General features: G+C 37.6%; 8 protein-coding genes and 1 long non-coding RNA gene across 26 annotated transcripts in view; 6 read left to right on the forward strand and 3 right to left on the reverse strand.

Annotated features, from left to right (window-relative positions):
• LOC128025379 (glycerol-3-phosphate acyltransferase 1, mitochondrial) overlaps positions 1–7,996 on the forward strand; it is a 27,983-nt gene extending 19,987 nt beyond the window's left edge. For both annotated transcript variants that reach the window (XM_052611698.1, XM_052611697.1), the window contains 8 exons: positions 1,440–1,510; positions 1,597–1,861; positions 2,361–2,509; positions 3,840–3,917; positions 4,356–4,487; positions 4,762–4,951; positions 5,206–5,264; positions 5,476–7,996. In XM_052611698.1, coding sequence (XP_052467658.1) covers positions 1,440–1,510; positions 1,597–1,861; positions 2,361–2,509; positions 3,840–3,917; positions 4,356–4,487; positions 4,762–4,951; positions 5,206–5,264; positions 5,476–5,592 — 1,061 coding nt within the window. In that variant the 3' untranslated portion in view covers positions 5,593–7,996. The remainder of the gene's footprint in view (positions 1–1,439; positions 1,511–1,596; positions 1,862–2,360; positions 2,510–3,839; positions 3,918–4,355; positions 4,488–4,761; positions 4,952–5,205; positions 5,265–5,475) is intronic.
• A 9,048-nt stretch (positions 7,997–17,044) lies between these two features.
• Positions 17,045–36,566, reverse strand: LOC128025383 (uncharacterized). Of its 2 annotated transcripts, XR_008186136.1 has the most exons (3): positions 36,399–36,565; positions 30,517–30,689; positions 17,045–17,299 (listed from the first exon to the last, which is right to left on the reverse strand). It is a non-coding gene; the product is annotated as an uncharacterized LOC128025383 (long non-coding RNA). The 2 variants fall into 2 exon arrangements; XR_008186135.1 differs by lacking the exon at positions 17,045–17,299 and having other exon boundaries at positions 30,436–30,689; positions 36,399–36,566.
• LOC128025382 (carboxypeptidase N catalytic chain-like) lies at positions 22,709–32,245 on the forward strand. The gene is made up of 9 exons (XM_052611703.1): positions 22,709–24,372; positions 26,172–26,368; positions 27,040–27,195; positions 29,200–29,376; positions 29,865–29,976; positions 30,497–30,636; positions 31,053–31,152; positions 31,234–31,352; positions 31,440–32,245. Exons 1-9 carry the CDS (start codon positions 24,138–24,140, stop codon positions 31,554–31,556), a joined length of 1,353 nt encoding a protein of 450 aa, XP_052467663.1. The 5' UTR covers positions 22,709–24,137; the 3' UTR covers positions 31,557–32,245.
• Positions 36,567–36,602: 36 nt separating the features above from the next.
• On the forward strand, positions 36,603–83,186 carry LOC128025381 (dynamin-binding protein). 3 transcript variants are annotated; one of them, XM_052611700.1, is made up of 17 exons: positions 36,607–36,917; positions 51,260–51,417; positions 51,503–51,625; positions 54,347–56,521; positions 72,243–72,439; positions 72,528–72,627; positions 72,716–72,863; positions 74,772–74,789; positions 75,941–76,140; positions 76,306–76,436; positions 76,518–76,622; positions 76,771–76,902; positions 77,600–77,932; positions 78,018–78,197; positions 80,305–80,503; positions 80,596–81,236; positions 82,008–83,186. In XM_052611700.1, exons 2-17 carry the CDS (start codon positions 51,273–51,275, stop codon positions 82,191–82,193), a joined length of 5,013 nt encoding a protein of 1,670 aa, XP_052467660.1. In that variant the 5' UTR covers positions 36,607–36,917; positions 51,260–51,272; the 3' UTR covers positions 82,194–83,186. The 3 variants fall into 3 exon arrangements, with proteins under 3 accessions (XP_052467661.1, XP_052467660.1, XP_052467662.1); XM_052611701.1 differs by lacking the exon at positions 74,772–74,789 and having other exon boundaries at positions 36,603–36,917; XM_052611702.1 differs by lacking the exons at positions 36,607–36,917; positions 51,260–51,417; positions 51,503–51,625; positions 54,347–56,521 and adding an exon at positions 59,915–61,734.
• An 882-nt stretch (positions 83,187–84,068) lies between these two features.
• habp2 (hyaluronan binding protein 2) lies at positions 84,069–89,429 on the forward strand. The gene is made up of 14 exons (XM_052611710.1): positions 84,069–84,226; positions 84,324–84,357; positions 84,456–84,554; positions 84,655–84,765; positions 84,854–84,970; positions 85,164–85,280; positions 85,742–85,895; positions 85,972–86,066; positions 86,195–86,426; positions 86,644–86,786; positions 87,648–87,782; positions 87,879–88,024; positions 88,168–88,345; positions 89,109–89,429. Exons 1-13 carry the CDS (start codon positions 84,125–84,127, stop codon positions 88,327–88,329), a joined length of 1,647 nt encoding a protein of 548 aa, XP_052467670.1. The 5' UTR covers positions 84,069–84,124; the 3' UTR covers positions 88,330–88,345; positions 89,109–89,429.
• LOC128025386 (serine/arginine-rich splicing factor 2) lies at positions 88,880–92,643 on the reverse strand. 7 transcript variants are annotated; one of them, XR_008186142.1, is made up of 5 exons: positions 92,137–92,643; positions 91,042–91,360; positions 90,325–90,462; positions 89,723–89,810; positions 88,880–89,294 (listed from the first exon to the last, which is right to left on the reverse strand). XR_008186142.1 is itself a non-coding variant. In XM_052611712.1 (3 exons), exons 1-2 carry the CDS (start codon positions 92,490–92,492, stop codon positions 91,054–91,056), a joined length of 663 nt encoding a protein of 220 aa, XP_052467672.1. In that variant the 5' UTR covers positions 92,493–92,643; the 3' UTR covers positions 88,880–89,810; positions 91,042–91,053. The 7 variants fall into 7 exon arrangements, 3 of the variants coding, with proteins under 3 accessions (XP_052467672.1, XP_052467673.1, XP_052467671.1); XR_008186140.1 differs by lacking the exon at positions 90,325–90,462; XR_008186141.1 differs by having other exon boundaries at positions 88,880–89,810.
• A 297-nt stretch (positions 92,644–92,940) lies between these two features.
• Positions 92,941–109,406, forward strand: LOC128025384 (E3 ubiquitin ligase RNF157). 7 transcript variants are annotated; one of them, XM_052611706.1, is made up of 20 exons: positions 92,942–94,730; positions 96,026–96,144; positions 97,223–97,311; positions 98,215–98,361; positions 98,512–98,629; positions 98,765–98,831; positions 98,921–98,964; positions 99,837–99,884; positions 100,001–100,072; positions 100,240–100,399; positions 100,625–100,737; positions 101,715–101,950; positions 102,162–102,270; positions 102,974–103,082; positions 103,180–103,361; positions 104,176–104,241; positions 104,328–104,376; positions 105,034–105,153; positions 106,463–106,497; positions 106,973–107,115. In XM_052611706.1, the coding sequence occupies exons 1-19, from the start codon at positions 94,643–94,645 to the stop codon at positions 106,495–106,497; spliced, it is 1,971 nt and encodes a 656-aa protein (XP_052467666.1). In that variant the 5' UTR covers positions 92,942–94,642; the 3' UTR covers positions 106,973–107,115. The 7 variants fall into 7 exon arrangements, 4 of the variants coding, with proteins under 4 accessions (XP_052467666.1, XP_052467668.1, XP_052467667.1 ...); XR_008186137.1 differs by having other exon boundaries at positions 92,941–94,730; positions 105,034–106,497; positions 106,973–107,085; XM_052611708.1 differs by lacking the exon at positions 105,034–105,153.
• A 1,876-nt stretch (positions 109,407–111,282) lies between these two features.
• On the forward strand, positions 111,283–114,739 carry LOC128025387 (leucine-rich repeat-containing protein 59-like). Its single transcript, XM_052611714.1, has 8 exons — positions 111,283–111,836; positions 112,015–112,139; positions 112,322–112,381; positions 112,511–112,669; positions 112,774–112,878; positions 112,979–113,051; positions 113,270–113,458; positions 114,172–114,739. Exons 2-8 carry the CDS (start codon positions 112,041–112,043, stop codon positions 114,420–114,422), a joined length of 936 nt encoding a protein of 311 aa, XP_052467674.1. The 5' UTR covers positions 111,283–111,836; positions 112,015–112,040; the 3' UTR covers positions 114,423–114,739.
• Positions 114,740–114,948: 209 nt separating this feature from the next.
• On the reverse strand, positions 114,949–117,237 carry LOC128025388 (alpha/beta-tubulin-N-acetyltransferase 9). Of its 2 annotated transcripts, none has more exons than XM_052611715.1 (7): positions 117,177–117,237; positions 116,872–116,958; positions 116,688–116,797; positions 116,436–116,576; positions 116,300–116,359; positions 116,114–116,208; positions 114,949–115,629 (listed from the first exon to the last, which is right to left on the reverse strand). In XM_052611715.1, coding segments are annotated over exons 1-7 (654 nt in total). In that variant the 5' UTR covers positions 117,179–117,237; the 3' UTR covers positions 114,949–115,470. The 2 variants fall into 2 exon arrangements, with proteins under 2 accessions (XP_052467675.1, XP_052467676.1); XM_052611716.1 differs by having other exon boundaries at positions 117,039–117,219.
• Between the last annotated feature and the right edge of the window lie 26,942 nt (positions 117,238–144,179).

Below are 144,179 nucleotides of genomic sequence, written 5' to 3' on the forward strand. Positions count from 1 at the left end.
AGCTTATATATCTCTATTATCATAACAGTCTGAGTGATTCTGATTCCTGAACAGTAAACTTTAAAGTGTCAGCTTTGTGAATAAAGGTTGGTTATGTATCTAGTGAGAAAGAATCATGAGCAGAAACCTTTTTATTTTGGGTATGTAATTTCGGTCTCCATGCCAAAAAAGGGGGGTTACTAGTAAGGGGTTAAGTAGTGGTTGACCGATATGTCTCCAAGGCTGATATATCGGCTGATATTTGGCATTTTTCAAATATCGGCATCGGCTGATAAGTTTTTCTACTTGGCCGATGTGTTCGAGGCAGGACTTTTATTTTGACGGCGCTGAGAACGGCACACAGTGCTCATATTCTCCCTCTCGTTAAGGGAAATACAGCACAAAAATTACTTTTTGTTATTTTTGGCTTATACCGGCTATTGGCCACCCTGCGTTCCAAGATATTGGCATTGGCTGTCAAAAAAACTATATCGGTCGACCACTAATTTTGAGGTTTTGTAATTCTCATTGTTCTTAATGATTCCTTTGTATTCTCATTACTGTAATGCAGTAGTGACATTCAATATGTCTGGACACATTATTTTCTTATTATTAAAATGCTGTAAAATGTATAAATAGTTTAAAGTTATAATTTTTTCCCCATTGCCATTAAAATACTGTGCTAAAATATAATACAATTTTTATTAAATTATTTATTTCAGTATTGGTAATGATGTTTTCTTTAATTGCCTTTATGCTAAATATATTAAGAAAATGTGTATATTATTTTGATGTTGGACTGAAATATGCTCCGGACATGTTGTATCTACAGCTGATCTACTTTCTACAGTTAATGTATGTTACTGCTGCTGCTGGTCACAGTCCTTGGTCACAATGGTGATGTGGTACTTTTAGCCAGTCTCTTCCCTCTGTGTTTGAATGCCCTGTTGGTGCTGCTTTTTTGAGGACAGAAGGTCAGATGATCGGCACTCTGAGGTGGAATTTCAGCTTGCTTGTGAATGTTTAATAGCTTGTAATAATAAGCGGTTTTCTGCTCCAAAGTCACTCTGTTTTTCTTCATACACCATATTTCAGATACTCTCGGATGTTTGTTTTTTTTTTAGCTCACAGACAATGTCATGGAGTTTGTAGATCATGCAGTTATGAATTTAAATAGTGTCCTTTCATTTGCCTTCATCAGAGAATTTAAGGGTGAAGTGTGCACTCAGTTTAAATCACGTAAATGAGGACCGTTTTGCAAGAGAAAAAGTCAACCCCCAAATTACTTTTTATATTTGTCTCTACAAATTAAGATTGTATTTTGACATCAAAAATGACACACTTCACCCTTGAGCATTAGAATTTTTGGCATATCTTTCAGTTTGGCTCAGTTAAACCACTTTCACTCTTATCAACTATTATTCAGTCAGTCTGATTACTGCCTTCTGTGTTTCACATAGCTGCCAGCAAGTCATCAGCAATCATGTCCACTCACATCGTGGCCTGTCTCCTCCTGTACCGGCACAGACAGGTAAGCACTGTCCTCACTTCCTTTGCAGCATACACCACATCAGCCCTTATTTCTTCAGTCAGTTTTATTGGTTTTTGATTGGACAGGGTGTACTGCTGTCTAAACTGGTGGAGGATTTCTTCAATATGAAGGAAGAGATCTTATCACGGGACTTTGACCTGGGTTTTTCTGGGAATTCGGAGGATGTGGTCATGCATGCGCTTAGCCTTCTGGGAAACTGTGTGAACGTCACCAGCACCAACAGAAACACAGAGTTCATCATCGCTCCTAGGAACACTGTACCTGCCCTCTTTGAGCTCAATTTCTACAGCAATGGCCTTTTCCACGTCTTCATTGCAGATGCTATTATAGGTAAAAGATCTGAGATGCCACCAGTCATAACTCTACAAAGACTGATGATACAAATAATCAGTGCAGGGTAGATTATTTACAAATTGTAGTCCGTTACTGATTACGAATTATTTGTCGAAATTGTATTTAGTGATGTAATCTATTAGATTAAACATTTGTGATTACTTTTAAAAATAGAATACATTTATGAATGTATTTATTCCATATTTAGCAACATGAAGAAACATTAACAAAAAATTTTTGGGTGAACTGCGAGGGTTTATGAGTGGATGAAAAGCTAATAATTAATACATAATAAAATAACCTGTATAAAACACTTGAAAAATTGGTTCATGTGATCATCAACCAGCATAAAAAATCTATTTTTGGAATCTAAATACATTATACAGATTGCATATAAAAACAGATGTAGCACTCAGTTTGTTTGTGTATTTTTGAACTATTTAAGAATTACAGACTGAATGTGTACTGTAACTCTATGTATATGTATGTGTGCTAGCTTGCAGCACACTGGCCCTGCTGAGAGAGCAATCTGCAACTTCAGCGAGTGAACAGAATTCTTCATCTACGCTGCTCAGCCAAGAGAGACTGATCCGCAGAGCTGCAGGCCTCTCCCACTTTCTGTCCAATGAGGTGGCAGTAGCGATGGTATGCCCTCAGTCACATCACTCACTCAAGCAGCATCACCATCTGGTGGTTGACTCTAATCTCAAGCAAAACTTTTGATATGCTGAATCAAAACCTTTGACATTTAACTTTTAAAAATGACAATTTAAGTGAAAATCAGTACAAGTTAGGGCTTTCAGTGATAACGCATGCAATTAATTCCAAAATCCTTAACGCGTTAAAATAATTTAACACAATTAATGCATAAGGAAATCATATCATTTCAAGCCACAAAACTCGGGAAGGTTTTAAATCGAATGATCGAGTAAGTGAATGCGTTCAAACAATCAATCCAAACAGCGCAAAAAAAAAAAAAAAACCGTATTCCATCAATAGAGACTCACATTGTGTTTTCATTGATTTATTCATTCCAGTCATATTCCGTGATTCATTCTGAGGAGTGCGAGAGCTCTTGTAGCACTGTATGAAGTACTGTCTGAACCGCAAACTATGTTTTCTCGGCTTGATAAAGCAAACCAGTTTCTTCCTTGGATAGTTTTGATGGATGATGATTCCAATCAAGGAAAAGACGATTGCAGTGACATACAGGTGTCGTACAGTTAAGCATGCTTAATATATTGATGCTCAAACAAACCGTGTATGAGTGCTCTAGATGCACAGATCATACATTGTATTTATGCACATTATGGACATTCATGATGTTTCCACACACATTCAGGATAATGTTTGGATTTGTCAGGTGTATGTTCTGTTCTGAATGGATCCGTGTACTGTAGTATGTTTAAGCAATCAGCTCAAGGTGATTTGTTTAGGGTTTTTTTGCATCTCCATCTGGTTCTGTTCGGTATTGCAACTTGACTTGTCTACTGTACTTCAGTCTACTGCATATATGACTTGGTTGTTTGATGTCCTTTTGGGGTCTCCAAATGCCCTTTCTTGAATAGACATCATAAATCTATATTTATCTTTAAATAAGCTTGCATAAAATACAGTTTGGTTACAATCACTTTTTATCTTTTGACGCAGTAGTACAAATAAAATTAAGACTAAAAGAGATCATACTGTGTTGCTTTTTGCATAACTATATTTTAATGGAGTTGAGAATAAGGATTGTTTTGCAGACAAAGCCATAGTGTTGTTTTTTATATTGAATCTTCATATTTGACTGTACAGGGATTATCCCTACACTTATTTTAGAACAAGCTTATTTCGAACGCTTTGATCTCTTAAAGCAAAACAGAGATTTATGTTATGCACTACTAGATGTAAAGATGAGATACTGTTTCAATTTAACAAAGAAATACCCAGGTAAATCATTCAAGTGTAATAATGTTGTCTTTTCTCTCTATAGCCTTGTCAGACTTTGTACCAGGTCTTCCATGATGCTGTCATCAGGTTAATCGAATATGGTGTGCTCATTGTAGCTGAGGTAAGCTCTCATTTGTCCTGTTATTTACGTTATTTTTTTTTTTGTTTAAAGCTGCAATACTTGATGCAGTATTTTAAAAAGTGCCATCAAAGATCAAGTAATATTTGAATGATGCTGTGAGATTTGAATTTGTATTGAAAGTCATTTGCTGGAAAGTCCGTTGAAGTCGAATGACCTGATTGGGTTTTAGGTGGATTTCTGAAAATTCTATGATTTCATTATTTCAGTTTCCATTTCATTATTGTTTTTCTGAATCTGAGTAAAAGTGTAGATTCAGGCTACCTTTTCATCTATTGGTAAATACACTACACATCAAATAATATCTGTGCATAATATTAATAATAGTTTAAGGTCACTCATTAAGTAACAATAATCAATAGTAATTATTCTATAAAAATATTTGACCGGAAAATTCATCTCTTGTGTTCTTCTATTCAGGAGGACCAGGAGGAGCTGAGTCCTTCTGAGGAGCCTTGGCCCAAGAAGTTTCCAGAGGCTCTTGCTTGGCGAAGTGATGAAGAAGATGAAGACAGTGACTTTGGAGATGAACAAAGAGACCGTTACCTGAAGGTATTTATCTGTCTATAGTAACAAATGTTCTGTTTAGCTAATAATGAAACCATTTTTCACACTGAATATATAAAAGCATGACGATTTCTGAAAGTGGTCTATATACGGGTTATTTAAAATAAAAAAATGCCTTGTAGAATGATGATCCAGCAGCCCATTTAAAAACTGATGCAGAGATGTCAGAAGCCCCACATTAAACAGCTTGAAATAACTACTGGCATTACATTTTGTTAAATCCTAACATGCTTATTTCATTTTATTCATTTTATTTTAGGTGAGCCCATCAGCTGAGCCCCAGGAATTTTATACTTTTCTTCAGAGGATTCTCACTCCAGTGCTGGAGGCCTACAGTGGTGCAGCTATCTTTGTACACAGCCTGATATCGCCCATGTCAGAGAGAGAGTACACGCACAAGCTTTTCAAGTATCTGCTAACTCGCACAGAGAGAGGAGTGGCTGCATATGGTGAGCATATGTCCCCCACCTTGAAGACAACCCAAAACTCCATTGATCATTCTTTCCCTGCTGTGTCATCTTTACTTTTTTAATGAATGTTATTATTAAGCATTTTGCCAACACTCATTCTTGCCCGGCATTCATGGTCTGATCATATGTGTGAATGTTTAAGCACTTTAAGTTATAATCATGTATGAACGGTGTTCTATAAATGAATGTATTTATATTGATGACATTGTTGTTGTTGCTTTGTTTTTTTTTAGGAGAAAGTGCCACACACTACCTCGTAAAAAATACAGTGAAAACATTTAAAGAGCTGGGGGTGAGAAAGCCATCCTGTGGCATTTGCTTGCTTAAAGGTCTAACCTATTGATGCATTATTATTAACCTATAAGTGGCTTATTCAAACCTTGTAACTTCCTCATGTTCAAATGTGTCAATGCACGTTTCTTATCTTCCACTTCTTGCATCATCAATGCAGTAATCAAAGCATCATCGATGATGCATAATAAGCATATTTGTGTGATTCACAGGTGCTTAATGAGAGGCGAGAGGGTGGTGTGTCCCGTCTGGAGCTGAGCAGCACTTTCTTACCTCAGGCCAACAGAAACAAACTCCTGCAGTACATTCTGGGTTTTAGTCTGCTGTGACACATTAGGACCATCGACACAACTGCGTGGCTTTCCACATCACTTAAGGGCTTTTTATTGGCTAATCATAGGTGCTACTCTAAGGAAAACTTTACCTGGAAGTGCCTTCACTAAATGCCTCATACTAGACTTAAGTTAGTCTTCCTTCACTGAAAATTCCCTCCACAATGCACAAGTAGTTTTCCGCTCTTTCGTTTACTAAATGTTTCCATTTACACAATACTATGCCAGTGAAACCCCTTGGTTTTCAGCTAAATTGGGTGTGTTTATAGCTCTGAATGTTTCTTTTTAACTTTCACTATCACCATATTATATGTCAGAGCATGTGAAGAAATCGCCATTACCTTACAGAGAACAGAAAGACAAAGCATCTTTCGATAACACAAGAATACATCATAATGCACTTAAAAGTGCAGCAAGCGTCCAAGTAGTTTATGAAAGTAGCATTTTTTAGCAGGCCTAGAGGATCATGAGCGGGAAACTTTACTGGAAACTGAGCTTGAGTGCTTCTGTTTGGCTGACCATTACAAGATATGTCTGAAATATTTGGAGGAGGTTCTCTTGGAGCCAAAGCACTTTGATTTCCTCCTCAGTTGCTGGTATATTTTATTTTGGAGTTAAGCGCTGAGTCTTCTATGCTCAGTGTGTGTGCATGTGTGCAATATGTCTGTAGTATGTGAATTAAACCCTATTTATGCCAGAAATTTGTCTCAAGGCACAATATAACCAGAATGCAGAATGCCTTCATAACCACTAGAATATTGTTTGTTATTGAATATATCGAGAGCCTGTGAGCAAGCAAAAGTTGAAGATACCCTGTAATGTCCCAAAACTGCAGTTCACATTACCTCATCTTCATTCCGTTTTTATTATCTGCTCTTTAGAAAGCCTTTTCTGCTGATGTATCATTTCCAACTTCATTTGTCATGTGTTTTGTATTATCCCAACTTGTTTTGACAAGTCGTTGAAGAAAACTCATTTGTGCGTCAGCCTCTAGACGTTGCTATGCCATTGACGTGTTTTTACTTTGCAAGAGTGTAGTTGGCAGGCGTGCACAGTTTGCGTAGGCTACTGAGAGATTAAAAAGATACATGCTTCTCCCAGGATCTTGGAAAAATCTGAAAGGATACACTTATTTTGAGGCTGTGAGCTCCTGGGCTTGGGAAATTGTGGAATTCTTTGCTTATCAAATCAGTTACGATCTGATCTGTGTGGTTATGAAATCCTTATCCAATAATCTTGAACTACAGGAAAAGTGAGGGAAATTCATTGGTCAAAAAGAGTCGTAGCCCTGGTAGAATATATGAGCTTACTTATGTCACGACTTACCCAAGAAGCTAAAATTTTTAAATTGTATATTAGATTTGAAGTGACGCTGAAAGCGTTTTAGAGACTGAATCAATGCTGTGAAGGTTTGTTCAGATACATAAGGCATATTGTAACAGTTTGCACAAAAATAGGTGTGTCAATATGGCTCACAGATATACAACTTTAAATTGCAATTAAACGTCTGTTTAGAATGGAATTTATTATTCATCTTTACACAGCTGAATTAAGGCTGCTTAAAATGCTGTGTAAAGATGTAATGCAAAACGAAAGCCAGATTAAATTCTAACTGCTCAGTCCATAGTATAAAAGGGTACAGTTGTAATTTTTGTGAATAGGTCATCTGAGTATTCTATGCGTGCTGTGCATAGAACATTCATATCATGTAATGAAGCAATAGTATGCTATTCTGAATATAGTCAACGTTTTCGAGTTGAGGGAGGAAAAATAATAGTGCAAGTGTGTGATTCCTAACTCAGATCTACATTGTGTGAATGTGTTTGAGCACTGAAGATTGTATATTTGAAAATCACTTGAATATAAACAGCAATATGCATTTCTCTCTCCCAGCAGACAGCAATAAGGTTTTTTTTTTTTTTTGCCTGTACATTAATGCAGTCATACGATGTGAAGTGTGATAAGCAATCGATCAATAGATCCCTTTTGTGCTATGAACAATATAGATTTTAGGTATGGTTTTAAATGAGTCGCAAAACAAAGATTAAGAAAGTCATTTTATTCATTTTAATTATGTATGTTTTCCTCAACAACTTTTAATTAGACATGTATACAGTTTAGTTGGGATTCCACAGTTTTCTTATGGGATTTGGGAGTTTAATAAATCATATTCTGTGCACTTTTTAGAAAACTGTCAATGTACAAACAAAAAGGCTTTATGTTATGTGTTTGTGTGTGTGTGTACACATACACACCTATACATTTATCATTTTTTTTTCTGTTGTCTGAGTGATGTCATTTAGTGCAAGGTTTCCCAAACTGTGTTATGCAAGATGATGAAAAGCTAATAATTAATGAAAATATCAAATAAAACAATTAATAAATAGAAACCAAAATCTTATTGTTGTCTATTCTTAGTCTAAAATCCTGAGACATCTGAAAAGCTTTCATGTCTTGTTTAAAAATTAATCTGTAGGAAAGTAAAGCAAACGAACAGTGTTTCACTGATGCGATCTGGAGCTCTTTGCATGGGCCCAAACCAAAAAAAAGTCAAAACATGTCAAAATATCAAGGGAAATTTCATTACTTAGCTCATGACACCTTTAAATTGAAAAATTTGGGGAACCCTATTTGATTACATAATACTGAAGAAGTGAGGTCACTTTCTTTTTTACTGTGAAGAATTTTTCACTGTTGCGACTTAAAAGTCCCTAGAAATCCTCTCAAACCAACAATGCTTATAAGACCAGCAAATATTGGAAAGCCATTTGTGCTTGTTTAAGACTATTTTATTCCAGCAGAGAATACAAACATTCAAGTTTAAAATTAAGGAAATTATATAGATACAGACACAAACTGCCCACAGCAACGGCGACAATTTATTGAGGGTGCTGAAGAAGAGGACCTCAAAGAGAGCACATCCACAGTGAAGAACCAAAGTGTTATTCTGCCCAATAACAGCATTACTGCTGGGGTGAGTAAAATGTTTATACTTGACAATATCACAATGATATCTGACATGGAGTACCACTTTAAAAGTTAAAGCCTCTTTTGAGTTTGTAAGAAAGTAATATTTTTGTAAGTACTGTATGATTGATGCTGGATGTTATAAAATATTTTATATATTTTGTCAGATTTCTAAAATGTATTTAGAGTTTAAGTTACAGCACTGCTGGTAAATTTATTTTCTGTGTTGCTTTTCTTACTATTTAATGTCTGTATTACAGCTTAAAGATGTATTCAACCAGCTGTCTGATCTACTGCATCTCTGAGTTTCGATGAACTTTGCAAATAACAAGAATGAAGGAAGTGACAGCTCTGTTTGTCTAAATCAATCAAGGTAGCCTTTTCATTCCAATTCATTCAGACAATTAACCCCTGTTTTAGAGCAAAAAATTGTCCTTGTAACTCCCAAAGTCCTGGAGAAAGAATTCATCAAGCTCAATACAACAAAGGTAAAATTAAGCTAAAATAAAGCTAAAACCCTATAACAGTAATCACTATATATGTATGTATGTGTGTCTATTGATAAAGCACAACTCTCTCACATCTTCAGCACTCATACATTCTATTCCCAGAAGTTTATATATATATATATATATATATATATATATATATATATATATATATATATATATATATATTAAATATATGACTTGTAGAAGCTTAATGAGTTTATTGTGCTTTGGCAACAGTAGGTATCCGAGTATGGATAACAACCAAGGGTGGGATTACCATATTTTGGGGCCCTAAGAAAACTTATCAGGCCTCACACATTTTAACCAATAAGTTGCACTTCACTTCTGCATGTTGCATCTTGCTGTGTTAGATGAAACATTCACTCTTTTCATAGCTTTTGCCTGCTTTAAGACACTTGCTTTTTTTTTTCTGGGGCCTGTACCTGGCTAGCCAGCAGGTTTCAGATTAGTTTGTGCCAATCCTGGGTATTAGGTACCATGAAAGTGGCTTGGCTTTTAGCGACATTCATAGTAACTTAAGCTCCATGGCTAATCTGCTCTGGGCCAGGTGATGTTCTGGTGATGTGACTGGCTGTTCGCCGCTGATGTCACAAATTCTCATGCACACGCTCCACAAACTCAGGATCAAAGCCAGAGAAACTGATGATCTGCATCATGGTACCAACAAAGCCGGACTGGAGTGGTTTGGATTTTGGCAACTCAAAACAGATCCTATAACCCTGAGTTTGTTTCGAACACCATCATGGTACAGACCCCTGCTCTTTTCTCAGAAAAAATAAATAAATAAATAAATAAATAAAACACTCCATAAAACAAAAGATAAATATGAAGGCCCTTATTTCAGGGACCTAGCGAAAAGTCCATTGTTTTTGAATTTCTATAGCTTTAGCTATATTTACATAAAACAATGATTTGGGATTCCTCTTGTACCACTGTCCTCTTTGTGCAAAGAAATAAGCTTCCTGATACAGTACAGACCGAAAGTTTGGACACACTTTCTCATTCAAAGAGTTTTCTTTATTTTCATTACTATGAAAATTGTAGAGTCACACTGAAGGCATCAAGGGCTATTTGACCAAGAAGGAGAGTGATGGGGTGCTGCGCCAGATGACCTGGCCTCCACAGTCACCGGACCTGAACCCAATCCAGATGGTTTAGGGGTGAGCTGGACCGCACACAGAAGGCAAAAGGTTCAACAAGTGCTAAGCATCTCTCGGGGAACTCCTTCAAGACTGTTGGGAGACCATTTCAGGTGACTACCTCTTGAAGCTCATCAAGAGAATGCCAAGAGTGTGCAAAGCAGTAATCACAGCAAAAGGTGCAGGCTACTTTGAAGAACCAGAATATTACATATTTTCAGTTGTTTCACACTTTTTTTGTTATGTATATAATTCCATATATAATTCCACATGTGTTAATTCATAGTTTTGATGCCTTCAGTGTGAATCTACAATTTTCATAGTCATGAAAATAAAGAAAACACTTTGAATGAGAAGGTGGGTCCAAACTTTTGGTCTGTACTGTATATCTCTCAAAAGTGGTTCCATTGTTGTCAGCATTAAAGGGTTAGTTCACCCGAGAATGAAAATTCATCTTCTGCTCACCATTGAAGTATCCTCAGGTGTTTGTGACTTTGTCCTTGCTCTTCCAAGCCTTGCAATGGGGGTAAGCCGGTGTTTGTTGTCAATATTTCAGAAGACTTGAAAGACAGTTCCCTCATATGGCTCCGGGGGGTGAATAAAGGCCCCCTGTAGCGAATCCATGCATTTTTGTAAGATAAATATCCAGATTTCATAATAAACACTTTTTTTCTAATTCCTGCTGACTGTTGGGAACCGGAAGACATGAGGGTAAATGTCATTGTTGTCTTACAAAAATACATGGATTTGCTACACATGGATTCTTTCCAAAAATCAGTACTGCGTGGGCATCTTGGCAGCTCTCACTCCCGGATAATCGAAAAAGGGGCAAAGAGGTGGGAGCTGGTTGCTGAAACCTTCCTGACCAGCGCGACGGCGGTCACTCAAGTGTCTACGCCTTTAATTATGCTGTACTTTAAGACTTAATATAATTTAAACAGATGAGTTCTAAAGAAAAAATACAGCCCCCTCACAGTTGACATGAAGGGGAAAATTAGCTATATAGACCAAAATAATTTTTTTGAACCAAGCTGTAAACATTTTTTATTTGTTGCTGTAAAGTTGGGCATTTTAACCTGTGCAGTCTAAGGGACTGACTCCCTTTTGCAGCCAGCAATTAGTGGCCAGTTGACAAATTACAGTTTAAGTCACTTCCTTGTTGGCTTCACACGAGGTTGTTGTTTAGATATAACATTCTAAAGTCTTTTAAAATGTAACAATTTTAGCCAATTTCTCAAAGGCTCTGTATTTGCTCCTGGAGATAAAAATAAAAGGTACAAAAATCTCTATCCTATCTGCAAATCTTACAGTAGAAAAATACTAAAGTGGAAAAAATATGTCATTATAAACATGCAACAAAAAATACACAGGAATTGCTATTATTTTTATATGCATTTTTATAACGGTCTATAGCAGTGTGCACAACCATAAGTATCGTGAAACTTTTGGAGGGAAAATTGCATATAAATATCCAAATGGGTGACCTTTTGTTCCTTAGGAATTTACCAGTGATTCCAATAAAGGAATTGCAGGAATGTTGATTAAAAATGCTATACTATGACGTTTGAACAACTTGTATGCGTATTGCTTTACATACCGAGTCATCAACATTGTAAGAGACACGTGGGGGGGCCGGCACTATCCTCTTCATTCATTTTCATAATGGAGGACATGACAAAACTACAAGCACTGGTAAGTTGCCCTGTCCCACTTTTTATGCTCTGTTCATCAGTTATTTATTAAAACTCAAAGGGGTTGTTCTTTAAAGACTTAATATAAGATTGAATCATAATATGGTAGTTCAATTGTTGTGATGAAAACTTTTTTTACGATCATAATTGGTTTCTATTCTCTCACCAAAAACCAAAATGTTGGCTGATGTTGAGTCAGAGATGTTATTAATTAACAGGTTATTAAATAACAATCCACGCTTTTGGCCAGTAAACAGTCATTTTCGAAGAACTAGTTTTAGTTTGGCTTGAAGAAAACACGTGTTGTCTGATCAAAATTTTGAGCAGGATCTGTTAAGTGTGCTGTCGAATTCTGTGTTTTTCTTCCCAGTATGTTGGTCTTAGCCAAGCATGTGAATGTCCTCCCTTTCAAACAATTCATTTCAAACAGTTAAAGTGCTTTGAATAAAACGTTTAATTCTATTCATGTTTAGTTGACCCAAAAACGATCCCCCTCCTCTATGCTGAAAACAGAATGGTTTTTCGAAGGAAATTTTCGGGTGTTATCAAAGCTATACCCCATTTAGTTTCATTGTCTGGATTTATTTTTTGTTTCGTTTCACAGATTCTGGAATAGCATAAGTGTGACTAATAATGAAGTTAAGAGATTGAAGTGCCGTCATGATTTGGGTGTTTGGGTGTTGGCCACAGAAACCCAACTGCCATCCGCCATCAAATGTAGTTTCTTGTTATTACAGTATTTTCTCTAAGAAGCAGAAAGATATTAAAGCATGAGTCTTTGATTGTGTTTTTTTTTTTTTTTTTTGCCTTGTTTATCTTTACAGCATAAAGATATATAGGAATGAAAGATTAGACATCTTTCTCTTGTTAGCAGTTACGAGACATGTCAGGACATGCCCACTAGATGCTAATAATGCTCAACAGAATAGCATTATTGTGTTTACATTCACAAAATGGATGCTCTAAAGTGAAGTATAAATAAAAGATGAGTAGGATAATATGACTGCTTGGTAGAACGATTTGCAATCCAGTTTGCACAGTTCAGCCTTTTAGTTGTGTGTTGCACATTGTGGTCAATAAGAACTTAGAAAACGTTCCTTTCCCTGCCGCATGATGTTCCATTATGTTTAGAATATGGTCTATCCTGAGTAACTAGGTAATGTGTTATCCCTTGATAACAAATGGTAAAAGCTATACACATGCTCATCCGAGTAACATGATATCACGGACATTCAAACGCAGCTGCTGCCATTTTGCTATGAATTTTTTGTACGCTGTAATGGATTATAAGAGAACTAACAAACTGGTAATTGCCTTAATCATTTTTGTGGTGAAATGTTGTGTAATAAGTGATTTGACTGCACCTTTTTCACTTAAATGTGTCTATTTTGAATTAGCTGTTTGCTCTCGCTCGCATCGGGGTCCGTATGATTCTGAGAGATGAACCAGCTGGATATACATTATCCCTTCATCTTATCCCTTTTGTAGCTGGAGGCCTTGATCTTTATTTTGAGAATGTGGTTGTCTTAGCTAGGCTAGACTATATGTTAAAAAAAAAAGAGATATGAAGTTTGAAGGATCTGTGTGAAGTTCGATCATATATGTGCCTGCTTGTCTGTAACTGGGTTTTTTTTTATTTGAGGCTGATACATCACACCATGCATAGAAAAAAAGTAATTCCGTGTATACGTTTAACTGCAGTGGTAAGGGAAGCTTTCTCTCCCTCTCTTCTTTAACCTCAATCGAACATATTATATAATTACAATAAACTTGGGGTTCAAGCATGTAGCGCTGAAACCTTATTGTAACTTAAGATTTTCAAAGATCAGCATTCTGACTTAAAATGTATCAGACAGAATATGATGGAAGCGATTGACATCCTGGCAAAATGTAAAAACATACTTTTGCAAAATAGTCCTAGTCTTTTCTCCCAATCGGAAACAAACCAGTGCAGAAAAATTCTCCGGAGTGTGAATATTAATAATTATTTAAAAAACAAAAAATATTTGAATTTTTGCCTCACTATTGCAAAAGGACACCAACACATTTAAAAGAAGTGGGGTCTAGAACTGCTTTAACTTTTCAACAGAATGAAATGCACCAATTGCAATTTTCTTGGCCAATTCCGATTTCTTTTCTTTTTTTTAAGTGTGGCTTGCCAATACAGACTTTTGCAGATTTAAATTTTCTCTCTAAATCGATAATTGACAGCATATACAAACAAAAATCAACGCAAATTTTAATGCCCAAAAATAATTTACACGAAAGAAATTAAACATTGCAATTCCCCCAATCTGGACTAAGTTACAGGTGTTCCCTCAATTAAAAACGTTCAAAATAAAGTGATCTTGTGACTGGAAAGAGGTAGAAATATTTAAGTTAAAATGAGTTGTGTATTTAAAAAAACATGTCATTTCCCACTATGTTTGGTAATTTTTCCCCCCTAACCTTATTAAATGTGTAATCTTTCACATCAAATTCTTATATCGTTTCAATTAATTCAGTTCGAATAATAAGAATTACAGTCAGGATCAATAAACCCCATCTTTCCACTACAGAGTGTAATGGGGCTGATGAGATGTGCGGATAAATATGCAAGCTTTTATTACACAGAGACGTGGTCATAACAGACATGGGTCAAACACTGAAAAAAAAAAAACAGGTAAATAGAGCAAGACAAAGAATATACCTAGGGCAAGCATGGGTCTTCGATGAACGAACAATATCCAGAGGGCTAAGCAAGAGGCGTAATCCGGTATCCAGAGCAAAAGGGTCAAAACATAAGTAACAGGGTAAGGCAAGAAAAAAAAGAGGCTAAACTAGAAACTAAGATAAGAATATGAAAATCATAAACTGAAACAAGACTATGAAAACCATAAAGGGAGGGGAATTTGTGCAGAACAATATTCTAATTCACAGTTAGACACTTAGAAAGGGATCTGTGTTATATAGTGAATGTGTGATGGGTTACTGCTGTGTGCAATCAGTGCCTTCAGCTGTATGTGTGTAATTATTGCAATGGATGATGGGAACTGTAGTCCGGGGTGACGTGCAACAGTTAGGTGGTGCAAGAGTCCATGTAGCGAGCGGGTGACCTGTGGTGGTAAATGAATGGAAGTTCATAGTCCAGATCATGATACAGAGGAAACAAGCTGCATCTGGTTTGATGAAGCTGAGGTACTGTTGTTACTATGTAAGTACATGTAACACTATTAATGCTCAGCACATTAGCATTATTGTGCTAACAGTCTAATAATGGATTCTCTAAAGTGAAGTATTAGTTTTGAATTTAAATACTTCAAGCACTGCCCTGGATGTAAAATTATGCATAATTTACTGTTATTACTATGACAATTACATGTAACATCTAACGAGGATATGACTGCTTACATTTCTGCTAATCCTGAAATACATTGCTCAGAGTACATTTTGCTGCACTTTCAGATGATTCTTCCATAAGAAGGGGAAAAAAAAAAGTGTAAAAATGTTGTGAGGTCAAAACATTTTGTTGGGCAAAGAACCGTGCAAAAATAAGCCTTTATTTATTGATAATCTGCCCCTGTAATTATATTTGTGCAAAGGAACAAAACATGGAGAAAGTTTAGCAGAACTGTGTTGCATATTTCCAATTAGTTTGTAAAATAAAATAATCAAATCTTTTGTAACATTACAAATGTTTGTTTTCCTTTTTGAGCAATTACATTTTTTGCTTAAGAAAAGTATTAATTGCTTTCCTAATAAAAAAAACAACAACAATACAAGTATAAAGGAGATTTTTTTGTGTGTATTAATATTATATTACATTTTACTAATAATAATATTAACACAATGATTCCAGTGGTATGTATGTTTAAAGTGTGTTGTATTTCTGTTTACAGATGCTGATTCTTTGCCTGCCTCTTTGCTGTAATGCAGAACAAAATGGTAATTTAACATTTTATAAATATATTGGCCTATGCAATGGATATAGATAACATTTTAAGTTATTTGGCCATTTTGCTCAGTTTTATGTAATAAATAAATAAAAAATATATAATAAAATAAAAACCCAATACAATTTGTGTTTCCTTGCAGCTTACATTCTTAGAAAAAGGTAAAAACAAAACTAAAAATGGGGCACTTAGCCCACAAATTACTCACCATCAAATCATCCTAGGTATATATGACTTTATTCTTTCAGACAAATCCCGTCGGAGTTATATTAAAACTACCTAGGTTGACTTGAGGGTGAGTAATTTATGGGTTAATTTTCACTTTTGGTTGAACTAACCCTTTAAGAAAACCACTGCACTAGTGTACCCTGGGAGTATCCTTTCAAAAGGTACTAATATATACTTTTAAATGACTAATGTTTATCATTTATAGGTAGAAAGATTTTTTTTACCTTGTGGGCAGGAAGGTTTTAGTTGTGTTGCTAAGACTTTTGCATCATTTGTGCTGCAGATATGAATATTTCCTTCATCGTGTGGCTATTGTGTGGTGTTTTTCTTCTGGAGAATGATAAAGCTGGGGCCAGAACACTCTTAAACCTTATAGCAATGTGTTAAAAATCACTCTGGCTACCTTAGTCAGTAGACACCTTGTACCTGGGTGTTCCTCACTCACACAGTATTCCCTAACATTGTAGCAGTGAGTTTTGCACTGGCAGCTCACATTTTCTGTGACTGAGATAACCAACTTTAATTAAGTAGCTGTATGGTTTTCCACTTAAAGGCCATATCTGCATTACAATTGTGGTTAATTTTCTTTGTTGTTCAATTGTATTAGTTAACTCTCAAATTCTGTTTTGTTTTTGTAGGAAAGTGCAACTTTACAGTGGCAATGGTGCATACTGCGGCAAAAGTCACTTGCTTCAAGATAATGGATGGACATGTCCCAGTTTGCATGTCTGGTGGTCAAACATCCCAATCATGTGACATTGCGTACAAAGACGGGACGATGTGTATAAAGTGGCCAGCAGACATCGAGCTCACATGTGTGAAGGATTCTGATGAAATGCAAAAGCTCAATATTGGTAATAAGCGTCAAAAACTTTTTCAGCACTGGAAATACAAATCTTTGATTTTTGATTTATATATAAAAATATCTGTTTCTGTTACAGAAGAAAACAAGTGTGCCCTTGACCAAGAATGTGAGTCAAAAGCAGTCATTTTTTTATTTAGTTATAGTGTATTTCATCATGAAGCAGGTATTTATTGAATGTTTATAATTCTTTTAAGCAATCAGTTGCAATGGAGAGTACAAATCTGGTAAGTTATTTAATAAAAGTTTTCTAAGCTCATGTTTTGTGTTGTTGTATGAAAACAAATTCATGACTGCACCCTGAAGTCAAATGATGTTTTTTCAGCCTGATGTTTTTTTTTCTTCTCCAGAGCCCATAAATTCTGCATCAGCCCTGTCATTGAGTAAGAATGCAAAACAATTAGCTGCAACATATTTGCATCAATCATAAAATAATTGCACATGTACATGTACTTTATGTAAACTATTGATCCTTTTGTTTTTGCAGGCTTTCTTCTAATTACAACTGTTACAACTGTCCACTGGGTGTCACTATGACACTACTAATACCGTATAGTTCTGCGACACATAACTTAAAATAATAATAATAATAATAATGATGTTTTTTCTTATTTATAAAAAACATCATCAACAACAAAAAAACTGCTATACTAACTTCAGTACTCAACATTTTCACTTCATATATATGTACAGTCATGGCCAGAAGTTTTGTCAGTGACATAAATTTTATGTTTTGCAAAGTTTGCTGCTTAAGCTGTTGTGTTCATTCACATTGTTTCTAAATTATTGTGTAGAGTGATTAGATGCATTTTAAATAATTTCTAAAAGCTTCATTGGCCAAAAAAATGTACTTTTCACACAAAAAAAAAAAAAAAAAAAAAAAAAAAACAGATTTCACTTTTTTTTTTTGATCCTGACACAAAATGACCAGCTAACATTAATTGACTAATCATATCAGCAGCCCGTCTGAACGTGTGAATGAGTACTAGTCAGAAGAAATCACTATCATACTAATTAGATTGTATGATCATTGCATTCTTGTTAGCAGTGGTTACCTCCAAAGAAACGTGCAGCCATCATCACTTTGCATCAAAATGGCTTCACATGCAAGGAAATTGCATAAAGAATATTGCACCTGAAAGAACCATTTACTGGATTATCAAGAACTTCAAGGAGAGAGGTTAGACTGCAATTAAGAAGACCTCAAGATGTCCCAGAGTGTCCAGCAAGCGCCAGGACCATCTCCTCCTTGTGAGTCAGCTACAGAATCTTTTCACCAGCAGTGCAGAGCTTGCTCAGGAATGGCAGCAGGTTGGTGTGAGAGCATCTGCACACACAGTGGGGAAAAACTTTTGGACAGTGGCCTGGTGTCAAGAAGGGCAGCAAAGAAGCCACCTCTCTCCAAGAATAAATCAAGGACAGACTAAAATTCTGCAGGAAGCGCAAGTATTGGACCGCGGAAGACTGGTGCATAGTTATTTTGCTGTTTGGGACATCTGGAAAAAGATTGTTCGGAGAAGAAAAGGTGAATGCCCCCATGTGACGTGCCAACAATGAAGCATCCTGAGACCATCCATGTGTGGGGTTTCTTTTCAACCAAGGGAGTGGGCTCTCTCATAATTTTGCCCCAAAACACTGCCAGGAATAAAGAATGGTATCAAAATGACCTGCAAGAGTGACTTCTTCCAACGATCCATGAGCAATTTGGTGATGATCCGTGAATTTTCCAGCATGATGGAACACCATGCCACAAAGCAAGAGTGATAAAGAAGTGTCGAAGTTCATTACATTGAAATTTTGGATCTGTGGCCACACAACTCAAAGATCTCAATTCCATGGAGAACTTTTCAGGTTATACGCTGAGGAGCTGAGAACGTGTCCAGGCAACACCGAATGATTCAAGGTTGTGGCATGGTGGCACGGGGACATAACGTCTCCGTTTCCTCCATCAGGGAATGAGGGTTACATACGTAACCGAGACGTTCCCTATCTGCCGGTCACTACGAGATGTCGATCGACATATGGCGTCCATGGAAAATGCCAAAACCTGAACACCATCACAACCCTGTGGCACTGCAATTGTCAACAAGCCGTGGCAGTCACAAAAGCCATGCTAAGGTCGTAACCTTCCCAAAGCCCCAGACCAAATTAACTGACTTTGGTACTGAAGGGGACCAAAAGGGTGAGTATATCGCTGCTGGAAAAAAACAAAGCTACTGTTCCTTCCACAAAAAGATTTTGGAAGGGATTTCAAGCTTCAGTGAAAGATTGCTTCAAATCTCTCCAATTTTTTCTGACCCGGGGGTCTGCTGGTGAGGAAATCAAGAATCCAGTTACAGCATGAAGAATTCAGGCCGAGGTCTATAAATTTAGAAGCCAGCTTGATGGGGACTGTAGTATTGAAAGCTGACCTAAAGTCGATAAATAACAGCCTTACATAGTTCCTGTTATTGCTGTCAATGTGTGTGAGAGAAGAGTGGAGGATGTGAGAGATGGCATCATCAGTGGATCTGTTGGGGCGACAGGCAAACTGAAGAGGGTCCAAAGTATCCAGGATGGAGGAGCAGATTAAATTTTTAACCAGTCCCTCGAAGACCATCATGACTATTTTATGTGAGGGCAACTGGACGATAGTCATTCAAACAAGAGGGTTTATTGTTCTTAGGCACAGGAATGATGACAGATTTTTTGAAGGATGTGGGAACCACTGAGGTAGCAAGAGACTAATTAAAAATAGATGTAAACAAACCAGCGAGCTGATTAGTGCAGGACCGCAGAACACGGCCAGAAATCCCATCAGATCCGGCTTTCCTGATGTTCACTCGCTTTAGGGCCCTCCGAACCTCGTCCTCAGACACTGTGATCACATGATCATCGCTGCTTTGACTGCCGCTTCCTGACATGCTGATCAGCAGACTCGTGCTGCTTAGATTGTTTTCAAAGTGGCCGTAGAAAGTGTTAAGCTCATAAGCCAGCGACGGATCTGCTCTCACCTCTACAGAGAAGTTGTTTCCTTAGGCACAGATGGTCCTTAGTCCCTGCCACATGCGTCGAAAATGTGACTCTATGCATTACCTGTATCTGTGTTTGGTGGCTCTTGTGGTGTGTCGGAGAGCATAGCTCAATGTTTTCTACTCACTCATGTTTCCCGACAGATGACCGGCGTTGTAAGCAGCAGAACATTTGTTTATTGCTGCATGGATTGTTCGGTCCACCCAAGGTTTCTGATTTGAGAAGGTCCTTATAGTTATTGTTTCAGTTGCTTGCTCGGCTAGCATGTTAACAAAGCTTAATGCTACATCCGTGAACTCGCTGACATCAGATAGTGAGCGATCTTCGTAGGCATTCTTAAACTGAGTGTAGCAATGATCCAGTGTATTCAGTCCTCTGGTTGGACAGGATACATGTTGATAAAAATTAGGCATAACCTGCCGGAGGTTGGCTTTGTTAAAGTCCACAGCGATGATAATAGCAGTGTCAGGATGTTTGTTGATATTGCTGCTGAGCACATCGTGAAGGTCAGACAAAGCCAAGCCGGTGTCAGCTTGTGGTGGGATGTAAACAGCAGTAAAGATGGTGGATGAAAACTACCAGCAACTAATGGATAAATGTTCCAGATGATGCGAGCAGGAGTGCGACAGGGTGGAGATATTTCTGGGGTCACACCATTTCTTGTTAATCATGAAACACACTCCTCCACCTTTGGATTTACCAGCCTCGGCTGTCCTGTCCATCCATAAAACAGATTTCAGACGGAATAACAGCAGTTTCTGGGACCGAGGATGTGAGCCATGTTTCAGACAAACAAAGAATGTTACAGTCCCTAATGTCCCGTTGGAAACTTATCCTGGCTCTAAGATCGTCCATCTTATTCTCCAGAGACTGGACATTGGCAAGCAGAATGCTCAATAGTGGAGGACTGTGAGTTCTTTTTCACAATCAAAAGAGTTACTTCATAAGTGATCAGTGCAGAGGTTAAGTGTGTAAAAATAGAAAGAAAAAGTAGGTTAAAAACACAATCTACATAGAGCGACCTGGACGGCGAACGGACTCGGCGGCGTCATCTTGAAAACTCAGATGGCGGTCTTGGACCACTAAAGCAGACATCACCTTCTTGAGGGACTGCGCTGTGAATTTTGTCACCCATAAGATGTCACCCATGCAGGGCAGAGGCAGCATGGCCCTCAGCACATTAAGCCGACAGCTTACAGGCTTTAGACGGGAGATACAGACTATTCCTCCAAGTGGCAGCATTTTGCAGGCACAAGTGCACCGCAACCGCTCTCTCCACCTGGGGAATATCCACATACCCCCTTCCTGCTCAACCATCGACTGTGGTGAGGATGGAAGAGGGAGATGAGTGGCTTCTGGCCATAAAGGGGGCCATCCATGACTTCGTCACCTCTTCATGCACCTCTGGGAAGAAAGAAACCATAGCAGAATGAAGTTGGGAGCCAAGCTCTGCACCAAGAAATGAATCACCCAGCCGTGAGCACGGCAAGCACGGCTTACAGCTCTGGGTCAGATTTGGCAGTAGCGACAACACCTGAGGGGGGGCAGCCCCGCCAAATCCTCATCCTCAGAGGCCGATAGCTCATTCCCCAATGCTGCAATCGACACCTGATCTTCGGGCAGTGCACTGAAAGACACAAAGGGACTACTGCGAGATGGCCCAGCAGAATCAATCGACAGCCGCAGGAGAAATGCCCTGCAGGAGGACTGAGAGGTCCTTGGGGCGTGGCCTGGCGGAGATGCTCATAGTCACCCTCAGATCTCCAAGAGTGGCAGCCGGTGGACCCCTGTTCAAGCAAGGGAAACTGGGACGCAGTTGCAACCTCATGCAACAACAGATGCATGAATCATCCACAAGCACCGCTTCAGTGTGTTGGATGCCCAGACACTGAAGACAACTCTCGCGACTGTCAACCGCAGACAGGAAACGATCACATCCAGAAGGACACGGCCGAAATGGCATCTTGAAAAAGACTCTAATTGTCTGTGATTTTAGGAAAAACTGCTCTTTCAGCTGAAGTGCCTGGGGAATCACTGCTGCAGGGACACCACTACTGCACCAACCAGGAACAGCTCTTCACGAACATAAAGACGACTGGCTTTGCAGCGAATATATAACAGACTACTCGGATCCGAAGCAAAAATCTGAAGAGTGGATTGCAACTGTCGCCTATTTATACCCACTGTTGGGAACGTTACTTTAAAAAAGTAATTAGTTATAGTTACTCACTACTTGTTCCAAAAAGTAACCGAGTTAGTAACTGAATTACTCTATAATAAAAGTAACTCGTTACCAGGGAAAGTAACTATTTGCGTTACTGTAAAAAAAAAAAAAAAAAAAAGTTGCTATATGTCAAAGTTTTTTTTTTTTTTTAGCAGTTTTTACAAGTCAGTTGAAATGAGTAGAACAGACAGGTTTTCGTACATTACTTTCGATATTTATTGCACGTCAAAAGACAGCAAGAGTTTTATCCTGCACTTCAAGTATTATCTTTGTAAGAAAAGTGTTTTGGGCCACTAGCTTTGTAGATGTGTGTGTCACACATTACATACACACATTACATGCACGTTCTTGCCTTTAACCACAATGAATTTGAAGTAGTGCTTATATCTTCACCTTGAAAATGGCAACTTTTCATCGGATTGCTCCTGACTCGCCATCTCTGCTGCTGCTGCGAATCTCTGTGTAGCTGTTGCATGTGTGTGTGTTTGGCGCGTGTGCCGGCATGTGTGTAAAAACACTGGCTCTGATTGGCTACCATGAAACACATGACTCTGCCTTAGCCAATCATAATTGCTTATCTCGTTTTTAACCCACCTCCACACTCGCTGTGTGAGCCAGGGGTGCGTTCGGATTACATAGTTTATTAAATCTATGCATAGTAACGCACCGCATTTAACTTTCAGTAATGGTAACGGCGTTGTAACGACGGGAAAAGTAATTAGTTAGATTACCCCGTTACTGAAAAAATAACGTCGTTACCTAACGCCGTTCTTTTAAACGCCATTATTCCAAACACTGTTTATACCCATATGTACAAATTGTGATCAAGTCTGAGAATTATAAGAATTATAACTGAGAGGTTATAAAGAACAAGGGTCAACACTGTAAATATTGACTCATTATATATTTTTTGCCACTAAAAGCTTTTAAAACTTTAAAACAATCTACAATTACTAAAGCAGCAAACTTTGCAAAACACAAAATGAATATCACTTTTAAGTGTGTACGTATATAGAGAGAAAGAAAGAGAGAGAAAGAGAGCGTGCAAGAGAGAGATATGGTGGACATCATCAAAAAAGAGATGTTGTTGCAAAGGGAATGTTAAGTTAATGTAAAGTTCATTAAAAAATAATGTGCATAGGTAAAAAATTTATAACAAATAGTACAATATTCCATCTAAAAAAAATAAGGAAAAGAAAGAAATGTGCATTTTGATTTCATGGTGACTTTTAAGCCACATGGCTAGTCTGGCAAAAGCAAGGGAAGTCAGTAATGACACAAACACATGGGCAGTTGAGTTAACGTCCTGCTTGTTTTGGTCATTGCAATAAGTGTTACGTTTCCATCGGTGGTGCTATTGAGAATGAATTTTAATTCAGTAACAAAGCAACAACTGCCCTACTCACATGCAAGTTGTACAGTTCCACAGTCCATATTTGAAACCTTTAGTCCCTCATGGTCTGTTTTCCCAGAATGCCCTGTAGCAGCTCTAATCTCTTGGGTTCCGAGTGTGTTTACTCTGAGTTAATGAATGAGCTAGTGTTGGAGTGAAAGTAGTTGAGTAAATGCTAATCGCATCGCTTTCCCCCCAAATAAAGCCTCCAGTTTGGCCCTTTCCTGTTTCCTCTTATTCCCCTTTAATTAAATCACCAGTAATTATGCTTTTAAAAGCTACTCAGAGACAAATCACAGTTTAGGAATGAAATGCTCAACTAGTGCTGCCGGAAAAATACAAGAGGGGTGGTTTAGTGTGCGAGGAGGGTAAAGCCAATGCTGAGGTGTCAAGTGATGTCAATTGAGTAAACACACACAAATGGTACGAGTGAAGGAATCAGGAGTGAGCGAGAGAGACAGGAGGGGCCGTCCTTACTTGCTCTTCTAAGTGGGAGTAAGAGGAGGTCCAGAGGGAGGAGACAAACAGGGAGAGCAGGATTGAGAAAGAGAGTGAGGAAAAGAATTGGCGCAATCTGGGACCATGCTGTCAAGCAGCTCTCTGATCTGGATTGGGGCGCTGCTTCTGGGGCTTAAGGCTTCGCTGACCAGGGCATCTGATTTTCAGCACCATGCTTATGAGGAGATGGTGAGGGCTCTTTTTGCCGTCCAAAGCGATTGCCCCTACATCACTCGCATCTACAGCATCGGTCACAGCATAGAGGGACGGCACCTATATGTCCTAGAGTTCAGTGATAATCCTGGCATCCATGAAGCATGTGAGTATTTTCTTTACTCTTGGGACCAAGCCATTAAATTCCTCATGCATATAGCTCAAGCAAACCCAGGCATGTTTGAAAAATGTTCCTCCTGAAGGTGTAGGGCTGCCAGAGCTGATTGGGTATGATTCCATTATTTGGGCTGTTTTTTGTAAACAACATTTAACAGAATTGTTGAAATAAAGCTTTGGCTGGTTATTCACTGGGTTGTCTGGCCAGTCAATGTTGGCCGTTAACTTGATTTATCTTGTTGCTCCTCAAACACTCACATACGGTAAATTGCAGCTAGGAATGGACAGTAATGGGCTTAAGGGGGAGTACATGCCTGGAGATGTGGTGAGTGTTATATGTAACCGTTGCTGGCAGGAGCTAACATCAGTCTTATCATTGATCTAAAGCAAGAACTTTCCCACAGGATAGAAAAATCCGTGGACACTTCTGCTTCTCAGATGATTCTATTGCAAACAGGACCTCATTAATCTTGCACGTGTCTCTTCTAGATTTCCAGAAGAAAAATCTCTCTCAAACTGTTTTCATATTCACCAACGTTTGGAATCAAAAGTTAGAAATCTCAACATAACCATTTCCTCATAAAATTATCGAAGAAACCAGATTTATTTAGGCTATGCTATCCACATTCATTTTGTATGTCAACAGTTGTCTTTATTTTCATGAAAGATATCTCAAAACTCCAGTATATCTTACGAGATGCAAAAAAGCAACTGCTGCAGTAAAATCTTCCTTTTTTTTTCAGTCTGTAGATCTTGTTTCTTTGTTCACTCAAATTCAAAACACATTCCACTCTCAGCTACTGGAAGTAGTTAAGATCCATCAACAAAAGAATTAATAAATCAACTTACGAAAGCAAATGAATCTTTACCATCAGATGTAAAGATCTGCTTCTCTTGGCAACATGCTTATAAAGGTAAAACCTCTGAGAGAATTGCAGGATGTATACATGTTCCTGATAGAGTACAAAAACAGGAACCGGTACAGCAGAGAAGACAAAGTTGTTGTGACCTTTTAGATTCCAAATAGTGCTTGCACTTCATGTGTTAATGTCGAGGTCACTCGTTTACTGACTCTTTGAGCAGAGGCACAGCATTTATAATTGAATTACTTGATGATTAATGGGAAGACGGTGATGAGTCTGTCTGCACACCGTGGCTAATTAGATCTACAATCTCGCCGTCACTCACTTCCGCATCAAAAAAGAACAAACTGAAATCTGCTGGTACTTGTTAGAAGAGATAATTGTGAATAATGAGCTGACAACTGGCTGTGAGACAGGAATTTCGATGAGAGTGGCCTGCTGTGCTGTTAAACACTAAGAAAGCTTTATGAATTATGAATTTGAATTCATTCATATTTGAGACTAGCATGTATGGTGTCATCTTACTCAAACACATGCCACTGATGCACAATGTAGAACTATTTCATTTGTTTTAAAGGGATAGATCATCTAAAAAATATATATTTGTTTCTTCTTTATGGAATGTAATGCATAAATTGTAAGAACTACTTTTATGGTGCTTTCTGGAGACCATATCTCCATTTGCACTAATTGTATAAAAAGATTACAGCTTCTCCTGTTGGGATGAACTGAGAAGTTATGACAAACTCTATTTAAATATTTAGTAGTCAATACTTGTATTCATTTTAGTGCAATTTATGTGGTTGCATCTTCTGAACTGCTTTATTTGCATGCATAGATCTTGTTTGCTTGTATATTATTCACGGATGTGACCCTATGACATCATGACTTCCTGACTGGTGGTCACCTGACTTGTGTTTTTCAGTGGAGCCCGAGTTCAAGTATGTAGGGAACATGCATGGGAATGAGGTGCTCGGCAGGGAGCTGCTCATCTACTTAGCCCAGTTCTTGTGTGAAGAATACCGGGCAGGAAATGAGCGAATCACGCACCTCATCCACGACACACGGATCCACATCCTTCCTTCGATGAACCCAGATGGATATGAGGTTGCAGCCAGTCAGGTATACAGCCCTTAGTTATTAATCTACAATCTATAACAAGTGTACTAATACACCACAGCTCTAAATGCATGACCAACTGTGCGAACGCGACCATGCATATGTATAAACGTATTTATTCAGTGTAGCAGCTGTGGCGTGGGAGTGTTGTAAGTCTCTATTGGCCCCCAGTTTGTTATGAAGGAATCAGCCATATCCCAATGTGCATTGCTGGCTTTCTTTTGAGACTAATTACACCATAAGAGCTCACAAAAAATAACATCCAGATATAAAACAATGCACATAAAAATACACAGTATTTTTTTCTTGAACAAAGCATCCTACTGTACAACGTTCACACATCTAGAATGCAAATTTACAGTAACACAGACTCCTCCTTGATCTTTGAGACTAATTATATGTCCAGCAGTAAATTGTGGCTGAATCTGGCCACACACACCCATTTTCAAGTGTCTCATTGGACCAGACATGAACTAGCTAAGAAAACCACCTCAATTCAGACAGGATTTATTTAACATGCCCTAACTTGCTTACGCAGTAAACATATAAGTATATGTTTACATTTATATTGAAGTTTCACACCTGATATACTGAGAATGTTAAAAGTTGATATCCTTCCCCAAAGGTTACTTAAACGATGGGAAATTATTTGCTCTCCTCTCTCTGATTTACAGGGTCCAGAGTTCAACGGATACTTAGTTGGACGTGGAAACTCAAAGGAAGTGGACCTGAACCGCAACTTCCCAGATCTGAATGCTCTCATGTACTACTATGAGAAGCACAACGGCCAAAACCACCACCTGCCACTACCAGACAACTGGGAACTACAGGTGGGCATCAAGTGTCACATACACTACTATAGGAGAGGATACACTGTCTGTTCAGAATGAAATGAGTGAGAGGGATCAGCCAAGCAATTAGTTATGCAACTTGTGTAGTGACTAGTGTTTACTATGTTTATGTTTAGACAATATGATACACTTTGCAAGGGTTATGACAACACAGAATGTTTGTATATAAAAGGTCATATGCTAACCATTTACATGTGGGGTCAGAATTGTTGTTCAAAGAAGGCTGTGAAAATAAACCTGCATTATTAGTAATGCTTTTGATCTTTTATTTGTAAAAAATCCTAACTTTTCAGTGAACTAAAACAATTGAAAATGGAGGGAAATCTCAGTGTGAAATAAATGTTTTTCTCAAATAACCATTGGACATAATTATTGGTACCCCAATAAATTCTTATGAGTAAAATATCACCAGGGTGATAATGAACATGAAATTATCCAGCCATGGCTTCCTGTTTCAATTGAGTATATATATATATATATATATATATATATATATATATATATATATATATAGGAGGGTAACTCTAGAGGGCAAAAGAGTGTAGCTCTTTTCCTAATGTCACTTTTTTAATTTGTGAAGCTCAGTAATCTTTTGCTGCACATTACAAATATATTCTTTGGTTTTAATCAGTGTGATGGATGATTAAGGCAATTTGGCATTTGTTTTCCCTCCTACGGTGCCCGGGTGATGACATGGTCGGTTCAGTTAGTTTTTTCGTGGCCACGACAAAATAACTGTGGGAACGTGATAATATGTTGTGGCCACGAGATACTTATTTGTGGGAACATCTTATTAACTCATGGGAACATCATATTATGTCTTGGCCACGAGATCATTTTGTCGAGTTAACAAAATGTGTTGAAAAATATGTTGTTCCTTCAACATAGCATCTCGAACCCATGACATAAGGATGTTGTTACCTCAACAAAATTATCTCATGGCCACAACATAATATGACGCTCCCATGAGTTAGTATGACATTCCCACAAATTAATATCTCGTGGCCACGACAAAACTAAGTGAACCAACCATGTCATCTCATGGGCACCGTAGGAGGGAAACCAAAGGCCAAATTGCCTTAATCATCCATCACACTGATTAAAACCAAAGAATATATTTCTGATGTGCAGCAAAAGATAACTGAGCTTCACAAATTAGAAAGTGACTTTAATATATATATATATATATATATATATATATATATATATATATATATATATATATACAGAGAGAGAGGGAGAGAGAGAGAGAGAGAGAGAGAAATTTTATGTAATTAAACAATTTCCAGACTTTTGAAGCGCGTCAGAATAATATCATTTAAACAGCTCTTTCCAGGAACAGCTCTTTATTTTCCTCAGTCTAAAATGAGAACTCCAGCTTTGGAGAAGTATGTGTCTGCTGGCAACCAGACATCCCTCAGGACAACAAAAGAAGAACTGCAGTCAGAGGAGTATGACACGTTCCAATAATTTCTCTGAGTCAAGAGCTGTCACTATCACATCAAACCCTGCTTGTGACCCTCTAACCCCAGCGTTGGCTTCACACTGCTCAGATCCAAGCAGGGCGAAAAACATCTGTGTGAGTTCACAGCATGAAACCTGCCTCTTCAATGACAGCTGAGGTCAAAAGGACCCTTGGATCTTTGTATATTCTATAGATCCATGCATAATAAATACAGCGTCTCCTCAAAACAGAGCATGGACGGGTCAATACCCAGCAGCCATCTCCAAGGAGCCAGCCAGACTGATCACACTTAATACAACAGGGCCAGGTGGAGGTTTATTTTACCTTTACGTCTTGTGGGACACTTTACCACATGTCAGATTTCTCAGATAACAGAGCTGGAAGAATATTCCAGAAAGGCTGTAGGAATGCTGTCGGAGTGTCATGGTACAAAAACTTAAAACAAAGCCTGAAATAATGCACAAAGCATGCATGTTTTCTCATCTGAAACATTTTCCCCATGTACTTGGTTCTTGCAGGTTGAGCCAGAGACTTTAGCGGTCATAAAATGGATGCAGAATTACAACTTTGTTCTGTCGGCTAACCTCCACGGTGGAGCTGTAGTTGCCAACTACCCCTTTGATAGGTCTCGTGAGCCGCGAATAAGAGGCAAAACTACATACTCGGCTAGTCCTGATGATAAAATATTCAGAAAGGTATGCAGTTTTTTTTTTTATTGTAATGTTATGTGTATCGGTTTCTACTTTTCTCAAAAGTTTCATGTCCAGAAGCAATTAGCAAAAGTATGCCATTTTTCTTTATTTCCCTAAAAATGTGTAATTACTGTGATTCTTAAACAATATCAAACCATTACAGAGACAGCACAGACTCAACCAAAGGTGCAGTTTTTGGGGCGAGGCTTATTTGTTAGTTTGACCAATGGCAGAAGTAGGGAGTGATTGTGAAACCCGTTTAAAATCGTTATTCATTATTTTGCAGTTTCGTTCTGTGATGCTTGCTCCAAAAAGAAAAGAAAAAAGATTTGTTTAAGATGTCTTAATTTGAAATGTGTCCAAAATCCCTGTAATACCATCCCAATGAGATTAATTTAGACAGCACAGCACAGTAATTGCACAGAAATCACACACTAATAAGGAATTTACAGATTTTTGTGTTTGTGCATTGTGTGTGTGTGTGTGTGTAGTTGGCAAAGACGTACTCCTATGCCCACAGCTGGATGCATAAGGGCTGGAATTGCGGTGATTACTTTGATGAAGGAATCACAAATGGAGCCAGCTGGTACTCTCTGTCTAAGGGTGGGTTAAATTTTACATACTACAGCTCTCATTCAATTACTTCAACAAGGCTTGTGGTTTTGTCTAATCAAGAAGCCTTGTAATTTAGTTGAAATTTTGGAATTACAAGCCCTTTTATTTTAAAAGAAACACGACTGTTTTCTATTTAAGAGATTTTAGAGATTAGTCAGAAATTAACTTCTTGGGGAAATATTTAAACTGATTTTAAAATTAATTTTATATTTCATTTGAGGTCAAATTACAAAACTTAAATGAAATGTAAAACTTTGGCATGTTCAGAATAAAAAAAATACAGCAGAAAATGGTCAAGCATGTGAATGAAATTCTTGTTCATATTTAGTTTTTCATGAGTGAAGGTTTATATATATGAATTTAAAAATTTTCTAATATATAAAATAAGTGAATATTGCCATTTTTAACCCCAACCCTGCTTCATTTTTGACCCTTGCCAACACTGTGTTGTATGTAATACATTTTTAATGTGTGATTTAAGAAGAATTATTGCTCCATGTCTCTTAAGGGATGCAGGACTTCAACTACCTCCATACGAACTGCTTTGAGATTACTCTGGAGCTCAGCTGTGATAAGTTTCCTCCAGCGTCAGCTCTAGCCAGTGAGTGGCTTGCCAACAGAGAGGCTCTGGTGTCCTACATGGAGCAAGTGAGGAACTCCTCTTCTCACATTTGACGTTTGACTGCCTTAGTCTCAGCTCTCTGTAATGAAACAAGTAGAAGTTCAAACTCACCTTTCTGCATTCAAAACATGTAGCAAATTGAGAGAGAGCTTTGCATTCAAAAGCAAGAAAAAGAGGCCAGTATTCTAGCAAACACAGGTAAGAAGGACAAATTGGTTCTCCATGGCACTAACAGGAAATGAAATTGTACATAGATACTTATAATGTGAAATTAGATATGGAGTTTTGGGATCTCATTGTGAGTTCAAGAAGCACAACACTGTTCCCCATCACATTTAAAGTATTGAATGGAATTGGTTTGCCACTTTGAGTGCAGTGCCTTACTGTAAACAAAAGCTTAAATTTACATATATCTTAAATTTACATGTCTCCTGTCCTCCAGGTGCACCATGGGATTAAAGGCATGGTCTATGATGAGAACCACAACCCAATTAGCAATGCCGTGATCTCTGTGGCAGGCATAAACCATGATATCACCAGCGGTGAGCATTTTTCTACATTTAAAAAGCTGATTTTTAGTAAGTGCATGCTTAAGTACTTCATTTAATCTGCTGCTGTTTCAGGAACGGATGGAGACTATTTCCGTCTGCTATTGCCGGGTACCTACACAGTGAAGGCTTCTGCACTAGGATACCAATCCTTTACCAGCACGGTAACAGTGGGACCGGCTGAAGCTGTACAGGTGATAAACAACATCCCAAATACACTATTAATTAGTGACTTTTTTCAATAATAGTCTAACTTTTTTTGTTGTTCTTCTTCTTTCCAGTTGCATTTCTATTTAAAAGTTCAACCAAAAAGGACAAACTTGCACGTAAAATTTTATCCCAACAAGAAAGGTGCATCAACGGCTAAAATTCCTCCGACCAACCTTGGCCCAAGATAAAGAGCAAGAACTCTTCCCTCAACATAGACAAAACAAGTCTTTGCTTTTTAAACTGAAGAACAGCAAAGGGAAACATGGACTCTCACTGTGAAGAACCTCATTTTACTATATCATGTAGATTCTTTGTTGTTTGTATAAATGCATAAACGTGTGTTTTTCATTGGGAAATCCATATTTTGATCTCATGTTCTTGTGGTGCTTAAATACATATGTATGTCTTTTAACAACTTGGAGTATAAAGAAAACGGAAAAAGTAATGTACTGTATAAAAATAAAAATAAAAAGATATTCCTCTGTCTATGAAATGAGAAATTGATCATAGATTAATGTTTACTGGGAATTATGTCTGAATATGATAAGAGATCAATCAGTATAAGATTATCTCGTGAATAATAATAAAGTAAAAATGTTATCATTTGAAAGATAGTAAGATTGGTCTTTTTAATCGATTCTTTGGACAATTGTTGTTTTTAGGAATATGAACACGTTGATGTGTAATGGAATGAGCATGTGTGAATTTTGTAAAACTATTGAAATTTTCTGGAAAGTATACTGTGTACACGGTGATAATTATTTTATCGCATGGATATATTTTATTATGATTTTTAAATGTCAAAATGTGATGTTTGATTAAACAAGGCATATTTTGGTTTGCAATTTGCATGCAAAGTAAAGATTTACTGAAATGATTGGTGGACATCCTAAACTCTAATTTAAATTGAATACCATAAATCAGTTTGCTGAAATTAAAACAGGAGTAGTATGTAAGGTTGTATAGATAGTCAGCTGCTAACTTGAGGATATCCCTGTGTAAAAATCACATAAAGGACTATGTAAAGTGCTGATGTGGCAGACAGACAGATAGATCTTGACATCTGATTATTTATGTCTATTCAAAAAATGACAAAAATTGCAAGTCTAGACTCCTCTCAATTATGTTTGTAGAGAAGCTTGCATAAAGTGTTTTTAAATCAGCAACCATTTGTGTTTTCCAATTAATATATTCAGTGCATATTTAAGAAGGAATCTCTCCTTAAATAGAGAAAAAAGAAAAGAAAAGAAAGATTCTTAATAAATTCTCATCTGTTGGCATACTCATGCTTATTGAAGTGAAAAGAACACTAGGGGTCAGTGCTGTAGTGGTACAGTCAGGCCACTCTTTTGCTCTGCTCAAAAGTGCCGAGTATAGCAGAAAACAGAAACAAAAAGCAGCATGAAATCCATTAGAGCCAAAATTCCCTTTGATATGTCCTACTCCAACTTTTTGTTACAATAGGAAAAGCATCAAAATAAAGAAACTGTGCCAGCCTAAAAAGTTCTTATAAAATCTGGAGCCTAAAAAAAAAAAGTATACAAAAACGATATATTTTTTTAAATACCAGAAAATGAATTAAATATAGTATTCAGTATGATCTTCTTGAATAGTATTAGAACATCCAAAGACAGACTAAATATACAGATGCATCTCAATAAATTAGAATGTCATGGAAAAGTTAATTTCAGTAATTCAACTCAAATTGTGAAACTCATGTATTAAATAAATTCAGTGCACACAGCCTGAAGTAGTCTGTGACTGAAGTCTTTGGGTCTTTTATTTGTGATGATTTTGGCTCACATTTAACAAAAACTCACCAATTCACCATCCCAACAAATTAGAATATGGTTACATGCCAATCAGCTAATCAACTCAAAACACCAGCAAAGTTTTCTTGAGCCTTCAAAATGGTGTCTCAGTTTGGTTCACTACACAGTCATGGAGAAGACTGCTGATTTGCCAGTTGTCCAGAAGACAATCATTAAGGAGGGTGAGCCACAAACATTCATTGCCAAAGAAGCTGGCTGTTCACAGAGTGCTGTATCCAAGCATGTTAACAGAAAGTTGAGTAGAAGCAAAAAGTGTGAAGAAAAAAAAATGCACAACCAACTGAGAGAACCGCAGCCTTATGAGGGTTGTCAAGCAAAATCGTTTCAAGAATTTGAGTGAACTTCACAAGGAATGGACTGAGGCTGTGGTCAAAGCACACAGATGTGTCAAGGAATTTGGCTATGTATTCCCCTTGTTAAGCCACTCCTGAACCACAGACAACTTCAGGGGCGTCTTACCTGGGCTAAGGAGAAGAAGAACTGGACTGCTGCCCAGTGGTCCAAAGTCCTCTTTTCAGATGAGAGCAAGTTTTGTATTTCATTTGGAAACCAAGGTCCTAGAGTCTGGAGGAATGGTGGAGAAGCTCCTAGCCCAAGTAGCTTGAAGTGCAGGGTTAAGTTTCCACAGTCTGTGATGATTTGGGGTGCAATGTCATCTGCTGTTGTTGGTTATTTGTGTTTTTTGGAAACCAAAGTCACTGCACCCGTTTACCAAGAAATCTTGGAGCACTTCATGCTTCCTTCTGCTGACCAGCTTTTTGAAGATGCTGATTTCATTTTCCAGGAGGATTTGGCACCTGCTCACACTGCCAAAAGTGCCAAAAGTTGGTTAAATGACCATGGTGTTGGTGTGCTTGACTGGCCAGCAAACTCACCAGGCTTGAACCCCTTAGAGAATGTATGGGCTAATGTCAAGAGGAAGATGAGAAACAAGAGACCAAACAATGCAGATGAGCTGAAGGCCACTTTTAAAGAAACCTGGGCTTCTATACCACCTCAGCAGTGCCAAAAACTGATCACCCCCATGCCACGCCGAATTGAGGCAGTACCGTAATTAAAGCAAAAGGAGCCCCTACCAAATACATGTACAGTAAATTAACATACTTTCCAGAAGGCCAACGATTCACTAAAAATTCACTTTTTTTTATTGGTCTTATGAAGTATTCTAATTTGCTAGAGAATTTGTGGGTTTTGTTAAATGTGAGCTAAAATCATCACAATTAAAAGAACCAAAGACTTAAACTACTTCAGTCTGTGTGCACTGAATTTATTCAATATACAAGTTTCACAGTAATTCAGTGTTGAATTAATGAAATAAATTAACTTTTACACGACATTCTAATTTATTGAGATGCACTGATCAATCCATGTTTTCAATTATGCAGTGAATACATTTCTTTTAAGATGGAAATATTTACAGAAAGTAAACAATGCTTATATTTTCCTGTGATCTTCCTGGATCTTCCACAAACAGAATAACAATGCCCTCTGAATAACAGGAAAAGTGGAAAATGTACTCCAGGAATGTTGCCCACGAGGACTAGAAGCCTCTGCAGCTGGAAAATATGAGCCATAATTAATCTCTCATAAATAAGAATAATGATGTTTAGAGAGTTGTGCTGCCAATGAAAGTGAAAATGAGGGAAATTTTGTGTAAAAAGTGTGCCAAGAAAAATTATGCTTCATACCAACCATTAGTGGTTTGCTTTAAATTAGAAGATCAACGTTCTGTCATTTTACAGCCATGAATAAACTGTCCGAACAGTCATAAAATTAAGTGACAAGATTTCATTGTAAATGAGAATGCTTTAGTGACACCAAGTTCATGAATAGATCAACAAAGAATGAATGGCAACAGAAAGCTCAAGCTCACATGGTCTTTCTCAATGAAAATGTCACAGTAGGAGAGGACAACAGAAGCTTTTCTTGCTTCCAAGATATGACAGATCTGGCATTTTCTCAGAAGCCATGGGCATGTTGTGTCAGAGCGGCTTACAACACAGAGCTGAATGCAACAATGAAACCCACACAGCAGCTGTTATTATCTGCCCTCACTCTAGTCTAGTGGATGCCCACTCGGCTTCAGCTTTGTAACCGAATTTATAAGTCAATCTGAGTCAAGTGATCACAGTCAGGTGACAGTAATTGGTAATGACTGGATTGTGCGCAGAATAATGGGTGTGTTATTTACAGGTCAAGATCTGACGAAACAATTCTGCACTACCTTACAAACAAGGGCCTCACAGACTGCTTCCTTTCATTGTTTCTGTATATAAGGAAGTCATGGCTAGAATGCAGACACAGCAAAAAAATAACCTTACTTCTGACAGCACTTAAAACATTATGTTCCCTTATAACAATAATATTGACACTGAGTCTACACAAAGCAATAAAGCTGTCCTTTCCACCAACTATCACCAAATGCAGAATATCTCAGTCAGAGAGAGCCTTGAAACCATAATCAGACAGTTTTAACCTCTGCATCTGAACTTAAACCATATAATGGTGTTTCCTTAACTTTGAGTACTTTTACATGCCAAGGACTGATTTTATTAAAACTGGTAAAACATTTTTCTTTTTGTTATATCATGTTCATATGAAACATTTTATTGCTACTTTTTGCATGCTTTTTTTGTCACACACACACACACACACGCCCCCAGACAGACTGCCCACACAAAAAATAAAATATACATAAACCATTTCATTATTTTGTGGAAACATTTTTCCCCAAACAAAAGTAATTTCCAATGCAACAAACAATTTTGCCCTATTCAAAGTTTTTCAATTTAATAAAAGTATTTAGTACCTTTGCTGTAATTTTGTTGAATTATGCAAAGTGTTTTAATTGTTTTTATTTATTGAAATGTTTCTTTTAAAAATATGCTAAAATGTAATTTACTTGTACACAATAAATAATTCGAGATATGGTAGATATAGCAAATGTTCCTACAACTTCGTACAAAATTTACAGAATTCCCCTGCGTGTCCACAAAAGTTAGTGGACAAATTCTCACTGTGAAAAGTTAATTTAGTTAATTTCTTCAACATGCCTTGAACAATTCTCTTTTAAGTCAACATGCCATGAGTTCCCAGAGATGAACAAACACTCGTTATCTTTTGTTAAAAAGTTTAGTTAAATTTAAAAGCTTTTGCAACCTATCTATACTATTCAATTCACACAACAAGATGACATACCGTTTTCACTTCAGGTTGCCTTTATATGACGCAGTCAGTGGAATAAAATATCAACAACGTTATCTATTTTTGCAGATTGTACTAGACTGTGATTTCAATAGATTATTTCCCTCGTGTTTTATCTTTAGTAGGAATTTCCTTCAGGCACGTTAAAGGCCGCCCTGCGTTTGTGCTTGGTGTCAGCAGAGGGCGGTGTGTTGATGATGTCAGCATGAAGAGAGGTAAGGATCAGCCTGATGGGACCTTTATGGGATGACAGCTGATCCCGCCGTGGCGCAGATGACCGTCGGGATCGGATCACATGCAACTTGTGAGCCAAGTAATGACAGGCGGGAGAAACTCATCTTACGTTTAATTTTTAAACAAAATTGAACGATACAAAGCTAATGGCAGAAGGGAAACGCGCACGAGCATCCACTGGATAGTAAAAGTTTTCTTGCTGTCGGTTTTTTTTAGTTAACGTAAGCCTTTTCAGCAACCCAGTCTAATCGCATTGAGGGCGTTTGTGGGGTCACACAGGTAAGTGGAATCTTGTATTTAATTCTGTGTTTAGCTCGTAGGTAGCCTCGGTTACCGCGAGTGGTTCAGGTTTAACATTGTGTCTTCTGTTTTGAATATGTAAGAGTGTTTAACTTATATATTTGCATAAATAGCGGTGCTGAGGGAATTTCGTGGCATGTATTTGTCAAGCATCGTCTGGCATTTTTATCGGTTTACTTTTTCCTTCATAAAACACGATTATCCGAGGATTATCCGTTAGTAGTATGGATTTCGATTCTTTTTACTGATTCGAATCGTTTTAATTGATTCGTTATGTGGCGCTTTCAGCAGGTTACACTGTTACAATATGTGTCAGGGAGTCTCTTTTGTAAATTATAAGTGAGTCGCTAATGCTTTAGTGAACCAAATATACAAAAAAAACTTGAACCAGCTTAAAGTTTTGATGGTATAAGATGGTCTCACAGACTGGCTTCAAGCTTGGAAACCTTGGTCTTAGACAAGGATGGGTTTTTAAACGTAGTTAGGTGTACAGTTGCAGGAAAGCATGAATCGTTTGTTCAGATATGGTGGCAGATGTGGCAACTACCCCTTAAATATTATTATCAATAAAACTGATAAAACTGAACTAACAGCATAGGCTTTATAGGACCAGAAGCCAGTTGAAACAGCATGTAGGTTGATTCTTGTCACCTGTCAGACGGCAACTGTTGTCAGTTGTCTCTCTTCCTGCGAGAGACTTTGGGACAAGATTAATTTGCCCAAATCAAACTATGTGTGCTATTCATCAGCTCAGAATACACTTGTATAGGTGTTGGCAGCGTAACAGTGCTGTATTTACTAAAGAGATTAACGGAATGCTCTTGTTTGTCTGTTTTCTAATCCGATGTACTCAAGCGTTGTGTTGTTTGTTGGGTTGCAAAGGGGGTGGAAAATTTTCAGTAAATTTAGGACAGATTCCAGAAATGTTGCAAACTTTGCAGGATTTTTTTGTAATATTCCCAAGGATTTTTGGAAAGTTTCTGGAAATTTTCCACACCTTTGCAACCCTAGTTGTTTGTCATTCAGACCTCACTGATACAGTTGGTACCTGTGCAACCGGTTTAGGCCTTTTTCTCTTTGGAGCTTTCAGTAGATGTTGACATACTTATGTCAAAAAATATTCACTAACAGGACAAAAAAACTTTAATAAAAAAACTTAAATCAGTCTGAGTATTCTGCTCCCTTTTTTTCAGTTTCCTTGCCAACGACTCACTATGGGTCAGCATCATCAGCTACATAAATAATGTTTCAATTATTTATTATTGTAACGACTAATGTGTTGACAAGCATCAATGTCAGTGAATGAATTTGATACTACAGTATGGTTTCAAACTGATTTTCAGCTACATTTATTGAAACATTCTTTTTATCATCAATGTAAATAAAATAAAACATAGTGTAGTGAACAGATCACTATCAGATCATCATCTGATAGTGTTAAGAAAATAACCATATTTTGCATATTGCACAGATATTAAATACTGTAGCCATTTTTCTGGTATTGCAGTGGGACCTAGAATGAAATGTAAAATAATCAAAATATTATATATATATATATATATATATATATATATATATATATATATATATATATATATATATATATATATATATATATATATATATATATATATATATATATTACAAATTGTAGAACAATTGGATCCATAACAAAAAAGTTTATAATGTACATATGTTTATCAATAAATATTATTATATATAAAATTTGATATACCAATTTATTAACTGAGAGAGAGAGATCAGTTTAAAATGAATAAGCTGTTCTTGTAGAAGTTATTTTTAGTGCTCCTTTGAATATATATTGAATACAATATATTTAAAATGCTCCTTCAGTATGTAGATCTGGTTGTAGAAAACCAACATGAGACTACGTTCCTTGTTGCACGTGGAGTGTTTGAATTATTAAAATAGTCAGCAGTAGTATTCCCTGTCCACGCTTGTCATTCAAGTCTTTTTATAAAGATATTATAAGAAGTGGGTTGTATCTGAAACATGACAGCTAATGCATTGATGCACTACAGCTGTTCTGCAAAAAGCCTCCTGCCTCTCAAAATTATATTTTTGATTTTAAATTAACTGATTTAGATTAGATTTGCTGAAGAGTGCAGGGTAAGTTCATAACATGTAGAGACTTCACTCCACTCCACTGTAGTCCAGAGAAAAGAAAGTTGGGAACATTCTTGGCATTCTTTTCCAGCCACAACTGATGTTGGAAAATTGAATCTAAAATTATCATAGAGATTTGGCATTGTCTGTGTGAGACCGCATCATTGTCTCCTGAGACTCTTTGAATCAACCGTAAGCTTGCAGAGTGCATCTCCCGGCCCATGTACTGTAATTGATATTAGTTTGTTTTATGTCATGTGCACTGTTAAAATTCAGCAGATACTATGAATCATGCAACAACTGATGACTTCCATTTGTCTAGAACACCAGCTGTTTTTAGGAGCTTGTGTATTGGGACCTCATATTGCACATGACCTCCTCTATTTGATTCAAAGAAGAGTTGTACTTGTCAGATTCGGGTACAGAGTTTAAGTCATGTGGGGCCAAGTCATGTGACTTGTGCATGCTACTTCCAACTCCACACCAGAGGTGATAGAAGGCAAGCACATTTTAAATGAATCTGAGATTGGTCAGTCTGTCTGTGTTGTTTTAAGGCCTTTCTTTATGGTTTTTGAGAAGACAATGAGTTGTGGCCTGTGGTGGATGATCTTCTTTTGTGTTTCTTAGAGCAAGATTGTATATTATAGATTACTGTTCTATCCATAGCCAGCTTCACATGGATCTAAATGACACTTTATGTTGCCTAAAATGACGGGGTGTTTGTGTTGCCTAAAATTTCATGATTTACTCACGATTCTTCCAGTTACAAATTCTGTATGCATTGTTCTTGAAGCATAGTTTTTTAAACCATAAAGCATTTGTTTTAGGCATTTGATCATTCGTTAAACCATTAACAGGTTTATAATGCTAAAAGTCATGATTCAATAAAGTTCTGTTTTGTATTTAAAAAATATAAACATTTATAAAAAAATTATTAGTTATACACGTAAAATTAATGGAAACAGTGCAGTGTTATTTGTGATCTCACAGTTATTATGGTATATGGAATACTTTGTATAAAGAAACAAGTGATTAATCAAAATTGAATTGAATTCATTGCAAAAAGAATCAAATAATACTGAATTTGCTAAATCGTTCTTGAACCCAGTTGAAAACCTATGAATGGTGAAAAGAACAGAATCAATAAATTCCATTGCAAGTCGAATCAAATTGTTTTTGAATCAAATTGTATGTATGAAAATGTATTTTCGTGAATAAAATTCAATCTAATTAAATCAATAAATGGAATTCTTAAGTCGAAAACCTTTGAATCGAACTGATGAGCTGTTAGACAAAGATTCACACCCCTAGGGCCAACTAAACATCTTTTCTAGCTTCTTCTGAGTATATTTTCTCCTTTTAAACAGTGACCTTAAGTCACCATGTAAAGTAATATGAACTTGTTTCAGATCCTTTTTTCACTAATGCAAATTGCTCTGGACTTCATAAACGGTAACAGGAAACATTGCTGTCAGAAAAGTGACTTCCTGGTGGCAATTTTAGCACATTCTCTCAAAAGACTCCGTGATAACTGTTTGATAGTTTTGTTGTCATATTCTGTGGAAAAACCATTCCTCTTTGCCAATCATTTGAGTATCTTTAAGCCTCAGCGGTGGGCCGTAGTCCAGTAGTCTCATTAGATGCTCTGTAGGAGATTGTTTTCTGTATAGCCTGTAAATAAAGAACAGCCTCTCAAGGTTGTGTTTGTTGGGGGGGATGTGTGTCTGGGAGAATGTGGCATTTCAGAAAGTCCTCTCTCACAGGCCAGTTTCCACAGTAACTGTGTACATCTGGGTTGTGCTTCTCAAGACACAGTGTTTGTGTAGGGAAAGTTCCCCACGCATGGTCTCTTGTGAACCTTGGATTTCCCCATAAAACTCCACTTGGACCCTGCCATACACCTCCCATGATCCTCATCAGCCTAGAATCATGGCACCCAGAGAAAGTGATGGAATGAGGAAGTTTGGGTGCTCTGTTCGTTAATCAGACAGTGTTCCTGCAAATGTCCTTATTCCTGATTATTACAACTTACATTTTAGTCTGTCCTCTCACATTGTATTTCAGAGCTTCAGAAGAACGTACAGGACAGGAGTCTTATGGACCAGTTTTATAATATTTTCCTGGTGCTTTTGAGTTCTTTTTTAATGCTTGAGAATGTAATTCCTGTTCATTGTAATTGGATGGAAAAGAGCAGTCTATGATTTCTCCTAAATTATGTAATTTGTGAGCTATTACTTTGAATTAGAGGACAGAATCGTGTAGAACTGAGGAGTTGAAAATGTCTTTGCCTTGAAAAAAGTTTTTTTTTTTTTTTTACATTTTAACTTATGTGTATGTGTATGTGTCAATCTCAACAAATTGCTACATTTTGCTACATTGCAAAATAAGGATTATCCTGCCAAGATTCAGTATAGGAGGGTACCGTCTGATTTCCCCATCACATTGTTCATCACATAATTTTGGGTCGGATCATGGTTGTGTGTTTTGTTTCTTTTTTTTCTTTTAATTAAAGATTGCAATTTTACTGAGAGAACATTTCATTAAATGTTTACATTGTTATCTCTAAAGCACACTTGAGTTGGTTCTTGATCATTAGATGTGATGTTATGGTGTCTTGAAAACCTTGCAAACCATTTTTAGGAGGTACTTTTACACAAAAAAACTTTCTGTTAAGTAATTGACTGACTGCCAGTTTCTGACACAGCCCACGGCCCATATTAGATATCCTCTTTCACTGACGTTGTATTAGCCTTACTGCTTCTTGTTTTTATTGCATGACTTTATTACCATCCACAACCGTGATCTGTTTGAAATCTGCTGCATTTTCTCCCATGCTGAGACAGGAGCCACATTAGTTTGAGCTCATCTAGAATGATCCTCATTTAGGGCTGTTTTGAAATGAATGCATTTAAATGGATGCAACGCCACATGCCTGACTATGGGCACACACAATGCCAGTGCTGTAAACACCCATCCGTAATAAAAAAGCAGCAGAACTATGCCACAATATGGAAGCTTCCAGTCCTGAATGTGTGTTGCAATAACAGAGGGGGCAGGCAGCAAACCTCCTCTTCGCATATCCCCTCCTATTGTTGGCATGAAATCGGACCTGTTCAATAAATAAAAGCAGGCAGTCAGCAGATCAAGTTCCAGAGAGCGAACACTGCTGGAGAATTGTAAAAAGGGGAAATATATGGTTCGAGTTTTTAAGGGAGTGTCTTGGATCTGGAGAGGGATGAGAAAGATGGTTGATTTATAGCCAAGGAAAGGATGTTTTCACTTAGTCTCCGTCCAGGGTTGGATCACAGCCACTCATGACAGCGAATCATACCTGAAGAGAAAGGACAGAGACGTAAATCCTTTATCAGAGTTTGGAAAGGGATTATATACAGTATGCACACTTCCTGTACAGCATGGCAAAGAAAAAACGTGTGAGTGGGCTTTAGCTGGAGTTTTAAACTTGGCGTCATGCAACTGGTTTCCAGCACGCAATTTGTCCCCAAAATAAAGTGAAAATGCTGTGTGACAGTTAAAGGGATAGTTCACCCCAAAATAAAATTATGTCATTAATGACTCACCCTCATGTCGTTGCAAATCCATAAGACCTCCATTCATCTTCGGTAAACAGTTAAAGGTATTTTAGATTTAGTCCGAGAGCTTTCTGTCCCTCCATTGAAAATGTGTGTATGGTATAATGTCCATGGTTAGAAAAGAAATAAAAACATCTTCAAAGTAGTCCATGTGTCATCAGAGGGTCAGTTAGAATTTTTTGAAGCATCTTCCGGGTCTGTTGTGAGTGCGTTCACTGCAGTGTATGATATCCGGTTCGCGAACGAATCACTCAATGTAAACGGATCTTCTTGAACCAGTTCACCAAATCGAATTGAAGCGTTTGAAACGGTTGGCGTCTCCAATAAGCATTAATCCACAAATGACTTAATCTGTTTACTTTTTTAATGTGGCTGACACTCCCTCTGAGTTAAAGCAAACCAATATCCCGGAGTAATTCATTAACTCAAACAGTACACTGACTGAACTAGGGCTGTACGATGTGTCGTTTAAGCATCGATATCGCGATGTACAAATCCACAATAGTCACATCGCGGATGTGCGATGTAGGCTGTCGTAGTTGATCCGTTATTCATTAACCGTACGGGCCAGCTGCTCCCCGGCCCTTGACAAATGTGATTTCGCAGATTAATTGCACAGCTTAACCATCATGGAGTAAAAGTTTATCATGTGTTTTTAAGTCCTGTCAGTTTAACAGAGCGCATATAAGAACGAGCAGAGAGAGAGAGCGAGAGAGCCCTGGCAGGGCACGCACACTCACCTTCACCGTCTTCAAACAACACGAGCGCTGTCTTCTGTCTTGCTCTCTCTCCCTCGCACATTAATCAAAATAAATTGACACGACGGTGTCAAAAAAAAAAAACCTATCCACTGATGAAATGTTTTCTGTGTTGTCAAATCTTGTGCGATATCCTAAACTGCAGAGATAATTACACAACGCGTGCTGTACACGTCTGATTCGCGAACTAATGATTCCTTTGAACCGATTCAATTTAATGAATGGTTTAAACAACTGACCTGTCCAACACTGAACTCACAAGACTTCTGAATTGGTGTATAAAAAAAATCTGTAACACTTTAAAATAATGTTCTATTTATTAAACTATCGACTCAATAAACCGGTTGAAGAAAACAGTTCACTGGTTCTTTTGCGCTCGACATAATGACGTCTTTGGCGATGATTGCCCTTCATTCAAGCCTTCGGTTTACCCGAGCTCATAACACTAGCACAGAATCTGTTCAGAATCAATCATCAAAAGAATCAGTTCGGTTCAGACGCTCTGTGTGTCGGTCTGCTTCACGCTGAATCACACATGTGTAGTATCATCAGCTCCTCGGTTCTTGAATCGGACATGTCTGAAAGAAATGGTTCTTGACAGGAACGAGTCAATCATTCATTCGTTATCTGGCTCGGCTCAGTGTTCATCTTCAGTTCTCTCTGCACAACAGTTCAGTCAGTGTACTGTGTGTATTTTCGATGCATCAATAATGACATAATTTTCATTTTTGGGTGAACTAACTCTTTAAATCACAGTTAATCAGAATATATTTGATATTAAAGTCAACAAATAATGTAAACTGACCCTGTTTACTTACTTAATACATTTTCCTTGTTTTTATGTGATGATTCATTATTCCATGTAGTATAGGGTTTCCCAAACTGCAGGGGGTTTGTGAGTTGATGAAAAGCTAATGTAACGATTACCGGTTTGATGATAAATCATGATAAGATTCCCCACGGTTAGTATTACTGTTTCATCTTTTAATTATTATCATTAGGGCTGCAACTAACGATTATTTTGATAATCGATTAATCTGTCGATTATTTTTACGAATAATCGATTAATCGGTTTATGTACTTATATTTTAGTTTTTTCCATTTTTTCCCCAAGTAAATTATTAATAAAGGGTCTTTATCATTCAGCATAGATTTTTAAGAGATTTTAACCATTTTGCATTGTCATATCCTCATCAAAAATATACCTGGAGTTGTTTTATTATGTTAGTAATCCTTTGTCGAACTCTTCTGCAATCAAAACACTGACCCATACTCTAGCAAAATTCACAAGGAGATTTCAAATATTGTTTTCACCATGGCAGTCCTTAGAGCTCCTAAAGTAGTTTAACATCCCAAACAAAGCTTAAGGAATCTTTGAGAACATATTTTCACGAAGTATAAGGATAAAACAGAATAAAATTGCAGTGCATTGTATTTTATTATTTACTGGGAAAAAGCTTCATAGCTTATGCTGTGAAATTGTAAACAATCCTTCGAAAAAAAGTGCCAATGGCATGAAACCTGAATGGAACTCACAATTTAAAGTAAAATCCATCAGAAGGTTGTCCAGATAAAAAAAAAATTGGGACACACACAAAAAACCTGCTGTGTGAAAAAGAGCAGTGAATACTTAGAGAAGAAGTGCATTTTAAATATACTCAAACATTTACCTCTCTCATTCAGTCATAATTAGTCTGCACGACTGAATTTTGAACTGGTAAACGACAAACTGATCACATAACATGTTTGTAAAGCTTTAAATGTTAACTGTTAAAAAGCAATGTTATCAGCTTTTACGACTAAACATTTGCAAACAACCTTGTACTGGAGAATCTGCACAAATAAAATTCTTAGGGGCCGTTCACATATCGCACCTAAAAACGCGTGGAAAACGCTAGTCGCGCCGCTTTCTCCTTCTTTCCAAAGCGCTCGGGCAGAAGCGCCCCTGAGGCGTCTGCCTTTGCTAAGCAACCATGACGTGCTCTCTCCATGAAGACCCGGAAATTTCAGCAAAGGATAAATGGATGCGGTGTGGACGCGCCTGGAAAAACGGGCGCATTGCACCGCGTGCGTGTCGCGACCGCGTCGCTTCCATTATGAGAGTGCATACTGCGCGCCTACATAGGAAATAACGAACTTGAGCACGCAAAAGACACGATATGTGAACGGCCCCTTAAACAGTTCAGTAGTGCAGAGTTTACAGGTTACTCTTCATTTTGAAGGCTCAAAGTAAAGTACTCCCACTTCCCGCTGAATGCTGCAGAGACGCTGTTCGGGAAGCACGTGACATAAAACGAGGCCAGCTATTGGCTATTCGCTACTTCACCTGCTGTACTGGCTGAGTAAAACCTCCGGTGGCTCATTACTGCCACACTTTGGTCACCGCAGATTTGAAATATGCACGAAATGAGCCGCTTATGGCAAATAAAATTTATTTAGCGACGAATCGATTACTAAATTAGTTGACAACTATTTTAATAATCGATTTTAATCGATTCGTTGTTTCAGCTCTAATTATCATTAAAAACTGTAATCGATTACCATGATTTGAACAACTAGCGATAAATAAATACTTTCCAGCATAAAGCACAGTTTTCAGTAAGTCTCACCTGCGCACAGCATGCGGAGTAGTTTTGTTTTGAGTGATAACGGGGGAAAAGCTGGGAGGTTTTAAAAGCATGCTAAGGGAATTATACAAATGAATATATGAATTAATTAATTATATGAATGTACCACTGAAGGTTCTCGCTGTCTTAAGAAACTATATTGTTTTCATCTTTGCTCCATGTAATACCTAAAGCAGTGGTTCTCAATTCCAGTCATCGCGCCCCCCTTCTCTGCACATCTTGTATCTCTTATCACTTCAGACATTTGTTCTATCCTGCAAAGTGGACATCACAGGATATTCCACCATGATTCCAGTTCGAAGCAAACATATATGTTCCATTCACAGTGCATTGAAATGTGCAAGACGTGAATTTAAATAGTTTTATTTACAGAGGTATATATATAATAATTAATTAAGCAATTATAATTTTGAAATATGAGGTTTACCTTTTTATTAAACTTTTTCAAAGCTTTATTTAATATTTTACATTAGATATTTCAACTTGCTATTAAGAGGCATTTTTATTTAATATTCTGAAAACTTGCATGTCCTTCAGAACAGGGAATGCCATACTTTTTTGTTAGCCAAACAGCTTTGACCTAAAATATTTACCTGAAGTAGCCCCTGAAATTGACTTACAATTTGTAGAATTTGAAAACACATTGTCTTATTTACATTTATGCATTTAACGGATGCTTTTATCCAAAGCGACCTACAGTGCATACAGGCTATACAATTTATTTTTTAACTATGTGTGTTTCCACAATTGAACCCACAACCTTTTGCGCTGCTAACACAATGCTCTACCACTGAGCCACATTTTTAATTAGTGTATTTATATAATTAATAATAGCATTATTAATATTATTTCTATATGTTATCTATTAATATGGTTTGCCTGTCTTTATCTGCCTATATATCTGCCTGCTTTTATAATATATTGTGGCATCTGTTTTGGTTTTATGTAATTTCAATTAGGTACTTTTTTTTTAAATAACGTGAAATTGTGGCAAAAATAGTTATTTGCTGAATACATTAATAAATGACAGTTGTCACTGAACATGAATAAAATAAACATAAAGAAGTAAAGCACAAAATGGAAGCGGAAAAATAAATCTAATGAAAACCAAGTTCCTGTTAAATTGAATTTATTGACAGTATATACTAGTCAGTATTTGCATGATTAGCGACAATTGGCCAGATTATTGTACTGGCATTATCCTACAAGGTTTCAGGATCTTCGGAAGGAAGGGGAGGAATTCCCACTGCGAATGCTTCGCAATGTCTCGTTCCGCTCTCAGGGAGCCGAGGTTATCTTATGACAGGAACTGGAGACATTTCTCAACTTTCTTGTTTATATCCATTGGACGAAATAGCAAACATTCAGTTAACTTGTTTTGTATGCATAAACTGAACATTTTGCCCGCTTGACTTAAAATTAAAAACATTTTTTTTACCAATTTGCAAGTTAGAGGTTTTACAGTGAAGCAAAATACAAATTAACACATAGCAAGCAAATTGTCTTGGAGACAAAACTATTCATTGTACGTAATAAGTTTTTCTCATTGAATATCCAGTTTCAGTCTGAAATACCCTAAAAATCTTAAAATGAAAGTAACATTTGACACATGATGTCGTCTTTAATATGCAGTTTATGTGGAGCATAGGGTGGTTTCACTCTGATGTCTTGTCTTGTTGTGGTCACAGCTGGTTAGGAGAAAAACCTTTTCATGAAAAAGGGGTTTTGTTTCAGCAGTTTATACCAGAGTTTATTCAGTGATGAGAAGCAAAGAGAAATAGATTGTATTAGTAGGTGTGATCTAGTGTGACCTGCTCAAACACAGATAAACAACAGCGATATTATGTCACATTAATCCTCAATACTGAATCTTTCATCTGATGCACAGTTGCTTCTTTATTGTAATGCCAGCTGTTTGAGTGTTAGTGTGTGTGTTTGAGATAGAGTGTGTGACCCTTTTGAAAGACTGTAGAGTGAGTGTTTACAAAGCTGTCTGTCGTTCTAGCACCACTGTCACTCCAGTGCCAAGTGTCTCACTCACACACAAATACAGAGACCCTCTCTTTCTTTCACTAGTTTGCTTTGTTCATTCATCTTTATTTATTAGCCTGAGATTTACTCGTCGTCTCTGTTTCATGTTCTCGATGACCTTAAGATTCAAAATGAACTTTTCCTAGCACTGGCATGTGATTATTTCATTAAAACAGTTTAGCATTGATTCAGCAGGGCATGCTTTCTTAGTATTCATGGTTTTAGAATTGGAATCAGCTTTTACTGGGGAGATTGGATGCATTGCTGCAGGAAAGTAGATAATTTGTGTTTGTTTGTTTGCTTATTGTATCAGTCAGTATTCTATATTTAATTGTGCATGCTCATGATGAGCTTTGCTGACATAAAATAATTTAATAAGACTGTTAAATATAACATTTTGAGCAAATCTGAGAATGAACCACCATTTTTATTCTGGAAATTATAATGTTGTGATCCCTAAATTCACTTGTGGAATAAAATTTTTTTAATGTGAGGTAATTTATATGAAAAATCGGATAGAATTTTAATATTGGATATTTATTTGTGATCAATGATGCCTGATCAATCTAATCTGGCCAAGGCAGAGAATTGATCATTGTCATGAGAAGATTCTTGTTTAAATGATCAAATATAAGTTGTGTTTTAGAATGTGTTTTAAAATGTATTTAAGTGTTCAGACTGTAGCCAAGATAAACATGTAATGATTGAGTTAGCATTATTGGATTCAGATACAAGGTTGTTTTCCTGGACACAGGATGGGGTGACATAAGTGTGAAGTTCTGCTTCAACCTGCCTGCATGCGTTATGACTAGTTAGCACCATGCAGAATGTTGAAGAGGTTAGTTGTGCTTAAAAAACTCAGTCTGCCCCAAATTGGCAGCATTCTGGATTGCCTGTTAGTTATAAAAGTATTGAGCTAGATATAGCTTGTCACATTTACAATTTGCTAAGTGTGTTGAATAAAAGGCAGCCACTGGTTCTATTACCACATTCCTGCTCATCTGTACACACTTCACCCATCTGTGTCAGACGAACTGATTCAGACAAACTGAAAGAAAACAAGAAGCAAAATATTGCTTCCTAATTTAGAAAGTCTAAACTTTTTTTATATATATATATATATATATTCTCTAAATAAAACACACACAAAAACACACACCATATAGATAGATATACAAACAAAAAAATACAGAATTTTGTTACAATTCTGAAATATACTAATATAATAGTTATACATGATAAAAACATTTTTTTTACACACACACACACACACACACACATATATATAAATAGCTGCAGGTAGACTGTAGGGTTTATGCCAGTTCTCTTTCTGATGTTCAGACATGATGACTCACATGAACTGACTCGTCAGCTGGAAATATCCGGCTCTTATTGGGATCTTGCTCTGGGAACTCTCTTTTTTTCCCCACTTAGAAGATGCTAAAGCAAAGAGACTGTTACTCTCTCTCTCTTACACACACAACCACACAGTGTCTGTGGCTTTGCCCTCGTGTCTGAACATGTTGGTTCTTCCGTCATTGACAACTTATTTATTCTGCCGATTGAAGTGGTGCGCAGAGAGTGTGCCGAAGACTGGAATCCATTTCTGAGTCAACAAGTCTCTAATTTTCCATTGTTACAGAGGATACTGATCAGAACAGCAAATCAAATCAGTGTTCTGGTTTCACTTATCACATTGTGAAAGCAAGAAATGCTCTTAAGTCTTTTAGAGAAATGGATGCATATATGTTTTATCCAACAGTTTTTAGCTGACTATAATGGTTATTAAAACACCCCTTAATGATGTTAAGGGTATATTTAAGGTTCACCCTTTCTCAAGAGGCTTAAAGCTTTGATACTCCCTCATATTCTTGAGTTGCGTCAGTGCATTCCTTCTTTAACTGAAACACACTGGCTATGTCCAAAATCAAGAGCAGCTGCCTCTCTTCTCAGTCCATCAGTCATTCAACAGACTGCTTGTAGTATGAAGGCACATTTTAAGGTTTTAGACTGCCTTCTGAAGCACCATAACATGATGCCTCAATGATCATTTAATTAACTTAATTGTTGAATGGAGTCCTTAGTTTTGTTTTCTTTGTACGCAAAAAGTATTCTTGAAGCTTCGTAAAATTATAAATTGTCTGCGTTGCTGCCTTTTGTTCATTGACTCAGCACATCATGAATACTTTCTCTGCCGTAGGGGAAGATCAGTGGTGTGGGTGAACACTAGGCTTTTGTATTGTATTTTGAGTTTCTTTAAAGCTGCAGTATTTTCTTTCCGTCTACTTTTATCACACAAGCCTGACTCAAATGCAGTCATCTGTGTGCAACATAAGGACAAAATGTCACTTTCAGACACAGTCTTTCACCTGGCATCCAGACAAGTTCTACAGTGACCCCTGTAAACTTTCAGTTGAGTCACCTGTTACCCCTCAACCCAACACCCAAGAGGTCCCGAGAAAGACAACCACACACACACACACACAGCAGAAAGAGAGTTTGTTGAGCTTCTGAAATGCGTGTTTCAGCTCTAATTTCCTCTCTTTATTTTACTTGTAATCACTTGTATTCTTCATGCATGCAGAACTTTATGACTCTTCATTGTCTATTATCTTTGGACTGCGCCGTCTCCCGCACAAGGCCTCCACCCCATTATTGCTCTCATGTGGATGACTTAATGTGTTTATAGGGTGTATAAATGCATTTGAGCTTGTTGAAGAAATGTTGTCCAGAGAGAGGTGAATTCAGTCGCTCTAAATTATACACATTTATTTCGTCATCCTCATGAAGGATTAATTCATGCTGTCACTTCTGTTTGCTTGCACATGGAGTTGCTGTTGAATGAGCAGAGGTGCAAAAGAGGGAGACTAGGGTTTGTACACACAGGATGCATTCTTTGCTATTTATGCTACCTTTCAAAGGTTTGGAAACAGAATGGGTCTTATTATTATAAATCTTGAAAATAAATAGGTTGCGTGGTATTCTAATAAATGTGGAATCTTTATTTTCCAAATAGCTCTTCTGACGTCATTGTGTTTTGAGCTCATCACTTCAAAATGTCTTATAAGTGAAGTTCTTTAACAGGAAAGGGCATCCAATCAACAAATACATTGGGAGGCCATATTGAAAGTATGTTTGTTGTATAGGTGTCATGTTTAATCCATCTCTCTTTTGCTTGTGATGCACAGGTGATGAGTGAACATGGAGGCTGGATCGGTGATGCGTGCCGTGTTCGAGTTCCTTCCCAGCGTCTCTGAAGAACTCCCTCTGTTCACCGGAGATGTCATTGAAGTGCTCAGTGTTGTTGATGAATTTTGGCTGCTTGGAATTAAAGATGGAGTCACAGGTAAAGTCGTGTGAGGATTCAGAGTACATGTTGTCTTCTGTCTGTGATTTCGGTCTTGATGTCTTTTTATTCTTTCTACCTTCAGGCCAGTTTCCCAGCACTTTTGTGGAACCCGTCACAATCCCAAGCACCAAGACCGGAGAGAATCTGTATGTGTGCATCAGTGACTTTAACTCTGTGGATGCTGGAAACTTACCACTAAAGAGAGGTACTTACATTATGCTCTCAGTTGTTAAACATGCAGGAGTTTTATCCAGGTCCATTAAGTTTAATAACACTGCAACAAAGGGAAAATTATGCTGGTGCTTACTGCACTTTTAAACCGATCATTTACTCAACCTCATGTTATTCCAAACCTAAATGACTTCCAAACAATTGAAAGACATAATGCAGTCCCCATAAAGAGACTTTTGGGCATTCTGCATTTTCGGAGATAGTGAGGAAAAAAAAAACATATAAAAATAAAGCAGAAAGATCATTGCATCTCAAAAAGCTACCATATGGTTTCAAGAAGTCTTTTGTGTTTCATGTAAGAAAGAAAATCTCGCAGGTTTGGATCATGAGGGTGATTTATCGATTATGACAGAATTTTTCTTTTTGAACCACATATTGTTTTAACATAAAGACGTTTAATCTATAAATAATGTTGAGTAGGTGACGAGTTAAATCTCTTTGTACTGCTATTTTCTCTTTTCTTCAGCATAAATCCTGCTTGCTCAGAGTGACGTATGTCATATATGTAGGTATATATCATTTTTTACAGTAGACAGTAGAGCCATAGATTGTAGATCACCTCTACTGTAGCAGCAGAGAAACCAAGAAAACACAATTTATAAGGTTTAATTGCTATGTTTGCTGTTTTAGCAAGTAGAGATGTGTATCAAAAGTGGAAACTCTGTCATCTTTATTCCTGATGTATCTAGTTTATTTATGGTCTGTTTTGATCTACATATAGTATATAAGCTTATATCATCAGAGTTTCCAGATTTTGAGCACTATACATGCAATTTATAGTTTTCATGTGACATCACACCCTTACAAGAACGCCCACATGGATGGCAAAACAAGGCTGACCAGCAGTGCTTTTTATGAGGTTTGGTTTAAGTAGTAATGTAGGAAGACAGTGATATTTAATCGGAATTTTGAATCGGAAAATTAACAGGGTTGTGCTGCAGTTCTATAGATGTTTTGCCCGCCAAGTCTTCGATCCAGTTACCTGAAAACTATGAACTTAAAATAGAATTTTCAAGAAGAGCAGATCCCAAGTCACCACTAGATGTCACTAGTTGTTTGTTTATGCTGTGTGGAATAAATGATAGTCATTACCTAAAAATATGTATATTTTTGTATAACTTGTCTGTTATTCGTATCAGTTCTGAAATGTTTTTTCTTGTTTTCATTACCTACTTTGGAAAATGTTACTTTGTGTTTGATGTTTTGAATATTACATATTACATGTTTTATATTGCTTTAGATATAGTCAGTCCTGATCTAATGTGGAAACTGTGATTTGTCCAGTGCACACTTTCTTTATTTTCATGTGAAAAACACAACTGGAAGAGTTTTGTTTCCGCTATCATGTCAGTGGGGATCATATACGCTGTTCTAGTTTATGTGTTGAACACAATGGGAGGCGGAGCGCGACTGTGTGGAATTTGGCCCTTGTGACCCTAATGGACATTCTGGCTCCTGATGTGTGTGTGTGTGTATGTGTGTGTGTGTGTGTGTGTGTGTGTGTGTGTGTTCGTTAAGTGAAACTGATCACACCGGTGACTTTACCACCGTGCAAACTGACTTGATGTCAGATGTCAGAGAACTTCACACTGCTCTAATACTGTTTACAAGGACAGCATAAAAAGAAATGTAGTATTTTGGCCTGGTTGCAAATATAGGCATCAACACAATTACTCAACTGCTAGTTCAATTTTCATTTACAATTAATACACTTAGCAGATACTTTAGTGAAGATGCAAACAAATATGCTAGTTTTAAAAATAAGTATGATCTCAAACAAATAAAACTAATGCAGCTAATACAATATATAGTCCACCTAAATCCTTATATAAATAAGTCAACAGATTTTCTTAATGATCATTTTAAGCTTGACTGAAGTCCTCGTGTTCTCATATGTAGTAGTCATGTACACTATTTGGGTGTGAGAAAAGTAAAGAGAAAAGGAGGGACTATTAGGTGATGGTAATGAAGGGTACTGTGGTTGTCAGTCAGAGGGGGCAGTCCAAATGTTGGTTTGTGAACACATGCAGATGGTCATCTTTCGGATCTTTTTTTTTTTCTCCATTTATCAGTAGCATTGGATTGTGTCTAGATTGAATTGGGAATTCAGACTTGTTTTCTGTCTTTAATTACTGCACCAGAGGTACTTATTTTTAAGTATAAACAAGAAAAAAAATATATGCCCATATTGTATGACAAAATACACTTATTTTAAATGCTTGATAATATTTATACTGTTTATCTAGCCTTATCTTTTTGAAAAGTTTATTCATTTATTTACTTATTTTAATTTAGCCTACTGAACTGTAATGAAGTAGCCTAAATACTGCCATTGCATAAATAAGTAAATTTAAGATAGTGTAGATAGGCTAAGTAAATTAATATCTTGTTTTTAGGATTTGTAATCTTTTTTTATAATAGAAAAAATGTTCGTTAAAAGGGGAAGCGAGAAGTTTTGCAGTGCATCCCTAGATATAAACAGAGCTGCTGCATTCTGATTAAGCTGCTATGGACTCATTACATATGCTGGGAATTCAGCCAGGACAGAATTGCAGTAGCTGTTGCTAAAAGATTCAAGCAATATTCATCAAATTGTTTTTTATTATAACTAATTGGCAGTATTTATTTTGAGGATATTTCAATCCTCATAATCCTGATGCTTATCTTCTTCTCCTCTCTCTCTCTCTTGCTGTAGGTGATGTAGTTGCTGCTGAAAGCAGTGTGGATGCTGTGTGGATGAGAGGGCATAATGCATGGGGCTCACGCGGGCTCTTCCCCATCTCTTGCGTTAAAGAGCTGGAGCTTTCCGGGCAATCCAGGCAGCTGTCAGAGCGCAGTGCGGCTGCCCAGGCCTCGGAGCTTCCCCCACATGCACTGGGCCAGGCCTGTGCCCTTATGAGCCTTCACGCCCAGCTGGACGAGGAGCTTGACTTTCGAGAGGGTGATGTCATCACCATCATAGGCCTGCCAGAACCTGGCTGGTTCCAGGGAGAACTGGACGGCAGGACGGGAGTTTTCCCGGAGGGCTTTGTAGAGCTGCTTGGACCCCTGCGCTCACTTCTAGAGGAGCCTGAACCTCAGACCCTACATCAGTATCCAGCTTACAGCATGGAGGAAGAAGAGAGAAGGGATGAGGAAAATTCAGAAATGGATATTCAACAACAGCATGAGGAAGAAGAGGAGGAGGAAGAGGGAGCTGTATATGGGATTGCGCTTTATGAATTCCGAGCCCTTGAGCCCAGTGAGCTGGACTTTGATGCTGGTGATAGGATCCGTATCCTCACCACGCTGGAGGATGGCTGGTTGGAGGGGCAAATAGGTGGCAGAAGAGGAGTTTTCCCTCATCGATTTGTCAAGATACAAGGGCAGCTGCAGGTTGTCCCACAAACCGAGACATTAATTTGTGAAATTAGTGTACCTGAGAGAGAAGAAGAGTGTTACAATACCGATAATACCTCACCTCAACAAGATTGCACAGTGCCAGAATATGGGCAGGAGTGGGCTACTCCGGAAGATCACACAGTGTGGGACCTGGATTACTTTGAGCGCCGGGAGGAAGAAAGAAAGGATGAGCAGGTGTACTACATGCACTCCGATCAAAGTTCTCAAAGGAGAGAAAAGACTATACATCAATCACAGGTTCAGTCTCAAGAAAGAAGACGAGAAAGACCCCCACTCCCTCACACACCACCCCACAGAGAAGTCCAAAGTAACAGAACAGGCAGCCCCAATTTGGGTAAACCCCAGCTGCCCCCTAGGCCAAGTCTACACGCCCTCAGCAACCGAAAATACAGTACAAGTTCTCACACCAGTTTACGAGAACCTCCCCCAGCACCCATCACAAAGAAGCAAAATCCGAATCTGTTCACCAGAACCTCACCTAATTCCATTTGGACAAGAAACAGAGGTAACTATGCATCTCATGACGGCAGAAGCCCCTTCAGCAGTAAAATCTCTGCTGATAAAAACCGGCAGAGGAAGTTAACTCGACACGCAAGTGTCAATGATGTGGACCTAATGTCTGGGGGCTGCAGCGACCACTGGGCATTGCCTCAGGAACAGGGTTCAAATGGGTTACCAACCTCTCAGACATTGGGGACTTTAGCTGTGTCAGCTGGAAATCTTGAAGCCAAGCTTTCTCAACAGCTGATAGAGTTCGAACAAAGCTTACCAGGTTGTGGCAATGGATTCACAGAACTGAGCCGATGGGAGGAGGTTAGTGGTAGGAGGGGCAATAAAGTTTCCCGCCACTTCTCTATTATGGACTACAGCAATGAGCATGACATAATCCATGGTTCCTCCCACTCCTTAATGGAATGTCTGTTGCCCACCACTTCCTCTCCTTCTGGTTCCGCCTCCTCCTCTCTGGAGAGACGGAAAACGCTACGCCCACCTCCTCCTAGACCGCGGGTCCTTAGGCCACCAGCACCTACAAACTCGAATTGTCCTCAAACCAATGGACGTATTGCTCCTCAGCCTTACAGACCTGCACGTCCAGCGCCACGACCACCTCCTCCATGCACACGCACCAACTCTGTGATGCCAGGCCCTCCTTCACCCACCTCCAACCCATTCTATAACTCGCCAGAAGAGAAAGAGACTGTTGAAGAGGTGGAAGATGCGGAGGATGTTCTGGAGATGGAGAAAGAAATTGAGAGAGAAAGAGAGAGGGAACAGGAGCAATATAAGTTACTCTTGAGGTTGGAGGAGGTGGAAAGAGACATTGATATGTATTCTCACACAGCCCAGGAGCTGCAGACCATGCTGGAAGAGGAGCAGGATGAGACTTCGAGACAACAGGCTCTTGAGAATCTGGAATTCTGCACATACACCATGGAAACACTGATCCTGGAGCAGCAGCAGCTACAAGGTAGTCACTAATACTCTCAAATTAGTATATGTGATTTGTTTTTACAGCAGATACAGATTACGTTCATTCATTCATTATCATCCTTTGAGGTAAAATTACACCTCGAATGTTACAGAAGTTCCAGATAAATGCTTTCGATATGCCTTTGAAACGTCATCCGAGACAAAGTTCACTGCACTGGGTGTGTCAATACATACTAACTTTTATTTATGTTGCAATTCTCCATACCATGTCTGTCAACATAACTTATTTCCTAAGAAGTTCGTCATCTATATCAATATGCATCGCATGGTTTGCTAACATCGTCTCAAAGTTGTTGTCAATAATTTAACAATCTAAAAGATTGTACTATATAATTATTGTTCTAATGCTTTCTCATCGCTGTTATGTAATATTCAGCGGTTGTTCATAGATAGTCTATGATTGACCTTCACACCTAACTAGGGAATCGAACACACCTAGGCATAGTGCTAAACACATTATAGGCGGACCTTTTCAATAAAGGATAGAAACCACTTTGATTCTCAAAGTAGAAAAAGTCAGTAGACAGTGGCACTGGGAGTATCATGTCTTTACACAATATTTGTTGAAGTCTGACATAAGGCATTGTCGCCATGATTCACTGCACAGTAAAACATACTACTGATCCCTCTGTACCAGATCTTGTTAAACCTCTCGGTCATAGGTGGTAATCTTCTGTTTGCTCAAACTGTATACACAAATACTAAAGTAACGGTTTAGCAACTAAAGATGTATCTGTAGTTATAATTTAAAAGGTATTACCCTTATAATTTCTTTAACATTGGTATATTACGTGTGGAATGCTGTTCCTGTTGGCTACACTTTTACCATGTACATATGAAATATATGGCCTCTTTGCACCCATGTTCAGACATTATAATTGACATTATTAGAGTTATTACCAGACATAGTGATGCATACAATTGGTTTAGAGCACTGCCCAAGTCTTATTGAATATCACTTGATTTCTGTGACGCCTGTATGTCTTGGACTAACTGAAGTGGATTGGAGCAGCACTGTTCGTGTGTGTGGTTTAATCAATTTTAATTTAAACTTCTTCATTCCTATTAATAATTCTTTGTTCTCTTTGCTGTTTACAAATTTTGCACAGTTCTTTTCCTGACTAATCAACAAAAAAACCTGCTAATAAAAATGTTTTTACACTGAGCAGTAAACAGATAATAAGATAATCCCAGTGAAATTATTTAGGTTCATAATGCTTAATATTATAGCAATGTGCGTCATATGGAGTCATTGGGTGTCATAATTTTGGAAATAACATTATTTCCTTGTCGGTTTTTCTGTATTAATTTATGTAGGTGTGTGTGTGTGTGTGTGTGTGTTTCCACATTTATCATAACAGGGTGTGTTTATCAACAGGGAGGGTAGAAACCATGGTTATTTATTGTTACAGTGAAGGCAGTCAGTCAAGAGCCTATCAGCTATGGAGTAGTACTTGCTGAACAGCGGTTTTCTGCTGGAGGGAGGAGACAAGCTTCTTATTGCATCATCTCTTCTGGAATGGAACAAAAAACAAGACTGAACAAGACCCATATTTCTCATGTATCGTTTTTAGTCTGGGAACAATTCTTTCCATAGCTATGTAGTTGGAGGAAAGACAGAGTTATGATTTTAGTTCTAACAGATTCATTTATATGTGTATCAGTGAGTGAGTGTCCCATTCTAGCCTGCTGTTGCCCCTTTCACAGCCCTTGTTCTAATTTGGATCTGTTTGGGTGCTCATAAAAAGCATCAAGAGCTCATTTGTGTCCTGGATCTAATCTCCAGCTCCCAGCTTCTCTGTGCTTGTCTCATTCATGAAAGCCTATTCAGGTTAACAGAAGGCTCTTTAAAAGACCTGTATGATCCTATCGCCTGCTGGAAAGGCTGTGAGGGATTGAATGGAGGGGTATTCTAATAACAGAGATGAGAAGAGTGTCATGCGAGACCTGGATCCTAACTTCTTTCACAAGCATGCATCTGAATGCTTCATTGCTGTAATTACTTTTTGGGTCCTGTTGTGTTCTCTGATAGATTTGGACTAATCAAAATGTATGAAACAGACACTCACCGAGGGACAGTGCCTGTCTTGAATGCTTTTCATCCACAGGTTTGTCTGTGTCCTAAATGAGATTTTCAGGTCCCAGGATGTCCAACCCATTAACTACACAGTGATGTTTAAACCTCCCTTAAAGTACCTAAAAATTTAACCTATAATAGTTAACTGATTATGTTTGTCAGATTTTAGATATAAATGTTTTAAACATGTTCTTTGACGAATTTCTACAGGTGCACCATCTTTGAATGTGTTTTGTTACTTTTCTAAGGGTTGTACTTGTGCAAACAAAGAAAAATAACTCAATTAAGCAAGAGGAATGTTGATCATGATGTCTCTGAAGTGAAAAACAACATGCACACATTTTCGGTCTGCTCCATGTAAAGAAATGTGAGCTCTTAAACACTGAGGAAAGGAGAAGCAGTCCACAAACCACAAATTTTCTTTCTTTTCAGCCTTGACTGGAGAAATATTTTGCATTTTAATACCTGAAGTAAAGTACTGTGTACTGTGCAGTTGGAAATCATAGTACTGTGTTCTATTTTGTCTTTTTTTTTTTCTTTTTTTTTTTTCTGTAGACAGGAATTACATACTATACTGAAGCGTGTGAATAGTTTTTTTTTTTTTTTGATGCCCTAGCCTGTGAAACCAGGGGCATCCCATAACAATGGTGCATTGTGCAGTGTGTAGGCACTTGACAGTGAACGGTGTTCTCTGGAATAATCAGCCTGTGCCTAACTATCCCAGGTCAGCTTGTTGAAACATGAATGACAAAGATTATGACATTCATGGGAACCTTGTTTCTCTGAAATGTATGATGAGCATGTTAGTACAGATAATGCACTGATTCTTCTTTTGACAGATCATTTAGGTTGTTTTTTTAAGCATATACACACCTCCTAAATTTCTTGAAAAACAAGCAGAAACTGAAATAGTACAGATTCAAGATCCCTGTTATAGTTGCACAACAGCCTAAAGAGAGTCTTTAGGGGATATATACAACTTTGCTCATGAGTAATGCCAAGTTTGAAAAACACCTGAGAAGTTTGTGGAATAAAGAGGATAATACTCCCTCTTCTTTTGTTAAGTCCAGCCTGTGTTTTCTTGCAAATAGAGACTTCAGCCAATCACAGCTTCCCTGTAATCCATTCATGTGACTACGTACAATGATTAACCCTAAATGCCTCCCCTTTGCCTCCTCTCAGTTGTTGCTTCTTCCCTCCCCCACCTCCTTCTCTCTCTTCCTCCTATTGGCTGGGTAGGCAGAGAGAGAGAAACGGAGAGAGAGGGAGAGAGAGAGAGAGAGAGATTGAGTTTCTCAGTTCTAAACCAGACAGTCCTGTTCAGTCGGCTGTCTGAGAAAGAGAGTTAGAGTGAGACAGAGAGGTTTAGAATGCCTTTTAGGTGGAGCTCTCTACATCTGGACCTGGAATGTGAAATCTGGGCTAACACAGCTTGCCCTGTTTGTGGACTTCCATGGCCATTATGAAGGGACAGGTGGTCTTAGGACACCCTATGACATTTGCCCCAGTGCCCTGGGACTTTAACAGGACTCCTCCCAAGAGAGGTAAGAGTGTCGAAGAGTTGGTGAGTGAGGGCTGGGAGAACGAGAGATGCATACAAATGCTGACTTTTCAACAGCAGCAACATCTTCAGCAGCAGTCAGTCATGTGTCCTCAGGACTTTAGACCCGCACCAGGAGATTGTGAGCACCAGGCCTACCTCGGACAAGCCAGTGGGTGCCGTCAACAATGCTGGGAATATGAGGACTGGGACAAGGTTCCTTACCAAGAGGCCCCTCCACAACAGTTCTTCTATCAGTCACCAGAAGCAGTGTATCAAGAGCCGAGGAACCCACAAGAATGGACCAGAAATCATGGTTTCCATCAGCACCGGAAAGAACTGGATTATGCTGACCACAGAGACTTTGCACAGAGCCCAAGGAGTGAAGAATGTCCTAACTATGTGGCCCGGTACCACTCTTGGGAATCAGATGAGTACTGTGAGGGTCAGGAGCCTTACAGTCGCAGAGATCGGGATGCCCACAGTTTTGATCGAGATAGCCAGGGCTACTACGATAAGGAGCCTGATAATTATAAAGATGGGGACTGCAGGGGCCGGGATTACTATGACCATAAACAATTGGATAAGTCTGAGCATTATGACCTCGAAGACCAGTACTATGACAGTAAAAAACATGAATATTACGACTCCAGGAAAAAGGACAGGTACAGATATAGAGAAGCAGACCACTACGGCTCTAGAAAAAATTACGATTATGAGTGCTTTGATCGTAGAGAGAAAGACCAGAATGATGATAGAAAAGGGGACCGCTATGACCGTAGTTACTGTGAGGAAGGCCGTAGGAGAGGTGACAGCTACCAGTATAGAGAGAGGGATTCAATCGATCGAAGAGACTATGACCGGTATGTACAAAGAAAGGGAGATTACTATGACTACAAAGAAAAGGAGAAGACCTGCAGTGAGTTTAGGAAAGATGACAACTGTGAAAGAACAGGAGAAAAGGACCTCTCTAAACTAGACGACAAAGAATGGAATGAACGTAAGAAAGGTAACTCCTATGACCTCAAACTGAGAGACCGGTATGATTACAGAGAAAATGGCCAGTCTGAGCTGAGGGATCGCTTTGAACCTAAAGAAAAAGACTCTTATCAGTACAGAGAGGGAGACCAATGTGATTACAGAGAAAAGGATGATAGAAACTACTGGAAAGATGAAAGTTATGATAGTGGTGTTAAAGACTGCTATGAAAACAAGGGTTGTGAGAGTTATCAGTATGACAATTGCAGAGAGATCAGGTTAAATTCAGTAGAACATAGACAAGAGGGTTGCAGTACTGACCACAGCAGTGGAAGACACTGCAAGGAATGGGAAAAGGATGCTTATCAGACACTGAAAGAGAGACGGTCTTATGAGGATCCTGCTAAATTCAGTTATGATTACAAGGACCAGTACCATGATCGCCTGGGTTCAGGAAAACTGGATAAGGAAGGTCAAGGCCCGACACGAAAGCCTGTTTACGTGGGTTCACTTGACAGGAACAGCTTCTATAGGAAGACAGCACCCTGCTCTCTCAGGAAGTCAGAGTTTGCCACCAACAGGAAAAAGAAACAAGGTAAAGCACATTGGAAACAGTAGCACATCCAGTACTATGAAAATAAATCTGAGGTTAGAGTAGGGGCAAAACACACCTTGAGGTAGCTGTAGGTGTTGTTTGATGTAACCGAATGAGTCAACTAACAATTGTAGAAATGTCCACATGGATATCACTTATGTTTATAGCTCTCTTTTAACCTTTTTTTAACCAGGAAGTCTTATTGAGATAAAAAAACTATTTTACAATAGAGACCTGGCCATGGTAGCAGCCATGCAATAAGACAACATTTTAAAATACAATTTATTTATTTATTTGCTTAAAGCGTCCTTACCTAAATCATTTATATAAATAGAAAACAAAATAGGTCTCAAAATGGAACCCTGGAGAACCCCTTTAGATATATCAATAAAATCAGATTTGAGATCCTCCAAATCAACACATTCAATGTCCTTGGTCTGAAACCAACACTGCTGAGTTTGTTTAGCAGCAATTCATGACCCAATGAATCAGACGCCTTAGATAAATCCACAAATAAGGCTGTGCATTGCTGTTTTTTATCCAGGGCACAAATAATGTCATTTATCACTACCGTAGCAGCAGCAATGGTACTATGGCCAGTTCTAAGACCTTGTTGTGGAGCTCTGCATTAGGACATCTCCAAATCAATTCAGGAAATACCAAAGGTGTCGATTGTGCAGTTACCATCTTAATGCATAGGTATGCATGTCTTTGAGAGTGTCTATTAAAGCTGGCAGTGTGGAGCTGAGTTTCACATGGTTTTTTTTCCTTAGAGGTGAACTTGGAAACGTGCAGGGAGGGGGGAACTGGTCCAACGGGTGTAATTACTGTTCAGAAGTTTTGTTGTCTGTCTCCCAATTGTCCTCTGTATCTCTCTTCCTCCCTCCCTCCCCTTTTCAGTCTTTTTCTTTTGTTTGACAACCACTATGTGTTTTGGTACCGTGACTTCAAACAAAAACAACAAAATGTTCAATGCCAAGAAGTACCATTTTGCATCAGATTTTACAGTCCCTTTTGCCATGAGCTTTACATTTACAGTCTCATTTAGACATTTAAGCTGTGTTTGTTTTAAGGTACAACACAATTTTTTAGATAATATTTATATTTTAAATCTTTTCCCGCAAAACATTTGCACATAGCATTTTAGTATTTAGATGTTTTCTAATCATATTTAGTTTAGGATGTCCATATTTAATTTCAAACTGGTCACTCTGACTCAGTACCTGGATCTAACATAATGCTCCCACTAATAATTTCTTTAACTGAATAAATGATGTTAGAAAAGTTGATTGTCAAAAAAGTTAGTAGTTGAAAAAAAGTTATCAAGTTTCCACTTGGTTTGTTATTATGTTTTTTTAATGCAATGATATTCATACATTTTCAGTATGTAGATTACAGTCCAATTTTTTTTTTTTTGGGGGGGGGGGTCACTCTATAGACTTTATATTTCAGAGAAACCATCTTTAGGTTTTTTTCTGATTTAGTGGTAGCTCTGTATACTTCTATAGCATCACTTTTGAGGAGTAATTAGCTGGTGAAGTTGATTTACGTATTGTAGAGTTAAAGAAGCTATCATATGCATTGTAATGTTTGAAGCTAATTTAATAGCAAATGTCAGTAGACCAGAACGATTTTAAAATGAATGGTTCATTCATAAATTTGTATGACCTAACCTTGATGCTGTGGAAATTCAAACTGGGTCCAGATCTATATCTTTATCTTTTTGTCTACTTCTTCAGTTTTCACTGACAGTCAAGAATGAATGGTCTTCAGTTATAGTAGCCTTATCAGTGCTTTTTAGCATGAGGTGACTGTTTGTTATTATTTCAGTGATTGGTGATGGGTGCTTGCCATGGGTGTCTCAGTGGGAGATTCGTCTGGCTTGTCACATCTGACACGGGGCAGCTGGTCAGTTCAGCCCAGGGTAATCCTCTATAGCCTAGTGTTCTAGTCATCACCTCGGTGAGGAGGAACAGGAGGAAAAGAGACTCCAGGGGTGATCTATGGGACTAGGATGTGCCTGGTACCAGAACCCTCCTCCCAATCATTATAGTCTTCAAAGACCTCTTACTAGTTTGGGGCACCATGAAGAGGATGCCCAGCCTGACTCATAGTCTGAGTTCATCTGTTTCAAGCTTGGCAGAATTTGTTCTTCTGTTTTGGATTTTTGAGGTTATTTAGTACTAACAATCACCAGCCTGCTGATAATATACAAATAAGTGTGTGTGTGTGTGTTGGTGTGCTTTTATCTATTTAGTTGCCTGCTGTTGGTCTTTGTAATCCTTGTGCAGCTGCCCATGCCAGTGGGCTGGAAGGGGATTAGGTGAAAACCTTCAACCAACCCTCTCACAACATTTGTACAACATTAAGTCAGTGGCCAGCTTGGAAGACAAAAGCATCAAGTAACTTGCTGAGGAGGGAATAAGCTAGTTAATGTAGGTCAGGAGCTCTTATACATACCCTGAAATACATATGCTACATCACAGCTCCGTGCCAAACACCATTGGTTTTGCCCTTGATTTACTGCTTTTTTAACATGAGACCGAATATTTACCCATATGTTGAGACTGAGAGTAATTGCATGAATAACTACTATAGTAGAAAAGCTCCTCTTTGTGTAACCGTAGAGGGAGGGCTCTCACTGGATCTGTATATCATGCCTTCCTTTTTGTGTTTAAACAGAGTGTAAGGATACATGCAATTACATCATATTTCTGTAATGCTAATCTCAGCCTGGGATTATATACGACTAAATGACTATACCAATATGCAAGTTGAGTCATGAGCATGATCTTATCAGATTATGTGAATCAAGAGTTCTGTGGGAAAGAAGTGGTTTTGTGAACCTGATATTCAAGCATAATAACAAGATTAGCCAGAATAATGATGAGATTTTGATGATGTCATATGTAATGAGTCTAGACAGGTTGCACGGGGTACATGCAGGGTTTCTTGATTATATTATGAAAGAAAACAACTGAAATGTCACAGTAGCTAAACAAACTGTATTGCCAGCTGCTTGATATGTAAAATAAATTAAACACAAGGAGTGCAGTACATTGTGTTCTTTTGAGACCAGAAGTTCTTATTTTTAAGGATCTAATGCTGCGTTCACACCAAATGTGAATAGATCGTCAAATTTGCATCTACCATGTCTAGTTTGCCACTTGAACATTTTGAATGCATTCACGTGTCTAGAGCAAAATAGACAAGAATTAGAAGCGAAATTGACGTGCGTCCGAGGCAAAATCCGCTTTTTGTGTGAGGGGCAAGTGCAAAGTGGTTGTCTGTTTGCAAGATCGCTGATGTTGATCGAGCACTTGGGTATTTTCCACTTTTTCCTGCACACTTCCTCTGAATAAACACATTATCTTGTTAGCGAAAAGTAGCTGTAGGCTATATTAGAGGGAAAATAGTTGTGAAAAATGGCGGGAAGGCAGCGGCTCGATAAACATGTACGTGACTCAAAAGTTAAATGTGTATTTACAACACATTTGTCTAAGCGAGGTCCTTTTTATTCCTGTCTTGTGTCATATAGCTCTGGTTGACTGCTCACTGACAACATCAGTCATTCCTCCATGTTGAATGAGTGACTCCTGAGCAGGCTCCTGATTGGTTAATGTGGCGCGAATTGACACCAAAGTTAACATTTTTCAACTCTAGTAGCAGACGCGAATTCTCGTCAAATGCTAAGTGCACAAAAAGCACCATTCGCGCCGGACGCTCAATTCGCATCATTCGCGCGAACGAGGCGAATTCACATTTACCGCGCCGCACTAAATGCCTCATTCGCACCGCGAGACCTACAGACACACGTAAACATGTCTTTACATTGACTTAACATTGAAATCATTCGCGCCAGACACTCTATTCACATTTCGGGTGAACAGCATAAGCCTCCTGACCATACTGTGCGCAGTGATTTAACTTTTTTTTTTTTCGGAGTACTTGTAAAACATTCTATAATATAATTATTAGAGTTGTTCCGATTCCGATACTAGTATCGGAAATATCTCCGATACCACAACAAATTCTGGCATCGGCATCGGCGAGTACATGAACCCATATACCGATCCGATACCATTTTCTTAAAAAAGACCTAGTTATGACCGCAAGCTTTGCCTAACCGCTGCACGGTTCTTCTTCGCTGCTCAAAATGCATTGAAAACACAGGAAGTTGTGCTGTGTTGCCACAAGCAACCCCTGTTTAGAGCAGCGAAGAAGAAATGAAAACGCGTTAGCAGCCCTTATCTATATATGACTGGATCACTCATCACATTCTAAACTGCCAAAAGACAGTGAAGCCGCTACTATATTATAGATCAGTGGTTAGCAGTATGTCTCTGTAGTACCGGTAGTTACAGACTCTCGAGTATATTCAGTACCGGCAACTGCGTTCAGTCGCTTCCGTGTAAGTCAAAACGCAGGGCTCCAGACAGTAGCCGAATATATACTAGTGTCTGTGAATATTAAACTGCAAAATACTATTTAAATATTACTCCCGCAAAATCTACATCTCTGTGGGTGACTGGCACAGATGCGCGAGAGCTCGCTGTTTTGTAGTCTCTGCTGTGTGTCATGAGGACACGAACGCATAAACCGTCACTTCATGAGAATTTACCGTTTCATTTGAGAATACTGTCATATCATAAACACAGACACTCAAAGATCTTCATGGCAGCCCATTAAAATAAATGTTTGGTTTACATGAGTAAATTGACAATATATAAAGCTACTGTTGTAGCCTACAGTAATAATAATACATCTCTATAATAATAATAATTATGCCTAGATGGTTGCTTGTTTTTTACTTGTTTTTTAATTGTTAGAGATTATCTGATTAATAGATCTTTTTTTATATTCCTAGACTTATTTGTTGCAGTTTTTTTATACAGTTATATTGTAAAACTTAAATACCTTTTTTAGTTTGCGGTGTTAGATTTTTGGCTGCATTTGAAGTTCTTTTTTGCATAAGAAAATAAATAATACTGTCAAATTCATGTTAGATAATAAAAATACTGTAATAAATACAGTAGTTCACCATGTATTTGTTCATGTTTTATTGAGGGATCTGTCTGAAGCACACCATAAAAAAATTCTAGCAATTTACACAGGGCTAGTAGTATATACAGCTGTATATACAGATATACACCCAGGTATCGGATCAGTACTCGGTATCGGCCGATACCCTGAGCCCAGGTATCGGAATCGGTATCGGGAAGAGAAAAAGGGTATCGGAACATCTCTAATAATTATACATTTTATTTGTAGTGCTGTCATAATGCGTTAACGCATGCAATTGTTTTTTTTTTATTTTAGCACGTTAAAAATATTTAACACAAACAACACAGGGGCATTCCAAACCATATTTTTTTATGAAATCCGAGAGCTGTCTCTCAACAGCAAGGTAACTAACGTTACCACAATCAAGGTACAGAAACGTAGTAAGATCATCGCTAAAATGATCGATGTTCTTGGTACCTTTCTGGGCTTAGAATGTGGTAGGTACCTTGCTGTCTATGGAGGATCAGAAAGCTCTTGGATTTAATCAAAATGATCTTAATTTATGTTCCAAAGATAATTGAAGGTCTTATGGAGTAATTAATGACATAACTTTCATTTGTGGGTGAACTAAGCATGACAGAAAAGGTAAACAGAAAATACAATGCGTGTAAGATCCATGTCATGTTCAGCAGCAGCACCTCTTAAAGCAGCCAAAATAACCTTATTAACCAGCTGCTGTGATGTCTGTTAATCAAAGAACAAAAGGGAAAAAAAAGGAAATAAATAACTTTTGTAGCTTTAAGGATTCATTTATTTTTAATTTAGTATTTAGTGTTTGATGACTTTGTTCAATTTCTGTTCATTTCCTACTTGCTGAAGGGGAACAGGTAGCAAACTATGATATTAATTATAATACATTTATGTGAAGAATGTTTTAAGTTCACTTAAAAAAAATTGATTAGTTAATTTTTTATTGATTGATAGCACTTTTTTTATTTTCTCAGAAAAATAAAATAATAATGGATTGCCTCAGAAAGAGTCTAGATCTCTGCAATAGAGTTCCACTTGACATTCATTTTCATGACTTTATAGATACGCTAAAAATTATGTAGACTTGCAAGGGTACAACATTTAATTTGTTCTTAGTCTTGTAAGCAAACAGTGTCCTTTATTTAAATTTAAGTAAGGTTTTTTTAAAGCAATTTTGAAACAAGCATGCGTCTGAGAGGATGTAGAGATGTTATTGGAATGCTTGCTCATGTTTATTATGGGTGTGTCACATCCCACACAAATCAGACATCTGACTGACTACAACGGAGAACTAGAATGTGAACCTGCAGCCTTTTGAACAACAAAACAAAACAAAAAACACAGGTTTCTGTGACGCAGGGTTCTGCACCAGAATGAGACTGAAGTGTGGTGTAACTAATAGTTTTTTAAAGAAGTTTTAGCCCTCTTGCTGTTCCTGTGTAAAGTATTTGAAATTATTTTTTCATTAATTCCTTGTACATGCAGGATTTCAACTGTACTTGTAAGCCTTGTAAGCTTTAAATGCAACATACTGTTATTTTCCAAGCTGTTTACTTCGTTCTTAATTCTGACTAGTGCCCTAAATCTGTCTGAAAGACTGGATTTTTGTGGTTTGCAACAACTTACTGCTTTCACTCACACACTGTGTGTCTTGCTCTCACACTTACTCTCTTGACAGTTGTGAAGGGTATCCATGGTAAATGGGCGGTCTTATGTGAACTTTGTCTTAAACACACAGGCCTAATAATTCAAGTGAACTTAGACTAGAAAGGGACAAAAACAGCTCAGCACGGTCAGACCATAAAAGAGTTTCACATGAATAACAATGTTATCATTTAATTTTCAGTCATAAAATGGTTGGCTTTCTCTATAGCACATTTGTTCTTGCTAAATGAAATCTGCAGCAGATATTGTGAATATAATATAAAATCACTATAAAATGCATGAATATAATATGTATATGGCAAATACTTCTATAATATAATGATCTATATAATATTGTTTATTATAGAAAACAATACAAATAAATATAATTTTTCATATTATAAATATTATTTTATAAAATAATTATATTATTTTAGAATACTATAAAAGAAATAGTAAATACAATAATTATATAAATAAATCTTTTGTTAAACAATTAATTATATAATTCTATAACATTATTCTAATTATTTTATTTAATATTCAGTTATATAGTTATTTGCCAGTGTTTTTTTTTTATTATTATTATTTAATTTATTTTTTTATTTATTTTTATTATTATTGCTTATTAGCATTATATATGTATTATATTGCTAATGGGCCATATTAGATAAGTAAGTAAATGCATTAAATATTAGTTTTATCTTGTTTGAAATTCACTGGAACTTGATCCACATAAAATAAAATGGGCGCCCTTGGTACACCTGAACAAAGATTCCCACTTTAAACAGAAACAGATTAAGAGTGATGAAAGGCAAAGAAGCCTTGGCATTGAGAGATCCTCAAGATCTTGATGGAGTTCAGGCCCAGTGAGGTGGGGCAAGGCCCCAAGTAGCCGGTCACTCCAAAAACACGGAGTAGACCTCCCAAAATGAGAGTATCAGTACATTTTGTTTAACAACATTAAAACTCCAGCTCCAGGCTTTAGCGTGTGAGTAACTGTCTCTGTGCTTGCTCAGTTGTCTGTAATGGTGCAGGTTCCCATTTATTCAGATGGTAATGCCGGGACAAAATAGAGTTTGTGTCTTTTAGAGAGGGCCTTCACTGTTGATACAGAGGGACCGAGCTATTCCACTCCCCTTTAGAGGAATGCATCGCCTGTGACCTCTGGTGTGTGTTTGTGTGTGGCAGTGAAGATGAGGAGCTTGGAGGGTAAAAGGTGGGTGACGTCTTAGAGGCCATGTCCTTTCTTTGAGCACTACTGAGTCGCCAACACAGACAAGCCTGAAGATAAAAAAGTCTATGCTGCGTAGATGTATCGAAATGTTTGATACGAAATGGAAATCGGTGTCAGGTTCATGTTCATGTTGTTTGTGAGAGGAAGTGTGGTGTAGCTGTGTACACAAGTTTACGCCTCTTGGCTTTCTGTATGAACAGCATGTTTAGTTTAGTTGTCCATGGTTATGCTAAACTCTTTACAGATTCAACAGTAGTGGTTTAAGGAGAGTTAACGTTGGGATTTATCATCATTTGGTGTGTTCCTAAGCCATATTTAAACCATTAAATAACTGGTTTTAAATTTAAAACAAGTTATTTAGGGTATTGTGTTTCCATATTTGTGTGTGTGTGTGTGTGTGTGTGTGTGTGTGTGTGTGTGTGTGTGTGTGTGTGTGTGTGTGTGAGTGTGTTTTGGAAATCCTTGGGTTTGCTATTGTGGGAACTATGTGAACAACACAACACAAACACACTGGCTGGAGCACGACCCTGTAAGCAGACCAAACATAATGTCACAATCAATTATGTCCACAGAGACAGAAAGAGAAGCCATTGTGTATGTGTGTGTGTGCTTGGTCGAGATTACCCTCTCTGCCATTCACCAGACCATGGAACACATACAGAAATCCATGAGCGCTGGAACACAGTCTTGACATGAAAGCTTAGTTCTAGTGCAGCACAGCACCAGTTCTATACCACATACTGAACCTTTTCAGTTCCGTTTCAGTTTCTCTTCCACTCTGTTTTTTGAGATTTGGTTTTCTTTCAAACGGTTTAAGGTGTCTGCTTAAGTAAAAATATATATAGAGCGTTCTTAGTTTTTTTTTTTTTTTTTTTTTTAGGACAATGTAATGTTTCAGCATGACAGAGAGAGTAAAATAAATCTGTGCTTTTCACAGATGATTACCCATAATTTAATTTCCTTCCCTGCTCTTGTGCAGTCTTAACCACCATAAATCCCCCCAATGATGGTTGTTAATCATTTTCTATGACTGATTCTTAGATTCAGTTTTGAAAATGAAGTTGTTTTCATTTTAGACTCTCTGAATGAATGAACATATTGTGAGAATTTACTCTTTGAAGATTTTTTTGTTCAGAACAATGAATACCCTAGGCTTGTTAAGTAGATGTGGGTCACAACAGATTTTATTATAGTGCTAGTATTTGTGTACTGTTAAGTAGAACAATTAGTGCATGGATGAATGATTCATTGACCAAACTTTGGTTAGCATAAGCCAAACTTTAATGGGCTGTGCACAAAGAATTAGAAAATAACTAAATTAGAGGTTATTTATAAATTACATCCTGTTTTTTTTTTTTTTTTTTACTTGTTGCCAACAGGTTAGACTATACAGAAGCCTAGAGCTACAGAGAGGATGCCATAAAATTAACATTATTAGTAGTAGTTATTCATTGGTTTTAGTTAATTGTTTAAAGTCTCTGGTTGTATTGTGCATGATTCATTGCACAATTGTTTTTATCATATTAACATTCAATTAGTAATTAAGTATTAATATACAGTTGCCCTGTCTCTCAGAACAGAGGTTCCAAAGATGCTATTATGAACCGTTTCTGTTTTGCTGTAACATTTCAGAGGTCAAACGTGCAACGGAATTTTAAGGCTTTTTTTGGTTGTGCTCAAACCTCTTATCAGTCTTTACTGAATCAGCAACATTAAAGATTTTATATAGTGTGATGTCAGTGTGAGTCACCACATCAGATGGCTAAGAAGTATTAAGCCAGAGATGAGCTAAGTTAATCTCTATTATTTCCATATTGACTGTAACATGAAATTTAAACTCTCTCTCTCTCTCTCTCTCTCATACACACACACACACACACATATCATGAATACAGTTACATATTCACCAATATATTTGCTTCTTTCATTTATTTTGAAACTTGTTGGAGTTTCCTATCGTAAAGTCCCAGCCCCATCTCAAATGCCTCCTGCTTCCTGAGAGGGTCCATGTCTCACCGTGTGCTTTGACAGTCTTTTGTATGTCCATAAAGCAGCATCTCAGGCAGCATTGTGGGAAGGCACCCATGCGTGGGAGCGGATCTCCCACACACAATCTCATGCCTCACACGTTTTTGAGGGCCAGTTCTGACCGAAAAGATCAAAGAGCAGTCAAACTAAACTCCGAGCCATGACATCCTCTCGACAACCAATGGCAACACGCAGAGCAAACTGCCTTCTCTTTGCCATTCTTACTGGCAGCTTAATTCTTGTCTCAATTGTTCTTACTCATGTTTTATAAATGAGCGTAATCCATTCAGACTGGTATGAATGTACGGTATGTCGGTACTGGCATAATAAAAGTGATATTGTGGCATAGATCCGTCTATCCATCCATCATCTTGAGGTATAGGACTTCAAGACTCATCAATATTAAAAATGTAAAAATGGGCAAATAATTAATGTTGCTTTTTCACACCGTATTTAATCAAAAACAAAGTTCTGCACAATATCATAAAAACTCCCCCAATAGTGGCATACAAATTTGTAAGTTGTTTGTGGTTGACGAGGGCATTCTCTCCTTCTCTCTCTTTAGAGATGACCCTGTTTGCCTCCCAGCCTAAGTCTCTGGAATCATCCCCAGCTTCAGCGGCCACCACTGAAGACCCTGAACAAAGGATGCTGGAGAAAAGGTCAAAGGTCATTGAGGAGCTTCTGCAGACAGAACAGGACTACATCAAGGATCTTCAGATGTGTGTAAAGGAGATCATTCACCCGCTGCAGAAAAAACAGGTAAGAAAACACTCAACAAGCGTGAATGATGTATTTATGTGATGAGAACCATTCAAATCCTCATCTTAAATATCCATGTGTCCTGTAGGCCCAGACTATTGATTTTGATGGACTCTTTGGAAACATCAACTCTGTAATTGACCTTTCCTGTCGGCTTAACAAGACCCTCCAGGATACTGACTCAATAGGTTGGAGCAATTATAGCATTATGGAGCATTATAGATTCAGATCAGTAGCCATATTGCTGTTTTACCATAATCGTTTTTGTTCATCCAGGTCAAGTGTTCCTGGACTACAAAGGTGAATTGGAGGAGGTTTACAAAATCTATTGCCAAAATCATGATGATGCCATCTCTTTACTGGAGACCTATGAGAAGGATGAGAACATCCAGAAGCACGTGTTGGAATGTCTAGAGAAGCTCAGGTAATTTTCACTGCTCTTTTAAATGAATCTGACACCTTCAGCTCATTGCATGGTGTGGTTACAACTACCAACGCATGTCCAGATCCAGTTAAGCATGTTAATGCCAGTCATGATATTTAACAGTGTGTAAGTGTATGAGAAGAATTTGTGTTGGACACTAATTGTGTGTTATTTAATGTTACACATGGTCTGTAAGTTTGAATGGTATCTGGGATTGTCTGTCATGTGACGTAGATAGAATTCTATAGTAATACATCATCAACAGAGACAATGTTACAGGGTGTGCTGGCTCACTCATGCTATCATTAGTCTCCAAATCTAGAGGAACCAGTCCATTTTTTTAGTTTTACTTCTGCTTTAAATGGACTCATCTGATTGGACTTAGGATGACTGATGGAATCTGTGGCATTCCAAGACAGGAATTATTTATGATATTATAAAACCAATCATTTGTTCCTATGTTAATAACAAATGGCAAACAAAGTGGGATCTATATACAACAAATAAACTCCATGAAATTAGCCCCAATGTTGGAAAAACACATTTGTATACATTTTCCAACCGATGAGACCAGATTGTTTATAGCCGCTGTAGAATAGGTGATTCCAGGATGACACACAAGTTTTTAATACTACGTGAAGATTTTCTTTTCAACATTAATAATAAAAATAATAAATGTTATTGAGCAGTAAACCAGCATATTAGAATGATTTCTGAAGGTTCATGTGACACTGAAGAATGGATTAATGGATTGCCATATCAGGAATAAATTACATTTTAAAATATATTCAAATAGAAAACAGTTATTGGAAATTGTAATAATATTTCACAATATTATTGCTTCTGCTGTTTTTTTTTATCAAATAAATGTAGCCTTGCTCAGCACAAGAGACTTCTTTTTAAAATATAGAAAAATCTTACCGACTCCAAACTTTCGAATGCTAGTCTGTATCTTTGTTCTTGTGGATCTTTGTTATTGTGGATTAGTAATGAATGGCGGGAGAGGAATGCTGCACCTCACCTAGTTTCACCACTTTGTTGGTTTCACTGTTTTATCAATCGCTTCCCATTTGTTCCTCTAGTATTATATCTTAAGCTTGATTTGAATTTAAGAACAATTTGCCAGTGGCTACCTCATTTCTTGACTAGTTTCAGTCCACTTCCTTCTAGCACAGTTTAGTTTGTTCTTGATGGTTGCTTTAGCACTTTACCAGATAAAGCAAAGAATACAAGGAAATATTCTGCCAATTTTCCCAGAAGTTCCAGAAATGTTTTTCACTCCATCGTAGTTGGAGCTGTTTGTCCCAAGTATCAAGACATTTGTAAAATGAATGTGCACTTTGCCAAGCCCACAGCTTAGCTTTATACCAAATGACTCTGAATCCAGTTGAAACGATTGCTAACATGTTGCTTCTCTGGCAGGATGTTACTGTAACAAAGCTAGCCATAAAAAATAGGGGAGAATAATCTTCCAAAAAGCGCTTTAAGAGTAATGTCTGGTGTGTTTTTATTACTTTTGTACTTCCACACTTGAGTGCACCAAACTCTGACTGACATTTCATTTTGGTTCTCAGTGGGAGATCAGAGAGGGGCCAGTGGAGGCCCCACAGAGGCTTACTGCTCGCCTAAAGCGGGTCACCCATGGCATGAGTTGCCCCAGCAACGGGCAGCTTATTAATAGTATTTCAGTTTTTCAGTGTTTGTCGTCTTGCCCTTTTGCCCGCTGCATTCATGTTCATTGCAGCATGATGGCAAGACATAACTTTTATTTGAATAATAAGCTGTGAAACAAGGACATTAAATGTGATAAGCTCATTAGCTTATTTCTAATAAGAGACAGAGGTGGTTTAACTTGAAACTGTGTTTTATTCCCTTTCTTTCCTCTCTCTCCTTCCTCTCCCCTGACAGAGGGATATACCGTGAGTGGTAAGTTTAACACAACTCGAAAGCAACTGCATGTGAAGCGCCTGACAGCATGCTGAACGTTTATTAACCTGCGCAACCCTTTTCTCCTTGTGTTCATGTGGGACCAGGAGGCCATGTATGCTCTGTGTGTGTGTGCTGTGTGTTTTGTGATCGTTTCCTTGTATATTCTGAGTCATATTCTGACTTAAATTTGCACAAATGAGCAGGGATAGGTACTGAATCAGATTCAACTTGATTCTTTTGACTATGTTTCATTTATAATACCCATTTAGCAAACATATTCTTACGTATAGAAAGAAAATCTCTATTAATGCTGTATATTATGCAGGAACTTCTTTCAAACTGATTCAGAATTTCTAAATCTCATTTTACATTTTAATATTTGTTTTTTCCTGGGAATCAAACTACATTGGTACTTGGCTGTTTTTGATTCACTGAAAATAACCATATAATAAGTCATTCGTTTGTGAGTCGGACTACGCTGGTCAGATGATTTGAAAATCAGAATTGAACAATTGGGAATCACGATTAATCTGAAATTGCTTTTATTTAATCAGATTCCAGTCCTATAAATTAGATGCAGGGTGTGCAAAACAGTGATTTTGAGTCAGAATGTGATACCAATGGGGAAATTGTTTTATATTTTCAACTGTTTTTGTACTTTATTTCTGGCAATTGATCTAATGCTTTCTGGTGATGTGGAAACAATTATTATTATTAACCCAATCTCTGAGCTCATGGTGTGGTATTTTAAGCAATGTTATTTGTTAATGGGCGAAAACATTTAATTGCAGTGACTCAGCTTTTTAAACATACTCTTGTGCTTATTCAGATTCATTAGTTTTGAAATGTCCTATTCCGCAACATCCAAATCATGCTTCAGCTCTGAAATTGGATCTCCTCTGTATTCATCCTATCAGTTATATTATGCACTCTTTGTTAGACTATTTCAGTAGCCTACTGTGTCTACAGTAACCCTTTTTAACGCGGTTGACGGTGAGCCAGTGGATAACTGATGGATGAAAACAATGTGTGTGTTCAGTGACCCCAGTCTACTCTCAGAGGAGGATGAAGAATGTTACCTTGATGAGTGTCTAAATCTTTTTTTTTCTCACTTTATCTCCCTCTCTCGCCCTTTTGTTCTTTCACAGGGGAAAGACAAACTACATTAATCTGGGTTCCTTCTTGATAAAGCCAGTGCAGAGAGTGATGCGATACCCCCTGCTCCTGATGGAACTGCTGAACACCACTCCTGAGTCACACCACGACAGGAAGCTGCTCGCTGAGGCATTGAGGTCCATTAAAGAGATCAACGTCAATATCAACGAATTCAAAAGGAGAAAGGATCTTGGTATGTGACTGTTTATCTGTCTGTCTATCAGTTTGTCACTCTATCTATCTATCTTTCTGTCTATCGTTCCATCTATTATTCTATTTATCTGTGAGATTGATGGAATGTCTGCTATCTGGCTGTGAGTTTGATCCCTAACTCATCAGCACCATCTGTTGTCTATAGTGGTGAAGTACCGCAAAGGCGATGAAGACCGACTCATTGACAAGATCTCAAAGTTGAGTATGCACTCTATCATCAAGAAGTCTAACAGAGTGAGCAGCCATTTAAAGCACCTGACTGGGATCTCATCTCAGGTACACTGGCACAGCTATTACCGAACCGATTGTATTACCGATTGTGTTGTGTTAACCAAACTGCTCTTTATTCCTTCTTAGATCAAAGATGAAGCTTTCGATGATGCTGAGAAACGATTCAGACTCCAGGAGCGGCTCATCAAATCCTTCATCAGGGACATCTCCCTCTATCTGCAGCATATAAGGGTATTGAAATTATTCTCTGCCTTCGTTCTTTACTGATCTTCCCATATGCTTCCAATTTCATTTTGACCGTTTTTTGTTTTTCGTGAGCAAATTTGCTTTTCGATTCAGTATATGAAGTAATTTTGCCGGACCCTTTTATATCCAATAGGAGTCCACCTCGGTTAAGGTTCTGGCCGCCATCAGTTTCTGTGACATCTACACAGAACGGCAACAGCATGTGGACCCTGAACGGTTTCAAAGAGCTCATCGATGCATTAGCGACAAACAGTTCACGGAGTTTGTGAGTACCAAAATTACCTCACATTACCTTTCATAGTGAAAAACGTATTAAGCAGCAATCAGTTGATTTAAGTACCGTATTTTCCGGACTGTAAGTCGCACTTTTTTTCATAGTTTGGCTGGTCCTGCGACTTATAGTCAGGTGCGACTTATTTATCAAAATTAATTTGACATGAACAGAGAGAAATGAACCAAGAGAAAACATTACCATCTCCAGCCACGAGAGGACGCTCTATGCTGCTCAGTGCTCCTGTAGTCTACACTGAAGACATAGAGCGCCATCTCGTGGCTGTAGACGGTAATGTTTTCTCTTGGTTCTTGGTTCTAAATAAATGCGAGTCATAGTCCAGTGAACTTATATATGTTTTTTTTCCTCATCATGACGTATTTTTGGACTGATGCGACTTATACTCAGGTGCGACTTATAGTCCGAAAAATACGATAGTCATTATTAACATTAGTTAAGTGTTTTCATACACATTTCTTAATGAATAGACTAAATGATTTACATTTGGTGGATGACAAAACAGGCCAAACAGAAGGGCTTTTTTGACTTGGGGCACTATGTAACATACATGTTGTTTTGTTTTCTTAGTAGTTATTCCACTTGTATTATTTTGTACAATTGTATTTTTTTCCCCCATTCATGATATTGGCATGAACTATGTCTCGACTCGTTTCTTAATGTCTTTGAGCAGAAGGAGAGGACAGAAGCCCTAGTCATCACTCCCCTCACCCAGCTGCTCAATATGTTCGCCGGTCCCCACAAACTAATCCAGAAACGTAGAGACAAGCTGCTGGACTATGACAACTGTAAGGAGCGTGCAGAGAGGCTGAAGGACAAGCGTGTGCAGGAGGAGCTGCAGACGGCGAGAAATAACTACGAAGCTCTGAACGCCCAGCTGCTGGATGAGCTGCCCAAGTTCCACCGCGCAGCCGAGGATCTGTTCACCAGCTGCGTGAGGGGCTTCACCCAGGCCCAGAGAGACTTCATTGCACTCACGCTGGGAGAGCTTTCACCACTGCTGCAGGTGAAGACATAGTTTTAGCATGCTCCATAATAATCCTGTGAATTTTCGGCTTTCTTCATTCTTTTGTGTGTTTACATCTCCCTAGCTGTCTGGTTTGGGTGGTACAGAGGGAAATCTGGTGTCCTTGTTCCAGGAGGAGCACACCCGTGTCTTGGATTTTCTTCAGAGCTTTAGTTTCTTTCCCGATAATCTTCCCACAACAACTGTACGCAAGCCTTTTGACAGGAAGACTCTGGAGAAGCAGAACTCGAAGAAACAAGGCCCTGTGAGTTTTCCTAATGCATCCTGAACCAGAACAGACAGGGTTTTTTTTTTTTTTTAACAATGTTGTCTAAAGCACTATTCGGACGGGACTAGTTTTCTAAACTACGTTTGAGTTTCGATTCTTACCACCTGACGTCTGTGATTTTCATGTACCAATTCGGACGGGACTATCTCCGTGTTTATTACAGAGGTGGGAGGGTCTGTATTGTGCATCTGGGCGTCACAGAGATCACGCGCTCTGTATGCGTGCATTTAATTCATTCAGAATGACTGCCTTAGTATTATTACACAATAAATACTAGATGGCTAGTATAACAAAACCATAGTAATGTGTGGTTCCTTTAGTTTAACTTGTTTTCCTTTTTTCTTTTTCTTTTTTATTATTAAATTTAATTAAAACATTATGTAACTGAGTACATAAATGAACGTGAGTAATCTTACCTGATGCTGATATTACAATAGCCGGTATTAACAGTTTACGCGATCTTGATCTTGATTTTATTATTTGTATTATTTTTTTATTATTATTTATTTGCCGCTAAGCAAATATATCAAACATCCGCACGGTAAGAGCATCTACGGTAATTCACGTTGGCCAAAACACACAAGGAAACGCGTTGTGAAATAAAATATCACCGGCAATCACAGACATTCGCATTCGGACGGGATTAGTTTTCTCAGAGGATCACTGAGTTTGCTGAAAAACAGTAGGTAATTTGCTCTGGAATTATCACAGAGGTTGTGTGAGAAAAACACAGACGTGGCAGATTCGGACGGGATTAAAATCAACAAGTACGTCTGTGAAACGGAGATTTCTCTAACGACCCCCTGGAAAACTAGTCCCGTCCGAATAGGGCTTAAAACTGTTCAAAATTGTTAAGCTCAAATAAAATGAAGGTATTAGATAAAAAAAAATAAAAAAAAACTTAAATGAAGATTAGAACTATATTGCCTTGACAACTAACTGAAATAAAATAAGTTTGGGTTGGTGTTGGCGCATTGGATGAGACACATGCCTTGTGAGAATCCACTGTGAGACACCAATGTGTCCCTGAGCAAGACACTTAACCCCTAGTTGCTCCAGAGGCATGCGACCTCTGACATATATAGCAATTGTAAGTCGCTTTGGATAAAAGCGTCAGCTAAAATAAATAAATGTAAATGTAAAGTTTAAGGTAAAGTGCTAAAAAAAAATTACTTTAATTAAAAAATCATTATAAAACATAAAGTGTAAAACGAATAAGGATAAGAATGACAATTAGTTTAAATAAAGCTCAAGTAAAATATAAATATTAGATGAAAAGCAAGCATAAAAAACTAAATTAAATAAAGTAAAAAATATATTTGCTTGTCTACTAATTCAAATAAAATAAGTTTAGGTTAAGTAAATAAAAAAATAATTAAAGTTAAATAGAAATATGAAAAACAAAAACACATAACATTATTCAAATGTAAACAAGTTCAAATGCAAAAAAAAAAAATAGTATATAATAGTATATAAATAATACTTACAATGTTTCTTTGCAATAACAGTAGTTAGTTTTACATCTCCTTTATTCTTTTATTAAAAAACAGCTTAAACCGAGATTAAAAACAGGTTAAACCAAAGTGGTTAACTGATAAGGCCAGTTTTAAGCTGTTTTAGACCCTTTGCAACTAGTCAGTCTGAAAGTCCAGACAATTACAGTATTTTCCGGACTATAGGCTGGTCCTGCGACTCATAGTCAGGTGCGACTTATTTATCAAATGAACTAAGAGACATGAACCAAGAGAAAACATTACCATCTCCAGCCACAAGAGGGCGCTCTATGCTGCTCCTGTAGCCTCTCCCTGAAAACATACAGCTGTAGATGGTAATGTTTTCTCTTGGTTCTAAATAAATGCGATTTATAGTCCAGTGTGACTTATATATGTTTTTGTCCTCATCTTGACGTATTTTTGGACTGATGCACCTTATACTCAGGTGCGACTTATAGTCTGAAAAATACGGTAAGCCACTGTAGGTCGCTTTAAACAGCACACAGTCAACCGTGGTTTAGGAATGACACATTTCTGTCTGTCATTCATTCTCCTCTCTTTCTGTTCCTCATTTCTGTCTGATTTTGCAGCCAAACTACGTGCTGCAGACGGATGAGCACCGCGCTGGGCTTCTGACAAGATACGGGCCAGAGAAACTCTACCAGGCTGAGAGAAATTTCAACGCAGCACAGGACTTGGACGTGTCTGTACTGGAGGGAGACATAGTGGGTGTCATCAAGCAGCAAGACCCCATGGGCAGCCAGAACCGCTGGCTAATAGACAATGGAGGTTTGTAACGTGTTATCTGTATGTGATACATGTGTCATCACCTCCTAAAATACATTCGGCCTGAACACACTTTTTTTCTCTCTCTCCTTCAGTTACGAAGGGCTTTGTGTATAGCTCCTTCTTAAAGCTCTACAATCCACGCAGGAGTCAGTCGGATGTTTCCATTGAGAGCCAATCATCAAATGAGTCGGGCTACAGTGGATCCTCTCCCATGTTCTCACGGCAGAGTAGTAACAGCACTCTGACTTTCAACCAGGAGACATCGACTGTCAGCTTCACAACGGCGACGCCTCCAAACCAATCACACACTCTCCCGAATCAAGAGAGCACTCCGAGAAAAAACAGAGAGGCTTCTTCAACTAACTACTCTTCCTCCAGTCAGAGGGATTCCCTCGACCCCACCTTCAGAAACTCTCCCAATCACAAAGAACTGTCCGAGACAGCCTCTCGAAAAAACAGGGAACACTCAGAGCCCTCCTACAAAAATTCCACCAATCACAGAGATGCGTTAGACTCTGATAAAAACACTCCTACCAATCACAGAGACACTTCAGACTTCTCTGAGACAGATTCTTGTCCCTCCAGTAAGAACTCCAGGTATGAACCATCTTCGAGGTACCATGACTCAAAGCTGAGACAAAATGGAGATTATTCGGTACAGCAGAGGATGCCCGAGTACCCTCCCGAGGAGTATATAGATCCAGAGCCTGAACGTGAGCTAGATGGACAGCAGGTATGTCATACTGCACACAGAACTAGATCAGTCCAGAATTCAGTGATTGCATACTTTAGATTGTAGATTGTAATTCCAGTATGTAACAAATTAGAATATGACATGTTAAGTAACATTGCATGCATTAATTGTATGCCATTTAAATAATTGAAATGATTTAAAATAATAAGTCATTTTAAATAGAGAAATGCAATTACAAAAAAGAAAATTAATTTGTAATAAATGTATAATATAATATAAAAGAATGTATTAAACCATCATTTAAAATCTTCGATAACGTCTTTATATTAATAAGTTCAGCTTTGTCTTATGTTGAAAATCTTCTCCTTATTAGTTATTATTAGTTAGTTGTTACACCATTTAAACTTTTAAAACTTTGTGTACAAATTAATAATTTGAACCTTATAGTAATTAGGAAATGAAATCATTTAAAATAATGATTTTATATAATTAAACTATAAAAATACATATAATTTAACAAATATAATATATATATAATATATATATATATAATATATATAAGTGTGTTACAAAATAATAAAACCACATTATTTGACATTCGTGGTTCTTCATATAATTAGGTTCAGTTTTGATTTTATGTTTTGATTTAAAAACCTTCCGTCACTTCCTGATATTGCTATACCACCATGTTAATCAACAATTTGGTATGTGAATTAATAGTAATAGTAATAATTATCATAAAAATACTAAACCGGTTTTACTTCTTGTCAATGATTATTATTAATTTTCTTTCTTTATATTCTCTTTCAGATATACTACGCTCTTTACTCCTTCAGTGCACGGTGTGCAAACGAGCTCAGCATTTCAGCCAATCAGCAGGTCCGAATCCTTGAGTTCCAGGACATGAATGGCAACCAGGAGTGGTGGCTGGGGGAGGCAGGAGGACGGAAGGGTTACATCCCATCCAACTACATTCGCAAATCTGAGTACACATGAGATGGACATTTGTACAAGAACAATCCCCAACTACCCCAGACCTCTACAAACCAACTCATTACAGGGAGAACACTACAAAAGGACGTTATTGTGCCTTAACTATTGAGGAGATGCACTGATGTGGTGAACTTGTCATTGCTACTGATGAACAAAAAAAATCCCCTCCATATTGACTTCAGTCAATGAATGTAACTCCTGACTCCTAGTGGTCATAGAGGATGGTGTATGTGGAATTTAAAATAATGGGAGAGAAAAAATAAATAGTTTGGACCGAGAGGCAGATTGTTGTTGGATTCAGTGATCTGACATGTTCTGTTGTTCTTGGATACTCCTTTTACAGTGTTTGCACTTAATTGCTCCGTAGAGAGTGTAGATCTCTTTTGATGTGTAGGAGTGGAGTGGAGGAATTGTATTGGGCATGTGCGATTCACACTGGACGTAGACTGATGGGATTGATATTCCAGGACTGGCGATGACAGTGTTGCCTGTAAATAAGAGTGCAAGAATGAGTGTTTGTTTGTGGAGTGTTTTGAGATGTTGCCTTCCTTCATCTGACAATCACAGTGCACCTCAAGGGAGAAAAAAGATTTTACTGGGTTTCAGTGAATGTGAACAAAATAATCCATATGAAGTGTTTGGATTTATTCCCCATTGGGGCTCTCAGATGATGACAGTATCACCACTGGTGACCATATCATATTGCTGAAAATATGAATGAAATGCAAAAGACACTTTTTGTAAGGTACAGTGTTTTCTACCTTTTTACTTTTTGACAGCATTAAGTTTGCCACTTGCACTTGAATGCATTTACAAGTTAATATTGATGTGTTGAGCCATTGTGAGGGAGTTCAAGGCACCTGTGAGCTCATTGCACCAACAGAACTCTGAATATTTATCTCTCATGCTGTATATACTGAGAATTAACTCCTGCACTCCAGTGTGAACTGATCCATTTCTCCTCTTTAAAATAAAAAAGAAATCAGTAGAAAAACAGTTGCTTGTTATGTATTGTCTTGGCCTTAAAATTATATCAGTCATGGCCTAATAGTTAGAGAGTCTGACTTGTAACCGAAATGTCTCGGTACCGTGAGGGTTAGGTTTTAGGTGGGGGGAGTGATTGTACAGCACTCTTTTCCAACTTCAATGCAATGACTGAGGTGAGACATTAGTGCAAACCACTGTATCCCCAAGCGTGTGTGTGTGTATGTGTGTTTTCACCGCTCACTGCTGTTTGTGTGCACTTGAATGGGGTAAATACAGAAATTCCAACTGTGGGACACCTACACGTCATGTCACTTTCACATTCAATATCTTACAGTTACAGATTATGGTAGTACCAGTTTGGAAATATTTGGCAGTACTGATTTTAACACAATGTTCAGATTATTGTTTTTCTTAAAATTATGTTTAAATGAACAGAATTCAGTTACACCCTTAAATAAATACAAAATGTATTTTTATTGCTGTATTAACAATCATTTCTATTAAACAAAACTGGAATAAATTAAAAATGAAAGATGAAATAATTTTTTTCACTATTGTCAGTTGTTTTCTAAAACCGTAGCAAAGACCTTCTCAAGAGTAAACACTGCCGGGTAACTGACCTAATATCTTTGATTTGTCAATAACACTGTGGATCAATGTACAAATACTGCACAACAGGTTGTTGTGATTTGTTTTTAGAATTATTTTAGAATTTTAGGATTAGAATATATATATAAACACACACTCACACACCGGCATCAGTTCACATTAAAATTAAATTGAGCTACAATATTGTTGTAGTGCATATCTAGTGAGGCTCACTGGCCAGAACACAGAAAATCAATGCTGTTAGGTAATGATTGCTAGATAGTAAGCATAGAAAAGGGTCCAGGGTCATCCTCATACATGTCAACATATTTACTGTCCACAATATAGACAAGTGACTTATGGTGTTTGATTATGCACCTTTTACTCCTGAAATCATGTTAACTGTGATTCTGCTTCTGATGAGTCTTTCTGGCCTCACTTTGCCAGTCCAAGCAGCACCGGTATGTAACCATGTGAAACTATAAATCGCTTAATCATATATGCTTAATTGAGTGATATTATACTGCGATTTGAATGAAATTGTGTCAAATCTTTCAGGGTCTTTTGGATGAGATTTTAACTTTATTTGATGGTGAGAAGTCTTAACATTTTGGTTGGTGTCTGTTTATGCGTTTGCAAGGTTATTCATTTATGCATGTCATCATAATTACTCTCTCGCCCCCTTGACAGAAATAAATGACTATACTGTTACTGACACCACGGGGGAAATATCCTCAGCCGAAATTAATGAAAGCATTGATTGGATTTTTTCCTTCTTTGATGAACCAGGCAAGAACTTAAGTACTTAAGTAGACAGTGCAAAGGTATTAAAGGGGTTAGTTTGGGTGCTCACAAACATGTACGCTGATCATGTTCAATACGTCTGTAGAAGTGTGTGATCCAAATCCATGCCAGAACAACGGAGTATGCGAGGTCCTAGAGAGTGGCGGCTTCAGATGCATCTGTAAAGAGCCTTACATTGGCAAAAAGTGCCAGGATGGTGAGATCTTAATAAGCTATACCTAACAATAATTATTAATCAGTAAGAGTTGGTATCGTTCTTGAGTTTTCATGTTGGAATCTTCTAGAGAGGAACGTGTGTAAGAAAGTGAAGTGTGGTCATGGTGATTGTGTCAGAACTTATGAAGCCCCATTTTATGAATGCAAATGCCGCCCTCCCTATACACCCCCTACGTGCAAGAAAGGTGAGCTTTCATGTCTTCCATATCTGAGATATAGCAAATTACTTTTCAGTGTTTCAAACTTGTTTTTTTGTTTTTTTGTTTTTTCAGTAGTAATGATGAGAGTTTAGTGATTATTAATGAGTTCATTAAAACAGGTCTATGTCAGACTGTAGTGTCTTTTTAATTGCTTTTATACTTATGTTTGCAATATTAGCCTCTGCTTGTGACCCGAGTCCATGCCTGAATGGAGGAAAGTGTGTTAAAGGTCGTACCAGAGCCAGTTTCACATGCACATGTCCTGAAAATTACAGTGGGAGGTTCTGCCAAGTTGGTAATAAACTTTTTTTTTTTTTTTTTTCATTTATTTTATACCAAACCAAATGGTATTTTAAAGCTACACTAACTTTTTCCTTAATTATATTTAAGTAATGTGCCAGTACATCAAAAACTATGTTTTTGTCTAAATCACTATGGTTAGCCTATAATAATTTGTTTTGTATTTTAGAGTTGTCTGGGACGGATTTTACGGAAAATGGGAAACGTTATTTTAAAACAAATTATTTCAACAAGTCACGACGTACCTGCTCATAAGACATATTTTTCACATATTAGTCTGTAGTTATTGGGAAAGTTTTGATGTTTTAAGTGACAATCGCATGAACATGGCAACATAACTTATGTAGGTGTATGAATCAACCACTAGAGGGCAAAAAATAATATATTGTAGCTTTAAATAACCTCATAAACTAGATGGAATAATGTTATAAACACATAATGTAATTTTGTATTCAGGTCCAAATGATTGTTATGAGGGAAATGGGGAATCCTATATAGGTTTTGTCAGTCAGACAGTGGAAGAAATTGAATGTTTACCATGGAACTACTATCGGATTCCCTTCAAGGAGTTTGAAGGGAATGAGACCATTGGAGCCCACAATTACTGCAGGTTAGAAGTTGGTTTTAGTAAATCTCACAATGAATTGTGGTATAACATGTTCCCTTAACAATTTTTGCCAATAAAGAAATCCGGATGGAGACCGGGAGCCCTGGTGCTTTGTGAATGATAAGGGGAATCTCCGGTGGGATTACTGTAATGCCAAACCATGCTCTGAACCAGGCACAGAATTTCCTTCTATTTTTTCTCTCTTCTATATAATGCAAAAACAGAAACACATGTTCTTCAGTCCGCTCTAGCAGTCGGTGTTAATGATATCATATACTTATTTACCTTATTAACTCTGACAGAACCAGTAAAACCCTCCAGAGCCCCTGAAAAACTGCAGTTTTCTGACTGTGGAAAGATCCAGGCTAGTATGATAGCCCCAAGGATATTTGGTGGGAGGAAGTCTCTGCCTGCAGCCCATCCCTGGCAGGTCTCATTTCAGGTCCGTCCCAAGGGCTCTAACATATCCTTCAGCCACAACTGTGGAGGAACCCTTATTGACTCCTGCTGGGTCCTAACTGCGGCCCACTGCATGTAAGTTAGGGGGGTGCTGGTGTTGCATTAGGTCTATGTAATGTTCAATTAGATAACTCTTACTATAATTTTATGTTTTCTTTAAGTTATAAATTAAATTATATTGAATCTTGATGATTTTGCACTCGGTTTTTACAGTAGTTTTGCCTTTGAGGGGTATATGCAACAAATATCAGTTTGATAAACTATGTTTGTATGGTTTGCATGATCATGGCAGTGATGAGAACGAGGAGGTAAGGGTGGAGATGGGTGGTGTGAACCTGGAGAAAGATGATCCTGCAAAACAGTTTCTTGAGGTGGAGAAAATCATGGTTCATGAGAACTATACAGAGACTCCTGAAGCCCTGTATAATGATATAGGTCAGTAATTAACTCGCTAAGTGAACATTATCTATCTATCTATCTATCTACCGATCTCGTTTTATTTTAGTCTGTTCTGTATTCTATCATTCTAACTTGCCATGTCAATAATTCTATCATTCAGTCCATCATAGCTGTTATAGGGTAAAAGAAAAATATCCAACTTCTGTTTGGAAATAATCTTATGTATTCAATTTTGGAGTTTATAGACTGTACATTTGTAAATCCCATTTTAATATTGTTATTGGTTGTGTCTATATCCTTAATTGTATTAACATGATAGCAAGTTATAAGATTTTGATTAAAAAGTAAAAATAATAATAACATTCAGGTTTAAGAGTGATAACTATAACTAGTGTCCACACCAACACAATAATAATTGTCAGTTTATTGTAAGTGTGTGCTGCAATTATGCCATGTGCTGTGTATGGATTATGGGTGTCAATGTTTTTTATCGTTCATCCAAAAAAAAAAAAAAAAATGTAAGTGATTAGAATTGTTGATCTGTGTTGTTATCCTTGTTGCGGTGTGTGAATTATTAAAAAAATAAGTTATATCGATAGTTATATTTAGCATTCTTTGTGTAAACCGCCTTAAGATCAATAAAATGGGTGAATTTTCATTTTATGCTGATTTAAATTTTTGTTACATTGAATGATTAAAAAACAATGCAAATGAACCATACAGTAGCCTAGTTTTACTGGAGGTTAAAAAAAAAGACATCCCAGGGCAAAGGGCATTGTGAACAGCTTAAAGTAGTATTAGCATCTTTTTTAAACCAGTTATGTCACAATTTATGTAACTCACTTATGTGATAACGTGTATCCAACTCACAGTGCTTTTGTTTCTCATCTCTACCAGCCCTGCTGAAACTAAAGGCAATAAATGGAAGGTGCGCCAATGAGACCAGGTCCGTTAGGGCAGCATGTCTTCCCACGGATTCATTCCCTGATAAAACTATGTGCACCATATCAGGCTATGGAGCCACTGAGAAAGGTGTGGTTTCCATATTCAAATTTCATTGTAGACATTCACCATAGCCACACCTGCCTCTGAGAATATCTGTCATCTATCTATTACTCTTTCTTCCAGATCATGCCGTCTCTCCTCAGCTGCTGGATGCCAAAGTTCTCTTAATCTCTCAGAAGCGTTGTATGTCTCGTAATGTCTACGGGAACAGAATGGATGATTCCATGATGTGTGCTGGATATATGCAGGGAAAGATTGACTCCTGTCAGGTGTGCTCCAATCTCAAATTAGTTTTTTGTCTTTCAGTGAAAATTGTATTAATATACATCAAACACTAAATCTCATTTAAAATGATTGTGCAAACTGATGGCGCAGTATTTAATTTTTTTAATAAATGGTTTTCTTTTTATAGGGTGACTCTGGTGGACCCCTGGTTTGTCAGAAAAATGAGACTCATTACATCTATGGTGTGGTGAGTTGGGGTGACAGCTGTGGCAAGAAGAACAGGCCCGGTATCTATGCCCGTGTCACCAAGTTTCTTGACTGGATCAATGAAAAGATGCGAGCAGTTTAGGATGTCTACTCAAAAGGTTTGAGTTCAATGAAAAAAATAAAAAAAATGTATGCATGTGTATATCATTAGGCAGCAGACCAATTAAAAATAGTTCTTTCAATGTCACTTTTGTGATTCATGTTCATATCAAAATCAAAGGGAAGTAGTGACATTTTCCCATCGGAGTGTAACGGACTGCCAAAAAAAAAAATTTCACGGTTATGGATTGATTTTGGCATGGTTACTGGGGCAGTTTATGCAGACTTAATGACTGGATAAGCCTTTTTAAACCGCAGACCCATACCTTTGATTAAAAAAATAGAATTCTTGCATAAATTCTTAACAGTATGATTAAAATATATTTAAATACTAACTTAATCTCATTACTTATTTTGCCTTTTGTAAAATTTTCAAAGTCAAGTTGTTAATAAATCAACGTGTTTGTACACATATCCAAGTAAAAATGTTTAGGAAATCTTGATGACAAACGTACTTTGAAATAAAATTTCTTATTTTTAATCTCATTAAAACCCATTGAGTATGAATCAATGAATGTCGCACAATACAAATATTTTGTATCAACAGTTTATTTCCAGTTATTGAAGGTTTAATTTGCTTCTTAACACCAAAACATAAAGAGACACTGTGAAAAACTAAAAAATTAGGTATACATCAAATCAGCCATGTTCAGAGAAAGAAAACCTTTATTATTCTTCATGAAAATTATGGTCAAGTGAGCATGTCACAAATGATAGAAGTCTCCCAGAGATGTGAAATAAGCACAGATTTCTGCCTTATAGGTTTTCACAAAAGGACTTGGACAGGATCTTTCTGCAAAAAGAATAAATGCTGCAGCCAAAATTGAAAGAAAATCAAGGCGTTACACAGGAGCAATCAGGAGAATACTGGAAACAGCCAAGCACTCTGCACCGCAACACGTCACCTTAACAGCTAACCAGCAAAACTCAACTGCTACGCAACTGCGCCTAGTGCATAGAAAATACACAAGAGAGAATATTAGCAATCACGTTATTCTTAAATTTTCCATTTAAACCATAACACCTGCTCTGTTAGCAAGCTTTATGATGTCACAGTTTTACATAAAGGTTTTAGCGGCCAAATTTCTGTCTCCACCCAGTCCTTTAAGATCAAAGAAATATTCACATCCAAAATTGTCCAATAATAAGCGTTTATTAAGAACAAAAATCTGATTAAAAATGAACTTACTTTAGTCTGGGAGTTTCAAAAACAAAAAACAAACTACCAAAAATAAAGAGAAGTGATTTCACCTATTAGCCCAATTTAGGCATAAAGATCATTTAATATCACAAGAAATTCAAATGTATGACAAAAACAATTGTGGGCAACAAAGAAAAACTAGTCATTTAAAAGATTTAGACTAAATCACAATAACCTTTCGGTCAGATATATGGATAATTTGAGTATCCTCAGATGGACATCTGTTCGGTGCGATCCTCGAAGATTCAACCAGCTGACATCATCTAGAAGAAAAGAAGAAGTTAGTTAATTTCAAACAGCAAAGCAGAGGGTGTCTTACAGTAATCGTCATAAAACGAGGCATTGCATATTACGCAACGCTCGATAACTGGTCCTCAGTTATACAGAACAAACAGGCACTCTTTTCCACACATCGAGTATCTTGCCATGTTTAAAATTAATCTATGGACCTCATTTTTGTTCTGCAAGGAACCTCATGTACCTGATGTTTGTTCTGCGAGAAAACTCATGGGTAGAGAGCCAACAAACCTGAGGGTGGAATTAATGTCTCATAACTATTTTAAGTGTCAGCAAGCTGAGGTACACTTTATTGGCAGTTAGAACAATTACTCAAGTACTAAGTTACAGACCGGTTAAAATCAGATACCCAGCAGCCTGACAGCTTAAACTAGCTCTGAGAACACCCCACATCCGTCCCGCTTTTGCCTATGCCACGATAGACATGAGTTTGTGACAAGGATGATGAAAAGGTCTCAGTCCATTGTCCTGAAGACGTACCTCAACACCACCTCAACACTCAATGAGACCGACCTGCTCCATAGCAACCGCCAATCAGCAGCAGGCAGCCATTGGTCGGATCACACACTAACTGCTCTCAAACTGCCCCAAACTCCTTTTGCAAACAGGAATCAGCAGCTTGGAGGAAAAAATTCCACATTTAGATGAAAATCAATGGATTTTGGCTGGTACACGTTTCAAAACAAACATACTTACGGTATCATACCCAGGACAGCTCCAAATCAAACATCCGTTCTGAGGTTTAGGATTTAAGTTAAAAATAAACCCTTAAAGTCATGCAGAAACTGAGAAACCAGACAAATGCTGTAAACCCAAAACTTGGGTAATACATGAAACCTCCTTTGAGATAATGCATCTGCCGATCTACTACATCTGCAGATGTATGGAACTTAGTGAAAGAGGAAAGTAAGGGGGGGGGGGGGGGGGGGGGGGGGGCATTAAATAGATTTTAGGCAGCCATTTTAAATGATCAGTGAGCCACGCAAGTATTTATTTTAAACTACTTTGGGCTTGTGTTATAATGGTGGTCATTAGCTGGTCTGCTTTAATCAGTTTAATTAAATGAAGTTCATGACTAGCAGCATTAACTATATTTAAAAAAAATTTAAGTGCACTTGTCATTACAATTATTGGGTGATACAAATTCCCCCAGCTGCAAGAAAATCAGGATGTCTTCATACAAAGCATTAGGCTCACCTATGTTTCAGCTCAGGATTCAGCAGTGGCTCCAGCGTCCTCTGGAGATTTGGGTCTGCTTCTCGATCTGGATCGTGATTTGGATCCTTTGTTTGATCTGGGAGTATGGCTCCTGGAGTGAGACTTGGACTTAGACCTTGAACGGGACCTGGAAGGAGATTTGGACTTGCTTCTGCGTGGTGTGCGGGTTTTGGAGCGGGAACGGGACTTGGATCGGGAACGGGAGTAGGACCTGGATCTGGATCGGCTGTAGCGGGATCTGCTACGGGAACGGCTTCTGGATCTAGACCGGCTGTGCCTCCTGCGCCTAGGACTACGGCTAAAAATAGATTAACGTGAACAAATTAGCATGAATATTGTTTGCATAGAGAAACAAACACTGTGTTACAGCCTTACAAAACACCAAAAAGTCTTTATAATTAAAAGCTGAGTAGCTTATACACGTTTAAATGGGAGCAAACAAAAACGCGTGTGTTTGCATGCAGTCATGTTTTATTGTCTTCATAACCAGTAATTCGAGTATAATTACCACGTTATCGTATTCAAACAAAAACTCGTAGCACAATGATTGGAAGTTTGATTCACTTCAGAGAATCGGTTCTTTCTAATAATTCGGTTAAAAAAAAATCATTTGTTACGGTATTACGTAACCTCCAAGTATTTTTTTTTATTTTAAAAATATTTTACAGAGAATGTTGTAATAAATCCGCTAGGAATGGGTTTGGTTTCCAAACATTACAAATTGATTCAAAAGAAAAAGACTCCATTACCATTCGATCACAAATTGCTAATATTAACGGTAAAGTTACTTTGCTTCGTTCACAACGTTGAGCGATTGTTTGGTACAACGCCAGATACGACGGCACGATAAAACGGGGAACTATTTACTGAATTAAGTAAATAGGACTTACTGAATTAAGTTATTTAGGGCGATAAAACATCGCGTTTGTACGGTAAGCAAAACAAGAAGTTGAGCACGTGTGGTTTAGCGCTCTTGAGGCCTAAGGGCCTCAAATGTGACCTTTGAACGAGAACATTAACTTAAAATGGTTTAAAAATGACAATATTAAAAGAAATTGCATATGCGGGCCTTACCTTCGGCTTCTCCGTCCATGTCCCCCGTACCTCCTCGGTGGGCCTCCACGGCGGCTGTAATGTGAATCTGGCGGGCGCCCGTATCGCGCCATCTGCACGCGCAGCTCGCGGCCGTCCAGCAGCGCGCCGTCCATGGCGTCCATCGCATCCTCCGCGTCCCGCTTATCATGAAAACGGACAAAGGCGAACCCGCGGCTCTCTTTTGTGTACCGGTCTCTCGGGATATAGACGTCCCCGACTCGGCCGTACTTCTCGAAAACCCGCCGCAGTGTTTCAGGGGACGTGCGGTACGTCAGATTGTCGACTTTTAAAGATGTCATGCCCTCGACGTCGGGCGGAGGTCTGCCGTAACTCATCTTGAATCACTAACCCTACTGCAGTATATTACGCGAAAAATAAAACAGATGCTTGCAAGATTTTCAGGAAAAATACCGAATCATTCGGAACGTCCAAAGAAACACGCCGAGAGCAGATAACTCTCTAAAATGGCGGTAACCGGATGTTCGTGTTCCGTGGGGGTCGGCTTTTATTTTCTTTGAAAGGAGAGGAAACACTGCCACCTCTGGTCTATAAGTGACACTACAGGTGACCTGATCTCACAAGCTCCTCTTGACTGGGAACAGAGTTTTAATTGTTATTTAGTAGCAGTTGTTCAAAATGTAACAAACGAGCATTTATTTGACGTCACCCATACTCATTCAATCCAAAATTAAGCATCCCAAATGAAACACACACACACACACACACACACACACACACACACACACATATATATATATAACTTTTATACATCCATGGAAAAGTTTGGGGGTCTTTCATGTGAAGATGATCATATTTGCGGGTCTGTGGCATCTATAAGATTGAAAGATAATGATGATAATAACAAATCAGTAAAGCTTATTCTATAATCTTAGATGCATATATTTTAATGTTCAGTCTTTGACTGGCCAGCACGTGCTGTTATATCAAACTACTCCCAAATTACATCCTATAACCTTCAAATTGTGATATTTCCATTTGTATCTTTGTGAACACAGAAGAACATTCCATGAAACCCCACAGTTATAAGTTTAAACAAACAAGAGCAAGCAGTTCAAGAGCACAGAGCATGGGCCTCAAGTACAATAAAAAGAAACATATAAAATATAATGGAACAGTTAAGAAAATAAAACAGCAGAGTTGCTCTCTTGAAGCAGCACAATTAGGCTGCAACATAAATGTTTTTTAATATAGTGACAAATGCGAATAAAATAAAATAAAAAACATTCACATTTAAATTAGCCAGAGCTAAGTGACACAAGGGCCACTGACTGAAGACCAGTTGAGGTTCCCTTACTGCACTGCAGTGAATCACATCCGAAAACTCGGGGAAGGTCACGTTTGGCGAGGCAGGATGTGTTTGTACTGCGCAAAAACCCCAAGTCTGGATTTAAGCCTGACGTCAGAGGTGGCCAATGGCGCTTCTGAGGACAGTAATACAGCACTGATCATTGAGAAGCAAATCTTACTAGCTGAAATGTTTTTCTTCTGAGACATGATACATAGTTCCAGCAGGGGGCGCCTGGCGGCTCAGAGAGCTTAATACTCTATTGAGCCACGTTCAAAAAAAAAAAAAAAACAATTCTGGAGACCTTTGTAAACTCAAAAACAAATTAATTTGTAAAATGTATTAATTAGAACGATTGGTACATGAGATATAAATGAAAATCCGTCAAAGCAATCTCTATAAAATATTTTTTAAATCCTTATCGTCTAACCGCAAACGTCTATGATTGGCTTATCCTCATCAGCGCAAAGAAAAGTAACACGTAACATGTGCAATTGTCACCGCAATGGCCTGCTTTACCATAATAACACTGTTAACAGCTGACAGAAAATTTCTGAAAGAAAGTGGGTGGATGTGATGTAATGATAAATGATTAATATTAACAGGAATGTTCACTAAATTATATTTAGTAAAATGTGGTTCATTATATACAGTGAAAGAGCATTTCTCTATTATATATTAATTAGACGCAACATCCAGGCCCCTAAGCCCCGCCCATTCGTAGACCCACTGCAGTTCTATCCTCTTATTCTATTTCTACATCACTACTGAGACGCATCTGCATCCCATCGCCCAAGCGCTCGGAGAACAGAGGGTACAGGGATGATGATGATAAACATACCGAGAAACTGTGTCATATAGAGAGCACCTCACTCCGCCTTGCACCTTATCCAAGGATGCCGACCACTGAGGCAGAGACTGTCTTATAATAGGGCTACAGTCTGCAGGACGCAAAAAGCAGCTTGTGTCTGCAGACAAAACATCAAGGGACTCTGTGTGGAGCTTACCGGGCATTAAGAGCATCGACTAATCCTGTTCATGGCCAAAAATATAAAAGCGCAGAGCAAAAAAAGGACTTTTGCGTGAAGAATGAGATGTTCGGAGTAAAGAAGACGCAGCAGCAGCAGCAGTAGGATTGCAATCATTCAGTGTTATTTTATTTTATTTTAGCTATTGGAAATGGGAGCTTTGACAAGCCGTCAGAATGCAGGAGTGGAGGAGGTCGATATACCATCCAGTTCTGTTTACAGATACCCACCCAAATCCGGTAAAACATTATATTATATTATATTATATTATATTATATTATATTATATTATATTATATTATATTATATTATATTATATTATATTATAAAAATTATGTTCTTGTTCCTTTTATATTATATTAACAAAAATCTATTCAAAGAAATAATAGACAAATCCAAGATATTTGTATGTTCTGAATGTGTACTGCATTGTAATGTATTTTATAATTATCAGAAAAAATGTGTACAATAAAATTGTCTTGCACAATTTAGTTAAGTATTTTTCTTGCCCCTTCTTATAATTGAAATTGAGAAGGTCCTTCTGTATATTTGAACTCCAGAGGGCCTGAGCCACCACCCATGGCTTGTTGATCAGCAAGTCTGTCTCTGAGAGGCACAGTAGGCCCATATATGCTGTCTTGATATTGATATGGGGCCCATTATTCCAGTGGTGCAGTGTCTACTGTCTAACGAAATACACTTTAATTAGAATAAATGTCTCGGATGATTATGTACTCAGCATTAAACTGACCTAAAATAAGAGTGTCCACTGTATGTAATAGGAATTTATCGTGACCATGTGGTTTACATGGATTCTGCTAATTTAGATAGAGTATTTTCCTGTATTTTTAGAAAATGCAGCACACAATCGTGTTAGTTTTATAATGATTGTTTTACAAATCTTTAGAAATTTGAGAAGACATGTAGATGAGAAGATGAATGTCAGTGTGTTAACCACAAGTAACCAGATATGTGCAGCTTGGGACTTGTGCCTGATTCTTGCTACCTCCTGCTCCAGTTTCAAGCTTGTTCATCTATCTACCCTTGTCTTCCCATGGCGCTTGCTATCCTCTGTCTGCCCTTGAGCTTGTCTTTATTTAATCTATTGGTTCTCCAGTCTGCTAGATCTGTCTTCATTTTTATTTCAAAACCTTTTTATTTATCTTGCGTCCAGACATCACTTTAGAGGAATGGATGTTATTACATCTATATTTTTTTTTTCCTACACAATTTAGTAGTATGTTTATCACTAACATTTTAAATGTGTGCTATTTCTACTTGATCTGACATTAAAATTGAAATAGTGAAATTAAAACTCGTTCAGTTGTTTTTACCACATAATGTAAGCATAAAGCATATTTTGAATAAAATCTTTTTTGGGTTCAGCACATTTACAATCAAGCTGATGTGCAAAATTAAAATCATGTCTGTGGAACACTCTTCATGTGACTAGATGTGCATTTATAGGTGTGTGTGACAAATACATTTAGGATTGTACAATATCTGTAACAATTGTTTTGTTCGTTGTCATGCAGGGAGTTATTTTGCTAGCCATTTTATAATGGGAGGAGAGAAGTTTGATTCAAGTCATCCTGAAGGCTACCTCTTTGGTGAAAATACTGACCTCAACTTCCTAGGCAACAGACCAGTATTGGTAAGATTTCTTTCTATTTCCTTATACTATAGATTAGACGCAGCCATTTTAACTGATTTTTAATAGGAGTTCATGAATCCACTGATTTTGATCTGTTCATTGACTTTACCTTGTGTGATCTCATTTCCAGAAATTATCCACAACAATATGCCTCATTTTATTTCCTTACATTTAAATCACAGATATTAAAATAATAGTTATTTAAAAATATTTTTATATTATTATATATCATTTGTATTTTACATTATTAACATCTTTAAAGGCATTTGTTAAAATATTTATTTATACATAGCTTCATGTTAAATAATAAGCCTTCATATCATAGTCACAAGTCATAACTTTTGCAATATACATATAAATATTTATATTTAAAGGTGATTTTTGAATGTTTTTTAAAAGTCTTTGAAATATATATTTTACTCATAATTTTGAGTCCATGATGAGGTCTGCGTAGAACTGTTACTTTAGCTGGATATTATTTAGGTTAGTTTAATGTGAATTACTGTGGAAGCTTTCATAATTCACATTTGTATTATACATGACCAAATGTCACATGTAACTGTATAGCTGTTCTTATAGCTGTGCTTTGTATGTGTGCGGTGTTTGTGTGCTTTTATGAAATCATACATGTATTTCTGTATGTGGTGAGTCTTTTAATTACACTGTATGCATTGGCTGCTATCTGTCTCTCAGCAGACAGGCTAGTGATGCTGTGGGTTTAAGCGATGGCTTACCGCAAGTAAAACAGAGATGTCAGTCTGAACTCCAGGGAGGGGGATGGGTGGTGATTTACTCACCCAGTGTTGACCCACAAGCGAACACACTCTTGATTCCTCTCTGGCACGTGGGCATGCCTGTGCATTGCACTTTTCCAGGGCAAACACACACACATGCATGAATGAGCACAACAGCTTGTCCAGAGATCAATGTGCATCACCTTCATTGTAACGTGGCTTTGTTTCCAGATAATTTTTCAGGTTTTTAAGAGATCATATGTGATTAGATATGTGAGCTGATAAAACAGGACAAAGTGCTAATCGATAACTTTATTCTGAATCCTGACCCTTGTGATTTGTAGTTCCCGTACAATGCTCCCCCTCCTAATGAGCCAGTCAAGACCCTCCGCAGTCTCATCAACATCCGTAAAGACACTCTGCGACTTGTCAGGTGAGATTTTCCTCAGAAATATCTTTATTGCACCATGACAGATCTCTAAAAGAAATCATATGAGTTCCTGTATTTGTACATGTACTTGTTAAAACAGCACATTTGGGTTGAACATGATGAAGAAATTCTTCCTTTTTTAAATAGCTAGCAGACATTAGTTACTTTTACAGCCATGAACCACAAATTTTAACTTGCTTGTTGGTTGCTTCTTGTATTTTGTATATAATTTTATAGAGCATCTGATTAGATGAAAATCTGTGTAGTGTGGGATGACCCTGTTGAAGAAAATAACAGCATATGCTGGTTAGGTGTTTTTTTGAAGCATGGCAGCTGGTTTGAGCTGGTTTTAAGCTGGTTATGCGCTGGTTTAAGATGGTCCTAAACAACTAGCTCCTGCTCAGGACCAGCTCATAACCAGCTTAAAACCATCTCATGACAAACTAAGGATCAGCGTAAACTATCTTAAGCCAGCTGCCATGCTTCAAAACATATCTAACCAGCAAATACAGTTTTTTTAATAGGGGAGCCATCATTTTTTTTACAGACGAGAAAAAAAAGTTTTAGGTGTGCAGTAGTATTGAGATGAAAAGACATGGGCCAAATACCACAAAAATATATATATTTTTAAAAATATTCAGTTTTGTATTTATACTCTTTTTAAATTAAATTAAATTAAATGTATGTATTTAGCAGATGCTTTTATCCGAAGCGACTTACAGTGCATTCAGGCTATCAATTTTTACAAATCATGTGTTCCCCAGGGAATCGAACCCCCAACCTTGCGCTTGTTAGCGCAGTGCTCAACCAATTGAGCTACAGGAACACTTTTTTATAGTCACTTGTGAACAAAACGGATGATACATTTGTTAAAAATATTTAAATATGGTTTAATTTTGACTGCAGATGCAGTGAAGACATGAAGCTGCCTGGACAGGATGTTGGGAAAAGCCACAGCTGCTATAATATTGAGTTTACCTTTGATGCTGACACACAAGTTGCCATCACTATATACTACCAAGCCATTGAAGAGTTTCACAATGGTGTGCCAATGTAAGTAAAGCACTTAAACACACACTTTGAGTATTCTTTTTGTGATCATTTATTAATAAAACCGAATCAACCGATTGACCAAAGAGCAGCGAATTAGGAAATAACATCAAAGTTTGGGTTACATTGCTCTGCTCTGTGTGTTGTTGTTAGATACTTGCCCCAGGACAGCTCTCTGCAGTCAGAGACGGTGCATTTCAAGCGCGGCGTCTGCCAACAGTTTTGTCTGCCCTCTCATTACGTCAACTTATCAGAGTGGGCAGATGAGGAGGTAACACATCTGCTAGCTGTGACCTTTTGTATTTATGTGTTTTTTTCAGGTTATGCAGGTTAAAATAGGTCAGAGTGAATGCATGTCCTTAGAGCACTTTGGTTTAACCTACTAATGTGGTTTATTGCTACACAGCTTTTGTTTGACATGGATAAAGACATCTACCCCATGGTTGTACAAGCAGTAGTGGATGAGGGAGATGGTGAGTTTAATGTAATAGGATATATTATAATATATATGAAAAACAAAAAATATATAAATATATTCGTCCGTGTTTTTGTTGTTGTGCAGAACACTTGGGACACTCCCATGTTCTACTTGCAACTTTTGAGAAGGTATGCTTTTTTGTCTAAAAAAATTTATGTTTTGTATTTTAACGTTCAAAAGTTTGGGGTTGGTAAGATTTTTAAAAAGTTTTTTTTGGAAAGCAATATTGTAAAATGATATTTTTATAATTTATAATTTTAATTTATAACTTTATATTTTATTTGTAATTTATAATTTATATGTTTTCTGTTTTAATATCTTTTAAATTATAAGTTTATTCCTGTGATGCCAAAGCGTTTTTTCAGCAGCCATTACTCTTAATTAAATTACTCATAAATCTTCAGCGTCACATGATCCCTCACAAATCATTCTAATATGCTGATTTGATGCCCAAGAAACTTTCAAGAATTTATTCTTATTATTAATGTCGGAATCAGTTTTAATAAAAGTTTAAATTTTTAAAAAGTTTTAAAAGTGCTTAATATTTTCATGGAAACCATGACACACTTTTTGATGAATAACAACATTTATTTGAAAGATTTTTTCTATAACAATGTGAAAGTATTAACTGTAATTTTTTATTAATTTTATGTGTCCTTGCCGAATAAAAGTATTACAAATACATATATTTGAATAATACTGACCCCAAACTTTTAAACAGAATTGCATATTTATAAAATAAAGGCTTTGCAAATGTTTCCATTCACACAATGTTCCAAATAAGTATACAAATAAGGTCTAGACTAAATGAGAAAAAAAAAGCAAGGTAGTACGATTTCTACCTAATCTAACACTAAAATGATCTTTGTTTTTGTAAGCTAATGTAATCAGATTGATTCAGTCATATTAAATCACATTATTGCCCTAACACTAACACTAACAAAAATACGTTTACTTGTGACAATTATGATTATATTATGTTGCTATGTTTTTCTCCTAGCATATGGATGGAAGTTACTGTGTAAAACCTCTGAAACAGAAACAAGTGGTAAGGGCCCTCTTATTATTTAAGAAAAAACTCATAGCTAGAAAGACAACTCATATTAAATGGCTTCTGTAATATAAAAAAATAAACATTTTAAGCATAGCTTGATTTTATCTTAGGTGGATGGTGTCAGTTACCTCCTGCAGGAGATCTACGGTATAGAGAACAAATACAACAGTCAAGAATCAAAGGTAAATCATCATCCACATTCACAAAAAGAATCAGATTCAAGGATAGATCAACTTTATTCCTCCCTGTGATATAGTTGTTACTACTCTCTCCATATCAATTTAGAAGGGAAACATCTTTTAAGCTTTCATTCATAGAATAAAAATATAAAACATGCTCACATTTACAGGTGGCTGAAGATGAGATTAGTGACAACAGTGCTGAATGTGTGGTGTGTTTATCGGACGTGCGGGACACACTTATCCTGCCGTGCAGACACCTGTGCCTGTGCAACGCCTGCGCAGACACACTGCGTTACCAGGCCAACTGTTGCCCCATCTGTCGACTTCGTAAGGACCAACACCTGTGCTGAACGCATTCAACAAGACTAGATTTATAAAGACTAGCCTAGACTATATTTGTGTTTATAGTGTATCATACATGAATGTTGTAATGGGTATTTCATATATAAATCAAACATAGGACATACCGACAGTAGTTGATGCTGTTTTTTGATTTGTTTCAGATAAAATATTTGACTTATTTAAAATTGATCCTTTAATTAATTCCTATAGCATTTCGTGCCCTCCTTCAAATTCGAGCGATGAGGAAAAAACTGAGCCCACACACACCTACCGGATTCAACCCCGTCATCACCTCACAGACGTCAGATTCAGAGGAGCACTCGGTAACACACATGCTTGTTTCCAAATGGCCATACAGAGCTTTATTCAGAATGAATCTATTTAAAGCTAAATAAAATGTATTCGTACATTTTAAAGAAGCTTTTCTGAGACCCAAATGTCAATGTTAAAAAATGAAAATAGCTCATCAGGGGTCCAATATAAATACTTTCCTAGATGTTCAAATGTGTGTATGGTTGGCTGTGATGAGTACATACAACTTTGTTAGGAGCATTAACTTTAACCCTGTAAAGCCTGACATATGAAAAAATAGTCAGAAAATCAGATTTAAAAAAAAAAATGAAACTGTTTTGTAGAAATTTTGTTGAAAGTCAAAATTTAAAAAAGAATTATACTTGATGAGAGAGAAAAAACATGTATTAAGAGGCAAAAACTAACCAGAAATATGCAATTTACAGTAAGATGAAAGTAACGACTGTAATGTAAATCAGTGACATCTTTATTACAGAAGACAAGTCAAATAAAATGCAAATACATATCAGCTGTCCCTCTATATCTCTCAATAATATGTCTTAGTAAGGTGATATTTAAAATTGTAATTATTATGATCAAAGTTCTGTAGTTTTATTGTGGGTGAAAAAAAATACAATTGAGATGACACTAGATGATTGAGAAATATACAAATAAACGTCCCTCAAAAGCCTGATGTATCACGTTTGATATTCAACCAACATGATTCAGTTTCAATGATAAACTTAAGTTGCTTTGATAACACAGTTACACGACATTTGTTTCAGCAAAGCTTTGGACATGTTGATAATTTAGATGGACTTTGCATATTAAACATGATACATTAGGGTTAATGGTTTAAGTATTCGGACACTAAGTTAAGTTAGGTGCACAATTTAATGCAAAAACATAAAAATGATCTGTACTCACCGTCTATTCATACTTAAAGTGAAAATGTTGTTATGCTTCTAAACTGTACTGTCGTTCACAGCCACATGTTTGTTTACTACAGGCATCAGAGCACATCCCACCAGGCTATGAAGCCGTGTCCCTGTTGGAGGCTTTGAATGGGCCCCTGAACCCGTCGCCATCTGCTCCTCCACTTCAGGGCCTCACCAGGGGCCATGTTTCTGGATCTGTGCCCACATATGGCAGTGATAGCCACCACACGCCCACGCGCTCCCTCTCTCCGCTAGAACACTCTGTCAACTCCAGTCAGAATGTGAAACACAAGAAGAGTGGCTCTAAGTGAGTGAACCCTAACTGAAGGATTGAATGGTGTAGTATTATCAGTGTTACTGTAAAAAAAAAAACCACTCATTTAATGTCTATAGAACATTTGCTGGGTGTTATTAAACTTTCCTGTCAATTTACAGCTTTTTTAAAGGTTAAATTATGGGCTTAGGAAGCCGGCAGATAAATGAGTCGTTGCTAATCGTGTATCCTGGGATCTCTCTAGATCCCTCTCCCAGAGTTCTTCAGTGCTGCCTGAGGAGGAGGATGAGAAGTCATGCAGCGAATCTGAAGTGCAAACGTGCAGGAGAAAGCTGCATGTAGAACAGCAAGAGGTACAGTATTTATACATTTTTTATAAATAGTATTTTATACACTTTTAGTGTATGTGCATTTGTCCTTTCAAAATTTTAGAGGTAAGTACTGTATTTTTCAGATTATAAGTTGCATCTGAGTATAAGTCGCATCAGTCCAAAAATACATCACGATGAGGAAAAAAAAACATATATAAGTCGCACTGGACTATAAGTTGCATTTATTTAGAACCAAGAGAAAACATTACCGTCTACAGCCGCAAGAGGGCGCTCTATGTCTTCAGACTACAGGAGAACTGAGCAGCATAGAGCGCCCTCTCGCGGCTGTAGACGGTAATGTTTTCTCTTGGTTCAGGTCTCTTAGTTCATTTCTCTTGGTTCATGTCAAATTAATTTTGATAAATAAGTCGCACCTGACTATAAGTCGCAGGACCAGCCAAACTATGAAAAAAAGTGCGACTTATAGTCCGGAAAATACGGTAAGAGGTTTTTAATGTTTTTAAAAGCCATAAATACAATAAAATGCTAATACTGTAATTTAAAATAAACATTTTCTATTTTAATATATTTTAAAATGTCATTTATTCCTGTGATGGCAAAGTTCACAAATCTTTCACAAATCAATCTTATATGCTGATTTGTTGTTCAAGAAAGTTTCTTCTTATTATGAACGCACAAAATTGTAATAATATTTTCATTTGTGTATATATTATACACTGTCCAGTCTGGAGTGACTCCTGAAAGTGACAACATCACCCTGTCATCCTCCGGTGCCATAGACCAGTCCTCTTGCAACGGGACCCCTCTCTCCTCCACAATCACCTCCCCAGAGGGTACAGCATGACATCTAAATCTAATTTACTGAAACACACACTAGAGCTCTTTCATTTACATTTGTTTGTCTTGCTGTTCACTTCCTGTGCTGTTTAGATCCAGTAAGCAGCAGCCTGGCCCAGTCTGTGATGTCAATGGCGTCTTCTCATAGTCAGCACTCTCAGATCAGCACTGACACACTCTCTTCAATGTCTGGATCCTACATGGCTGGTGCTGAGGGAGAGGAGGCCACAGAGACCCCAGCAGAGAGTCGAGCGCCTTCCCAACATGAGGGTGAGGTAAGGCAGTTAGATGGCCTAGAAGCATCATTAATTTGGCTTGTAATGCTTTAGTTCATGTTGATATTATAGTTTTTACCACCTAAAAACAGGAATGAAAAAATAAAATTTTATTTATGTTTGTAGAGTGAGTGTCTTTTTCTAGAGCAGTCTTTTTCTAGAGTTGTTATTTTGTCTTTATTGTGTACTTTTTTCTGATTGTGACTATTTGTATTTTTTATTTTTGTAACTATTTTCAAAATTGAAAAAGCAGTTGCTCAACCGACTGTAGAGGATGTTCAGTTTATGTTTGTTGAGTGAATGTTTCAGTCTTTTCTAGAGCTGAAAAGCTCTACATTTGAGAACATGTATTTCAATTTTGAAAATAGTTGCAAATAAAAAAAGTCACATCAGAAAAAAACCCACAATTAAGACATAATAGTTATGCTGAACTCCAAACTATTTCTTATTCCTATTTTATGATTTTTTTTCATCCCCTTTATGTAAAACATTTTGTACCAAAATTTACTTGCTTTATAAATATATTTGCCTTGCCTGTATTTTATTGGCTAGAAATTGCTCTTTGTAAATGCAATCTCTATTAAATGGTATATATATATAAATGGTATTTAAAATATAAATGATAATTAAAAAAAGAAAAACAGATTGGTCAACAATAATTGGTCTAAAGTTATCAGAACACTGTAACCAAAACTTTCTACTGTCACCTATGCACAAACATTTATAAATCTATGCCAAGAGCTGTTCGTGCAAATGATATATTGTGTCCATATTTACACACATTTATAGAGACCATATTAACATGTGTCCACAGGAAGTCCCCAATGAGGCAAGAGGGCATAACTTTGTGGCTGCTATTCTTGAAGAACAGGATTCAGAGGTGAAACATTCAAACAGCCAAACATCTTAAACCCAGCTATTTATTTTTAATTCATTATTTGCCCATCTCTGTGTTTTCTTTCGTAGGGAAATGATGTGACTGAGGAAGATTGTGCATCTCCCACCAAAGAACATGGTAATTGAAACCTTAGCTATTAGCAGTACTTATCACAACACTGTACACTAGATTAAAGAGAAAACACCGAATGTAGGTGGTACTTCATCTATAAGAGCTTTTAAATCTGCCTACACACTACTTGATGTAACTTGTGTTTGCAGCAGGTGAGCCAAAGGTCTCTCACTACAAATATAAATATCACATGACTCATTCTAGGCAAATGTAGTTTGATTTTTAATCTTCATGTCTAGGCTGTGCACTTATTATTTTATATAACAAGGGTGCACTAATGCTTTATTATTTTTGAGCAACTAATTATTAATTAAACAGATAGCTTGATGAAAAAGCTGTATAAAGGATTCCAGTTTTGCTTTAGTTTTATTTGTTGTAACTAATTGATATTTTGCATAGACCATTTCTTATTTAATGTACTGTATGCTTACTAATGTGAGGAAATGAATGTCAAAGTGTTTGTCAGTTGTATTTTCGTGCACATGGCGATTGCATCTGCTCGCTCTCACCCGAGTATGTGTGCATCCATCCACCGCAGTCATTACTAAATGGCTGCCGAGTAGCATCCTGCACCCCATCGCTCTGATCCCTCACTGCTGTGCTCCACTCGGCTGCTCTGCCCTGCCTCGGCTGCTCTTGTTTGACCTCTGACCTCGCTTGCAGGTGGGCGCAGGAGGAGCGAGGTGCCTTGTCCAGAGTTTGACAATAACAATCAGGGGCAATCTGACAGCCACTGTATGACAGGCCTGGACAATGAGCAGCCTCCTGACGGCCGATTCGCTGGTGAGTGGCAACCTCTCGAACATGGACTTTCTGATTGTAAGGGATTGGGTGAGGTGGTTTCAAGGTGTCCCATTTAAAACAGCAACTGGCTCTAAAACACTATTGGCTTTCACTGCTCATGCACAACCTTTTACCCTGCTGTAACATTGTGTAGCATTAATTTGGTACAGTGGCTAGCCCCTTTAACCCTACTGTTCTGTGTGTGTTCATGTGTATGTGTGAGTTAATATCATGTATGACTTGTTTCTATCTCTCTGGGTCTTACTAATAGCTAAGTTCATGTTCAGTGTCTGCCAGCTCAAAGTAGCTTTGCATCTCCCTTCATTTCTACATTCATCCCTTCATTTTTCAGCTTATCTTCTCTCTTTTGCCAGCATATTCTGCATATCCCCAACTCTTGGTTACTGTCATCCAGAGAAAGCATTCTCTCTGGAAGGACAAGAATTAAGCTTTTCACACGATAGTAAAATATTCTTCATCATCATCATCATCATCATAATATTTCTATTCATCATGATTACTACACAGTCCAAAATATACTATTGGCCCCAAAAAGTATTTGGACACATAATCTACACTTAAAAGTGTCAAAATGTTGCTATCACAGGACTTAGATATGATGATCCCCATTCAAGGGACTCCCTTTATAAAATGTACAAATTGTTGTGTATATGGACCTGTTTGTATTGTAAATAATATTTTCAATAGAATAAAATAATTGTGATTGATCTCATGTCTTGCAAATTAATGGTCAAATTCAAATTTAAACTTATTTATACTATAGCATAATATAGATTTACTTATATTTTTCACTGAATGTTTGTGGACCCTTGGGGGGATTCCTTGAAAGTCAGTTCAGAAACCCTGGATTTTTGTGATATGTTGTGCTTGAAAAGTATGCCATGTGGTTTTAAATTTTATGAAATGGCAGTGCTACTTAAGTCCCCATATACTGTTTGTGGTCACTATAAGTAAAATCACATTCAAATCTTGCTTTTAGGGTAGAAATGAAAATCAACTATTTGAATTGACACTTTAAAACTGAACATTCCAATCATTAAAGATCAAAGTTTCCAGTGAAAGTGCAGTATTTTTCTTCAAAAGGCCCCTATCATCTTCTGTCATTATCTCTGAGCACCAAGCTTCTCCTCTCTTTCAATCCGACTTTCATTTTCTGTGGATGGTTGGTTGATTCTCTTGATGTGCTGTAAATGTGCTGTGTTCTCTCTTTTTTCTGTCTCTGTTTTTCCTTCCATCATTTCCCATCTCTCTTTCTCTCTATCTTCCTGGATGTCTGTGGAATGGACAGATGAGGACTCGTGTCCTGTTCACATTGAGGAATAGGTACGGAGCAAGTTAAATGCACAGAGGTCATGGATTCACAAAGGCGTTTCAGTCTGTTGCAATTCACTGTTATCATCAGTGAGATTCTTTATGGATCTCCCTTTTGACCTCTGTGGGTTAAAAGAGCCTTTTCATCATTTGCTTTAGATGCATGGTGAATATTCAATGCGGGATATTTGAGTTCACAGAAATCTTGGAGAACAATGGATAAAAGTGTCTCGGTTTGCATGATGGACATTTTGGCCAACCTACAAACATAAAGTTTGAAGCAGAAACATTCTGTTCCCGAAGAAAGTTGTTTTAACATTGATCTCCAAGAGATGGTCCAATTTGGGGGAAAAGTTCCAGCGAGGTTTCTTCATTATTTCATTTTTTTCTAAGTCACGTTTCCACATTCCCATCATTATTTTCCCTACTTTCATACCTTCTTACATTCTATGCCTTCTCACATGGACTCATCCGTCCTTTCTGTTAGGTCTGTTATACCTCGACGTCTGTCGTCATGGACGGGATCCTTTGACTCACCATGCGTCCGCCAGCAACATCAACCTTGAGGAGCAAGGGGTCACCAATGACGCGGCAAACCCCAAGAACAAATGTCATCGTGGACCCCTAGCTGTATGAAATCCTCAGTCCATCCATTCATAGACCTACTCCAATCCTGAGAGGAATATCTGCCTCTTTCTTCATGCCACCTCCACCCAAACTTATGCCCACACCAATTACTCATGGATCAAATCCGAAATGCAAACCAGGGAGAACTGACTGTGTGGTTTCTCTTCTCCATTGTGATAGATGTCATGTTTTTAGTGCTCTTTTGGTGTTGGCACTTGTGTAAAGCACCACGTTTACACCAACGCTCCACCCCCTCATGCGTACAAATGAAGGAATGACTCAAGCAAGCTCTTCTGCTGAAAGGCTGGAAAACAAAGCCACGATGAAGACTCAAACCTCTAATCCAAGCAGCATTTCAGTGTTTATCTCTTAGAGAGCAGTCAAACTTCGTGTCAAGGCTGTGCAACTATGTTTTTTAAAGTTAATAATCAAATCCTGCTGATCTGAATCAACATCAGATCAGCAGATCAACATGTACTATTGGAAATCTGCCCACAATACTCAAGATACAAAGACATAAAAATACGATTGAAAAGAGTGAGATGAATTTTCAGAACTGACATCAGAACAATCAATCCTTCACGATATTAACTTTAGAGCAATAACACATATTTGCTCATGTTTCTGCCCTTGTCAGTTTGCTGCAGCTCACTTTGAGCTCTACGTACAGCCTTGCATGCTACAAAGACACAAAGCTACTGAGCTGCCTAACTTGCATTACGCATCTGGCCACGGAGATGCTACTGAACTGCTTACTACCAAGCATTTTCGAACATTTTCATAGGAGATGGAAATGTCTGGGAAAACTTGCCTGAAACATCCACCTGTGGGTCGTAACTCAGATTCCTACTGTTGATGGTATGTTACATTTCAGAAAGCTACTTTTTGTGTGTTGTTTAAAAAAAAAGTGTTCATTTATTTCATGTCTAAGGTACAATTTAGCATATGTTACAGTTAGTCGATTTGTACCCAAGACTTGAAGCAAAGCTGAAGTAGCTCTTCAGAAGTGTGTTGTTGAACCGATATGGATCGCTATGCCAGGCATTTTGGTATACAAGTTCTTTTAAAAAATAATTATTGTTATGTATTCCTTTTGAAAAGTGTTGCACTTTCCTATAGGGATCCTTAACCGAAAGTGTTTACTTAGCACCAGTTGTCATCATACATTGAAAATGAAAGACTTTAAAAATTGTGCCACTAACTTGAAAAACAATCACCAACTTTCAGTTTCTCCACAGTTCTGCCAAACCAATTCATAGTGTTTAAACTTGCACTTTGTTTTTACCAATGGTACGTTAGTGGCTATTTTACTTTACAAAAATCTTCTACTGATCTCTGTGTTCTCTTTTCAATCCCTAAAAGGGATAGTTCACTCAAAAATTACTTAGAATTTTCCTAAAATTACATTTGACCCCATTGACTTGCATGGTGTTCTACAGACGAAAAAAGGTCATACAGGTTTGGAACGACGATATGAAGGTGAGTAAATGAAAATCATTGGAGATTTTGGGGTGAGCTATCCCTTTATGATCAATTCTACAATTCATTCATCTGAGCCAGTTTTCTGATTCATTAGCACTTGTCTGGACTATCTTAATAAAAAAAAAGGATTCACAGTACAATCAAATAGTGATTATAACTCTCTTAAAATGTCTATTGTACTTTGAGAACCAACAAAGCTTTTCCTTTGTGTGGAAAATGTTTATTTTATTTTATTTATGTTAGCTTAGCTCTGGTTATTGTTGTAATAGTCTGTGTGTTGTTTACTGTAGTATATGAATGGTGTGAAATTTCTCCAAAATGGGATTGTATACATTACATGTGCACTAGTAGATTTTCCCTTGAGAGCAGATATGCGGTGCATGTGGTAAGCGCATGGTAGTTGCAGTCAGAAAATAGACATCCTCCAACTTTACATTTGCACTATATGCGTAGCCCTTCCACACTGAGCACACTGTGTAAGCAACAGGTACTGAGTGTCACAAGACAAGCAATACAGCCGCATAATAGCACGTAGTTGTCTGCAGGCAGTACAGATAAACTTAGCCATGCACTGAATGTTTTACAGCAGAATGTCACATTTACCTGCAGAGAGAAAACTGCATAGAGCATGGATAAATTCAAGGGGTTTCCTCCAGCTTTGTTATCTGTATTGCTTTTGTTCTGTCCTCTTTCTGCACCAGGAGGAGTGACTCGAAGTTAAACCTACATGAGGAATGGGCTGCATCAATTCACTTTTGTAGAATGAAGATAACAAAATGTCAAAAACACAATAAACTTTTTCTTAAAAACAAGATCTGTTTGGAGCATTGTAAAACATTTTTTTTTTTACTCTCTCTTTTTAACTCCATTTTTACTCTCTTTTTCCTTTAAATGTACTGTTCAAGTGTAGTTGCCAGATATTTACAGTAAATAAATATTGTGATAGACATTATGAGATGTCATCTTAGAGTCTGTATATTTCGTTGAATTATATAATCCACCAGTTAACTTAGTAAAATACTAAACTTTGTTACTTATTCATAACCAACATAATTGTGCAGGTGGTATTGGATGAATATATGAATTTTACAGGTAGGTATATTATAACCTAAAATCTGTCAAAACTGGGCTTTCCATGAAGAAAATGTGACAGATCACTGTGAAGAACATGTACTGTATTTTAATCAATAATAATAATGTTACATAATCACAGGCAGTGAGTTAGTGAGTCAGCATATGCACAATGAATGTACAGCAATTTCCTTTTGATACCCAAACTTAAAAATCTGGCCAATACGACAAGCTGATAATTATTTTGATGTTGCCAGATAATCAAAAAATGCCTGAAATCGGTACCAGCAAATTTTGCATCCTCTTACGGTTTTAAGTAATTGCTTAAACATTAAACAAAGGCCATCTGTTTGATTACAGTTTTAGTGCATTCAAAAATCCCTGCACTCATTTATTGTCACACTAAATGAGTGCAGAAATAAAGTTGGTTCTTGACTCCAATTCATCAATGGCAACACAGATAGCTTGAGAAAGCATATTAACAGAAGGAGAATGGGAGTTCTTGGACATATCTGTCTTGCTCCAGAGTTATGAGGGCCAAACATATGACAGGATAAAGTACACAGATGCTATAAGGATGGGAATTATGGGGAGTTTAATACATATCTACATTACTGTTTATTACAAACACTGAAATGATCTGAGCAGTTTAATTAATTTTCTTGAAAACTCAGCTAATTCAATAACGTGCATTTATTATGTGGATTGAGCAAGAACATAAGTGTTGCTTGTATACATGATATTAATGCTGTTGAATTGAATGTAAGAAACAAACTGTGATCCATTGATGCAAACTATTCGACTTTTTTTCTTCTTCAAGTAGAGACGTTGCCACAGTTCATATGGATTAAATTTGACAATTTATAGTATATATATTTTTATTAATTTATTAATTTATTCTTCATGCAATTCCAGACAGACTTGATAATGGTGAGATCAGATCTCTGAAAAAAAAAAGATAAAAAAAACTGGCTTAAAGCCTTTTATGGTGAAAATACTAAAGACTTTTGCACAGTAAGTGTGCATATACTGTATCAGCAACACTTTAATAAAGTTGCAAATTAATTTATAGCTGTCAAGAACCGGGCCTGCTCCTTTAGCCCTACATGCCTTACAGTTTTACTTAATATTTTGTGAAATAAAGCGTGCTTTACAACATCATTGAAGAATATTGTGAAAAAAAAAAACCCTGACACAAATCTAATGCATTCTCTATGACAGATATGGCAGGGAACCATTTTTAACATCATACACCTCTATAATGGAGTGCATTCATATAAACTGCACAGTGGATGTGGCTACATAAGCTAGTTATTATGATATCACTCAATACCAAGATAGTGACCCCTGAATATTTACTTTTATTATTTGATTTTTACCTGAGGAAAATTAGCACAGACTGTTACAGTTAACATTCATGCGCATTGGTACATTTCCTAGTGGCTCATAAACTGGCATAATAACACTATTAAGAAATAAATCATGAGTCAGGCCTCCTCCAGATGCTAGATGGCGCTCATCCAGACACGAGACACGCTGCGCCTCCTGGCCAGAGAGTATCTTATAAAGGAGATGAGAGGCTCTGTATTACTGTTGGAGAAAGCGTAACGGCTAACTTGGATCACATGTCCCTTAATAACTTTGTGCGACATCAATCGCCGTTTACGGATACCATGGGAATGAATGAGAAGTGCCGTAAACTGAATCTCACCTGTCGCAAAAAGTCAGTGACTTCTCTTATAAAACGGCATTTTTTTTCGTAGTAAACTTAAAAAATAGTTCAACCCAAAAGTATTGTTTAGTGTAAAACATGTTGAAGATTAGCATATAGGATGTCGATTCATTAAATGATATGCTGTTTCCTCTAAAAAGTTGTTTATTCAGCGTTGTGACGCCTCCCCTCCATTGACATCCATTAAAAAACGGCCTCTGGTGTCTTTTCCAACGTAGTAGTGCCAGACCGGAAGCGTTAGCTTTAGCCGCTACGCTTTTTCGGCTAATTGTTGAAGGCTTGCTTTGTAGTCGCTTTGTCCTGGCACGCGCGAGCAGTGACGTGGATTATCATCCATTGCTGTGTGAAATCAGTGAAGTCACTGCATTCAACTAACGTTACTAATTTAACGTTACTCCTCTGCAGTGGGTCTGGACTATTTTTTACCTTTTGTAACAAGGTAAGAACTTTCATTCATTACAATTCGACATAATAATCAGAACGCTGCTTTTTGAAGTCAACTTTATCAATGAAAACATTCTTACTTCGTCCAAATCATCTAGTGTTTGCTGTCAAAAGTTGTTTTCATGTTAATGCGTTGGTGGCTTTGGTTCCTGATCATGTGTATTTTTATTCAGTGTCCAGTGAGGAGCAGCACATCAACATGATTAAAGGCAAAGTTGAAAACATTAAAGACAAAATCGATGGCAACGAGCTTGATTTAAGTCTCAGTAATCTTACAGAAGTGCCAGTCAAGGATTTGGTAAGTGTGGCGGCATATCCCTTGCAAAAAAAAATAATAAATCCTGCAGCATACCTTCAGGAATTCCTGCAGTATATTTTTGTAAGGGTTTTGTTCACTTTACAATTATCATTTCATTTAGCCTATCCTTTAGCCAAAATGTGAGAAAAAAATTGAAAATAAATAAATACATTTCTGTGCAGGCAGCATTTCCAAAGGCAACGGTTTTGGATCTCTCCTGTAATAATCTAACGGTTCTGAATGTAAGTTATAACTGTGTGTGTATGTGTATATATATATATATATATATATATATATAAACCCGATTCTGAAACAAATCAGATTTGCTATAATTTACTGTAGTTTCTTTAATGTGTTTGTTACTTCACCAGCCTGAATTCTGCAGCTTGACTCACCTCATCAAAATTGATCTGAGCAAGAACCAGCTTGTCTGCTTACCAGATGAAATTGGGCAACTCAGTAGTCTCCAGCACTTGGATTTATACAATAACAAATTAAAAAAGCTTCCCGTTGGCTTTTCACAACTCAAGGTGGGTTTAGGATCTCACGCCTGCAAACATCCTCTAATATTAGCCCATGGTGTTTGCTCTGTTATCAGTAGCAGTCGGTAATTGAGGGCATTTGTTTGTTGTAGAGTCTGAAATGGCTGGATCTGAAGGATAACCCACTGGAGCCAGCATTGGCCAAGGCTGCAGGCGATTGCTTGGATGAGAAGCAGTGCAAACAGTGCGCATCCAGGGTGAGTTGAGTGGTCTGAAGTATAAGTGTCAAAGAGAAGTTTTGTACTGTATAAATTAGCCGCAAAAAATGTTTTTTTTTTTTTTTTTTTCTATGTCCAGGTTCTTCAGCACATGAAGCTACTGCAGGAAGAAGCAGAAAAGGATCAAGAATGTCGATTGTTGAAAGCGAGAGGTAGGAAGTACAAAACTTCTACAGCTTGTGGTCTTTTCCCCTTAATTTAGTTTGGCTACCTTTTTGCCTGAATTTTATATGAGTGACCTACACATAGTATCTAAAAAATGTTTTCAACTTAAATCATAATGGCTCTTTGATTTTAAATCATTTTTTTTTTAAATTGTAAAAAATGAATTTTATGTATTAATTTTAGAATATGTTTTAATCCGTTACAGAACTAGAAAAGAAAAAAGAAGCCAAGCAGAGGGAAAAGGAGGCCAGGGAAAAGGAAGCACAAAAAAAGAAAAAAGCAGAAGAGAAAGAGAGGAAGAGAAAGGAGTATCAAGCTCAGATGGCTACTTCTGCGGCACAAGAACAACAGAAAAAGAAGAAAGAGAAGAAAAAGAATGCTGCTCAAAATCAAGGTACGGTTTTATCTTACCTGAACTCGCACCTAATTAATTACACCATAAAATAAAATATAAAATGTTAAAAGTATTCTGATCTACAGTACCGTTCCAAAGTTTGGATTTTAAGATTTAAAAAAAAAATGTTTTTGAAAGATGTCACTTATGCTTACTAAGGATGTTCAAAACTTCAATAATATTGTGAAGTATTATTACAATTTAAAATAACGGTTTTCTAATTTAATGCACTTTAAAACTTAATTTATTTCTAAGACGGCAAAGCTGAATTTTCAAAAGACATTACTCCAATAGTAATGTCACTTGATCCTGCAGAAAAATGTAAATATTATATAGTTCTCAAGAACATTTTTTATTATCAGTATTGAAAAAGTTTTGTTTCTTAATATTTTTGCAGAAATGGTGATCTTTTCAGAATTATTTGATGAATAAAAGTAAAAAAAAAGAAAAAAAAAAGAAGAGCACCTATTTGAAATAGATTTTTTTGTATAATGATAACATGTCTTTACTGGCACTTTTGATCAATTTAATGCATCCTTTTTGAACAAAAGTACTAATTTTTATTTTTTAATCATACTGACCCCAAACCTTTGAACTGTTGTATATGTCAGGTTGATATGTTTTATACCATATGTTATATTTGCTGTACATGTAATATGTACAGCGTGTTTCAGTGTTGATGTTTTGAATTTAAGTTCTACACTTCACTTTAGGTAAAAAGACAGCATCCGAGTGTGTGCCCAAAGCCAAGTGGTCCATCTGCTCCCTGTTCTTCTCTCTGCTCCTAAAACTCCTTCTCCTGCTAATTGTGGGAGTAGCAAGTGTAATAGCAGTTTGTCAGTTGACTGATCTGAGGAAGGAGGCGTTCTGTGTTCCAGTCAACGTGCACTTTGAGGAGACGGTGAGGTGGGCTCAGGGTCTGGATGTCGTGCAGCAGGTCATTCAGAAAATATCTGATCTCTGAACATAAAACTGTGTCTGATTATGATACGGATTTGAGCCTCTCAGGAGACGCACTGGGACCAAGTCACAGACCTGTACGCAGAAATTCCTATGGAATTGTTTCTTCCTTTACTGCATCTTTAAAAAAAAAAAAAAATCCATGTGATAACAATGGACCAGCTTGTGAACGGAAATCCTGCTTGTATGTCTTTAAACTGCCAAATCGGGAAAGGAAAACGGACTTCAAGAAACGGGTGATGAATAATAACATTTGTGACCTTTGGAGTCTTATGTAATAATGTTTCACAACATCTTATAATAAAAGATTTGATTGATTTAGATTAGCTCATGTTTGCTGTCTCCGTGCTAGAGTTGGTAAAAGCAAAATTGAGCCTTAAAGGAAGCTGATTATAAGTTTCTGCAATAACTGCTCTCAGTATTTGCTCCGGCATGTTCACACCTAAAACTCGGAAAGCTTTTATATTGTTAGCTTGCAAGGACATTAGAATCATTTTGGAATTCCTTAATAATGAAACATACAATTGAGATCATAAAACAATTATTTTTTTATTGTTAGCATCAATGCACAACAAATGTGTTTAAGACTATATATTTTTGTTGTTATTGTTGCAAGGATGAGAAATACCATAAATGTACTACAACACAAATACATAAAAGACTAACTGTTTTGGTATCTTGAGTGTTTTCACAAAGATTTACAATGATATAAGCAACAAATATAATTAATATCTGTTTTCCTCACATAAATTATTTCTTTAAAACATGCAGTATGCAAATAATAAGCAGATTAAAAGGTCTAACTTGTTTATAGCAGTTTCCATGCCTTAAGAGGTTAAAATCACAATACAACAATAATATTTCTAACAACACAGTACTGAATGTGGGTTGAGTCATCACATTTAATTCTGAATTATAAAAATTCAGAAATATTTTGTCACATGAGACTGTGACAAAAAATACTACTACTATCTCAGCTTTCCTGTGACAGTGAGTGATTAATATTTTATATTGAGATGCACTGCAAGGCTGTTCTCTTTACATTTAGTCTCCTACAAACTATTATCACAGAACGGTGCCTGTCGGATGTCCCGCGCCTTCCCATACTCCCTCTGCAGCATGAAATCCATGTTTCCAAAAACATGCTTCTGTAAAGCCTCGTTCATGGTGACCCCGAGTGTGACCTCCCGAAAGACTTCACTGATGGACAGCTGCAGAGACAGCAAAAAAAGTAAATAAATGATAAAAATAAATGTTATTTTAATGAATCACAAAAATTTTTAACTAAACAGTTCAAATATCTATACCTGTTCACTAGCTGTCAAAAGTTTGGGAATACTTAAATTTTTTTGGATGTGTTTGAAAATGCTCTTATGATCATCGAGTTAAAACAGTTTGCTGTCTGAATAGATTTATAAATGTAATTTAAAAATATAAGTTACTTCAGTCTTTAGTGTCACATAAAACTTAAGAAAAAATTTTTATATCACAGTTTACATTGATGATAACACTTACTATAATAAGAAATGTTTCTTGAGCATCAAATCATCCTATGATGATTTCTGAAGGATCATGTAACAGGAATAAATTACATTTTCTTTTAAATATAAAACACTCTAATAATGCTAAACTTTTGATAGTGTGTGTCCTTATGGGACTAAAACTATTTCTGAAAGTCATTGTCCTCACTCTCACCTCTCTGAAGTGGAAATTCTTGAACATGGCGATGCTGATTTTGTTATCCAAACCAATCTTAACTTCAAACTTTTGAACTCCAAGTTTATGGACACCTGTTGAGGCAAATTCCAAAACACAAACACTACATACAGGGAGTAATCACTACTAATAACAGATGATCTTTAATCATCAGCTTTGTCCTACCGTAGCACATCATCATGCGTGTCACTTCTTTCCCAAGTCCCTTTCCTCTGTAGCAGGGCACTAAAAAAAAATCTGATGTTACTGACATAACTCAAGCCAATGTGAATGAACTAAATCTCACTGCAACCTCTATAACCTGCAATCATGATCTCCAGTTCAGCCAGGGAAGCATCACTGGGGTCTGTGAGGAAAATGTTTACATCTCCCACCATGCACTCTTGCTCCGGTATACTCGGATCTGCCCATTTTTGTTTGTCCAAGATGATGAAGGTGCACTCTGAGGGAGAACAATCATAAAACTGAACACAAAAACAGATCAAAGATGATTTCAAGCATGTGACTGAAAGTCAACAGGACACTAACATAGACATGGAAGGTGGAAACTCACTGTCATCATCTTCTCTCCAGCTTCTTTGCATGTCATATTCCTGCTCCAGTGTCAGGGGTTCTGATGCAGTCAGCTTCTGCAGTTCAGGAGAGCACATCCATTGATGATACCTGAAAACGGGTGTTAGATTTGGTTAAAACGAACTGAGACCACACAATGATATACTCGATCCACTTATTAATACCTGGGAACATGATCTGCATTGTAAGGCACTAATACGACCTTCTCCCCCTCCAGTAATGTATCTTCATTTATCCTCATTATAAGCAGCCTGTAAAATAAAGTCTTTTAAAGCACATAAATCATCTAAATGTTCTATCTAGCAGTGTAGCATTTATGTCACCATCATACCTCAGAATCAAACTCGAACACAGATTGGTCGCTCAATTTATGTCCATCTGTTTAATTTACGTAAACATTCAACGTGCCGCGGTACACTAAACAAATATTATCACAATAATATTACGAGTTTCAATGAATTCAACTCACATAAACAGCGGCGCATGTGAACTACGTCATCCGCACGCGCAGCAACTCTTGCGCGTTTGTGTTCTGGAACGCAAGAGGGCGCGAGACTACTTCGTTTAAATGCTACTTCATTCATGATGATAATGTAAAAGATTTTTAACAGAAATTCAGGCAAAGTAATCAAGCAACACTGTATATAAACATGATACATGTATATCTACGTATTTAATATTTTCATATAAAACTTCAGTTTAATACATAACACTTCATATAACAATTTTGATATGTGCATTTAATATTTATTAATGCAGTTCAAATAAAAGATGTATTCCAAAAAAATGAAGTTGCAGCAGTTTATACCTTATCTTGTAGGCTCTCCTTATATATGTTCAAGTGCAATATTCATATATTTATTTACTAAATTGTGCAGCTCTACACACAAAAATGCTATTATGCTATTATCTCTCCCTCTTGTTGCTCTCATTTTTCTTTCTTTCATGAAACATAAAAGGAGTAATTATTTTGCAACCTTTTGATAAGTGAATGAGAAGAAAGAGAGAGAAAAAAAAGAGCCTGATGTTACATGACTGTTTTCAGATCTGGCATATTTAATAATTCTTGATATAACAGAAAAGAAGCAAATAGGTTTAGGTGCACAATTTCTTCTCCTTCTACAGTGTAAACAGCATTTCTGGTTCATGCAACCTGAAAAGTTCTTGCTATATTATAGATGTCAACATCACTGGTTCTTATGTGTATCAGATGCAGCAGATTTTAATGTACAAATCCATTACATGGCTTCAAATGACTTATATATTGCATTTTATGCCGTACTTCATGTTAGGTAAGTGTAACCTTTAAGCCATTAATATATGTTTTCAGACTTTTTTAATTTATATTTTATTAGTTTATGCGGTGAAAAAATTCATATAAAATAAATAATAATAATTAATACAGTTAATAAAAATGAAAAAAGTATATATATACTTTTAATCTTTTACTTTTTTTGGTATATATATATATATATATATATATATATATATATATATATATATATATATATATATATATGTGTGTATGTGTGTGTGTGTGTGTGTGTGTGGGTGTGTGTGGGCATGTTTTTGTGACATATCAGGACACAATTCTGTATAATGACATGGGTATGACACAAGTATTACAAGGAGAGGGTGACTTATGAGGACATAAGCCATGTCCCCATTTTTCTAAACGCTTATAAATCATACAGAAAGAGTTTTTTTGAAAAAGTAAAAATGCACAAAGTTTCCTGTGAGGGTTAGGGGTAGGGTTGGTGAATGGCGATAGAATATACAGTTTCTACAGTATAAAAACCATTACGCCTATGGGATGTCCCCACTTTTCACAAAAACAAACGTGTGTGTGTGTGTGTGCTCTTGTTTTTGTGACATATCAGGACACAACTCTGTATAATGACATGAGTATGACACAGGTGACTTGACATATTTAGCTTACATTTGTTTAATTTTTATTCTACTCCTTCTGCACAGCATTATTTATTCTGATCATATATCACTTTTTCACTGGACCATCTTTTTGTGGTACTTAGATAAGGCACCCGGGCGAGCAGTGCTGGAGGTAAATTACATTTTTAAAAGGGCAGTCTGTCATGTATCTGAATAAGCAGGGCAGGTATGTTCTTAAAGTGACCAGCTCATCTATGTATTTCCCTTCACCCCTGTCTAAAGTGACACTCTTTATGGACAAGTGGCGTGTTTGCCACCATGTTTCTGTCATTGCCCTCATGCCAGTCATCCACAGCGTGTACTAGGTGACGAGCCATCAGTCAGTGCTAATGAAAGGGAAAGCATCTATCTTTCCTCTTCTCTAAAATTCGACTAATAGAGTCCCCTCTGTCTGGTTTCCTCTGCGGTAATGAATTAAGTGACAGTAAAGAGGCCATAAGTATGTGGGGTCATTCGGGAGCCACCTGTGAGACAAGACGATCCGTCTCTCTATCAATGCTCTCTATCTTGTTGATGTGTCTGTGTAGATACAAATAAACACAGAGACAGTCGACAGGTAGACAACTGAGCTTAGCAGGAGCTAAGGGAAGGGTTCATTTTTTGCTCGAAAAAAAAAAAAAAGAAAACAGCATGAGGTGATTATTTTTATAATTAATATTTTTCAACTTAATGATCCTTTCTGACATTCTCTGTTAGGCTGCAGGAAATACACAGGAGAAATCAACTGAATATTTGAATGGAGAGTCATGATTGATGACTGTCCTGTCTTTTAATTTCAGAAATCTGATGTTGATGTTGTGTCATTCATTGTGACGGCTTAATAAGCTATAATACATGAGCATCTGTGATAAAAGTGCATTATTGTGTCTAACAGCAGGCAAAAAAAATTATTTTATTCAATTTAAACATGTTCAGTAACTTTTTATGAAGTCAAGACTTAAAGTTACATACCTGTCTAGAAATATAATATGATTAAAAAGTATGACAACTTGCCCTGGAGTACTTTGAAACACTTTTCTTTCCCATATAAGAAAACAAGAAAAACACTGAATAATAAGATAATTAAGATTTATCACATCTAACCTCTATTAGCCTCTTTGCTGGGGCACTGTCATACTTGAAAGCATGCCCTGAAATCTCTGCTTAGTTTGTTCCATCAGGAGATGAATGCAAATGTTTACATACTGTGATGCGAATTATAATTTTCTCATTTCTTCTTTTTCTTATTTCGCATCATGCAAAAAAAAAAAAAAAAAAAAAAAAAAAAATGCACTACTAATTTGTTGCCCTGAAGCCGTATAAAGGAATAAATGTAATGTAAATTGGTGTGAAATGTGGTCCTTAAACTTTTGGAAGTTATTATATTTATGAAAAGCTGCTGTTGTAATTTCGGATTTATTTTATATAATTCTAATGCATGAATTCAACACATCCTGCTATAGCTTGGTTGTTTTTCAGACTTGTTTTCCCACTGTTCCGTTGGCTGTTTTGAACTTTATATCTAAATCCTGTCCAAGGGTAAAAGCAAAACCATTCTAAGGACTAGTGACGGCTAAGTGCTTTTGTGACATCTATCCCTCACAAACCAGCCTATTCCATTCTGTGTGGGAAATATAAGCCACAATCCAGAAATGTGTGCTGGAGCTTCATGCAATAGCAAAATTACAGCAAGAAATTGATTTAAAAGTGAAATATAATGGTCCTACTATTTATTGATTTTTTCTCATGATATGTTTCCTTGTATTTTTATGAAATATTTAATTAATTTGGCCGCTGTTGACAAAAATACAAGTTTAATAGCCTAAAACTATTGTGGATCTTCTCAGAGAACAACTGAACATCATTACAATTGTATTTTGTTACTGCATATCTGTTGCATGTCGCAATAATTTCCATGATTACGATGGCACGAGCTGGGTATTTTTCTCCACGTAAAATAAAGCTCAGTGCATTAGAGTACAAAATGTGTCATACGTGTAATAAAGTTCCTAGTATTCGAATGTTCCACAAAATATATTTGCATTTATTTAAATATGCTCCACATTCAATACCTGGTATCATAATTAAAATAACAAACAAGATGTGCAATAATTCCAGAACATCAAAGGTTCAATTTAATTTCTTTTTTTTTTTTTTTGAGTAATTAAAAAAGCCTTTTAGCCTAAAACTTGTGTCAGATTTTATTAACAGTGTTAAACCCGTTAAAATACTATGTGCAATTATAAACTTAATTACATTTCTGGGGACGGCAGAAATAAATAAAACATTTGCAGATAAATTAAGAACATTTAACAACGTATTCTAACAATCTTAATATATTAAACGTCTACTGAACCTGCCATTGGAGCTGTCATCAGGTGGCAGAGAGGTTCAGGTTTAGATGACTTTTAATCAATTTAATAAACGTTAAGAAGTACTGTACAAAAAGGTTTGTGCCATTGAATGCAGTCACAGGCTTTGAACCTAATATAAAATTACAGTACATCTGATCCCGAATATTAGCAGTAGAATGTGATATCATGCTCCTGGCTTCTTTTTTAATTCAGTTCACAGTGTTCAAACAGTAGACATTGCTTGACTTAAGTTTTTAATTCGTTCACAGACATTATTCACTTTCATTCTGCATTTGTCCTTGAGATATGAAGGTACATTTTTACTGAACATAATGTCAGATTGCATGGTCACTTTAATTCAAAAATCATGAGTCATTCTTTAAACTCTGCTGTTCCATCTCAACTAGTTCATGCTCTGGTATTTTCAGTATTGTCATTTATGTCATCTCTATTGGGAAACCTGTGTAGCAGGTCTGAGTGTACTGCATTTAGAGGAGTTTTTCTGAGGTTCTGAGGAATTGTGATAGCATAGTGGGAATGCAGCAGGATGACGTGGCAGATGGTTTATTAGAGCTGATCTCAGCTGGAAGGCCTGAATTACTGAGGGGACAGTGACACTCTCACAGCCTGTTACAAGACCCACACGTACACACATCGTGGACACAACTTGGCCACTCACTGATCCCATAGAGTGTTTCCAAATCACACAGCGATCTCAATGACCACATATGCATCACACATATGCATCACACATTAAACGTGTTAACCACTGTCCATGCAAGAACATTTATGGAACATTTCTGACCATTTCTCGCAAAGTTGAATATTTTTTCAAACAAGTTATATATTTTTTTTGTTACATTTTGCATGTCCAAATGATCCACTGTGATGTTCCACTCTGTACACACTACCATTTAAATGTTCGGAGTCAGTAAGTATAAAATAATTAATTAATTAAATTTAATTTCTTAAAAAAAGATAAACATTCTTAATGACTACTGGTTTTTAATGGTAGTGTAAGCTTAAGAAAACCAGTTGTGGGTTGAAAATGTTTCACTTCAGCATTGAGTGAATAACCATAAGAATTAGTCACTGATTGCGTTATACACTAGTCTCAAATGCCAACCACTTACAGTGACAGTGACTGTGACTGGGTGACCTCTGAGAAACGGACAGATGGTGGTGAGGGAGAGGGGTCTCAGTGGTCACACTGTTCACCCAGGATCACAATATCAATGGTGGGCCATAGCCTCTCTCAGGATAATATGCCAGGCGTAGTTTGTCTTTGGGTTGCCTGACGTGTCTTTGGAGGACACTCTCCAAAAACACAGCTAATTAGAGGTAATAAAGAGCCATACATCAGGGAGAAAAACACACTTGTGAAAATGGCCTCATGCTGGGTACAGTATTGCAGTGCATGTGAAAGAGCTGTCTCTGTCACACAAGGGCAGGGCAGAGAGGTGAAGTGGACGATCTGACCATAACCATTCATTTATATATTCTTGCTGTAGCTGTAGTTTAATGCCAAGTGAAATGAGTTATATCCCACTTACAAACTCAAAGCATTCCAGTCAATCGTAGCTATGCAGTGAAAATACTTTAAAGTTATTCATTTTTTTCTTTGACATAACTCCATCCTGTGCATGTTATGCACAACCAGTTTAGCTGAAAATCACCTCAAATGACTCTTCTTACTGAAGTCAGAGCTGATTGATTTAATTTTCCTCACTGTTAACTAACTCACTAAATTGAAACTGTAAAATAGAACTACCTTAAAAAAATGAATTAAAGTAATAACTTGCAGTAATGAAATTGCACCTCTTTAAATGTAATTAATGATGAAGAAAATTAAACTGGAACTCTGAAAACTCAAGTAGAAATATATTAGGTCATAAAATTATATCTGATCTTCATCAAGGTTACATGTACAGGCAAACACAATGTGCAGTGTACATTCTTTTGTTTTCCATCATATTCTGCATATTTAAAGGTGCCGTTCTTCATGATCCCATGTTTCAAACTTTAGTTAGTGTGTAATGTTGTTGTTAGAGTATAAATAATATCTTTAAAATTCTAAAGCTCAAAGTTCAATGCCAAGCGGGATATTTTATTTAACAGAATTCGCCTACATCGAACAACCCGTTTGGATGCATCCCTCTAGTTCCTGCAGCAATGACGTCACTAAAACCGTTTTTTTTGACTTACCTCCGCCCACAGGAATACACAAAAAGGGGGGCGTGGTCTTGTTGCGCTTGCACTGAGAAGGAGGAAGAGTTGCGTTTGAAGAGTGCGTCGAAATGCTGTTATTTTCATTTCGGAGTCCAATCACCTTAGTTTGGCCTTCCCAGGGACGCTGTACTTAAGAGATCAATGGTTACAATTCATGTTTAACTCGGTTCCGGAAAATTATAATCCACATGTAAAACTATGTGCATGCATCTCAATCAGTTTAATGCCTGATTCTCACAAAGATTATTCTTGAAAGATGGAGCAGTTCCCTCTTTTTCTGGAGAAGGCGTTGTGTATGGACCACAACCAGTAAGTGTATTTTATTATTTAAGTTGGTGCGTTTAACCGTTTCTGTAACTTATTACACAAAGGGCAACGCTGTTTAGCTTTGACAACTAGATGTTAGGGCTGTGCAAAAAATCAAATGCGATTTTCATGCGCATTTCTTCAGTAAAGGCATTCTGTGATTAGAAATACATCTCCAGCACGTGCGTTCAGATCAGGATTGACAGGTTTTCAAAACAAATCCTGCCCACTTGCTTCTCAAAACTAGTCCAAAACTAGCCCAATCACATTTCCAGGAGGGCAGCGTGCGCTAAGCTGCTGTCGAATCACAACAGAGGAACCGCTGGCCCAATCAGAACCCGTTACGTATTTCTGAAGGAGGGACTTCATAAAACAAGGAAGTCATCAGCCCGTTTTTATGCAAAACATGAACATATGTTATATTGCTCACTGTAAACACAATCAAAGCATCTAAAATACATGAAAAATGTGACCTTTAAACCCTTCACAACATCATCTGTTCACACTCAGGATAAGAGCCAGGGGGTGTAAACGTTTTGAACCTGGTTATAGCTGTGTGTATGTGTTTTCATTTATTACTGTCCTTCAGAAGCAACAGAAGATACTTACATGACAAAATAAATACAATTTAACCTGATCATCATTTTCAAAAAGTTTACATCCCTTGCTCTTAATGAATTGTGTTTCCTTCTTGGGTATCTTTGAATGTTTTCATCCTTTAATAGTTGTGTGTGAATCCATTAGCTGGCCTCAGTGTGAAAAGATGAATATCAAAATCATAGCAACTGTTCACATATGCAGAATATGCTGGAAAACCAAAGAATCTGGGGGAATTCCTGCAGGATCTGGAGGAAATTGTGGATAGTCTAGGTCTAGGACATCAAGGTGAAGTTCTGTGAATGTTTAATGGGACGTGTTCAATTAAGACATGACATTATATTTTTTTGCATTGTGTTATCTATAGTTTGTCTGTACCTGTGACAATGATGACAAATGAATTCAGAAAACCATCTAATTCCAATGGGTTAACATACTTTTTCTTACCAATGAAACATGTTTTTATAACACAATGTGATTTTTAAGGTTTCTTTTTTTGTTATCATACAAAGCCAAAAGTGTATGATATTGACACACTGAAGAAAAAACTTTTTGTGAACTATTCATGCATTATTCACTGCATGGTTCATCATAAGGGATTGTCAAAAGAGGGATAATCTCAAACTGAGGTTTAGTTCTGGGGAAATGAGGTCCATTTAATGAGATATGTAAAAGATAATTATGATTATGACCCCGAGATGCAGAATTCTCTGCATAATTAAAATCGCAGGAGGAGACATTGTAGCCCAAAGGCAAGAAAACAAAAGTCCAATGAGGAGAAATGCTTATTAGATGGGTGGTTACAGAACAGTGACTCTGCATTTTTTCTGGGATTAAACTCCCTAAAGTTAATTTTTGTCACAGTTAGTGTTGTTTAATTATTTATATACAACAATTATACTTTGTGCGTCATAGGGAAGTACTTGATCTGGACACATATTGGGCACAGTTTGTAGACAAATACAATAAAATTATAAAATACCTGTCTAATGATGACAAAAATAAATGGAAATGCATGCTAATTTAATATTCTGATAAGCTAACTTATACTTTTTTTCTAGTAAGATTTTTTTTCTTTAGTTTAATATCAGATATCAGAATCTGATATACATAGAACTTTATTTTAATTATTATTATTTATTTATTTTTGAGTCAGCCTGATCAACTTTATTGCCTGGGTAGGAAGAAGTAATTTCAACACAAACCTTTAAAGGCATTAAAATAGGAAAGGATAATCATAAACCCGGATATTATCATATCAGCGTAGTCATATGGGGTTCACTAGCCCAACTAGTAAAAACTAACCAACAGAAATATGCTAAATTAGGCATGGATGCATTTCATTTAAAGTGCCCCTATTATGTCTTTTTGATTATTACCTTTCATACAGAGTGTCATGTAACTGTCTGTGAACATAAATATCAGCAAAGTTGTGAAGCCAACAGTGAACGATAAATAAAGTTGTCATGCAATCGCCTGTCAAGTCATCAGAAATCTTATTCTGTTACAGCTCTGTGTCATGAAGTAACACATGTCTGCACACCCTATACGTTGCCAACTTGCCTGCCCCAAAACAGTAACATTTCCATGTGATTAACATCATGTTGAGAAGATGCTGTATCCTATGCTGTGAGAGTGAATTTGTTTTAACACATCTTATAATTACCACAAACACTTGACAGTTACAACTGAAAAGTCCTGCTCCAGTCATGCTTGCGAATCAGTCTTTTCGATCAACCAGTTCAACTGTTTTATCACTAATCACAAAGGACTGTGCCATCTGACCAATCACAGCAGTGAAGGCTCAGGGAAAGGAGGGGTTTAGACAGACTGATTCTTTGAACTGCTTCACACAAGTCGTTTATGAGTCATTTAGAAATTAGGTAAAATTAAATCTTTTTTTTAATTATTATTTTTGTTTCATGAACAAATCATTCAGACCAGATCTTGCAAACTGGATCATGGATTCCTTTAATTAGTTCCCTTTCCTTCAATCAAGGAAATGTTTTGTTGAAAGAAAGTTGAGAAAGAGTCCCTTGTAAATCCTTTTCCTGTTTCTGCCAGGAAGCTGAGCAATTCTGACAGAACTGACCGTCCATGTCTTGGACAACAATTACAACCTGACATGGACCAGCTTCTGGATATGAGGTTCAACCTTATCTCCTTATGAGTATAAGAAGAGTGCTTGCAGGACATTTATGGTCACAGAAATTAAGACTGATGCTCTATGACAACGCCAATCCCTTTTGTTCCTCATCTGATGGGCTGAGGGACTGATTGAATAATTTATTTATATGGTATATAGAGGTGTTTCTCTGTTCCAAAAGTTATAGTGTGTTGTTGTTCAAGGAGACATTTTAAAGTAATGGTTCATCCAAAAATGAAAATTTGCTGAAAATTTCTCACCCTCAGTCCATTCAGGATGTAGATGAGTATGTAGATGGGTGCCATCAGAATGAGAGTCCAAACAGCTGATAAAAACATCACAATAATCCACAAGTAATCAACATGACTCCAGTCAATCAGTTAATATCATGAGAAATGAAAACCATTTTTTTTTGCAATATTTCAGATGCTGTCTTATATGGCAGCTGCCTATATAAGCAGCTCACTAGGTTTTCGAACAGAGCTTTTTGTGTCAGCCCTAAAAGAGAAGGACTCATGATTCAGAGTGTAAAAAGGTTTAACTCTCTCATGATTTAATAATTCAGTAGCTAATGCTATATCCTAACTTGACTGGTTGGGATTTTAGTCACAGCCATATCTGCCACTCCATCAAGTCTTCAAGCACCATGACGACCTTATAAACATGTTCATTAAAACCAGGTCAGAGACAAATATAGTCATGAAGTTTAACAACTCTCATTGCTTCATTAATGGCAGCCCGATTGTGAAAAGGGTGACGCAACAAGCGGAAAAGCAATATTTTGCACTTATGCATCCATTTCTGCTCTAATTAATTTAGCTTCTTAATTATGCTGGTTTGATTATAATGTATTCAGCTGATTAATGATGCTAAAGGAAGGTTTTACTCTCCTCTGGAGAGCAATCATCAGTGCACCCGAGCTCAATTGCGCCTGTCAAGCTCTGAACTCAATTCTAGTGTTCTTCTGTCAGATTGCTTTCAAAATGGCTTAATGGTTTTGGCTTAAATGCACAAAGAGTGTTTTTAGGATTTACTAATGTAGGCTTATTTTTTGTGGAAAGATATTGATAGGAAACAATTGACTTTGTTTCAGCCAAATCTTTATTGATTGAATGAAACCTAATAAATGTTGGACATAGACTAGAAATATATTTTACTGATGTGCTTGATGCATTCACTCACCAGCAGTCTTTATTTGTGATGATGTGCTTTTATGGTTAATTTGTAACCTGTAAGTATCATGGCAATTTGTCACAAAAAAAAAAATACAGAAGTCTTTACTTATGGATGGTCTCTGCATATTTGTCTAACTGAACTGAGGGTGCTTGTCTGTCTGGCCATTTTATAAAAATGGTAAATATTAATGGGATGAAAGAGGATAAAAGAGACTTATCACCACTTTCTTTTTGCCTTTTTCAATATTTTCTATTTTGTGAGGACACACTCGCTCTTCAAATAGCAAACCTTTGAAAGCTAACACCTTTCAATCCACTGAACTACAACAAGTGACAGCAACTAAAGACAGACAAGCTCTGCTGGAATATGTTATTATGCCAACATACTTTGATGTCGTTCCAAACATGTATAAAACACATCTTCACATAATTCACAATTCAGAATGTTCCCAAGAGGTCAAAAAAAAAAAAAAACCACTGTAAACGCTATGGGAATGCTCTTCGGCATGACCTGCTCTGAATAATATGTGAAATCAGTCTCATGAATGGGCCTGACGTCATAGGCGGGTGACGTAGCGTCCAGGAAGCTATAAAAGCACCTGAGGTGGAACGAGTGTCAGCTTTTTGTCATTCAGAGAAGCCCTTTGTGTGTGTCAGTCGCTATTTGTTTTGTGAGTCTTATTTAGTGTTGTTTGTCCATTGATACGCTCCATTATATCAAACCTCAGTCAAGAAAAGGTTTGGGCTAAAGCAGGCAGCGTTCAGCCTGTGTGTTTTTCCTGCCTGTGATTGGGGTAGTGTGTTGTCTGCTGAGTGAAGCTTGCAGAATCAGCTCTCGAGGGAGTTGTTACTGCTTAGGCTCACTCAGAAGGCTCTCTTTGAGGAGGGTCGGGAGCCTTCACTAGCGTTTGTCGCGGTGCCGCTCCCGCTTTGGACGAGGCGGAGTGGTGGCTTTGCTCGTGGGCAGTACCACCACTCTCTACCCTACATGTAGAGTACGTGTGATGCCCACTAAAAGTGTTATCACATTTGTGGTAGTTTCTGAAATTTGAAAATGAATGTTTTCGAATATTTGTTCAGAGGTAATTTACCTGGTTCCACCATCCTTTGACTAGGACGTTATATAGAGGAGTAATTGTGGAGTTCGCCAGCAGGGGGTAGTGTGGCATTTATTGTGCTCCACGGGGCTTTACGTCAGTTTTGTCCGCTTTGCGATTTTCCTCTTTCTGCTGAGCGAGACGAAAAACGGACGCAGAGTTTGCCTGGTCTCATTTATTTCTCCTGTTTTCAGGTTGGTGGAAAATTAAATTAATCTAATTACCTGAAGTGTAATATGTTGACATGTCACTGAATGTTTTAATGTTCGCTAATAAGGCTATGTAATGAGTATATGGACATAATTGTATATATGGCAGTAGCCACATTTTCGCGCCTGTTAATGTCACCTGTTAATACCAAAGTCACGTCTGAAGAGTTTTATTTTTAGCTCCTTGAACATTTTTGTAAAGTTTTAATACTCTTGAAATGTATGATATTGTGTAAAATGTGAAAGGTTAATGTTAAAAACTGAGTTTGTCAGGGTTAAAAGCTGATGTTAAAACAAATGTGATTTATATTTTAAAAGTGGTTAAAAATAAGTTAAAAGTCTGTCAGCTCATGCATTTTGGGAAGAGTAAAAAAAAAATACTTTTGCTGGAAGAGGAAAATGCATTTAGGAACCATATGTAAATGGTAACAAACTATGTTTTATATGTAAGTGATGACATAATCTGTGTTTTATTTTGAGTTAAAAAGATACAACTTAAAGGGTAACCGTGGTTATTGTCAGTTTGATTTATTTAATCACCCAAAACTTAAAACTCAGTATTTGCTGAAAGATGAAAAAAAAAGACAAATTGTATTTCATTTTGAAGTGTTTATTTGATAGTGAACATTGTGTGTTTGTGACAGAGGAGGATTTAAAATGTGAATGTCTAATAAATCCTCTCTCTCTTTCTGCTGAGCGAGACGAAAAACGGACGCAGAGTTTGCCTGGTCTCATTTATTTCTCCTGTTTTCAGAGAGAGCATATAAGCTGTTTATGTGGTGCCAGCCGGTACGTGTAACAGTTTATTGGGGGCTCGTCCTGGGATCACTCCCACCGTGTGGTCAGAAGCTGATCCAGTGATACTGCAACCTTGGACCAAAAGTGACCTGATGTAACCAGCGAGCTGCAGCCAGCGGAAAAAGATCTCCAGATACCATCGATGCCGTCTATGGATGAAGAGGTTACCTGTAATGAATGAAGACTAATGACTGTGCTGTGCTAAAATCAACACCCATCAAGAACAGAGCGTGAATTGTGATCCTGGGCTCTCGTGACCAAGTGCGAGGAATTGGGAAGCAGTATGGCGGATGGTGAGAGGAAAAGGTTGGTGTGGGCCATCAAAAAGACTCTTCTCACTCTCTCTGTAGATGAACTGTTCCAGATTGCCAAGTCAGTGGGTCCAGTGCCAGGAATTGACGAGTCTCGCGTCAAGTTGACTGATGAGGAGGGTTGTTTTGAGTACATTTGCAGTTTCATGTCCAGTGAGCCTTTACTGGAGTTAGAGGATTCTGGGATGGCACACTTATTAAACTTAAGGGAATTAATTGACATAGTCATTCAGGGTCGTGCTTCACAAGTTGCTGTAGCAATTGATGTATCTGGCAGCGGGGATGCAAGTCATGGTAATGTTAACCCAACTGATGATAGTGATACTACCGATATTGGGATTACTAATTCAACTCACATGACACTATCTACGGCTAGTGACACACATGACACAGAGCTGCAGAAAATACTTCCTAGTTATGAGGAGCTGAGTAAGAAAAGTATGCAGTGCACACACACACCCACTCCACAGTCTGTACCTCAGTCATCTGTAAAGATAGGATACACCACACAGAGTAGTAAAGTAGCAGGCAGCAGAGGTTTAAGTGAACACACGACACCATTAACACATGACAAGTTGTTCTCCTTAAAAGAGTTGTCTTACCTTCATCGCAGGGAACTGAAGATCCAGGGGGGTCAGATTGGGGACCAGGGGTCAGATCTAAGCTATAACAGTGTCTGTCGGCAGATGGAAGACGGTTTAAAGGAACAGTTCAGTGATGCAGAGGTTGTAAGAGCCGTCCTCAAAGTCATCAAGCCAGGAACTTTTAAAGACATGTTGATGAATAAGGATGATCTAACTGTAGAAGAGCTAAAAGCGTTCCTCCACTCCCACCTGGGTGAGCAAAGTAATACCGAGCTGTTCCAGGAGCTCATGTGCACCAAACAAAAAGACAATGAGACACCCCAACAGTTCCTATACCGAGTTATAGGACTTAAGCAGAAGATCATGCTGGCCTCCAAACATGCTGACACAGATGTCAAGTATAGTGCAAGCACAGTGCAGGATGTGTTTCTCCACACCGTATATCAGGGCCTAGGTCATAAACATGATGATGTCCGCAGAGAGCTGAAGCCATTGCTTGGGGACCCCAGAGTATTGGATGAGACAATCTTAAAACAGATGAAGAAAGTGATGTGTGATGAAAGTGAAAGGCAGCGAAGGCTAGGTCCCGCCACCCGTCAAAGACTAACAAATGTGCACAGTGCTCAGTCTGAAGTTAATGCTGCACAGTGTCCTAGTGTAAAGGAGAAGGTGCCAAAAACAGATGTGATCCAGCAGTTAACAGAGAAACTTGAACAGCTTACAAGTACAGTTGAGCTCATGAGACAGTCAATGCAGACACAAGTTACAGGACAGTTCAGCCACAATGGAAAAGGTAGAGGAGACCGCAGGAGAGAGAAACCATATGGCTGTGACAAGTGTGTGGAGCAAAATCGTGCCGACTGCCCTCACTGTTTCCACTGTGGTGAAGAAGGTCACCGGGCAGTGGGCTGTCTAAAGAGACCAACACGGCAGGGAAACTGGAGCCGGTCTCTGCCGAGGGACAAACAGTGACCGGGTCTCAGCAATCGTCCCAATCTGACACTTGTCATACTGATCAACCTGGAATTGAAAGACTGGAAAAAAACAAAATAATGGAAAAGAGACGGAAAGAAACAAACAAGACAACCAATCCTTTCCCTTATGACTTACCTCACAGCAAAGGGGAACATCTAGCCAAACTCATTGGAAGGAAAGCTCTCACCCATTGTAACCTTAATGGATTAGCAGTCAGTGCTCTGTTAGACACTGGTGCTCAAGTGAGTATGATTGATAGAGACTGGAAGAGTAAATATCTACCTGACACTCCTGTTAGGGCACTCAGCGACATTATAGGTGACGAAGACGAGTTAAGGGTGTATGCAGTGAATGGTGACGCCCTCCCTTTTGATGGCTGGGTTGCCCTTACAGTCAATTTGATGGGGAATGAGGACCCTAATCTGTCAATCACTGTGCCTTTTCTTGTCAGCAGTCTTGCTCTGGAGAGACCACTGTTGGGTTTCAACGTGCTGGAAGAGATGATACAAAAACAACCTGAAAAGCTGATTTCAACCCTTGTCGTTCTACTCTGTAATGCCTTGTGTATACCAGCAGAGAAGGCAGAGCTAATGGTGAGCTTCATCCAAGCCAGCAAACCCTCTGTGCAGTGCGGGCTCCTACGGACAGGCAGACAGGACATGGTTATCCCAGCAGGTCAGGTAGCCTGGGTTAAGTGCCAAGTCCCTCCCCTCATGAGTTCATCTGACACAGTCTTCCTATTTGAGCCTGATGATGATAATGTGCAGTTGACAGAACTGGACGTGGGTGAAGGTCTGTTGGAGGTACAAAATCCAAGAAAACCTTATGTAGCTGTACCTGTGGGTAACAACACTAAACATGCAGTAACTCTTCCAAGAAAGACAGCACTTGGTGGCATCCACTGTGTTGAAAAAGTGATCGCAACAGACTCACCTGAAGCACCCGAGCCCACAGTGACTGTTAACAGTGCCGTATCAACACCTGTTGACGCCCATCCATCATCATGGCAACCTCCCATCAACCTCAGTCACCTTGATGATAAACAAAGGGAAAAAGTCAACAAAATGCTGTGTGAAGAAGCCGGGGCTTTCGCACGTGACGGCGATGATATTGGATGCATACCAAGCTTACAAATGTCGATTACCCTCACAGATGAGATTCCTGTACAGAGAGCATACTCAGCAGTCCCGAAGCCACTGTTTAAAGAGGTAAAGGAGTATGTGCAGGAGCTGCTGATGAGAGGCTGGATTGTTAAATCTAAGTCCCCTTATGCTGCCCCAGTTGTCTGTGTTAGGAAGAAGGATGGCAGCCTACGTCTTTGTATCGATTATCGGCTACTGAACAAAAAGACTGTGCCTGATCGACATCCACTACCCAGAATACAAGACCTGACAGACACACTGGGGGGCTACACCTGGTTTAGCATCCTAGACCAGGGTAAAGCTTACCATCAGGGTTTCATCGCCGAGGGTTCACGTCACCTTACTGCCTTCGTCACACCGTGGGGCCTCTACGAATGGGTCCGTATTCCATTCGGACTCTCAAATGCCCCAGCAGCATTTCAGCGGAGCATGGAGGAGGTGCTAGGCCCCCTCAGGGATGAATGTTGCATCCCTTATCTGGATGACGTGCTCTGTTACGCGAGAACATTCGATGAACATGTGGAGGCCCTCCGCAAAGTGCTCCAGGCTCTTCAACATCACGGAGTAAAACTGAGACCTGAAAAGTGTGAGCTTTTCAGACACGAAGTCAGATACGTGGGGCGCCTTGTGTCAGCTGATGGTATCAAGATAGATCCACGGGACCTTGAAGCAGTCAAAACCTTGACAAGCAAGACACCACAGACAGTTGGCGAAGTAAGGAAACTGACCGGCTTCTTGGGATATTATCGCTCCTACATCCAGGATTTTTCCAGGATCGCGAAGCCAATCTATGAGCTTCTCCAAACTAAATCGGGGAAAGCCCAGATTTCAACATGTGGGAAAACCACCAAACGCCCACAGCTGCCTTCACGACAGCCTGTTGACTGGACCACTCAACATCAGGAAGCTTTAGAGCAATTGGTCACTCTCCTTATAACCCCACCTGTCTTAGCGTATCCTGATTTCAGCCTACCTTTCACGCTGCATACAGACGCCTCAGACCAGGGCCTGGGGGCTGTCCTCTATCAGCGCCAGAATGGGAAGCTAAGAGTCATTGGCTATGGCTCGAGGACTTTGACACCTGCTGAACGTAACTACCACCTGCACAGTGGAAAACTGGAGTTCCTCGCATTGAAATGGGCTGTGTGTGAAAAATTCCGGGACTACCTGTACTACGCTCCCCATTTCACTGTGTACACGGACAACAACCCACTGACCTATATCATGAGTACAGCAAAACTCAATGCTGTTGGCCATCGGTGGGTGGGAGAACTCTCAGATTTCCAGTTCGACATCAGGTATAGACCTGGAAAATCAAATGTTGATGCAGACACACTCTCTCGGCTCCCCTTGGACATGGGGAAATATGAGGTGGCTTGTACAGAGGAGTTCTCGAACGAGGCAGTGCGTGCCACATGGGATGGGAGTCAGGCTGCAGAACGGAAGGATGTGGCCTGGATTGCAGCACTTAACATGTGTTCACTGGATTCTCCACCACAACCTCATTGTCGCCTGCCAGCTATCAGCCATGATGATCTTGTTAAGGCTCAAAGAGAGGATCAAGCCATAGGCAAGATTATAGAGTTAAAGGAGTCAAACACAAAACTGACAGATGACATACGCAGAACTGTAAGTGGAGCCACCAGAAAGCTGCTGCATGAGTGGAGTAAGTTGCAACTTGAAGATGGCCTCCTTTACAGAAGGACGATCCAGGTAAAGCAGTTAGTCCTCCCTTTGAAATACAGGCCGATTGCTCTGAAGTGCCTACACAATGAGATGGGTCATGTAGGCACAGAAAGAGTGCTCCATCTTGCTCGGGAACGATTTTACTGGCCCTTTATGGCTAAAGAAATTGAAGACTATGTCACCCAAAAATGTCCCTGTATCAAGTCTAAGAAACCCACAACACACACGAGAGCTCCTATGGGCAGCATCACATCTAACTTCCCTTTAGAGCTTGTGTGTATTGACTATTTGCATCTGGAAACCAGCTGTGGGGGATATGAATATATTCTAGTAGTGCTTGATCATTTCACTAGATTTGCCCAGGCATATCCCACAAAGAACAAGAGTGGGAAAACAGCTGCTGAGCGCATCTTCAATGATTTCATACCCCGGTTTGGATATCCATCCAAACTACATCATGACCAGGGTCGTGAATTTGAGAACAAACTGTTCCAATCATTACAGCAGTTGTCAGGGGTTAGCCACTCGCGGACGTCACCTTATCACCCACAAGGCAATCCAGCTGAGCGCCTGAACCGCACCATTCTCCAGATGTTAAGAACATTGACTGATAGTGAGAAACTACGGTGGAAGGATCACCTCCCGCATGTTATACATGCATACAATTGCACCAGACATGAGTCAACCGGCTACGCACCGTTTTTCCTTCTCTACGGACGTCACCCACATCTCCCAGTCGACTTGCTGTTTGGATTGGTCGGAGAAAGAGAATCATATTCACCTACAGGATTTGCTGAAAAATGGGCTAAAAAGATGTCAGAAGCCTACCGCATTGCTGGCGAGAATAGCAAAAAGTCAAGTGCAAGGGGAAAATTGACGTATGACAAGAAAGCAAGGGGGGTTGTACTGCAACCAGGAGACAGAGTTCTGGTCCGGAACCTCAGTGAACGTGGAGGGCCGGGAAAATTAAGGGCATACTGGGAGAAGACTGTATACATAGTCGAACGTCAACTCGCTGAGAACCCAGTGTACATTGTCTGCCCTGAAACTGGAGACAAAAAGAAAAGCAGGACACTGCACCGTAATCTCCTTTTGCTGGTGAATGACTTACCTGTCGATGTCACTCCATCTGACACCAGATCTATTCCTGAGAAGAAAACACATAACAGACAAAACCAAGAGAGAATGACAGACACCCAAAGACGAGCAGACACCAGTGATGACAGTGAAAATGATTCAGATAATGATTCTGGCTCGGGATACTGGTTAAGGAGACCGACTGAAAGGATAGAGGAAAGACCTGTTACTTACCAGGAGCAACTCACCAGGCATCCAGAGATTCGGGGGTCAGAACCATCACCTGTAAGGAGAGAAAATAATACTGTACCTGAACACTTACCAGATCCTACTGGTGAAAACCAACCTTTACTCACTGTACCTGTGGAAGGGGAGGAAAACAATGGGCAACAAGACTGTGACTCAGAAGCTCGACCTTTGACTCCTCCTGTAGATCACACTCAGTCAGACTTCAGAAGGTCAGCTCGGGAGAAAAGGCCACGTCGTTTTCTCACATATGAGTCATTAGGTGAGCCATCAGTCCAGACGCACGCCACAGTTAACTCAGTGCCTGGATACACCGCACCCTATATACCTGTCATAGAAGCATCACATCACACTACACATGCACCCTCAATCTTTCCATACATCCCGCCTCTTTGTATGCCATATTCACACCCACTCCTTTACTCCCAGACAGCATACATGCCATACCCTTACCAAGCACCAGCCACATACATTCCACCTACTATTCTTGTTTGTTGAATAGAGGTTTGAGAATCAAGGTTAAAGATTGAAAAATAGTTAAACTGTTTTGAGATAAAGATTTTTGGAAATGTCGGGAGCCATTCTTCTCTGTCAGGGAGCGTGTGATGCCCACTAAAAGTGTTATCACATTTGTGGTAGTTTCTGAAATTTGAAAATGAATGTTTTCGAATATTTGTTCAGAGGTAATTTACCTGGTTCCACCATCCTTTGACTAGGACGTTATATAGAGGAGTAATTGTGGAGTTCGCCAGCAGGGGGTAGTGTGGCATTTATTGTGCTCCACGGGGCTTTACGTCAGTTTTGTCCGCTTTGCGATTTTCCTCTTTCTGCTGAGCGAGACGAAAAACGGACGCAGAGTTTGCCTGGTCTCATTTATTTCTCCTGTTTTCAGGTTGGTGGAAAATTAAATTAATCTAATTACCTGAAGTGTAATATGTTGACATGTCACTGAATGTTTTAATGTTCGCTAATAAGGCTATGTAATGAGTATATGGACATAATTGTATATATGGCAGTAGCCACATTTTCGCGCCTGTTAATGTCACCTGTTAATACCAAAGTCACGTCTGAAGAGTTTTATTTTTAGCTCCTTGAACATTTTTGTAAAGTTTTAATACTCTTGAAATGTATGATATTGTGTAAAATGTGAAAGGTTAATGTTAAAAACTGAGTTTGTCAGGGTTAAAAGCTGATGTTAAAACAAATGTGATTTATATTTTAAAAGTGGTTAAAAATAAGTTAAAAGTCTGTCAGCTCATGCATTTTGGGAAGAGTAAAAAAAAAATACTTTTGCTGGAAGAGGAAAATGCATTTAGGAACCATATGTAAATGGTAACAAACTATGTTTTATATGTAAGTGATGACATAATCTGTGTTTTATTTTGAGTTAAAAAGATACAACTTAAAGGGTAACCGTGGTTATTGTCAGTTTGATTTATTTAATCACCCAAAACTTAAAACTCAGTATTTGCTGAAAGATGAAAAAAAAAGACAAATTGTATTTCATTTTGAAGTGTTTATTTGATAGTGAACATTGTGTGTTTGTGACAGAGGAGGATTTAAAATGTGAATGTCTAATAAATCCTCTCTCTCTTTCTGCTGAGCGAGACGAAAAACGGACGCAGAGTTTGCCTGGTCTCATTTATTTCTCCTGTTTTCAGAGAGAGCATATAAGCTGTTTATGTGGTGCCAGCCGGTACGTGTAACATACGCAGTCTTGCGTAAGGCACTAACTCCCAGGGGGGCACCGTCCCAGTTGCTCAAAAAAAAAAAAAAAACCTGCGCCATTCCCCCATCCGCATTCGCAAATGCTCGACCTTCATGTTTGCGGCTGAATGTTCATAATTGATAATGGACATCTATGCCCGGTAAAAGACATCAGCAGTTCAGCACAAAGAGAAAAATAAAACGAAAGCAAGTTAAACAAAACCAGGCATAAAATTGGCTCGACGATGGACGGTCGATATTCTCAAATTGACCGTCTCTAAAGTTACATGCGATATTGGTAAAGGCAAAGATAAAATCAGCTGTAATGTGTTCATTTAGGTGTCAGCTACAATGCACACCTTATACATTTTTTATATTTATTCAAATATATTGTAAAAACGAGGCCCGTTTCAGGTTTTAATTTCGGAAATAACTTCCCCACCATCAATGGATCTAAAATTCTCTCTGACTTTCCAGGTTCCCTTACGAAAATTAGCCATGGTTTTATCAAGAATAACACCAAAAATCATCGTTCTTGTAGCCATTGTAACTGCAAATTAACCATGGTTTTGTTACTTAAAATAATAATTTACAAAGAAGTATTAATATACTGTAAAATGTTTGTTGTTGTTATAAAAACTTAAAATGCATTATATAGAAACAATGAGGTAATAATGATTGGTTAAAATACATAATGTAGGCTAATACAAAATAAACAATTTATGTACATAACACGTTATTACAAATACCTCTGCAAAGGAAGGCAAATGGTAATTGCTGCTGTTACACTTACAGGACAATCAAATCCTTGTTTAGGCTACTGACCAAACATTTAATTCAAATATTCACTTAATCTTTCATTATTGGCCACCTTTTTGTCATAGATTATACAGCCTCTATAATTTCTTCAAGAAAAAACATGTTGATATCACATCCCTTACAAAAATAAACCATAGTTTTATCATAATAAAACTATTCAATATTCTTATGCATTATTTCTGAATTCAATTCAATTCAATTCAAGTTTATTTGTATAGCGCTTTTTACAATAATACAATACGCAGAAACACTGACAATAAGAAATGATTCATGAGCACCAATTTAGCAAAATAAAATTTCTGAAGGATTTCTGAAAGAAATTGTAATATTTCACACTATTAATGTTTTTACTGTTTATTAAAAATATTATTATTATTTTTATGTAGTAGCAGTAGTTAATATTACTTATTTTTTATTGCTTTATAATAAAAATGGTACATATAAAATATGGTGTCTCTGATATCACCTTGTTTGATTACCAGACACTTGAAAACCAGTGATGTTTGATGTCATTGATGTCTTACCTGAACCATACATTTTCAATGAGAAACAACATAAACTTCAGTTTGTGGAAGCAATGACTTCTGTTTGTGTTTAGAGCAAAATAAAACCAGTTCGGAAGGACCGAAGGGGTGAATAAATGATAACAAAACTTTTAGTTTTGGTTTTTAATATATGTGAATGAAACTGTGTTACGTACATCATGTGTATATATGTGTGATGGGCAGTCTATAACTCTACAGGCTCTCTCCTTCCGTGTGGCGTGCAGATGTAATCAGGGCGTCTCTCTGCAGGGGCGTGATGAGCTCGTTAAGATGGATCAATCTGAGGAAGCAGCGCCTGCTGAACTGATAATGCCACATCCATGTCTGATACCTGTTCCTGCCATCCTGGCTCCCCATCGACCAGACATCAGGGTACATTGACATCCAGAGCTTTTCAGCTTTACTGCTCCCCTGGAGGAATTGCAAGAGCCTTTCATCTGAGCACTGATGACAGTAGAGCAGCTTTTTGATCAGTGTTATTATTTAGACGATTCATCATTTTGATGTGTGGTTTAGTATGTGCCTCTCACACAAGTTGGTAGGTTTCGCTTTGAGTTTCCTCGGGGTAAACAATCTGTCAAAGAAAACTGCAAAGTCTGATCAGAATATCCAAGATAAATGGTAACTGTTCGATCCATATTTTTAAGTGTCAACTCCTTTGATTGGTTTCATATTGTAAGTGACACAAACAATAGCATATGTCATACACATGCAGAGACGCTACTAGAAAAGAGAGGATATAGAGTAGGTTTCAGAAGGAGGGAGAAAAAAGAAATAACATGTTAGCAGATGTATTAGTTCCTGAGCAGCTGTGGCTATTTTTGGGCCACAGTTAAACGTTTCATCCTACATATTGTGACAGATCGATGTGAAAATAAATAAATAAATGGGATAGACATAGCCTACGCAACCTATCTGTGGATATTGGTGTCTGTTGTGAGTTAATAGGATGTCAGTGAAGATTGATGGCCGTGCCGTAGGGGGAAAGGAGGCTTGAAGCTGTGTGCATTTATGAAAATGGGCCGAAAGGACGAGAGGTGTGCGTTATGCTCAAACGTCAGAGAGCAATATTTTGATATGTTTAGACTTGATCTGTTCTGGTAGAATTGGAGCTTCATTTATTCATACTAACTAAAGTCTGTTTGTATTTGTGTTTTTTAAAGAAAACTCTGGAGACGAGGATGTACCGAGATATATTTTCCGAAGTTTATAAAAAATTTGTAGGTATTGCCCAAATTAGCCCATGGCTTTAAGTTTGGTTCGGTTCTGGTGGCTTAGCACATTAGTGCTTTTTGTGATTTTAAAATGTGATTTAAAAAAAACCCCACTAATAAACATTAAAATAACAAATTCTTGTACACTGGAGAAAAACATGGATTATCATATGTCTGCTTCAAATTTAATTTGAGAGAAGTATTATTTTCCCCATTTTTAGCCAAAATAGGATTGATGTATTGTCTGTTTCATTCATTCTAGAAGCCGGAGGGCCTTGTGCAGAAACTCCACATATGCCTCACAGAAGTAATAGAACTGATGACGCTCCAGGAAATCACTAATATAGACACGGGCATTGCCACAGATATGTGAAATAAAATTAATAATTTAACTACAATGGAGTAAAAACACAGGCATCAAGGATGGGGGTGACACTATACAACTTCAAGAGTACAAAACAGACACACTCACAGACACAATTAGAAATAAATTATCCAGTTAGCAAAGGTCAGTGATGCAAAGGGCAAAATGTATTAGTTTACAAATTGTGACAGATTTGTGCAATGAACTGTCTGAAAAATAATCTTTATTAAATGGAAAATCTGCCTCAGTAATCATAATTTGTGTAAAAGGAATAAAATGGCAATGTTTTACTGTCACTAGTGTTAAAGCTGCAGTTGGTAGCTTTTGATGCTCTAGCGGTACCCCCGAAGCAATCTAAAATAGTCTGAATATAAACACTTATTATAGGTGCACCCTAGTGATTCAGGACAGGCTAAAGACACGGTTTGGAAAATGGATTCATGGTGTACTCACCTATTATATACATTTTGTAAATTTTGAACACAAACAACGTTACGGGCCGCAGCTCTGATTGGTTGTTTCTTACCGGGAGCGATGGTAAATAGGCAATAGGACCAATAGGACCACTGGGAGGAGCCAGAGGAGCTTGATTTTTTTCACAGATTATCTGTCTCATATTCTACTGTCAGGACATAATGACAGGTTTAACAAATATGTAAAAAAATATATTTTTACAAAAGTTACCTACTGCAGCTTTAATTTGGAAACTGGAAATTGCAGGCATTTATATTCATTGGTACATTTTTGGTGTTTTGTAAAAAAATATTTAGATAGAGGCACATTTTCCAATAGGCCAATGTTGCCATAGTCAGTAAAAAATGACTTGCATTTCATGCTCTAAACAAAAACCATCAAATGGCTTCAGAAAACTTGAAATGTAGCTCAAGAGTCTACTTTTATTGTGTTTTTTATGATGTGTTTTTGTCGTTTTAGGATGCTGACAGATTACTGTTAGCTGTCACTGCATGCAAAATAATTCTTCATCCACAGAAAATATAATAGAATATGGGTTTGGAAAGACATGGGTGAGTAGGTAATGACAGAATATAAATTTTTAGATGAATTATTCCTTTAAAATGTGTGGTAACAGTTCTACATTGCATATGAAATAAGTTTAAGATCATAACAGACTAGCGATTCATAGCACAGACTCTTATCTTGTGCCAGAAATTTTATGGCATAAGATAAATTTAACATTGGCTTTGTGTCAGAAACGGGGGTGTATGATTACTTGTAAACAATCTCTATAGTTCTCTAAAGTGCTATTTACCTGAGACTGACTGGGCTGCAGAGTGTTGAATGTGACCTTTAGGTGAGGTGAAGCAGGAGTTTTTCTCCAAGGCTTCCACACCATCTCAGTTTTCTTAGATTAGCTTCTCTCCCAGATTCTGTCAACTATTGAGACCGGACCTAATTCTGCTCACACTGGGAGTGCAGTCTCGATCGTCTTTCTCTATGTATTTTTCCTTCTCCTTCTCCTCTACAGATTTTGCTTAAGAAAAACCCACCGAGACGCTCTGTCATTCTGAATCTTGCATCCATATAGATGAGATGAGTACTGTGTGTGTGTGTGTGTGTGTGTGTGTATGTGTTGTTGATACCTCAGACTGTGGTCCCTGGGCAGTCTCGCACACACATCAGAAAAGGAGCCATCTGCTCTCTTCTGGGGATTTGCTTTCAGGTCAAGCTCAAACTGAATATAGGAGATGCTTCCAGAAAGCACAATGAACCTGGTTTAATTTCACTATAAAACAAACAGCACTTGTCGGTATGTGCTTTTTGATAGTTGTCTGCTGTATCAAAGGCTCTAGAGAGGAGTGTTTTTTTTCTTCCTCTTAAGACACAGAAGCTTGTGTTTCAAATATCTAACCTGGCTTTCACTCATTTAGGCAGTCAGTCAGTCCATTAGTCCATGAACTCCCATGCCAATATCCCTTCATCCTTCAGCCTGGCAGCCATGACAGCCAATCCCATTCTTGATTGGGCTGACACTCAAAAGGAAACAGACGAATGGAGACCATCACCCTTTCTGCCGCTGAGACACGCTATCTGTAAATCACGATAGCCATTCCACCTTCAAAACCTGCTGGACAGACAGAGAAACACACAAAAAGTCAACAAAAAGTCAAAGCGACATCAAACAAAAGAAGAACTGTAGTCCCACTGAAGACTATACGTGCACTTAAACCTTCAAATGTGTGGTGATTTATTCAGGATATTCACAAGAACAGTCCTTTTCTCCATAGAAGTTCTGAAAGAAGAAACATAGTTACTAATGAAAACTTAAACTCTTTGAAACTAAAAACATTTTAGAAAGTACTTTTCTTTTCTATGTAGTCTGTCTTAAAAAAAAGAAAAAAAAGTAAATAAACTTTTATATGGTATATATGTTTATATGGTATATATATATATATATATATATATATATATATATATATATATATATATATATATGTATATATATATATATATATGTATATATATATATATATATATATATATATATATATATATATGTGTATATATATATATATATATATATATATAGTATATATGATACAAATAAAACCAATAAAAACATTTTTGTCACTTGAAATCTAACTGAATTGAATTGAGTTATAATATAATCTGAGTTAAATAGAACTTGAGTTAAATTAATTGAGTTTATATCGAATTAAATATAAATAGATAATAATTGTAAAATAATGAAATTTGCAAATGTACAGTACATAAATTAATACATTTATTAATAAAAATATATAACATATGTCAAACATCATGATAAAGACCACAAAATGAAGAAATGAAAATACATAAAGAAAATAAAAACTGTTAAACTAGTTGTTTTAAAACCCTCAATACGGACCCAGAAAGCAGACCCATGTATCAAAAGTTTGGAAACTCTTAGATGTTCTGCTTTTGGGATTCTGATGAATGTGATTCTGGGCTGAAAATAGAAAATTGTTCAGTTTTGTGCCCAGAAGCCCCCCAAACTGGTCAGAGTCCAGTGCGGTCAACATGGCTGCGTGCAAAGATACCAGATGTCACCTTCCTGCCTCTGCTGTTAGCTGGAGAGTCCGCAGATAGCGCAATGCAAAGTCAACTCTTTCTGTGTATTTGTTTGATGGCATGACAATGGTTCTGGCTGCTCGAATCAAAAGGTAAAAAAACAGATAAAGGTTAAACAATCTGTATTTTACAAAGAGATCTTTGATCTGTATTATGCTGCTAGCATTTCTGTCTCTCAGCCTGTTATGCATTTGTAATGCGTCTCTTTGGCATTTTAGATTGGATTTAAATTGCATTTGCTCATAACCGTTTGTTGTTCTTTTGATGTTAATGATCAACAGTCAATTTTAGCCAGTGATATGAAATTGATCACAAGAAGAAAGTGCAAATCAATTACCAAATCAGTTTCAGAAACAGCCCAGAGTGGTGTCATAACAGATTGGTAATGATGCACATCATCTGGGGCCTAGTAGTGAGTCAACAACCGTAATTATGTTCCCACTGTGAGCTTTGCTGTTGACTCCAAAAAATTGTGAGATTTACTATGATATTCCCTAGATGATGAGAGAAACCCTAATTAAACATGGCAACTGACAGGAATTAAAGACCTCGATGGGCTCAATACCTGTGGCACAGTGACTGAATATCAACAGAACTAACGACAATCTCTGTGTCAACACTGTGATTGCTTTAGTACTTTATTCATGATGTGTACACACGGGGGTTTGGGCCAAATTAGTTACATAAAAGATGATGTCATCCATGCAAAAAAACTAAAACATCAATGTATGACTGATGACATATTCATGTGTTGTCCATAAAAGCATGATAATTGCATTTCAGTCTGAATCTAGCCAGTGTTAAGGTTTGGGTCTCTAGAGAAATCAGTTTACAAGCAGCATGTGACCTCTAACCTCACCTGTGTGAGCATCACAGACCTTGTACAAATGTGA

Source organism: Carassius gibelio, chromosome A12 (assembly GCF_023724105.1).
Source record: "Carassius gibelio isolate Cgi1373 ecotype wild population from Czech Republic chromosome A12, carGib1.2-hapl.c, whole genome shotgun sequence".
Classification (NCBI taxonomy): domain Eukaryota; kingdom Metazoa; phylum Chordata; class Actinopteri; order Cypriniformes; family Cyprinidae; genus Carassius; species Carassius gibelio.

Coding starts and splice junctions, on each gene's coding strand:
- LOC128025386 (XM_052611712.1), bottom strand. CDS start 92,492: ATGAGTTACGGCAGACCTCCGCCCGACGTCGAGGGCATGACATCTTTA. Junction 91,361..92,136: donor CATGGACGGAGAAGCCGAAG/GTAAGGCCCGCA, acceptor ATCTATTTTTAG/CCGTAGTCCTAGGCGCAGGA.
- LOC128025382 (XM_052611703.1), top strand. CDS start 24,138: ATGCTGTCAAGCAGCTCTCTGATCTGGATTGGGGCGCTGCTTCTGGGG. Junction 24,373..26,171: donor TCCTGGCATCCATGAAGCAT/GTGAGTATTTTC, acceptor TGTGTTTTTCAG/TGGAGCCCGAGTTCAAGTAT. Junction 29,377..29,864: donor ATGATAAAATATTCAGAAAG/GTATGCAGTTTT, acceptor GTGTGTGTGTAG/TTGGCAAAGACGTACTCCTA.
- LOC128025388 (XM_052611715.1), bottom strand. Junction 116,577..116,687: donor CTGGAGAGAAGATGATGACA/GTGAGTTTCCAC, acceptor GTTCTCCCTCAG/AGTGCACCTTCATCATCTTG. Junction 116,209..116,299: donor ACGCATGATGATGTGCTACG/GTAGGACAAAGC, acceptor TTGCCTCAACAG/GTGTCCATAAACTTGGAGTT.
- LOC128025387 (XM_052611714.1), top strand. CDS start 112,041: ATGATTAAAGGCAAAGTTGAAAACATTAAAGACAAAATCGATGGCAAC. Junction 112,140..112,321: donor AAGTGCCAGTCAAGGATTTG/GTAAGTGTGGCG, acceptor ATTTCTGTGCAG/GCAGCATTTCCAAAGGCAAC. Junction 113,052..113,269: donor TCGATTGTTGAAAGCGAGAG/GTAGGAAGTACA, acceptor AATCCGTTACAG/AACTAGAAAAGAAAAAAGAA.
- LOC128025384 (XM_052611705.1), top strand. CDS start 94,643: ATGGGAGCTTTGACAAGCCGTCAGAATGCAGGAGTGGAGGAGGTCGAT. Junction 98,832..98,920: donor AGTAGTGGATGAGGGAGATG/GTGAGTTTAATG, acceptor GTTGTTGTGCAG/AACACTTGGGACACTCCCAT. Junction 102,271..102,973: donor TGCATGTAGAACAGCAAGAG/GTACAGTATTTA, acceptor TACACTGTCCAG/TCTGGAGTGACTCCTGAAAG.
- LOC128025381 (XM_052611700.1), top strand. CDS start 51,273: ATGGAGGCTGGATCGGTGATGCGTGCCGTGTTCGAGTTCCTTCCCAGC. Junction 51,626..54,346: donor AAACTTACCACTAAAGAGAG/GTACTTACATTA, acceptor CTCTTGCTGTAG/GTGATGTAGTTGCTGCTGAA. Junction 76,141..76,305: donor CAAAAGGAGAAAGGATCTTG/GTATGTGACTGT, acceptor TGTTGTCTATAG/TGGTGAAGTACCGCAAAGGC.
- habp2 (XM_052611710.1), top strand. CDS start 84,125: ATGGTGTTTGATTATGCACCTTTTACTCCTGAAATCATGTTAACTGTG. Junction 85,896..85,971: donor GGAGCCCACAATTACTGCAG/GTTAGAAGTTGG, acceptor TTGCCAATAAAG/AAATCCGGATGGAGACCGGG. Junction 86,427..86,643: donor CTAACTGCGGCCCACTGCAT/GTAAGTTAGGGG, acceptor TGATCATGGCAG/TGATGAGAACGAGGAGGTAA.